Source organism: Psittacula echo, assembly GCF_963264785.1.
Source record: "Psittacula echo genome assembly, chromosome: 5".
Taxonomy (NCBI): Eukaryota; Metazoa; Chordata; class Aves; order Psittaciformes; family Psittacidae; genus Psittacula; species Psittacula echo.
In genome coordinates, this window is record NC_137739.1 from 89,433,254 (window position 1) to 89,555,149 (window position 121,896).

The 121,896-nt window shown below is 51.0% G+C and overlaps 4 protein-coding genes across 4 annotated transcripts; 3 read left to right on the forward strand and 1 right to left on the reverse strand.

Annotated features, from left to right (window-relative positions):
- Positions 1-12,553: 12,553 nt before the first annotated feature.
- Positions 12,554-47,535, reverse strand: CCDC9B (coiled-coil domain containing 9B; the record flags this gene model as incomplete). Its single annotated transcript, XM_080618466.1, has 13 exons — positions 12,554-13,327; positions 13,675-13,732; positions 18,052-18,145; positions 18,596-18,649; positions 19,156-19,205; positions 20,535-20,719; positions 23,716-23,790; positions 31,035-31,184; positions 39,907-40,071; positions 40,462-40,524; positions 41,252-41,356; positions 42,893-43,006; positions 47,515-47,535. 13 exons carry the CDS (start codon positions 47,533-47,535, stop codon positions 12,554-12,556), a joined length of 1,908 nt encoding a protein of 635 aa, XP_080474592.1.
- Positions 47,536-64,558: 17,023 nt separating this feature from the next.
- Positions 64,559-82,633, forward strand: DISP2 (dispatched RND transporter family member 2; the record flags this gene model as incomplete). The annotated part of the gene is made up of 8 exons (XM_080618531.1): positions 64,559-64,638; positions 70,705-71,151; positions 73,840-73,869; positions 75,853-75,976; positions 76,640-76,755; positions 77,226-77,344; positions 78,220-78,317; positions 79,214-82,633. The coding sequence occupies 8 exons, from the start codon at positions 64,559-64,561 to the stop codon at positions 82,631-82,633; spliced, it is 4,434 nt and encodes a 1,477-aa protein (XP_080474657.1).
- Positions 82,634-84,477: 1,844 nt separating this feature from the next.
- On the forward strand, positions 84,478-91,381 carry KNSTRN (kinetochore localized astrin (SPAG5) binding protein; the record flags this gene model as incomplete). The annotated part of the gene is made up of 8 exons (XM_080618392.1): positions 84,478-84,541; positions 87,192-87,324; positions 87,475-87,531; positions 87,686-87,785; positions 89,687-89,801; positions 90,103-90,164; positions 90,300-90,374; positions 91,250-91,381. 8 exons carry the CDS (start codon positions 84,478-84,480, stop codon positions 91,379-91,381), a joined length of 738 nt encoding a protein of 245 aa, XP_080474518.1.
- Positions 91,382-91,740: 359 nt separating this feature from the next.
- IVD (isovaleryl-CoA dehydrogenase) lies at positions 91,741-108,690 on the forward strand (the record flags this gene model as incomplete). Its single annotated transcript, XM_080618393.1, has 12 exons — positions 91,741-91,875; positions 93,934-94,023; positions 95,918-95,969; positions 98,638-98,807; positions 101,014-101,107; positions 101,551-101,687; positions 102,566-102,662; positions 105,646-105,739; positions 107,010-107,091; positions 107,430-107,534; positions 108,353-108,425; positions 108,557-108,690. The coding sequence occupies 12 exons, from the start codon at positions 91,741-91,743 to the stop codon at positions 108,688-108,690; spliced, it is 1,263 nt and encodes a 420-aa protein (XP_080474519.1).
- Between the last annotated feature and the right edge of the window lie 13,206 nt (positions 108,691-121,896).

The following is a 121,896-nucleotide window of genomic DNA, read 5'->3' on the forward strand; positions in this document are numbered from 1 at the left end:
GGCCTTGAACACTGCCAGGGATGGGGCAGCCACAGCTTCTCTGGGCACCCTGTGCCAGCGCCTCAGCACCCTCACAGGGAAGAGCTTCTGCCTTATAGATCCTTACAAGAGGATTTGAGCTGCAAGCTCTGTCCATGGGAAGCATTCCCTAAAAGGAATAATGTGAGGACTTAACTGGTGTCCAGTCCAAGGTGTACCTGGATCAGAGAAACCTTGGTTCTTTCATGTAGGTGCCTCTGGGCTTACACCTATTTACTGACACACACCACTTGCCCTCTGCCTGCACACGCTGGTCTTGTCGCACTGAGCTCAGTGAGTGCATGTGGTGTAACTCACGTGCAGAGGGACCAGAAGGAGAAATAGCTGGACAAGTTACTGGAGTATGTAATGCATTCCAGCAGCTGGCTCCTGCTTTCAGATTCTAAAAGCTTACCTTTTCCCCATGCACGTTTCTCGTGGGTTCCACTGATGTTGTGTGTCCGCTCTTCATCTGGGAGGATGAAGACAAGGAATGTGGTGGTATTTCTACTCTTGGCTTAATTTGTGAGTGTGGCTTTGAAGCAGCCTCTCGGTGTAGTGGTGGTAACAATCAATGGCTGCTTCTGGGCATCAGGGATCTCTCCAGAGGAGTCAGAGCTCGTCTCAGTGGGAAGGGTCATACACAGGGGTGTGTGGCAGATGCCTGGCTGAGTCCTGCAGGTACCAAGTGTATGGAGAGGGGCATGGGGTGAGAAACAGTCGTATCTGAGCTGGAGCATCCAGGTGAGGAGGTGCAGCTTGGCTGTGAGCTGGGGCGAGCTCAGACCTGGGCTGCTCTGGTGTGGCTGCACTAAGCTGGTGTGATCAGGGAATGGCTGTGGCATTCCCAGTGCATGAGCTTTGCACCAGTTGCTGCAGGGGCTGTACAGGGAAGGCAGCAGGCAACGTGGAACTTCCCAGCAGTCCTGTGCCTCTAATTGACTTAGAAAGCTTTCACAGAACATAAAAAGCACCAACTGCTGTATTGTGTGCTTTAAATACAAACATTTCTGACTAAATGACAGGTTAGATTCAGGCTCCTTGCCATTAACAACCACCTGAGCTGGAGGGGAACTGGTGTGGAAAGCAGGGAATGCTTCTGTCATTTCTACTTCCAGAGTCTATACAGGGCCTCACTGCGGTCTGCTGCTGGAGGTATGAGACTGCTGAGACAGAGCTGGAACTGCTGACAAGATCTTGTGTGGTTGCCTCCTGCAGTGATTGTCTTGGTACAGCTTTGGAAACTGAAGTTTCTCCACTTTATCTGGATGTATTCTGTGTCCTTGGCTTGAAGGTTTTTAAATTGCTCTCTTTATACAGGAGTTGATTCACTGGTATTGAAACCCATTTTGATAGGAGCATCAGCTGCAGAGCTGCTGTGCTGAACCTGATGCTAAATTGTGCCAACCAGAGGGGTGTCCAGCAGCAAGTGTTCATCTGCCGCAAAGAACGAGGTGTTCTGTGGGAGGTGCTGCTGCTTTCCTGTTGTCTGGAAGAGCGGGAATAACTTCCACAACATCCCTGAGCTCCCCATTGCTGCTGGGAGCAATCAGGTGCCTCTGCAGGCAGATGACTCTGCACTCTGCAAGCTGCCATCATCACATTTGCCTGCAAGGAGAGTGCTGTGGCAGGGAGAAGTGCAGGTTCTCAGCTCCTGGGGTGGGTTAGGCCCTTTCCTAAGGGGGGAGCAGTCTGAATTGGAGCTGCTGCTCTAAAAAGCAGAGATTACTGATTCAATGCAGAAAACTCAACGTGTGGGGCTGACAAACATGAAGAAACTGGAGCTTTTCCCTCATTACGACTTTTATTTCGTATAAATAATCCCTCTACACCAGCTTTTCAACCTTGCAGTCTTACTGTCAAGAAGAAACAGCCACAGTTCTCTGTGAAAATGCCAACCCAGGCACCAGCCAAAGTGCATTGAGCAAAGTAGGAATGAGCAGGAAAAATCCACTTGGATAAAGCACTACCTGTGCAGTCCCACCCCTGGAGCTTGGTACAGACTTCCTAGGCATCATTATATGCAAAGTTACTTGGATTTGCAGGAGAAAAAGGGGGGAAAGTGATGGTTTTCCTTTCAGAAAGGAGCCTGGGGCAGTGAACAGCAGCAGGGCTGGACATGGGGCAGTGTCAGTGTCTGTCTACCTGATTGTGTATCCAGCTGTTGCCAAGGGGCAACAAGCTCTTCATCTGAAACTGTTTTGTGTGGACCACGAGGCAGACCAGTTCTGGTGTGTGCTGGTAATGACTCGCTCTGTCTGGACCAGGCTGAGGTCGGGGCCTGACATAGAAATGAATAATAAATTAAACAATACAAGCAATCTAAGCAGGTTTTTGAGCCAATCAGATAAGGAAAAGCAGCCTTTACCAGTGATGGAGCATCTCCAGGACCTGGAGCAGGTCTGCAATCTGTCTTCTATCTATCTGTGCTTTTATCTGTTGGGTAGGTCCAAATAAACCCAGTCTGGATGAAGATATTTCTCCTGGTAACACGACAACTGCACACTGTTTCTTGATAATACCTGGTCTGAAGCCAGTAACCTCCCCTGAATTTGGCACGTCCAGGGAATTCCCAGGCTTGTCCTTGCTGAGATAGGTGCTGTGGATCTCAGGTACGTGGAAAACCAGGACGTTTATCTGTGCAAACGTTAGTTTATTAAACCAGCATACAGTGTTTCAGTCCACACATGCCAGCCTTACCCCGAGGGCAGCAGATGCATCCTGCAGTGAACCCCAGTAAATCTCTGCATATGTTTGCTCCTGCATCAAGCTTCAGAGCAGCATTTCCAAGTGAGGGTAAGATCCTGTTGATGTATATTACATTGTGTTATTCCTTGTGCCTGGCTTCTGCCTTCTCCTTAATCAGTAACCTTAGGTAGGACCCAGTTTGCTGGGAATCTCTTAGCTTGGAAATCCAAGCAGTGGGGGTTCTTGCATGTTTATGTTAATTCTCATCCAGATCCTTCATTTGAAAGGTATCTTTTAAGGCCAGGTCAAAACTGATGCCCTCTTTATTCAAGCACAAGGCTATGAAAGGCACAACCAGAAAGGTGAAAGCATTTGATTGGAAGCCTCAGACCTTCAGCTCCAGCTTGGCCTGGGCCCTGCTGCCATCTCCTTTGTGCAGGGTGGAGAAGGAAGATGACTGTGTTTGTGCTGTCCTCCTCCCAGCCCTGCCTGGCACAAAGAGCTGCAGGTACCTCCAGCTACTGCAGCCTGCCTGGTGTTAGGAAGCAGGCACAGGGTTTTGCTGAGCTGCCTATGAGCCTGCTCCATCTAGCAGCAGCTTCCCTTAGCAAAATCAGTCTCCTGATGTGCTGCTTCAGCCTCGCTGCCTTTGCCCTGCTACATCTAAGAGGAGGAGGAGGAAAGTGAGCAGTTAAAGGCTGATGCTGTGGTTGATGTGTGCTTGTCAAAAGCACCCCACACTCAAGAACGCTCCATCCCCTTTGTGCCCCACGGTCCACGCAACTGCCACACATCTCTGCCAACACTTCAACCACATACAAACCTCTAGCACAGGAGCTGCTCTGAACACTACTTTATCACCCACCTACTAACTACAACATAACGCCCTTCACCCTGTCTCCTAAGGCTCTGCTTTGTCAGTCACCCACTCCCTGCCTGGCTGTCCTGCTACCCGCAGTGCCCTGCCAGCCTCGGGAGAGAAAGGGGTGGTGTGCCCAGAAACCTAAGTCTTAGCTCTAAACACAATTAGTTATTAAATAAGATAAAGTGCATCCAGTAGACATGTCATTGGCTTGCCACACAGCTGCAAGAGAGGCAAAATAAATACAATAGGTAAGTGATGGTGTTTTCTTTGTTGCTTGGGAGTGTGTGTGTCCTTTCCTGCCCTTTGGTGTACGGCTGGGAAAGGGTGATGCCAAACCTGGGAGCAGGGAGTGGTGATGGGGACCCCGTGTGTTGTAAATGGGTGCTGAGGGGCCCAGGGCAGGGGCTGAAAGCTGATTTCATAGAAGGTAAAAGAGGGAGGACAAACTCGTGCTCCTCTTCTCATCCACCACCTTCAGCACGTTCTCCTGTGAAACAAGAGCAGAGACAGCAGCGGGATTATGAGCCTTTAGGGAACTGCTGAGCAGTAAATTAAAGATGTCTGAGTTTCAGCCTGCCCTTCCTGCACTGCTGGGACTGCTCCAGAGGCACCACTGCACCAATGCCACGTACCCACCTGACAAATCCAATGGGGAGCAACAGCGCTCCATAGCCCCAGGGTGAACTGAATGTGTGAGTCTGGGTTAGATAGGAATACTTTACTCTCCTTTTGTCCCAAACCCAATCTTTACGTGTTTTCCTGTGTGCCTGAACAGCACCTGGAGCAAGAAGAGAAGGGGCTGATTTGGGGCACGGCTCTGTGGTCCTCTTTTGTGTCTGGGGTGCAGCACTTCTGTTCTCCAGCGGCAAGTAGGTGCATCAGCTTTTCTCTAGTGCATAAACCAACCCATGCGCAGAGCTGCCCTGTGGCTGCATCCAGACCCAGATACGTTGCTTTTAACTGAGAAAAGCAGACCTATTTTCCCCTCTAGTTGCCATATGCCTGGGTGCTGCTCAGAACTGCTGAGCTGGCATTTTCCTGCATCCATGTTTAAATCCACAGATCTGCCTTTTGCTGATCCACTTTTCTGCACCCAAAGCTCCCAAGAAAGGGCAGAAGGAGGATATAAAGTGGAAAACAGATGCAATACCACAAAGGCAGAGCGGTAATAGCAAGCGTGACTTGCACAGAAAGTACACCTCTGAAGGAATCATTTCAGGACACAGCCACAGTTATCCAATGTGGAACTGCACTAAAATTATACCCGAGGTACTGAAGATTCCAAGGCTGTTCCTGGAGACATTTTTCATTGTCTTTATGTGTGCAATGGATGGGGCAGGCTGGATCCTGCTGCCACGGGGTGCTCAGTGCTGCAGCAGCACCCTGCTGAGATTTAATGCTACTGGAAGCACCAGCCCTTCAGAGCTGCACTTGGGGTACAAACAGTGTAATGTCCTCTGGTTTACAAGTCTGACCTGACTCCAGAGCTAGCTCTATGTGGATTGTTAATGGTTTCAAGGGGCTGCCTGACAGCCTTGTGCTCTCAGTGCTGGTACCCAACTCTGTGTCCTGGTTTGCACTATCATCATCATGCAGTGCACATCTTGCACTGCAGACACCTTCTCTCTGTGCAGGATGACAAGACAACTGATGGGCTTTAAAGTCATTATTTTAAACTTCCTCCTAAGAGCTCATCTCAGTCTCCCCTCTGGCAGGTTAAAGCCATTCCCCTTGGCCTGTCCCTACAGCCCCTTGTCCAAAGCCCCTCTCCAGGTTTCCTGCAGCCCCTTTAGGCACTGGAGCTGCTCTAAGGTCTCTTCTAAAGGAGCCTTCTCCTCTCCAGGCTGAACCAGCCCAGCTCTCTTCAATACGTTCTCTCTTCAACACATTGATTCTTGCTCCATCACTTTCTGCCTTCATTTGCTAGACTAAACAACCATTCCCTGAACATTCCTGGAGTCCTTCCCTGGGTTCCTTCAGTGCAAGTAACATTTCTCTTGATCCATTCTCACATAATCCCTCTCTTTTCCAATGTTAACAGTATTTTGCCATGTCGTGCCACGGCAAAGGCTTTCCATCACTCCAGAGGTATGAAGATAACTGTGTCAAGTCCTATATTAAGGCACTCTCTAATTCTGCATGAGGACTAAACTCCCCGTTTTGGTGGTACTAAGATGTGCTCTGGGGATCTGAGGTGCCCACAGCATGAGGCTGGGCTCCACTGGTGGGTTGCAGGAAGGACCAGGGAGGCCAATGCTATTCAAGTCAAGCCCTTGAGACCTCACCTGACCAGTCCAAGGCCAACTTCCAAGCTGTAACAGCAGATCAAAGAATCACAGAATCAACCAGGTTGGAAAAGACCTTTAAGATCCTCAAGTCCAGCCGTCCCCCAGCACTGCCAAGGCCACCACTAACCCATGGTGCTGAGGGCCTGGTCTACACGGTGTGAACACTGATGGCATCTCCTTGTCTCTTGCACCTTGAGGAAACAGGTATGTTCTTTGGTAGCTCCATAACTGCACTGAGGAGCGCTGGTTTCTGCTTGTGCTGTTTCCTGTACCAACCTTCAGCCCTGGTTTGCATCAGAAGCTGACCCCTTCCGACCTCCTCTGTCCTGCAGCACACAGGCCCTGCCTGCCCCACTCCTGCTGACGTCAGCCAGAGCTGCAGGGTCAGATCCCTGGAGCTGCTCTGGAAATCTCCCCCCAGCTGCAGCTGAATCTAAAGCTGTGAAGATGAATTTTCTCAGGAGAATTCAGGGACGAGGCGCTGGGCTTTGTGCGGAGCGTTTCCTCCTCTGCGCCTGGCTGGACCTTCTCCAGGGATTCCAGGCCTGCACTTCGGGTAAATATTTATCCCTTGTTATTTGAAGCAAAGGATGAAAGCCCCACCATGCTCTGCTCAGTATCTCCAACGGGTCGGAAGGTGCTGGAGGCTTTTAGTGCCATAAATAGAATCATAGAATCATAGAATAGTTAGGGTTGGAAAGGACCTTAAGACAATCCAGTTCCAACCCCCCTGCCATGGGCAGGGACACCTCACACTAAACCACGGCACCCAAGGCCTCATCCAACCTGGCCTTGAACACTGCCAGGGATTGAGCACTCACAACCTCCCTGGGCAACCCATTCCAGTGCCTCACCACCCTCACAGTAAAGAATTTCTTCTTTAGATCCAATCTAAACTTCCCCTGTTTCAGTTTGAACCCGTTACCCCTTGTCCTGTCACTACAGTCCCTGATGAAGAGTCCCTCCCCAGCATCCTTGTAGGCCCCCTTCAGATACTGGAAGCTGCTCTGAGGTCTCCACGCAGCCTTCTCTTCTCCAGGCTGAACAGCCCCAACTTTCTCAGCCTGTCTCCATACAGGAGGTGCTCCAGCCCCTGATCATCCTCGTGGCCTCCTCTGGACTTGTTCCAACAGTTCCATGTCCTTTTGATGTTGAGGACACCAGAACTGCACACAATGCTCCAAGTGAGGTCTCACGAGAGCAGAGCAGAGGGGCAGGATCACCTCCTTCGACCTGCTGGTCACACTCCTCTTGATGCAGCCCAGGATACGGTTGCTTTCTGGGCTGCGAGCGCACACTGCAGCCGGCTCATGTTCATTTTCTCATCGACCAACACCCCCAAGTCCTTCTCTGCACGGCTGCTCTGAATCTCTTCTCTGCCCAACCTGTAGCTGTGCCTGGGATTGCTCCGACCCAGGTGTAGGACCTTGCACTTGGCATGGTTAAACTTCATAACCATAGACAATAGACGTTAGCAGTGGAAGCAGTGACACCCACATGGTGGCTGCTCGCTGCAAGGCAAGTGCATGAGCAGCATCTGTGGTGGGGAGGGAAATCCGGGTGTTCATGTGTGTGAGACATGGGCCCCACAAAGCCCAGGAGCAGGGAAGGTGGAGATGTTGTGTCACTGATGTTTGCTGCTCCTGCAGATACCTGCTATGCTTTGGGACATGGAAGATCCACAGCATGAGGTGAAGTGACCTGGCCCAAGGTTTCCTACTGGATGGAAATTCCATACTATCAGCCTGTTAATGGGATGATATTTTTCCATTCCTGGAGGGGACGGTGGCTTGTGTTTTGTGAACCCATCTGTTTCGACACTCATTTTCCAAACCTTGCACCATCTCAAAGCAGAATCACCACTATTTAAAACCAGACCATGAACGTTTTCTGGTTGGAAGTGGTTGAAGGAGGGCTCCAGTTTGGGTTTATGAAGTGCTGAAGCTGACACATTTTGGGTGCATGTGTGGTGGTTGTCAAATCTGGGCTTTTCACAGAGAAAAACCCCAGACTCACTGGGAGGCTGCTACCTCCTGGTAGGAAGTTATTGACCAGCCCTGATAGCCCCTGAGGGGGCATCACTCCAAATGCATCTCCTCAAGCCTTGTCATAGAATCATAGAATGGTTTGGCTTGGAAAGGACCTTAAGATCATCCAGTTCCAACCCCCTGCCATGGGCAGGGAAACCTCACACTAAACCAGCTCACCCAAGGCTCTGTCCTGCCTGGCCTTGAACACCGCCATCTCTCATGGGGCTCAGTTACATTAATCACCCTCCTTTTTTGCCACTAACTCTGTTCTCCAAGCCAATGGTCATCCAGAGTCTACAATTTGGGTACAACTTTGCTCATGTTTTCTCCCAGGCACCTCATGTTTTGTCGCTGGTGTAATGTCCCCTGGGTACATGGACACAACACAGGGAAGGTTTCCAGCTGACCTGGATTTACCAGGACAGAGCTGCTCCGTACCTCCTGCAGGTTTGCATAACCACCCACTGACCTTGCCACTGAAGTCCCTCATCTGCAGAGAACTTGGGTTACCACCATTAATACACCATGGGATGTAAAACACCCCTTCTGCTCTAATGGAACCATGTAGTTGTGTTGGCCTGACCTCAGCCGGGCACAGTCAGGCATCAACCTCTGCAATTCAGTGTAAGCATCAACTGTTACAAACCAGATGTGAGGCACCAGCACCCAGCCTCTTGGCTGGATTAGGGGCCATTCACTCAGGACTGCCTGTTCCTTAAAGAGCATATCAAGTGGTGAGTGGAAGCAAAGAATTAAGGTGGTTTGGGCACCTGAAATTCATGGTATGAGGCACAAAAGGAATAAATAAACTTTAAATTTTGCATTATAATAATAAAAGTTCTTTGTTTAATGCTTGATCTCACTGCACTTCCAGCTTCCTGAATGCTGCTCTTTCCCTGGTTCTTGCTAAATCCCAGCTCTGCCCACTGCTGCTGCTGCACTTCTTATAGAACCTGCCCGAGGGGAGACTGAGATGAGCTCTTAGGCAGAAGCTCTTCCCTGGGAGGGTGCTGAGGCGCTGGCACAGGGTGCCCAGAGAAGCTGTGGCTGCCCCATCCCTGGCAGTGCTCAAGGCCAGGTTGGACACAGGGGCTTGGAGCAAGCTGCTCCAGTGGAAGGTGTCCCTGCCTGTGGCAGGGGTTGGAGCTGGAGGAGCTTTAAGGTCCCTTCCAACACAAACCATTCTATGATTAATCTGCACCATGTGGTGGCATTCAGGGAGGGAATCCAGTTGATGCAGAGATGTTTCCTTTGAGGATGGCCACACTTCCTAAGTCCCTCTGTGGGCCACATGCAGTGGCTTTGCTGAACTCAGGTTTCCTCTGGGTTATGTTTTGGGCTGGTCCTGACAGCACCAGCTGCAGGCATCAGGCTCAATAAGCCAAGAAACCTAAGAGAAAAATCCCAGCAATGATTCAAGCCCCCTCTCAAATGGGGGCAATCCTCAGGGATCTGCTTCCAAAGCATTGCTGTGAGATCACACATCAGGGGGAATTACATGAAAATCAAGTAGAGCTTTGCAGCTTTTTATGGTCTAAACCTAAGCTGTCTGTAGAGCGCTAGGAAACAGGAGCCAAGGGAGGAGGGAAGGGACTGTTAGCAGCCGTGGTTATTTCTGCCTGCCATCTGTGTCACTGTGCAGCCTCTCATGTTGATGTGGGAACTTCAAAGCAACAGCAGGAATTGGACTCGAGACCTTTTCACTCCAAACCCTCTGACAACTTGCCTGACTTGAGCCAAATGAGCTTTTGCTTTGCTTGTTGCTGTTGTTGTGGTTGTTGCTGGTTTGGTGCTCTGAGGAGCCCTGCTGCCAGCCAGGCAGATGAGCTGGGCTGAGCTGGTGCGAGAGAGATCCAGGCCTTGCATTATGGTTGTGTGTGCCAAGGGCTGGTCCTGACAAATGGGACCCAGGGAGCAGACAGTTAAAGGCAGGACTCCCTCCTCCTCTTGGCTCTTGTCCCCACTACAGATAAACCATGGCAGAACTCACCCTGTCTGCAAATGGTCTTGTTTGGCAAAGCCAACCCTGATAGTGGCCTGTCACTGGTGCGAAGGGAGAGCTCACATTGCTTTGTGGTGACTTCAGCAGACAGGAGGTGACAATGATGCCCTAGAACAGCATAAAGACTAACAGCCAAGCAGCACTCATGCTCTAAATGCTCTTGCAATTGATGGAATGAAAAACAACCCTAACAAACCAGCAAGGGAAACCCACTGCTGAGATGGGGACACAGACACTGCTGCACTGGCTCATCCTGGTACTGAGGAAACCAGAGGCATCACAGAGCATCACAGAGCAGGGTGCTCAGAGAGGAGAAGTCATTAGATGTTTGCATTGAGTTTGTGATTGCTCTGAGGACTCAAAGGAATGAAAATTGGTGTAAGATTTGCCCATTCCTGTGATCCCAACACAGGTCAGCGCTGGCACTTTGGTTAAAGGCTTACTCTGCCATCCATATCCATAAGGGGCTCCCCTGAAATCAGAAGCATCTCCTGAATTACAGGAAATGTCAAAAAGGAAAGTATCTGCTTTAATTCATCTGCATCCAAAGGTGATGTCTGATGCTGATTGCGTAGTTTATGCACACCTGGAAACATCTTAAACTTATTGGGAAGAGGGGAAAGTGAGGCAGGAACATGCTCTGGTGTGTGGGTATGATCAGGCAATGGAGAAAGAGCGTTGCAGCTAGGAAGGAGATAGGTGGGAAGGTGGGATGAAATGGTAGAGGGTGACTGAGACACCAGTTAACCCCTCATTTCCCCCTAGCATCAGTACACTTGGTGTTCCCAAGCAAGTATGTTCAGAGAGCAATACCAGCTCAAGTTCCAGGTTAAGCACTCCCATACCTGCTTGGCTAAGTGCAAACACCAGGTTAAGGCACCTTCTCACCTAGACATAAGGCTGTGCCTATAGTTAGGGCTGCCCTAATGAAATCCATGAGGAATGATGGAGTAGAGGGCCTTGAAGTGGACTCAGAGTCCTGTTACCAAATCACAGGAATCTCCACTGCTGAGGTGAACATAAACTGCTCTAATTCATTGTTCCCTCTTAGTTGGTGTCTGCTTGAAGTTATCCTCACTGAGAAAAGCAGTCATTAATTCCTTCCTCCTCTGCTTAGGGGGATTGGGGGTAGATTAGAGGCATGGCCTGGGCAGTAAATTCCCACTATGTGAATCCAAGTGTCTCCTAAATGTTTTCCTCAATGCTGTTGGAATTAACTTCCCTCATTTGAAGGAATTTGAGTTCAAGCACAGAACCAGCTCCTGCTGCTTAGCTCTTGGTGGTTTGTCTTTTCTCCAGAGCTGTAACACTTGCTCTTCTCCATGCCTTTTGTATAGGACTGGATTAGAGTGAAAGTCCTTTGTTAGCAGCTTAACTACTCCATCCCTAAGCTCATTTGTACCCTGGGGATGAAAACTGAGCCATACCCAGTGACAAGCTGCTGGGCGGGGGTCTGAAGGAAAGCCTGCTGGAACCAGTGATCTGGCTGCCCAGCTTTGAGCAGCCTATTGCCTGAAGTGCCTACTTATGGACTAGAGCTGCTGCTGCTCTACTTAAAGGGTAAAGCCAGGAGTATCCTGAGAGCAATTCAAGTGTTAGGCAAGCTGGCCTGTGTGCTGGACATGCTCATCTCTCTCCTTTGAAGAGACATGAAGCCCAGATCTTAAGTTAAGTGCCTCTGTGCTCAGCTGGAGTTAGATGGAGTGAACTGCCACCATTACTGCCTAAACTGGTGGCAGGATCCCAGCCTGATGTACTGGTCTGATCTGCTGCTGTGGATACGACATCCTGCTCTGAGGGTAACACTGCCTGGAAAACCCCATCTTGCAAAGGTACCAAACAGAGCTAAAGAGCCCCTACCCTCCCTCCCTACAACTCCTCCTAATTTCTACCTTACTTTTCTGCCTGTTTTGTTCTTCCTCTGGCTTTGCTTGTTCTGCATTTCCTTCCTGGCAGAAACCTCTTTGCTTGTGTAAAACCTGGAGCATCACTACACAACCAGATCTCTTCTTCCTCCTCTCTGCTGAGTTCACAGGCCTTTCCAACAGAAGCCATCACACCCTTTGTATCTAGACAATGCCTTGCAGTTACCACATGTATAACTCCAAGTGTAGCATTAACACATCTTGTACTGGGAAGAGAATCCCACATGCAGCTGACCTTCAAACTACTGACCATGAGGTGGGCCTCTAAAGCTTTGCAAGTGTTCTGTAAGGGACCACACTGACCTCAAGCTATTATAGTTGTGATCAGTCCAGAGACAAAGATAAATTCATCCCAGTATCCTTTCTGAAGTTATCCCTTTCCAGGAATAGCTTCAGTTTGTGCCCCAACTAATGCACATCATCGACCAGACTCAGCAGTCCAGTTTTCTGTCCACATTGTCCTGTTTGACTTTCCCTTGTTTCCCCATCCACTGCAGGGCAGGTCTTTGGGATGCACAGATTTAGACTACCTGAGGGATCCATATCACTGCTATTAATCTGCTATCCTATATTAGTGAATATTTCTGGATAGTTATCTGGTGTGATGCTGTTCTGGCCACAGCAAATGAAGTTGTGGACCTGTACTGTGGCTGAGTGCATTAATGGGATTACAAACACACCATGGGAGTGGGGTCAGGAACTCACCTTCTGCCTCAGGCAAGCCAGTGCAGTCTCTGCTAGTTGAGAGTGTCCCCACTGTCCTTGTCCTTGCAATCCTCAGGCTGGTCCCCTTCCCTGGGCTGTGATTTTGCTGTGTCCTGCTCAGAGTCAACAGTCTTGTCAGAGTTGGCTTTCCCTGGGGGCAAAGGCTCTTTGTGCTCACTGCCTTCAGCATCTTCACCTCCTTTCAGTGCAACTGCCTGCCCCTGCAGGGCAGTGCTTGGGGTCACTTCCTCCCCTCTTTCTCCCACCAGCTGTCTTTGACCTGCATCCAGTCTGTCTCCTGCTGTGTCCACCTCTCCCCCGTGGCTGTTTGCGGAGCCCTCAGTGGACTCCTGTTCTGAAGCTGTGCTTTTCTCTAAGGCAGCTCCATCTACATTCACTGCCACAGGCAATGACAAGGTCTCCTCACTGCCATGCCTGCTGGCCTGCACGGTGCTTGGAAGGCTGCTCTGTGAAGCAGCGCTGTCACTGCTCTCCTGGGGGATGTCAGCAGGGTCAGGCTTCCCACTGGCATCTTCCCCAGCCCCTTCATTACTTGGCTTGGGCCCTGGCTCCGAGTCTCCTGTGGTGGCCACAGACACCTCCACACTGGAGCCCTTCGTTCCTCGCCGCTCCTCCTTCCGACCACTGTGGGCAGAATGGACCTTTCCACCTTTGAGCCTTTGTGATGAGGAGGCCCCATGATCCTGGGGGTTTGGCTGTTTGACCTTCTCCTCCAGCTCAGCTGTGCAGTTCTCTTCCACTCCCTCCTCACCTCTGCTCTTCCGCTTCTCCATACCAAGGCTCCTCTGAGGAAAGAAGGAGATATTTAGTTCAGCTTAGTCAAATACCAGGATATGGTATTCATTGTCTATGATAGTTCTCAAAAACGTGAGGAAATGCTTGCAGAGGCCATTAAAGGACATAAAAGGATGTAGGTGGAGAAGTGTTCAGTTGCCAGAATAAGTGGGGTTGTGCTGACAGAGGGTCAATGCAAGAAGTGAAGTTGCTCTCTCATCATCTGGTGAGTGCTCAACAAGGGCACATTTATCCCATCACAGAGGTCTCCCAGCTCTGCCCTGGTTGAGAGCCTCCAAGTGTCGATAGGGCATGTTCTGAGAGAACTCAGCAGCCAGCCTTGATCTCCTGAGCTCACCTGGCTGTCGAGGTCATCCTTCACAAACGACACGTCCTCTCCTTCTTTTGCGTCCCATCTGTCAAGGAAATAAATGATTAAAGAACTCAGAATTTAGGCCTTCAAATATAGAATCACAGAATGGTTTGGGTTGGAGGGACCTTAAAGCTCATCCTGCTCCAACACCCTGCCATGGGGGTCTAGTGATGCCTCACACTAGACCATGCTGCTCCAAGCCCTGTCCAACCTGGCCTTGAACACTGCCAGGGATGGGGCAGCCACAGCTTCTCTGGGCACCCTGTGCCAGCGCCTCAGCACCCTCACAGGGAAGAGCTTCTGCCTTATCTCCAACCTAAACTTCCCCTGTTTCAGTTTGAACCCGTTACCCCTTGTCCTATCACTGCAGTCCCTGATGAAGAGTCCCTCTCCAGCATCCTTGTAGACCCCTTCAGACACTGGAAGCTGCTCTGAGGTCTCCACACAGCTTCTCTTCTCCAGGCTGAACAGCCCCAGTGTTCTCAGCCTGGCTCCATAAGGGAGCAGCTCCAGCCCCTGAGCATCCTCATGACCTCCTCTGGACTTGCTCCAACAGCTCCATGAACTTCTTATGTTGAGGACACCAGAACTGCACCCAGTGCTGCAAGTGGAGTCTCACCAGAGCAGAGTAGAGGGGCAGGATCACCTCCTTTGAGCTGCTGCTTACACTCTCCTATGGCAAAGCCACTCTCCCTGCCCGATCCTGAGGAGGAATTTCTACCAGGGCCATGCATTCCTTGTCTGAGCCCCTTGACCAGGCAATGAAAGATAAAGGCAGCAGACAAACTGGTCCAGTTCCTTTTGGCACCTGCTACAGCACTCAGCCCTTCCCGATGCTCATCTGAGACCACTAAATCTTAATGAACTGGTTGTGATAGTTCTAAATGTAATGAAAACATAAAATCCAATTGCCAGAACAGACAGGGGCTGTTAGACTAATAAGATATGTATAAATTTGTTTATGCTGATGTCTGCCACAGTCTCATTCTGCTGCCTGACAGTGCCCAAGTATCCTGCATCTCCACGGCAGCAGACAGAGGCACCCAGCGAAGGATAAAACGGCTTTGGAGTAAGCAGCTTGGGAGACTGGAGACATGGACACGGGCAAGCAGACCGCAAGGATGCCATAGGATCAGCCTGAAGCTTTCTGCCCCTCTCAGCATCACTGGCAGATGCTTAGGTTAGAGTTTGGAAAGAGGGCAAATGCACTTAATGCCTCCCAGTACTCACCCAGCTTCCAGAAACGTGCAGCTCTGGGATTTCCTGAGCCTGAGATGGTCTCTCTGTGTTGAGTCATGCTTAGGAGACAACCTCTTCTAAGGATTTATGCAAGTGCATTTTGACCCCAAATAAATTTGCAGCACCTACAACATCCTGTGCCACAGCTTAATGAAAGGCTGTGATGAACTGCTTGCTTTTGCTTGTTTGTATTTGCTAGCGTGGATATAGACCTGAATGTGCTCAGGCAGTGCTACTGGGCAGGGCGGGATCTCAGTAACCCTTAGTTCTTGTATGTGTGCCTGGTGAGTGAATCACACACAAACACGTATATAATATACACATTCCTCCGTGCCCCATACTCTTAAAACACACGTGCAAAGGTGTGTGAGGTCTAATTCTTCTCTGCTGTTCTTACCAGCCTCTTCATATGGCAAACCTGGATCAAGATACAAGACGCACATCGAGGTGACTGCAGTCAGGCATTTCCAGAGGCAAGTGTGTTACAGTGACCCCCTGTACCCTTGTGGAAGTTGTATGGGATTTACATCACAGGCTCCTCCACACCATCACACTAAGCTGCTCCACACCGTCTTTATATCTTGCGCTGTCCTTAGGGCAGAAGTGAATTGTGTTTGCAAGCACCTCAAAGCTCTCAGAGCCAGAGGGTGAAGCAGCTTGGAGCAGTGCTGCAGGGCTTGGAGACAGACCCAGCACCAAACCACAGCCAGGGGATCATGTCCTGAATACATACCAGGTCCCTGCCACTCATGGTCCAGCTCAAACCACAAAAGGGACCCTTTTTTACAAGCAGTCCCCACCACTGGCGTTCTGTTTTCCATGGTGCCCTGCAGAGATTCTGAACATCAGCCTGCAGGGATAGAGCTCATCACACAGAGTCAAGCATGTCAAATTCCAGCATGGGCTGCCCTGGTGCTCAGCTCCCCTCTGCACTCAGCACTGATGCTGGTGGGACCAATGACTGCTCTCCCTGGATGGATATCTAAAGAGAGGAATTACAGGTTTCTGTCTCTCCCTGCTCCATCTGCTCTAGCACTGCATAGCTCCTGCAGAGCCAGCCCAGAACAGACCACCCACACAGGCCTAAAGATAGCCCAAACTAGCTAGACAGCAGTTCTGAAACACTCAGCATCTCCTCCCCATCATTACCATGAACACACCAGTGTTATTAATCAGTATGAGGCAATGAAAATGCTCAGTGTGTTCCCTAGCATGGCCAGAGCTATCCATCACAGATGCTCATATGGGAGCTTGGCTCCAAATTCTTTATGGGCAAGATGCTGCTGGAAGTCATCACCAGATGCTCCCAAGGGGTCTTAGCACTGCTCTTGAGTTGCTTGGACCTAAATAGTGATAAAGGGCAGATACAAGTGAAGGTAAGGAATATTCAGCACCCTAAAGACTCCCTGAGCTGAGGTTTGAAATTAAGAGGAAAAGCTTCAGGAATGGCTCTTCCCAAAGAGAAGCAGTGGAGCAAAGGATGCTCTTCAGCTCATCGGCTTTTCTTTCCCAGTACATTTTATTGGGATGGAGCTGAGGACAGCAAGGGATGGAATGTAACACACAAACAAAGATAACTGGATTATTTGCATGCTGCTGATCCTATTCTTCATTGATTTATCAGATTTAAATTTAATTGTTAAAAGCATGATTAAGTGAGAGGGCTCACGAAGGCAGAAGACACCCCATCTTTATGCTGTAAGTGGATTTCCTGTCTGCAGCACAACCAGCTGAGAGCTACCGCTGCTCAGGTGCATTTCCCCAGTGCACAGTCCCTGGAAACAAAAGCAACGTAAGATCTTTAGCCTTAATACAGTGCCAGGCTCTGCACAGTATACCCACTCTAAGAAACCTGGAAAGCGGCTTTGGACAAGGGCCTGTAGGGACAGGCCAAGGGGAATGGCTTTAACCTGCCAGAGGGGAGACTGAGATGAGCTCTTAGGCAGAAGCTCTTCCCTGGGAGGGTGCTGAGGCGCTGGCCCAGGGTGCCCAGAGAAGCTGTGGCTGCCCCATCCCTGGCAGTGTTCAAGGCCAGGTTGGACACAGGGGCTTGGAGCAAGCTGCTCCAGTGGAAGGTGTCCCTGCTTGTGGCAGGGGTTGGAGCTGGAGGAGCTTTAAGGTCCTTTCCAACCCAAACCGGGCTGGGATTCTATGATTCTATTGTCCTGAAGCAGCAGAATCCTGCACACACAGACCCTGCCCAGCACTCTCCATTTCAGCCAGTAACATCAAGCAGGAGCTCACCTCCAGCTAACTCACTTGTGGTGGGAAACAATATGAGTGCCCATGAAGCACATCTCTGCGCGCCATAGCTGCATGGTCACAACTGACCTGCATGGCCAAAGAATATCAATGTTAAATGCTGCTGGAATGGTTTTATATGGATAAATGAAGAGGCTTGGGATCTGTAATCAAGCCTTCATCCTTTTGTTGCCTACTAAAGGGGATGGCAGTGCTGAGACTCCAATCACTGTTATTAAACTGTTGGTGTGGCTCCAGGAAGCTGCAAACTGCACTCAAGTTTAATTATGAAGAGCAGCAGGGGAGGGGACCCCTGGGAGGATGTGGATGAACCTGGGAAACACACTTGGTTCTGCTGATATTCTGAAATCAGTTCAGTGCAAAGAAGTACATTGCTGTGTGCTGCCCACAGCAGGAGCAGGCCACCTCCTCCTCACCAGCCTGGGATCTTCAAGAACTGATTAAGAAGGGGCATCTGTACCACAGCATCAATCCTCATTGCTATCAGTTTGGCTGAGAACTATCTTTGGAGCTGCTCCTTTATATCAGCAGTGACTGGAAGTCAGATAAGACTAAGTGTTCAAGGCCAGGTTGGACAGGGACCTGAGCAAACTGTTCTAGTGGGAGGTGTCCCTGCCCATGACAGGGGGGTGGAACTGGATGATCTTTAAGGTCCCTTCCAACACAAAGCAGTCTATGATTCTAAGTGAAGTCCTGCTAGACATGGTCCCAGCCAACAAGAACTCACACAAACGGCTGCCTGTTCAGGTGGAACAATATCATTTCTTGTCTGTCCCTTTGCACAATTCAGCAAGGAATGAGGCCTGGATGTGTGTATCCCAACCATCAGCTGGGATATTGTAGTGCTGCCAGCCTCCTTACCTCCTGGCTCTGCCGGTCAGCCTGTCCTTGCCTTTGGCTCGGCTGCTCACTGCAGGTACCACTTTTGGACCAGGATTGCTCGCGTTTGCTCCACCTAGAAGACAGGTTGGAAATGCCATGCAGGAGCAGGCAGAACCAGCTGATGGACCACAGAAATGGCCAACATCCTCCTATGAGTGGGAAGGACCTCTGGAGGAAAAGCCTCTGAAGCTGTATGCATACAATACATAAAATATCTAAAATAATAAATACAAATAGAGAATTCAGGGGTGTTTCTTCTACATTTTTTACTCCAAATTCCAATTATAACTTTAAATCATTCCTTGGCTAGGCTGCCTTGTGCTGTTCTTGGAAGACTTGTTCCTGTTCTCCCTTGCCACATAGCACAGACCGTACCACACAGCTCTGAGGGCAGCCACATGGCATGCTCCCAAAAGGCACTCCAAATCCATGAGCATGCCTGGCAAGAACCCTCTCCATGAGGGTGTATCAGAGGTGCTGACATTCAGTGGGGTGACAGAACCAAATCCTGTGGTTTACTCACCTCTCCCATCGGGAGGAAAGGATTTGTGCTGGAATTTCTTTGCATTTCTTCCCCCTGAAAGGACAAAGCAAAGCACGCACGGAAGTGAGCAAGGTTCTGCAATGGACACACAGCACAAACCCTGACGTTCAGATAGGGTGTCACAAGGGAGAACTTTGTTCTGCCAGTCCATCTCCTGAGCAACAGGAGTCATGATGGACTTATGCTAGTAAGGAAGCCAGCAGGTGCCACAGGGATCAAAGATGATGTGCTCTGGAACAGGATTGCCTCTCAACCCAGTGTTTGGGAAAGGAGGCAGCGCTGAGCCTCCGCGCTGTGTCATACAAGGTTACAGAAGCCACTGCTCTCCCTGGGGAGGTAAAAAGCACTAGCACCCAGATGCTCAAATCCCCTCCCCTGAGCACTCTGCAAAGCAGAGAGGGCTGAGACCCCAACACTGTGCTCAGAGGCCCAGAAAAGCAGAGTGTCACAAGTGACAGCACGACGGCTGCTGCAGCACTGGGATCCCAGGATCAGCATTCACTAAGCGTCAGGACAGAGTCTAGGTGTCCCTTGCCAACCTTTCTTATTGCTGGGATTATCCAAGGCTGGCTCCCCATCCTCTTCAAACCTGCAGGTTAAAAACAGGCATTGTCAGACCTGAGCGTTCTCCTCAGTGTGCAAAGCATGGGCAGGAGACCTCGAGATGACGCAGGCTCCAGCCTCGGCCCTTCTGCACCAGCGCACTGGCAAACAGAGGTTTAGCAGCAGGAGCTGAAGCTGCATGCACCAACCAGGAGAAAGGAGGCTGTGAGGCAATTCTACCCCAAAGGAGAACCTCCAAAACCTTTACATCAGTACCCAATTGTATAGACTGAATTCTGTGAATATCCATGAAGCCTAGAGGTGCCTGTAGCATAGCTGTACCATGCTCCAATGCAGCTTCCAAACACAATCTAAAGTAGCGTCAGGACTTGCCATCTCAGATCAGACTCGTTCAGTTGGTTTCTAATCCTGCTTGGTTTGCATTATGGTTTTTGTCTTAAAAATGGATAGATGGGAGAACATAGGGCTCAAAGCTGCCTTGCCAGCAACACTCAGCACCTGCTTAAGTCAATTCACCTCTCTCAGTTGGGGTCTCAGGGACTGAAAATCTGTGTATTTGATCCTATTCCTCAGCCAAAAACATCATCCCACCTGTCTGCCTTGTACAAACTCCTATCAGCAAACCTACAGAACACTCCCCAACTCCGCACCCTACCGAAACCTGTCCTGCTGCAGGTGCCAAGGCATCCTTCAAAGCTCTCCAGCTGCTGTGACCCAGTAGAACAAGCACAGTTAGAGGGACAGTGTTTAAAGCAGGGAAGTGTCAGACCCCATTAGGAGCTCTCCCACAGTGTCTCCTGCATGTCCCCATATCATACAGGCAGCTCAGAAGTGATCCCCTCACACTGCAGTGCCTGAACCAGCTCAGTTTATGAGGTGTGGAGGATTTAGGCATATTGGCCTGTCCTGTGATTCAAAAGAAAGGAGAAACAAGCAGGACAGTGCTAAAGCCTGTGGACTAGCAATGTGAGTTTGTCCATTCCTGTTCCTAGAAGAGCACCTGCACCCTCCTGACACTGGATTTGGCCATGTGGGGATAAAAAGAATCCTCCAGATGCTGACTGAGCATTCATTCATGCTCACCTCCCTCCCACAGTCCAAGGCCTGGCTGGACCCAAGGCAGGCTATCTGTCAGCACACACTATCTCCTATCAGGGTAGGAGCCCTCAGCTCAGAAAGAACACATGAGAACCACTCTGATATCTGGTCCCACTGATCGACATGGTCAGGAGGAGAAAGAGCAGTGTGGATTTGGTCAGGGAGAGGCACATGCAGCTCATCACTGCACAAGAGCTCATCACTGGCTGCAGGTGGCCTGCTGCAGACAAAGCACCTGGGGCAGGGGAGGACCTACATGTGCTCTGACTTCTCCACATCCCAAGCCCGTCGCCACTCGCCCTTCGCGTTCTTGTGCCGTGCCACTCGTTCCAGGTCAATCTGATCCCGCTCCCGCTTCCAGCGTAGGTACTCTGAGCGCTCCCGTCCTGTCATGGGGAAACTCAGGTCTCCAGGGCTCTTCGGGACTGACTTCCCACCATCCTAACATAGGAGAGAGAGCTTCTGGTTAATAACAGTGTCTGAAGGAGCTGCATTCAGGGCACCTTGTACTGCCACCGCCAGAGATGCTCAGCAACACTTGAAACGGGCTGGAGCTAGGTCAGCTTCTCTCTCTGAAGTGATGTGCACACACAGTGCTTTACCCACTGCCTGAACACACTAGTCCCAGTGCTGGTTGACTTTACAGGGAGGAAAAGGGAGGCAGAAGAGGTTATAAAGCTTGGATGGAGTTATGCTGTAAATCCATATTCGGATCAGAACAAGCCACCATTCCCTTCCAGGGATATTCCACAATGAGAATCTGCGGCAGTAGATTCCTGAAAAGTTGTCCCACTTCACCCAGACTACACAAAGAGTCTTTCATTTCAAAGGATTAAAATTGCTTCCACCTAAGCCCTTGTATTTTGCCATCTGGATACACTCCTGATGCCTTCATGAGATGGGCCTTCACTGCTGTTTCTCCCACCTGAACCCCAATGGTTCTTTGGTTCTCACTGCACCAAACCTCCTGATCTGGGAGGTAGCTGCCATAGAATGCTGTTTTTCATTCTAGCTATTCAATACCCAATTCCAAACTTTGAAAACATGCTTTAATTCCATGCACAAATGGCCACAGGACTGATTCACCCCATCTGTACTTATAGTCACTTTAACTGCAGGCATAAACTACACAGTGGCTGTGACCTGCTGTGCTCCTGCTCACCTGAAGGCTTTAAAACCAAATGTTCTCAGGTTTTCCTGGAAGAGGCACTTTGCTAAGGTTGACTTAAGGCACATAGCTCCTGGAGTGCCTGCAACACCTCCCAGCAGAGTCTGAGAGGCTGAACTCTCACAGAAGATGCTGATTAATCCCCCTACTTGAACACTTTGGTACACTTAAAGTTACGCTTTTGAAATCCTTCATGTTCGTAGGGTCCTGAAGGAAGACAGCATTCTATGGCCACCAGGCATCCTTCAGAGCTGCAGTTAGGAGGCTGGTGCCAACCCTGCATCCAGGGGATGCGGTAGTTATGGCCAGGAGCAGCATCCTCAGAGCAAAGGGTCTCTGCCTTCACTGCCTTCAGCCTCTTGGTTTATCACTCCTCCTCATGACACACTAGTTAAGTGCTGCCACTGTTCAAAACCTTAAAGCTTAATGTGGAGATAGTTCAGAGCTGATGGAGCATGGAGGGGCTGGGAGCAGCCCTGCTGTCAGATTAATGGCCATGGTGGAAACAGGAGCCAAGTGGCCATGGTGTGCTGTCAAGCAACACTGCACAGCAAATAGCTTAGTGCAGAGCTGAGTCCTGGGGTGCTAATTACCAGCAGCTAATTCATCACTTCCTACACGTGCCTTTCCCTCACCCCTTCCCAAACAGGGATTAACTCCTTGGCATGGCAGCACGGATAAAAGCAAAGCAGGGAGGAAGGAGGGACTGAAAGCCATGTTACCAAGGAGACCCACCCGCGTGGGCTGGAGATGGGGTGGCAGTAATTGCTCCTCCATTCGTTAGCTGGCAGGAGCTGGGGATCTGAACTGCATCCCCAAGGAGGGAGGGATGAGGTCTGCAGAAAGGCAAAACACACTGGGGCAAAGCCAGGGTAAGCACTGGTCCCTGGGCTGGAGCACAGGCCCAGAGATGCTCCCACAGCTTCCAGCCCCATGGTGTTGTGGTAAGACACACGTCCTACCACGATGGATCCTGACGTACCCAAAAAGGAGAAGCATGCAGAGCTGAGCATCACACAGCAGGGTTCAACCTCCAGAAGGTGGAGGATGAGGAAGGTGTCCTGCGCCATTACCTGGACTCTTAGCAAAGGGGAAGCCAAAAGCAAGGGAAAGGCTGAGCCTGACGTCCCTTCTCACTCACAGATAGATGCAGAGGTGGATGTGCAGAGCAGAGGGAGCTGGTCACTGGCTGGGGCTCCCCTTACCTGCAGTATAGCTGTGCTTAGCTGGACCGCAAGGCTCTTGTGCTCCCCTTTTTTGTGCTCAGGGGGATCTCAACTGGAATTAATGTTTAAGAGCCCATCTGTGTCCTCCTAATGAAACACACTGAGGTGGGGCTATTCAATTTGTGCTCCATTAATTAAAGCATCTGCAGGCTCAGGGGAGCCAGACATCCTCCAGAGTTTGCATTCAGCAGTCAGAGGGAAAATCAGTGCTTTAATTTACCTCCATCCTACCCAGCTTCTGCAGAAACGAGGGGCTGTAGCTCAAGCAGCCTGACCTTTCAACACACAAGCAAATGGTTCTGGGAGAGAAACCAGCTTGGCCTGTGCTGCCACATGGGTGAGCTCCTTACCCTTTGTTAACAGCCCTGCTGCTGTGCTGGGGCATTAAGCAGCCATGACAAGGTGTGACGGGCAGGTCCCCTGTCACCTCCTTCCAGTGCTGACTGCTTCATAGAATCATAGAATCCCAGAGTGGTTTGTGTTGGAAAGGACCTTAAAGCTCCTCCAGCTCCAACCCCTGCCACAGGCAGGGACACCTTCCACTAGAGCAGCTTGCTCCAAGCCCCTGTGTCCAACCTGGCCTTGAACACTGCCAGGGATGGGGCAGCCACAGCTTCTCTGGGCACCCTGGGCCAGCGCCTCAGCACCCTCCCAGGGAAGAGCTTCTGCCTAAGAGCTCATCTCAGTCTCCCCTCTGGCAGGTTAAAGCCATTCCCCTTGGCCTGTCCCTGCAGGCCCTTGTCCCAAGCCCCTCTCCAGGTTTCCTGCAGCCCCTTCAGGCACTGGAGCTGCTCTCAGGTCTCTCCTTAAGGAGCCTTCTCTTCCCCAGGCTGAATGAGCCCAACTCTCTCAGCCCAGCTCCAGGTGTGTTATCTGCTCAGCAAAGCTTTGGATGATGAGAGGGCTGAACAGCGGGCACCACATCAGAGCACACGACTGCTTCCTTTAGGGCTGAGGCAGCTCTTACTGTTTGGGATGTGCATCTGACTGGTTTTCTGTTCCAAAACAAGGATCCCCCCAAAGGGACACAGGACCCCACTCACCTTCTGTCTGTGCTCACTTTCTGGGCCTCTGTCACTGTCTGATCTCCTCTTCTCTGCTGTTCTCCTCTCTTCTGCCTGCAAGAGCACAGACACAGGAATTATGTCAAGTATTAAGCAAGGCCTCCTGGCAGCGGTGTCAGTGCCTGACCCTGTGTCCACCAGAACGTGTAAGAGCTGCCCTGAAAAGGTCAGAAAAAGAGGAAAGATTGGTTTCTGGCCAACATGGTAAAGACTTCTGTCCCTGACAAATGCGATGCTCTTCCACTGAGGTCCATCCCTGCTTCCTCGGGGTTTAGCCATGCTGCAGGTTCTGCTCTGGAGTTCAGAATCCCCAGCCTGGCAGGAGGTGAAAATCAGCCCCTTTGTCTTAATGAACTGCAGACACTAAACATGAGGCAGGGCACAGGCCAGGCAATCCTCTGCCCCTGTGTGGGACTGATCATACAGCCACAGCCATGCAGAGGTGAGGCTGGGACCACAGTGGGCTTAGCAGAACAGGCTGCAGAGCATGAATGCCTTTAAGAAAGGCTTTGTGCCCTGGCTAGGTAAGGCTGTTGGGTGCCACCGGGAGGGCTGCTTGTGGGCAGATGAGGGCAGGCTACCAGCATGTTCCTGATGCTGCTGAGCCCCCCAGGCAGGGGCTGGAGCTTGCTGAGGGCTCTGCGCTGGGGTTGTGTCAGCCTCACACTAACACTGCCACAGTGAGAGGCTTTGGGGTGCTGCAGCCCAGCAGAGCCCCCAGGTTCCCCTCCCTGTGAGCTGCTGCGTGGGGGGCTGAGGTCACCACGGTGCCATTCTGCAGTGCCAAGCAAAACTGAAACACAAAGAGGAAACAGAGCACAAAGTCCCAGCTCAGCGCTTCCAGAAAGCGGTGGTGCAGGGAGGGCCAGCCCGGGCTGGAACAGGACTTTTATCCCAGCCTTTTGCCAGCCCCAGGTTTAGCCCAGCATCACAGGGCTGGATGGGGACTTGATCGCTCCCTCCAACTGCCTGAGAAGAGGATGGAGCCAGGAGGGGCTGGGCTCTGCTCCCAAAGAACAAGGGATGGGACAAGAGGAACCGGCCTCAAGCTGCACCAGGGCAGGTTTAGATGGAGCTGAGGAACAATTCCTGCCCCAAAGGGTGCTCAGGCATTGGAACAGGCTGCCCAGGGCAGGGCTGCAGTCACTGGCCCTGCAAGTGTTCACACACCGTGAAGATGAGGCCTCAGTGCCATGGGTTAGGGGTGGCCTTGGCAGTGCTGGGAATGGTTGGACTGGATGAGCTTGAAGGGCTTCCCCAACCTGGTTGGTTCTATGATTCTATGAAACTCAGGATACCAGTCTCAATTCCTGCTGGCTCTGCCCAGCCTCCAAAGGCAGCTCATCCCACTGCAGCCTTTCCCATGTACCTGGTGGGATTGGCAGGGAGCAAGCTGGGACAGTCTTTTGAGCATTGTCCACAAGTGCCAAGCCTGAGGCAGGTGGGAGGTGTGACCACAGAGCCAGTGCTCATGGACACTGCACTCAGTGCATGACGGCTTCATGGATCTGACTGGTGTGAAGCTTGTGGAAATAGATCCTTGGAAATAATGAGGAAGGTGTCAGCTGTATTGTCCTAGGAGTTCTCAGTGAACTTCCAGTGCCCAAAGGGGCCCCAGGAAACCTGGAGAGGGGCTTTGGACAAGGGCCTGTAGGGACAGGCCAAGGGGAATGGCTTTAACCTGCCAGAGGGGAGACTGAGATGAGCTCTTAGGCAGAAGCTCTTCCCTGGGAGGGTGCTGAGGCGCTGGCCCAGGGTGCCCAGAGAAGCTGTGGCTGCCCCATCTCTGGCAGTGTTCAAGGCCAGGTTGGACACAGGGGCTTGGAGCAAGCTGCTCCAGTGGAAGGTGTCCCTGCCTGTGGCAGGGGTTGGAGCTGGAGGAGCTTTAAGCTCCCTTCCAGCACAAACCAGGCTGGGATTCTGTTTAGAGAGAGATTCAAACAGCAGGAACCTGGGAACTTTGCTCACTGGAGGGGGCTGGCTGGGGAGCAGGGTGCAGATGGATGTTCAGTCTCTAAAGCAGCTGTAAAAGAAACTCACAATTTAGAAAGAGTCCAAAGGAATCAGCTGCTGTAGGAGAGCTGGAGCCCCTCTGCTCCTGGGGAGCCTTGTGTGGGAGGAGGACAGGAGGGAAGGAGCACTGATTGCCTCAGGAATGCCAAAGACAGCTCCTAATGAATGGGGAAACTGAGGCAGGGAGCTGCATGGGTGTGCTTATTGTTTCATTTCAGTCTGCATACTTCTCATTCAAGCTCCTGCAACGCGTGATTCAGTTTGGACTCTTTACAATGCCTGATTGTGTCCCCAAAGATGGGAAGCGGGAAGTCAGAGCATCCGCAGAGCCAGAGCACTGAGCCAGGCTGTGAGTAACTGCGAGGGGAGCAGCGTGGGAGCCTCTGCCTGGCTGCAGCACAGCTCCACTCCGGCTCTGCCTCTGCCAAGGAGCAGCAAAGAGCGAGCCTGCGCCCAGGAAAGGAGCTGGGGCCGTGCTGCAGCTCGTGAGACCCGGGAGGAGACCCAGCTCCTGTGAGTGCCTGCGTCCCGCTTCGGGCTGTGCCGTCCTGGGCACCAGCTCATAGGTGCACACCACAAACCCCTCTGTCACAGCGACTCTGTGACTCTCCATCCTTTTACACCCCTCCCTCCAAGCGAGGCTGCCTTTTCCCTTTGCTTCTATTTCTGCTTCTCAAAGGGCCTGTGGAAAAGAGACAGGAGCAGAAAAATCCCGTTCTTTCCTAGCAGGAATGCTGCTCTGCACTGGACATGGTCAGCTCTGCTTTCATATAATCAACCAGGTTGGAGAAGACCTTTAAGATCATTAAATCCAACCATCACATTTTGCACGGGCTCAGCAGCAGATCCTCACATTGGCTCCGTGCTGCCCCAGCGCTGCTGTCAGCCTCTCATGACACACCCAGGCCATGGGGAAGCAGAACATGTTTTTCCCCTCCCTCCTCCTCTCCACCCCCAAATGATGAAATCTGACAGTGACATTGTCATGTCATGGTTTAACTGCTCCTGCTCAGCAGGGAGGAGACGGGAGGAGGGAACAGAAACTCAGCAGACAGAGATTATGTCTGTTTATCCTCAGATCGGGGCAAGGGTTTCTTGATTTCTCAGCCATGGAAGGGTTCTGGGTGGTGCAGAGCGTGCTCCTAACCAGGATACAGGCCTGGGATCCCAAATCCTTCCTGATGCTGGGTCTGTCTGACTTCCTGATACACCCAGCCCATGTTAATGTGCAGTGGTGACGATGCTGATGCCATTACCCAGCCATCTTAAGGATTGTTTTCGACTAAGTTCTCCAAACCAAAAGCATTATCAGGCTTTTGACATCTTGGGGCTTCTTCACTATGTTCTTGTTTTAAACATAATGACCAAGAGATGTGTTGAATTAACCTTCTGGTACTCACTTCTCCAGGCATGTGTCAGCACCAGAACTGGCATCTCTTCTGCAGGAGACTGCTTTAAGAGCTTGGAGCTGGTTCTCCAGTGCTTGGGTCCCCCATTGGGATCCACTGAGCAGGAGGTTTGCATCCAGTACATCAGAGGGTATTTTTCCTATCTCTTTTGGAAAATCTGCCTCCTGATTGTGCTGCTGAAGGGAGCTGAAGCCTTTTCAGCCCCTTTTCTGCCCATCTTCCCCTCCCATCTGCAACGTGAAAGCCACTGTTTCTCCAGCCACAGGTTTGCTTTCTCTCCTGTGCAAGCACAGGAGTCAGGCTCATCTGTGTCAGCCCCTGAAAGCTGCTTCTGTGCCCCTTGATTACAAACAGCCATTTCTGATACAGCATCCTGGGAAACTCTGTTAATAAAAGGACAGTTTAAAAGCCCTGAAGCCCTATCAACTGTCTGTTTAACAGATGATTTGTAACCTGCTAAGTAACCATTGTGCTCCACTGGTCCTGGGCTGCTGGCTCGCAGCTCTGATGCATCAGTGAGCCTGAAACGCTGCCAGAGCACGCAGTGGCTGGTAGGAAAACTGGTGCTAAACATCAGGCATTACTGCTTGAAGAAAAGGCCCTGATGCAGACATAGGAGCAGCCAGGCAGAGGTGGGAAGAAAGGTGCCAGATGAGGCACCTCCAAGTCAGCAGCAGCACTGGAGTTGCATCAGTTTCCATGGTAGAAGATGAGCAGGGGGGTGCCACTGGAACATGCACTGCTCAACATGCTCATAAATGGTCTGGAAAAGGAACAGGGAGATGCCAGTTTGCCCATGATACTAAATCACCCAGGGCAGAGAAAGCTACTTGCCAGAAAAGAGCTGCAAAAGATGTCTTGACATTGAATGCCTGCATCATAAAATTACAGATGAAATTCAGTATCATAGAATCATAGAATCAATATAAATAATACCAAATAACTCACATGGAGGAAAATGCTCCTTCTTACACACAGACACACAGTTCCTGAACTATGACTGATGCCCAGGAATGAAATGTTGTACAGAGCTTGGAATTACTAACTCTGATCTGCTCTTTGCAGTCTTCCAGCACCTCTTGGAGAAGCTCATTGCTCTGAGGCACAGCATGAGACAGACTTAGAATCACAGAATCAACCAGGTTGGAAAAGCCCTTCAAGCTCATCCAGTCCAACCATTCCCCAGCACTGCCAAGGCCACCCCTAACCCATGGCACTGAGGCCTCATCTTCACGGTGTGTGAACACTTGCAGGGCCAGTGACTGCAGCCCTGCCCTGGGCAGCCTGTTCCAATGCCTGAGCACCCTCTGGGGCAGGAATTGTTCCTAATTTCCAGCCTAAAAACCTGCCTGGTTTCCATTTTGCAAGCACTGTCACCATCAGAAGAAAGCAGCACTGGTTTCAAACACCAACTCTTAGTGCAGCTTAGGAGCAGCTAAGTGCCAGGATGAGCCAGACCAAACCTCCCTCAATTCAACCAGCCCAAGCTGGCATGAGGTTGAGATGCCAACGTGATCTGTCACTTCAGGCCCCATCTGCTTCTGTCACTGATCAAGGGAAAAGGTTGACCAAGTGCAGATGGAAGAAAGTAGCTGGCAGGGGTGACTGTGGAATCCAAGCATGGAACTGCCTTACAGACACATCCTGTTGCCACACTGTAAGGTGCCTGCATGCTGAGAGCTGGGTTTGGTCCTGGCTGTTGTAGCTCTTGTCTGAGGTTACATGCCTAAAGTGCCAATATGAAGATATCTTCATTAGCGAGGGAAGGAACAGGGCCTGATCTGTCTCAGGGAAATCACTGGGAACAAGGAAATCTGAGAGCAGCTCAATTTTGCTGGGATAGCAAGAAGCATGATGCTATCTATCATTAAACAGGTGTTGCCGGCGACGTAAGTCCAAGACTGCTGTTGAGCCAGGCTCTTTCCAGCCAGAAGACCAGAGGATCAAGCAAAACTAATCTTTATTTTCAGTCTTAAGTAACGCTGAGGGTATATACTGCTCCTGAGTAGTGTTATTCAATAGCTAGAGTTATATCAAGTCCTTGTGGCTTTCCTGTGCTCTGATACAGATCCTCCTCTTGTCCAGCCAAGGAACCAAATGACTACTACACAATCCTCTCCCTGTGGATGCCACACCAGCACCTAGCCTGCTGTTGCTAGAAGAGTGCCTAAGCTTCAGTCCTGCCCTCTGCCAACTGCACGACTGAGTTTGGATGAAGGGAAAAAACAAAGGAAGGCTTTAAATGAGCTCTGGTATCTGAGGAGGAACAGCAGAGTTGCTTGTGGTGCTGGGAATTATCAGGATTACCTCCTAGCCCAAGCTGTGGGAAGGAGACCACTGTGGTTATGTATAATTGTATGCACAGGAAAGGAGGGCTGACAGGGTTATGTGAGCTCCTTGCACTGTTACATGGAGGTAATTGTATTCTTTGGGAATCAATTTAAATGAATGAGCTAAAGGAATGGTAGCACAGTGGGAGCTGGAAGTGGCAGAAGCAAGACCCAGGACACCAACCTCTGCTGAACAACCAACATCAAATGTGCCAGGCTTTAGGGACACCCTTTTTGCCAGCCCCCAGTCTGAAGCATCAGCTCTTCAGTGGTTCAGGTAGTTCAGGTGTAGGTAGCTGTGGCTCTAAGCCAGTGCAGCTCTAGTCCTGTGCTCTCATACACACCCTGAATCTAACTGCGCTGGGATCAGTGTGAGCAAGGCATGGCCAAAACCACACACATGGACCCTCAGCCTTGAATTTCACATTCCATAATGAAAGCATACAAAAGATTACCTGTTCCAGGCTGCCCATGCACCTAAACCAGGGCACAGGATCTGAAGCCAAAACCTAAGCACTCCTGCTGCTGTCTCCTAGCACAGACCCAGTCCTGATGGCCTCAGAGACAAGTATTTAAACAAGGCCAGCAAGAGCAGAAGTGGAGATGCTTGCTCTGCACATTACAGAATTACATCTGAGAGCCTCAAGGATGCTTAGACTGAAATAGGTGACATCTGCCCCATGAACCTCTGGAGAATGGTCACTAGTGGCTCAATCAGGCAGCCTGCATGAGGTTTATGGCATTCAAAAAGCTGCTTGATAGCTATGAGAAAGGAGCACATGGACTTTCAGAGCCTAGGTAAACTCTGATGAGGAGGAGAGGCTAAGATTAATGTAGGCAGATAGCAGATGGTTGGCTGCTGGCCCACAGAGGGTGCTGCATAGGTCTCCCAGCATTCCTGGGTTTGTTTGGCAGCCACGCTAAGTGTTGTTTTCCTTCCTAGTCTTTGCTGACCCTGTTTGCTGCAGGCATTCCGATTTATCTGCGCAAACTCTCCAATAGGGAAGTATCACATGCCTCCGTGTGTGTAAAGAGGAAGGTATTTGCAATGAAGTATTTGAAATGTGCTTCAAAGATTAACAAAGTTCAGGCAGCTCAGCCTGTAGGTTATGGGCAGGCACAGCAGGGCTTGGGTCCAGAAGCAGATATTACCCAGCTCTGTTAACTTTTAAGCTGTGCAGTGAGTGAAAAGAACAGTGCTCCTGACTCAGTGTGCTGTATGGCCCCAAAAAGAAGCTGGTGAGAGACAGGAGGTGAGATTCATGCCCCGTATCTGACAGTGCTGTCATCGATCGTCCCAAACCACCTATTACTTATGGACTAGTATGTTTAAGAGCCTGCTAGCTCTAGCTAGGATCAGAGAGGAGGGAAAGGACTGTAGCCTTTCCTCTCTTACAGTGATATAAACCAGAGAGTTTGATGGTGATAAGCTCCACGCTATTAATATGCAGTGCCCTGTTGCTGGGCCAGCTCCTCATCTGTCTCCACAGCCCTTCTCACGGCAGCAGAACAAGCGGATGACACTGACGTGTTGCAGTCCACTTACTTTTTCCTTGTTATCCATGGTGATGGCAATCTGCATCCTCCTGCCCCGCCGGAAAGCCACCAAATGGTCTGTCTCCTCTTCACTGGGCTCTGGCACTCTGCCGGTGCCGGGGAAGCACTCGGAGCGCTTCTCACTGACGATCCGCTTGCCCTGGGAAGGACAGGATGAGTTAAGGACAATGCCACCAGCCCTAACCATGCAGTGCCCTTCCCAGGAGAGAGGCCAGCCCCAGCCACACAGTACAGAGACAGGAGCCAGAGAGTCAGTCTTGCTGGTTTATAAAGCTGCCACCCTACTTTAAGAGATATGTCATTTTACAGGTTTAGCTGAGCACAACCTAGGTAGGGTGGGATTTATCCTGCTCAGGTGCTTGCAGCATGAACACTCATGGTTTTATTTTAGACAGGCCACCCATCTTATAGTTGTGTCTTTGAAACAAATGGGAAGTTGTCCTCTCACCAAACAACAGGTCCCAGTACAGTGTGAGGCTACACTGGAGCAGAAGCCTTGAGGGTGAAAGAGAAAGGGAACTGGTGCTGGTGCTCTCTCCATCCTTGTCCACAAAGCAGTTACTACCCTGAACTGTACTAACACTTGGTAATTTATCACCTTCATAGCTATGATTTATTCAGCGGAATAGTGCAGAGAAGTGATCTATAAACTCCATGGACAAGGGCAGTTTCCCCCTTTCCTGTATTATTTCCAGCTGTCTGTATCAGTTCAGGGCTTTACTGCACGGATTTACATCTGGTTCTTATTGTGGGAATGATGTCTGGAGCTGGCTGAACTCCTGGCAGTGCCCTGAGCCATCACTCCCACAACATGAGCACATCTTTTGTACAAAAATACATACTTCTCCTCATGTCAAAGGATCATCTTTCAGTTCCATCATGTGCCTTTTTATTGCTGCCTTACAAGGAAACGAGCAACTTCATAAATCATCTCCATCTTTATCACTGATCTTTTTCTCTCTCTCCATCTGTATGATTCCTCTGCTCCACTTTACCAGGGATGAACAAACCCCAGAAGCTTCCTCTCTAAAGGATGGTGTATTTTCCTGGTTTAGTCCTTCGACTTCCACACATCTGGAGCCTGGATTTCAAAGGAGTTCAATATCCCCAGATAAACTTCAGTGAAACTTGGGAACTCTTTGCTGCTACAAACTTGCTGTCAAACCCAAACAGCACTCCCTGACCTCTGGTTTGTGAGGAAGCCTTGCAAGCACCAGTGAACTGCCATGATGGATGGCATCAAGATGTCTTGCATTAGCTTCATCTTCACTTGGCTCTGCCAGAAGTGCAGATGTGAGCGAGGAGGGAGCCTTGCTGCAGACAGCCTCCGTCAGCAAGGGCTTTTTTATGGCTGGTCCAGTCATCAAGCTTCCTAACACATGATAAATGGTTCAGGAGGTGCTGGAGCACTTCCAGCAGCAAACCTTCAGTCCCTTGTTTATTCTTCCCTCACATCTGTGTCATTCTGCTGTCTCAGCAGAGCCAGTTCTCGAGTTGGTCTGGTGCATGCGAGAGGAGGATGCTCTCCTGTGCTGCTGATGGCTCTGCCTGCCTGCACTGGGTGGACATGGTGGGAACTCTTCACACATTCCCTGAGCACACACAGCTCTGGGTTTAAGTTTCAGCTGTAGCTCCTGACAAGTTCTCCTGCCCTGAGTAGGAGCCTTGCTATTTCTGCTTTGCTTGAAATAAGTGAAACCACATGTGTTCAAAGCAAGGATCTGCTGCCAATCTGTTCCACACATTCTAGTACTTTCTGTGTTCTCTATGTTTGTATCAATGCAGCCTCCTACTTTGCCTGCTGCTGAGGACCAGCATCTGTGGGCCATCCCTAGATATGTCAAGATCTTTTTCCTGAGAGAGCAAAATCTGATAGCCAAGAGAATAGGCAACCATTGAAATATAGAATGGTTTGGGTTGGAAAGGACCTTAAGATCCTCCAGTTCTAACCCCTGCCACGGGCAGGGACACCTTCCACTGGAGCAGCTTGCTCCAAGCCCCTGTGTCCAACCTGGCCTTGGACACTGCCAGGGATGGGGCAGCCACAGCTTCTCTGGGCACCCTGTGCCAGCACCTCAGCACCCTCATAGGGAAGAGCTTCTGCCTTATATCTAACCTGAACTTTAAACGGAAACCCTGTTTCAGTTTGAACCCATCTCCCCTTGTCCTGTCGCCACAGTCCCTGATGCAGAGTCCCTCTCCAGCATCCTTGTAGCCTCCTTCAGATACTGGAAGCTGCTCTGATGTCTCCACACAGCTTCTCTTCTATGGAGTACAAGTGTCTTGGCACCTACCAGAGCCAGACGTTTAGGTGTACTTTTACCTGCAGCCAGGATCGATGTCCTGGAAAAGTCCCCATACCTATAAAGCTGTGTGAGCTGTTTTGAAGGTTTTAGCCTCTGTATCTGTTTAAAGAAGGATATGGTTTTATCAGAGAGTGGGCAAAACCAAGAAGTTCAAACCAGAATCTAAACTGCTCTGAAATCTGAGCTTTACTCCCCCTCCACGAAGAGGGCATTCAACACTGTTCTTAGTTACACATCCCATCACAGCCACAACATTACAAGTGGTTGTGTTACTGCAGCTTAGTAGTGACTGCCTGATTACTAATCTCAGAGCTGAAGATGTGAGGTCAAAGGCAGCTTTGGCAGCAGTGCCCGGAAGACAGTGGATTTTAGGAGCCTGAGAGCAGGAATTCAGGCAAGCAGCAGCCTAGAGACCATGGCCTTCAGGAGAGCAGATGCTGAGTTGTTCAGGAAACTGGCAGGCAGGATCCTGCAGGAAGCTGAGTGGAAAGGAAAGGGAGCCCAGGAGACCTGATTGATTTCCATGGACAAGGCACAGGCATGTAAGGAAGGATCTCCTGCTGTACAAGAACATGAGCAGGTGAGGAAAGAGGCCAGCTTGGCCGAGCAGGCTGCTCCTGGTTGAACTTCAATGCAAAAAGGGAGGTGGGAAGGGACAGGCTCTCACGAAAGATCATGGGAACAGGACCTGAGCAAGTAGGGATGGAGCTGGGAAAGCCCAAGCTCACCTGGAGTTGGAACAAGTGCGAAATATGCAGGTCAGCAAGGACTGGTGTAGATACATTAGCAGCAAAGCAAACTGGTGGCCTGCTGCTGAATGGGGTGGGCAACTTAGTGGGACCAGGGCATGGAAAAGACTGGCCTATGGGTCTCCAAAGGTGGCATTATGGGCCTCCTTTGCCTCAGTTTTCTGCTGGCAAGGTTTGCTCTGAACCTGCCAAGTCCCCAGCTTAGTGGCAGTCAGAGAAATGCTTCACTCAGCACACTGGAAGATTCAGTTATGGACCATTTAAATCAAGAAGATGGGACTAGCTGGGCTGCATCTATGTGCATGGTGCAGATGTGTGCAGGTAATGAGTTTAATACGCAGGTATGAATGTAGTGATTTTGCCTGTTTTCTGCAGCTCTGGCTGTTATCTGAGTGGAACCAGGTAGTGCAGACCAGGACTAGGGATCAGTCAGCCTTGAAGCTCACAAGCACTTAGGTCTTGGCTTTTAAGTGGCACCTGCTTCTGAGTGACTGAATCACATCATGTCCAAAGGTGACATATTTCCACTGCCAGAACTATTAGCAAACACAGGATGTTTTAAAACACAAGGAATGTCTCAAATCCTGTTCATGTTCTGTGATTCATCAGTTTTACTCCTAAATTTCACTCAAACTGGGGACTGGATTTAGAATGACCAGCACAGGATTCCCGCTTGCAGTCGAAGAAACCAATGCGGTTTCTGTTTAGGTCAGGGCAAATCAGAGTTAATGGATGTGGGTGGAAGCCTTTTGAGTAGGCTGTCCTGGTCTTGTATTTCAGACCACAGATTTGAAGCTGCAAATCTCTCCGGCCATCTCCTCCGGGTTCATGGGACAATGTCTGTGGCCACAAGAGTATTCTCTGGTCTCATTCCTGTTGGCAGTGATACTGAGATGATGTAGTAGCTCACAAATACAGTATTAACATAGTCATTTTAGGAAGTTGTTGTGTATCAGCACTAACAGGCCACAGTGGTGCTCCTCCTGTGATAAGCAGAGGGAAGTGCAGTTTTATTTAACTCTTCCTTTAAAGACTATGTAAATGGATCCCTCTTATAGAGCACCTTGCAAAGTTACACTCCTGAATCATGTGTCTTCCAGATGTATGAACAAACACTTCCCATCACAAAGAAAAGGTAGTGAACACTGAAACCTTGCCAGCTGCTCTGAAAACCTGAGCTTTCCCATTTCAACTGCCTCCCACAGCTAGAAAGGATGAAGTATTGTCTGTGCCTCACAAGTCCCCTTTACAAGAAAAGCTAAACTCTGTCTTGTGTTGAGGCGCTGGCATAGGGTGCCCAGAGAAGCTGTGGCTGCCCCATCCCTGGCAGTGTTCAAAGCCAGGTTGGACACAGGGGCTTGGAGCAAGCTGCTCTAGTGGAAGGTGTCCCTGCCCGTAGCAGGGGTTGGAGCTGGAGGAGCTTTAAGGTCCCTTCCAACCCAAACCACTCTGGGATTCTATGATTATGCATGGAAGACATGGAAGAGAAGTGCTTACCAGTTTTTTGAGCCCCCCTACACATCCTGGGGCTGGGACCTAACCCCAAAACTATCAGTGCAGTCACAACAGGGACAAGTACAGTCCCCCTAGTTTGGAACTGCTGTATATAAGACTGCACCTCTCTGCTTTCTCTCCCACTCCAGCCTCTCCTCTCCTAAAGTCCTGTTCGTCTCTCATGTCTTTGGGGAAGAAGGGCTCTATAGAGCAGTCCGGGCAACTGAACAAAGCAGCCTGGAAAGCAGTCTTCCACAAAAGGATCCCTCTTTTCCCCAGCATCTGCCTCCCTCCAGCCCAGGAGGCTGCCACTGAGGAACTTCACAGCCCACGGAAGGTGCTGCTCTTGCCTCAGCATGCAAACAGTCCCCAAGGATGGTGCTCTCCCACCATCAGAGCAAAGCTTTTGGGAGTCACAGGAATGACTCAAGTCCTGCACAGGGCCCAGTCCTGTGTGACTGGGGTATATTTGAGGAAGAGCTGAGATCCACTGACACCCTCTGAAGGCAGCTGGCCATGTTACACCTTGCAGAGTAGGCTCTTCACTGTGTGCTGTCCTGTCTCCCTGCTCTGTTTGTAGCATGATTAAGAGGCTGGTTCCGGCTTTGGAACCACGGAATTGCCTGAGCCTGGTTGATAGATACTTTGGTGCTGAAGTTACTATTCCCAGGAAATGTCTTTGCTCCAGGGATAATCCTGAGCTTCCTCAAGCATTCAAGGCAATACATCCTCCCTCCTTTAAGCCCTGAGCAGGCATATACAGTAATCCTAGGCTAGGTAATGAACTGGAGAACTGGGCTTGCTCTGCCCTGAACAGTGTACTCAATGTAGGTAATACAATACAGTTGTTTAGTTAAGAAAATAAGCCCAGTGATAGCTTAGCAAGGGAATAGCAAGCTCCTAATCCATAGCTTTTACATCAAACATCAATTCTACCTGCTCCCTAGAGCTCTGTAGTGTTCAGGTGGTGATGGCCTCTCCTTTCCCCAATAACATGGTCACAAACATCCCTTGCCAGGGTAGGTGTGTTTGAAGATGGCTTTGTCACTTACAACCTGACAAAGTCTTTCCTGAGGAGGGACGTGGGTCCTGAGTGCAACAGCAAAGCCTCGACCTGAAAACCAATGTACCCAAACATACAGGACCCTGTGCCCTAACGCCATGAGCAGGAGAGAAGCCTCAAAGTAAAACACTGGATTTATGGGGTGGGGGCACCTTCCTTGGGCCATTAGATGTTAAAAGTCACATTGGGAAGGCTGGCAGTTGGCAATGCCATTAAACCCTGCAGTTTACTGAAGAGACGGCAGGGAAGGCTCAGAGGCTGATACAGGAAATCAGAGCTGTGATAGAGGGACCTATACGGGCTGGGGGACCCCCAGCTTTTCTATGTCATACCCTCTCTCCCTTGCTCCCACAGTACTAAGATGTATCACCTGAAGGCACAGTCTGCACAGTGGGCCAACATGTGTTTTCCTTCCCTTGCTTCTTATTTTAACAGTACCAGTGATTTCCTAGACTCCTTCTCCCACATTGGGAAATCCTGGTCCTTGGTTCCCAGCTCCCAAAGCAAGGGATGTCAGATGAGGAAAGCTCCCATGCAGAGCCAACGGGAGCAGAGAGTGGGGCCCAAACAGCCACAGGGCTTGGCAGAGCCACCCTGTCCCCTCCACAGGGCCTATCCCAGCTCACTCACTGCCCACAGGAGGATTGAGACTGGCACAAGCTCTGCAGCTACAGGCACACAAAGCCACACTGCTGCCTTGTAGCAGCACTGGGGAACTCCATTGAGAAGTGCCCATCTTATGTCTGAGGCATGCTCCAGACTGCAAAGGTAGTGTCAGAAATACCCATCTGAGAAACAAAGGAAAGCTTCTGTCCGGTTTATGCAGTTTTCCACCTGCATTTCCTTTGGGGCGTCTCATTTACAAAGATTTGTGATGTTTAGGAATGACTGTAAATGGTTTTCAGCCCAGCCCAGCAATTCTGTTGCTTGAGCCTTGCCATGGTCATAGGAAGGATGGTGATGGTCCATTCAGTCACCCCAGAATCACCAAGCAAGTGTCTCCAAGGACACGTGGTGAAGCTCACTGGGAAGCTGGAGCAAGCAACCTACCCCCTGGCGCCTTAACAGGGCAGCAGCAACAAATAAGCTTGTGCTTCACATGATACCAAATATAAAGTTGTCCAAAATCCTACTCATTTTTCCCTCTCACCCATTACAGTCCCATGCTCCTCCTACTCATTCATGTTGAGAACTATATTTAAGGGTTCTGGATTGATGCCAATGGAACAATCATCAATAAATCAGTTTTCCTCTGTCATCAAGTCAGGCTGCTGGGTTGTGCTTTACACCAACACCCCCAGAGACCCTGGGGGGCTCCTAAGGCCTGCAAAAGGCTCTTAATGCAAAGAAAGTCACATATCCCATGTAACAGGGAACTTATGGGGAGTTTCCACAGAGGTCTGTGTTGCCAGCATTAAAATCTCAGAGGTCTATGAAGTGGCCATGCTGACAACCACTGGCACAGAGGTTAAGGCAGCAGCACAGTGTTTTGTGCTAACACAAATCCCCATCTAGGGCTTGAATTCTGAGCTGAAGATGATGGAAGCAGCTCCACGAGACACGGCCTGTCTGCAAGAGTCACTCACTCTACACATGTAACTGCTTCAGAGAGAAACCCACGCAGAGCTACAAAGCCATGAGAGACCTTGGAGTATTTCACTGGCAGAGTTCAGTCTATGATGAGGATGCAGAGGTTTCTGTGTACCCTCTGTTCTAGGAAAAGCAGAATGTTTCCGCTAGCATCAGGAGGTGGTTTGGCTGTGCTGGAATGAGATGGCATTAGAAGGGGATGTTCTTGCTACTGGTAATCTCTCTGGAACCAAGGAAATGAGAGACTTCAGTCCCTTTCTCCTCAAAAACCATTCTGAAAGGTGCACTATTTCCTGGATGACTCAGTTCCTTCAAGGTAACACATAATGACTTTATAATGGCACAATCATTGCGGCCTATTTGTTGGTGGAAAGAAAAGGTAACTATGTCCTAGAGAAACAGCAATGAAAAGGCATTGGAGGCACAGCATCAGAGACATGTTTGCAAGCTGCTTCAGAGGGAGAAATTGTTCCCTGCCTCCTGTTTACAGCCAAGGCTCCAGCGCTCCTGCCCCAGGCAGCAGGAAGGGTGGGGTTTGCTTCAGTACCCTGGGGAATGTCTTTGGCTTGGCCTTCAGTTCAAACCCAGCCTCACTTTGTGCACTGAGCACGTTGCTGGGCCTCAAAGGGGACCCATGGGAGCACCATTTGCTGCCACCACTTCCTTTTCCCAGTGCTACAGTGACACGGGCTGGTCTCATCCACTCCAATGTCCCAGCAAGGCTTCCCTGAGTCCCATACAGCTGCACCTGCACATGCAGATACCACGCTTCCCAAAGAAGGTGGCACTTCTGATCCTTGTTCCTATTTATCCCGGTGGTTAAACTCACAGTGTGCAGGGAGAACAGGATCAGGGCCCTGAGATACACCCCTAGTGAAGAAAACCAGAGTGTGAAGCTCATGCAGGCCCGTCCTTCCTGGGACGTGCTGCCAATACCAACTGCCAAAGGTTCATCAAACCCTTCTTGGCAAGTAAGTGCTGACATGCCAAAGCTGCCATTGGGTCATTAATCCCACATGCACAGATTCCACAGGGAACAGGGTAGTGCCCAGGATGTTCTGGAATTTAAGAAATGAAGCAGCATTTTCAATTCCCTTTGCCTTTTCACATAGTTTTTAATGAAGTCTGCAAGGACTGGGCTGCATTTTCTGCCCATCACATTGGCAGCTGCCACAGATACTCCTGTCACTGGTTTTCCTCCTGCATTTAGGGCTTTCTGGAATACAGTAACAGGGAGAAATGATGCTGGTTTTACCACTGCTTCCCTGGGGATAGTAATGCAGCTAAATCTGCCTGACCTCCCACTTCCTTCCATGCCCTTTCCAGGCACAGCAACCCACTGGTGGCCTAGGAGGGCAATGAGTGGCTGATCTCTGTGAAAGGGAACTGGCCACACATGGCTGGATGGAGCCACTGGGGAGGGTCAGCAAGGCCTGGGGGCTGACTCCTGAATCAGAAATAGGGAGGGAAGTGTGTGGCAACTCGAGATGGAGACTGAGGCTGTGCTGAAGGACTGAGAAATGAGAGAAAGGGTTTATCCCCTTTGGAGATGTGACACCAGGGGACATGCTGAGCAGCAAGCTCGAGTGAGAGGCAGAACAAAAGGTGCTTTGTAAGTCAAGAGGCTGCAGTGTAAGAGGAATCCTGTTCCCTGCTCACCTTGGCTTTGTTGTCCATGGTGACAGCCAGCTGCATCCTCTTCCCCATCCTGAAGGTGAACATATGATCTGCTTCCTCCTCCTCTTCGTCTTCCTCACTGCCGATGCCGAACACAGGGCTCGTAGTACAGGGGCTCACCCATTTCTCACTCACCACCCTTTTATCCTGGAAAGTGGAATCATTTCCATTAGGAAATCCAGACCCTTGGCTCAGTGATGGGATTCCCTTCCCCAGACACACCTGCACACACATGGGGAGCCCAGCTACAGCCAAGGCAGTCTTGCCCCAAGGAGGCTTTCCGCGCATGGCGCGGTGCCGTGACATTCCTTAGGGAACAAGGGGCTCCTTGTCTGCTAAGCACCAAAACCCACAGTTACAGCGGGTCTGCAAAATCCTTTGCACTTACAAATCTGACATTCAGGCTAAAATGCCAGAGTTATAGGAAACAAATGTCATCCTCATCTCTTTCTGCAGCTGAGTTAGATCGGGAATGCCTAAGTCCTGATGGAGACGGCTTTGGAAGCCAAGGGGATGGCTCCTGAAGGTGCTGCTCACCATCGAGAGGGCTGGGCTATCTTGTCCATAGTGTTCAGTCTGGGTAATTGCATCTTTCAGGTCCTGTATGAGAGAAAAATGTGTGCAACAGTGCACCTCTGGAGAGAGGCAGGGGCTGGGCATGGCTGAGACATGAGCACTGTGCTCGCCTGGATACAGGAACCAGGAATGCTGCATGGAAGGAGGGTGGGCTGCCTCAGTGAGCTCCACTCCGGCTCTGGCAAAGGAGGTTAAAGCAGGAGTGTTGGGTGGTTTACTGGCTCACCAGGCCCCACACTGCCAGGAGGGGGGACAGGGCTGGGCAGACACAGGTTTGGCCCAGTTGGGAAGGAAGCCTGTGACCCAAAGCCTTTGCCCCACTTGTGGGAAGCCCCAAAGCAACCAAGGGCTGCTTGCTTTGCTCACCCACAAAGCCTGAGGAGACCATGACCTTGCCCAGCCTACAAGCATTCCTAGAGGCATTCCTGACGCCTCCAGTGACACACATACACCTCATATGCTCTGCCTATGTATCTGCAGTGATGCTGACACCAGGGACCCAGCCAGAGCCTGTTCACACACTGGTTCATTCACCTGTGAATTCCATGTGCTTGGCTGCAGGAGCCTGGGCATGGCTGGAAGCTTGTGTGCATCAGCTAAAACCACCCTGAGCACACACCTCTGCAGAGGTTTCCCATCCTTCTGCAAGGGTCTACGAGCTATGTCCTGTGCCTGACAGAGCTTTGTGGTGGCTCCTTCAGAAATGCTGCGGGAGTGAGAGCTGGCCCGTGGTGACAGAGGCAGCACTTACATTGTGAGCTTTGGTGATGGTAATAGTGAGTCCATCCTGCTTGGGTCTCCTGGAGGTAACAGCCATTCCCTCCTGCTCAGCTCGCTTTTTGTCCTCTTCTATTTCCTGAAACACACATATATCCTTATCATCAGCCTGTACCTGCACGTCTACAGGTGTCGTCCCTTTTCCTGCTTAGGATTTCTCCTAAATGGCTCCACACCTCCACCTCTAAAAGGGAGAGGATCAACCTGTGTCCCATTTATGTGCCCTTGGAAGGGGCCACAAATAGCCATGACCTGCTTTACCTGTCCCTGTGCCACAGGTAAGCCTCTTGTTGACTCAGAGCATTCACTGTGGTCTCAGCACAGGGCACAGGGGTCCCTTCCTGACACACAGAGAAGATGATCAGTGTGATATTCGGAACAGATTAGGAATAGGATAGGAATAGGCTTGCAGAAAGGGAGGGTGTGCACAGAAGCCATGGTTCCTAGGCCAGTGTGGGGCCACAGCATCATCTGTGGCCATGGGAAGGTGGCTGAGATCTGGCCATCTACGCAGCAGCCTCTTCTAGAAGCCAAGTGCTGGTGGGAGGTGGGTAGCATCTCATACAGGAGTGAGAGTTCCTCTCCCCCAGCTGCTTGTGACATTCAACCAGAGCTTTCCACTACGCACCAGTTTTTGCTGCCATCAGGAAAGGTCCAAAATGGCTCCTATGGAAGCAAGGGAAATGTCTCCTAAGCAAGACCCAGCCCCAGCCCCACTCAGTCTCAGCCCTGGCTCCAACACACAAAGTGTGCTCAGGGGGTTTGGGTTCTTTGCCAGACTCCAGGCTGCCCACCCAGCCAGCAAGTGCTAAGGAGCCCCTCATGCCAAGGGGCCTTGGGCACAGGCAGGAGAACATCCTAGATGAGCCAAGGGGAATCCTTCTGCCAGGAGCATCCTCAGGCTGCCCTACTCTGTACCGACATATGCAGACATTAAACAAATCCAGAGAGAGCTCTGGGTTAGCACAGTGTCACCCAAACCAGCTCATAAAAGCCAGGCTGGATATCTCCTGCATGCCTTGGCCAAGAGTTAGGGTTAGGGATCAGGCAGGATCAGAAACCAGGGGGTGCAGCTGGAGTACTTCCTCCTAATCCAGGGTAAAGGTGCAGTAACCAGCAGGCTGCTAAAGCCTTGATTTGCCTTCAGCTTCCCTCTTTTTCATGGAATCTCTTTTGGAGACCTCTGTGCTCCACAGAAATGGCCAGGGAAGAGCTTCAATTCATACTACTGCCCTGACAGGGAAGATAAACCCATCAAATGTATTGGGGATGCAATCTCCTATGCATCCAAGAGGATAAACATGAGATGCTGGAAAGGACAGATGTGGAAAAGTCAGGAGAATAGGAGATGAAGGGCTGGGAAGTGTGGTGCAGACAGAGGAAGACAGGAGGGTGAGAGGAGGTGCTGTAGCAGCAAGGCACGCATTGGTGGGCCTGCTTTCCAATGCAATTCCAGAGCCCTGGCTAACAGAGCTCTGCCCACCTGCTCCAAACGCCTCCCCATGTAAAAATGTCGTCTATTGAACAGTCCCCCAATGCTGCTCACCATGTCCTTCACTCTGTGAGCTGGGGACTCCAAAATAGAGCTGGGGAAGGCCGGAGCCTCCAGACTCACCTGGTACCTTCGTATGAGCGCTTCGTTCTTCTTCCGCAGGGCCAAGATTTTCTTGTCGAGCTCCACATCTTTCTGCTCTTTCTTCCTGAGCACTGCATCCTCCACAGCTGCATCCTGCAACAGGAGCAGAAGAGCTCTTCTCAGTCATCGCAGCAACGGCGTGAAACCTGCTCCTTCTCTTTGTACAGGGTGGGCAGTGAAAGAGTCTTTCCCCATCACTTCTCCCCTTGGTCCTCCATTAGAAAGAATATGTATGTTGCAAATAGACCTTTTCCTGACAGAACTGACCTTTTCTTCTGTTCAGCACTGAGATACTTAGGGCAAAAAGCTGATGTCCCTCTCTGATGGCTGGCAGTGGGCTCCAGAGTTAACACATGGCTTGGCTGCACACAGTAACACCACCTCTCCCTGCTGCTGGTTCAGGTGCTCCCAGGCACATCAGTATCACATTTACATTCAGCCAGCACCTTGGTTACCACAGGGAACAACAAATTGGAGCTTTTCAATTCCAGTGACAGCACTGTCTAGTGACAATTAATGCTGATGAGGATGGACTCACTGCAGCAGCTGATCCACACTGTCCAGACTCTGCCTGGTGCTCGCATGAGGAGCAAGAGGCGAGGCTGAGCTCTCCAAGGCACTACAGGTTTATTTTTAAACAGTGGGTTTGTGCTGGCCTTATCAGCATGGCATCTGCATGAGGCAGAGAGCTCATGTTCCCTCTCCTGCACTCACACAGAGAGCTGGGTAAGATTAAGTGAGACTGAGGAGGGGAGGAAAGAAACCCCAAATCTCAGCAGGCTGCTTTGCTAGCATCTCAACTGTGACCACCAACAGGTTACCCCCATCTGCTGCCTACACCACTGGGTGCTGAGCAGGGCATCTGCAGGAACACTGCAGCAAATCCAGCTGCTGTGCACAATGCATATTGCCCACAGAGCCAGGGAAGTCTGGAGGAATCAAGATGCAAATGGAATGAAAGCATCAGCCATCTGCCTACAACTGGATGTTGCTCCTGCAGGTTGTCTCCCTATGAAGTGGAAACAGCCAGCGTGTGGTGGAGAGGCGCACTGATGGTCCCAAGAGGTGGTGAAGATGTTCATGTGTCCTAATGTCCTCTGGGGTCAGCATTGCCTCCCCTGTGGCACCGCACATCCCACCTCCATCCTCACCCTGGAGCTCTCGAGGTCTCTGGGGATGGTATCAGACCCTGCTCCAGGACACCTCACCCCAGCCATAACCCATGGGCAGGGAGAGGGACCTGCCCAGGGTCAAGCTGTGCTCGCGATGCATTGGCAAGGCATGGGTTTTGCCCATCCCTGTTGGTTTCCCATCAAATTCCTCATAAAACCACCAAGAGCCTCAAGAGAATTGTTGGTTTCCCTGTTTCCACAGGAGCAAATCCCCTGTGAGTGAGCACTTCTGCTCCTGCTGTGCCCATTCCAAGGGCTAAATCCTTGCAGCACCCTCCATCCATCTATTGAATCCAATGCATTCAATGCTGGGAAGAGCTTCTGCACAGGCAGGAGGGGTTTTTCCTTCATTAATCATAACATAGCATCTGTGACCTCCTTAGGGACGGATCTGTCAGGAGCAGCAGTGGCACTTGGGGACATGGGATACCCATCTGATACCCGCAGTGCACTGGGTAAGCCAGGAGCCAGCCTCGGGCAGTAGTTAAGGTGCTCACAAAGCCCTTCTCCTGGGAAAGGAGGGTTTCTCCTGGAGACCTCAGCTGCCTTTTGCTTAGTCCTAATTGGGTCACCATAGGGAAAACTGGAGCAGCAGAGATCCAGAGGATGGGATGGAGGGCACTGTCAAACCCAGCCCTTCTTAACCACATCAAACATGCAGTGAGAAGCTCGAGGCTTGAAGGCAAAGAGTGAAACCACAGAGGCTGTAGCCCAGGGGGAGGGAAAAGCTTTGACTGTGCTCTGTGTTCCCGGTTACCTTTGTGAGCTCTATCCACTGATGTACAGGGGTTCCAGCCCCCTGAAGATGTGTGTGTTCAGTGTGCCAATGCATCAAGTGAGGTGGAATTAGGGGTTGAGAACCCAACCTTCAGTTACTTGTGTGTCACGTAGCATTTTGCCAGGATGGGAACATCCAGCCCAAGATTTTAGATGAGCTGCAGGAATCACCTCCTTAACATGGGGAGGTGCTCAGCTACCTGAGAGATGGGCACCAAGGAAGAATGTGGCTATGCCTGATCAGCTGCCCTTTAGAAACTAATTCCAGGTAATGTGTGGGAATCCATTGGGGCTGGCAGCAGTCCTCTTCCCAAAGCATCACAGGCTCCTGGGAACCAGGGCTGCAAACCGTCCCCTTGTGTGAATGGGATAGATCCCTTCAAAGGAAGGGATCCAGCTGCTGAATCACAGCACATCCCTGCAATGCTGGGTCTGCCTTTCATAGAATCCTAGGCTGGTTTGTGTTGGAAGGGACCTTAAAGCTCCTCCAGCTCCAACCCCTGCCACGGGCAGGGACACCTTCCACTAGAGCAGCTTGCTCTAAGCCCCTGTGTCCAACCTGGCCTTGAACACTGCCAGGGATGGGGCAGGCCCATTTCCAGGGCTTTACATTAAAAAACCCCAAAGCTAAACAACATCAACTGTGATCTGAGCTTCACCTGCACAAAATAAGGCCAGGGATGGGGGAGAAGTCTGCCTAGGTCATGTTCTTTGGAGAAAGGGGCCTCAAGGTTGCAAACGTGATACCATCACAGAGGATTGTCAGAAGTCAGAGAGGGGAAAGGCAGAGGAACCAGCTTGCTAAAGCAGCCCTCAGATCGACACAAGCTCATCTTCCCTCGTGTCCCCAGCAAGGGGTATTTAATCATAACCCTTGCTGAGAGCTGCTCTGCAGGACACAGGCATTTGTGCTCAGGTGGGACATCAGGGACATTGAAACCAGCACACAGTCTCCCGCTGGACAATGGGATTTTGTCAAGGGCTGTGGGAGCAGGAAATGCACTTCTGCATTGCCATCAATCCCTGGGGTACAGGACAAGTGAGTGTGGTGTGCACGAGGGTGGATACACTTCCATGGCCTCTTTGCAAGGCTGATTAAAGCCCAATTCAGTGTTTACCTGAACAGAAGCTATTCTGTGAGCACTAAATTGGCAGGTTTGCTGTTTGCTCAGTGCTGGGGTGTTGCCTCGTTGAGGGTGGGATCAAAGCGGTGCATGGCCTCAAACACACCCCTTTCATCTTCAGATTCCTTTGAAGGAAGACCGACAGAGCTGTGGGCTCAGGAGGGATTTAACAGTTCCTGCAGAGATTGTATTCGTGCTCTGCTCTTTCCAAAGGCAGATGATGGAACAGCTCTGTCAGGCTGTTCCCAACACACAGGGCTGCACATTTGTGAGCGTTTTGTCTACGCTGCAACACAGCTTGGGGGGGGGGGGGGGTGTCTTTCCGTTTCCAGCTGGAAACCAGTCACTGGAAGGGAAGTTTTGCTGCTATTCAGCACTTCTCCTCCCCTTTACTAATGAAAACATTGAGGTATTTCTCTGTGCATGATCTGTTTCAGCAGACACTGGGAGCTGTGGATGAGGGGAGGTCCCTTCCCATGCATCCAGGGCTAGAAGCAGCCACTCTGCCTGCAGCAGCACCATGCAGCAGCTCCCAGGGGATCACCCATTGTATGGTTCAGCCAAGTCAGCGTTTGCTCACCCGCTGCCACCGCTCTGAGCCAGCTGATAACAGGGGACGCGCCCTGTCCTCTGCTTCTGGAACCAACCTGCTACCCCAGCCCAGGCTGAAGCTGATGCTCGGGGTGAAAAGTGGCCACACTGTGCCCTCCCAAGAGCAAAGCTCTTCGGGGAGCCAAGGCGCCCGTATGTCCCAGCGACACGAGGGTTATAAATGGCTTTGGCAGCACAAGCGCACGATGGCTTTGAAAGCAGCTGAGCCCGATGCCTCCTGATTGCAAAGTGAAGGCACAGAACGAGAGGCCTCTTTCTACTGCAACAACAACTGTCACAAAAGGAGAAACAGAGGGAGAGGGCCTCGTGCTTCGATGAACTGACGCCATCTCGTCCTGTCATGCCCCTCTCACGGGCACTGCATACACATACACACAGAGTGCAGCTCGGGGGGCTGCAGGAGTCCTCACTCCAGCTCGGCTCTGTGTTTTCCCACACCCTTCTCCCATCTCCTGTTCTTGGAGGCAGCAGGGTTGGGAAAGCGAGAAAGGCAGCAGGAGGAGGCAGGGAAGAGGAGAGAGGAGCGCGGCCCGTCGCTAATGCTCCTCTGCGTAAGCAAACGCATCCGCTGTCTTTAAGACATATCCTCTGGCTTGACAGCTGCTGCTGCCAGCTCTGCCAGGACAGGCAACATCCAGCTCCGCCGCGGCTTGTGTCTGACACCGACCCCGGCCTCCCACCGTGTCCTGCGCCCCCCGCCATGGACACACAAAGCTCAGCACCGCAAACCCCCCCCAGCACCCGCGGTGCCGCCCGGCTGCGCTGCTCCCGGAGCCGGCCGGCGGCCAGCGAGGAGGGAAACAACAAAGGCGCAGCCAGGGCCAGGCCCCCCCCGAGGGCAGGCACAGCGCGTCCCGGTGCGGAGAGGGCCCCCAGCGCCCCGCGCCCCTCCCGCGCCCCCCGAGGCAGCACTCACAGCTCGGTGCATGGTGGCCATCGGCGGCGGAGCGCGGCGGATTCCAGCGCAGAGCTAGAAGGGGAGAGCCATCAGCCGGCCTTTCTCCGCACTGGTTGCACAGCACACAAGATCATGTTTTGATTACAAAAGCCTGTCTGGGCTGCCAGCCAAGAGCACTGGCTGCCTAATATACCAAGCACAGACGGGGTCTGGAGTGCCTGTGTCCTCCGCTCCAACCTCACTCTCTTTTTAAAAGAAACACTCCCCCTTTCCCCCCCCCCCCCCCCCCGGCTCCTTTTAACTTCCTGATGCCACAAGCCCCGGTTCAAAGTGGGAAAAGCCAGGAGGACAATGAAAAAGGGAGCAGGCAAACAGCTTGACTTCACTCGGTGGCCATTCATGGGCTCTGGGTATTTGTTATGCACGGCCAGTTGCATGCCTGGCAGGGGATAGGGATAATATCTGGGGTCCTGAATGGCTCCTGGGTGTGAGGATGTGCGTGAGCCTTCCTGGGGAAACAAGAGCTGGGTTTGCCTTTTTCTGCTGGATTGCAGTATTCATTGGGAATGATTTCCCTGCTTTCCAAACGTGCCTTTCCTGCAGAGAGGGAGCAGAAGCAGTGCTCTGGGTGGGCATTGCCAGCCCACGCCGTGAAGCATGTGGTCAAAGGAGAGAGTCCACTTGTGGGTCCCCATCTGAAAGCTGCCAGGATGATCTCCAGAAAAGTAACAATGATGAGGCTTTGGGAGAGCAGGCAACGTTCATATAATATAGAATATTAGATATATGATACTGTGGCTGCCCCATCCTTGGCAGTGTTCAAGGCCAGGCTGGACGGGGCTTGGAGCAACCTGCTCTAGTGGAAGGTGTCCCTTCCCATGACAGGGGGTTGGAACTGGGTGAGCTTTGAGGTCCCTTCCAATGCAAACCACTCTGGGATTCTAGGATTCATCTGCTGCCTCTTGGGTTGCCACACTCAAACCTGCATCTCAGCGCCGTGTCCTGGCTGTGCCCCATGTTCCCCTCTCAGTGAAGTCTGGCTGCCCCTTTCTTCAGCTTCTGATGGGCCCAAGCAACACACAACCAGGAGGTGGAGGCACACAGGGGAATATTGTTGCCCAAGGACTGATGCACATCCCAACCTTAATGAGAGCCCTGCTGTGTTTGTTATGGGAAAACCCACTGGATCAGGCCCACTGGTGGTACCTATCCCCTCTAAGAGCTTTGTGCAGGTCAACTGCTCACAAAATCCACGATGCTCAACCTGAAACCCAGCGTGGTTCAAAGGAAGCCTTCAAAAGCCTTTGAAAAGCTCTGGATCTGGTCCCTCCCCTGTGCATAGCTCTGGCTATGGGACCTCAGGGCTAAGGCACTAAAGGAGCTGGAAGGGTGGCTTCGTAAAGGAGCTTAGAGGAAAAGAGTGACCCATATGAATTAGCAGCTACTCAAATGATGAAAGGAAATGGAACCCATCCCCCAGGCAGTGCCTATGGGTTCAGGCTTGAGGAAGGACATGGAAGACCCTGCTGTGGATGGAAAACTGGGAAAAAGACACAAGAGCTTTGCTGGACCCCAAGTGCTTGTCAAGAGGTTTGTGATGGAGAAGCCTATGCAGGAGGCGCAGAGCCATGAGGGGCTTTTCCTCGCTGTGGGAACACAGGGGAGCTGGGAGGATGGTGTTGCTTTGGGGTTTCCAAGCTGGCATAGTTCCTAGCGAGTGTGGAGTGATGGCCCAGTTTTGGCTGTCTGGTGGCTGCAGGGATAAGGCCAGCTCTGGGAGATGCTGCATGGCTGAGACAGGGAGTCAGTGTCCATGGAAAGACTTTTTCCAGTGATGAGGCATTATCCTGGTGGCCTCATCCCTGGGACTGCATCCCTACACATGCTGCTAACACCCAGTCCCAGTTAAAACAGACACCCACACCATTATCCCAAATACCAAGGCCAGGTTCCTCATGCAGTGCAGGGTGAACCCCATGTGCAGGGAGGGCCATTGGGCTCCCCATGGATCAGTAGCTAAGGGACAATGTCATTCCCAAGATGTCAATTGCTAAATGCTGCAAGGAGTTCCTACAGACCTCACAGCCACAGCATCCAAGGTCTCTGCTGTTACGAATGGTGGAGACAACAGCAGTGCCATGAGCAGGTATGAAGAGCCCCAAAATACCTTTGCCTTTGCTAAGTAGAGCTGCAGTTCCCTCCAGGGCAGTGTCAGCTACGCCACTGCCCTCAACACAAAGAGCTGACATTTCTCAGCTCTCCTTTTCCATGTCTGGGTGGCATAAATGACAAACATCTACTTTTGCATCATCATCTGAGACCAGTGAGAAGATGAATGCTCAGTGAGCACTGAGGACATGGAAACCCAGGGGCAAAAGGGCCCAGTCAAGGGAACAGCATCTGCAGCTTCAGCACTGGGGCAAAACAGGCTGGTTTGAGGACCTGGCTGTGCTCTTGGGACTCTCCCAGGATGCAGAAAGCAGAACCTGCTGACATTTATGGGGTTATATACATGCACATATATTTGCTTATTGCTGGTGCCCTGGCCAGAAAGGATTGCAATAACACCATGGTTGTCCTCAGCTTGAGGGCTTGCTCTAAACTCAGTGCCAATCCCAAGATGAGCACTGCCTTCCCATGGGGTGTGTGCCTAACTCAGAGTAAGGACAAGCCTCCAGAACCATCATCCTGGAACCAGGGAGCACCAAGACCCACAGGTGTGCACTTGGGAAGGAGAGAACCATCTCCTCCAAGGATGGGCCCCAGTCTCCTGCTCCAGTGAGAAGGGTGTGCTGGATGGATGACGTGTAGGGGTCCTGCAGGACCTCAGGACACACTGAGTACCTCACCTTGGTGGCTGAAGCACATCAATACTGCTCTCTTGGGCAGTTGGTGGCAGCTGTCTCCCAGCATGCAGCAACTTGAGAGAGTCCTTCAGACACTGTCTATTACAAATACAGCAGGAAGGACATTAGGAGAAAGCAGCTGAATTACTCAGGAATTTGTCCACCACATCTGGAGTAAATCCCTTTACTCTTCTAAAATCACCAGAAAGCCTTTAATAGGCCGATGGCCTGATTCTGGACTCTTTACTGTGCTCCAGCTCCTGTGCACTGCCTGGTACCCTCTCTGGAGCCTGCTCAGCACAGAAGCCACGGAGTGCACCCACATAGGTGCCCCAGGTTGGCTCTGTGGTTTCCTCTTCATGGAAAGGGGATGTATCAGCTCTTGCTAAGTGTTGGCAGCCCCTGAGGAGCAGTCCTGGAGCAGACAGCAGTTTGCCTGCAGGAAAGCCTGAAAGCTGGAGCAATCCAGAGGACATAAGGGGGTTTTGCTGCTCCACAGGGGCTCCACTGAGCTCCCTGAGCACAGCCTCCTGCTGCTTGCAGCCCCTGCTCTCCACTCAGGGCAAAGTTTGGTGGAGATTTCCTGAGGCAAACGCAGGAAATGAGGGCAATGACCTGTCCATTCTGTGCTCGTGACAGTGACACAGTCCCTTTCTCTAGCTGCGAGCTGCAAAGCCTCTCCCTTTCACTTGCAGCACAAAGAACCATCTCTGACAAGAGTTTGCAGCACCCAGCAGCCTGCAGCAAGCATCACCCCATGTTTTGACAGCAAGACTTCGTTTCTTACAAAGAAAGAATCTGAGTCCTAAACAAACTCAAACCTGACTGCCCCATGAAGCATTCCTGGCATCTCTCCATCAGCAAATCCACCAGCAAGAACCGCTTTGGCTTTCCAAAGGGAAGGGAAAGGAAGGGAAACCGTCCTTCCTTTCCCTTTGCACTCTATGAAACTCCTCCACAGCCACTCAGTTTCATGCTGCCACTTCCCAAGTGCACTTCACCCATCTCCAGCTTGGCTTCTCTCCATTTGCTGCATGACGCTGTTCCAGCAGCAGATGGCACTCGGGAACCGCTGGGACAGGCTGGGATCCGGCTGCCAAAAGCCCAAGGTAGAACAGGAGCCTGAAGTCGGCCTGGTTTGGGAGGCACACTCTGCCGTGTAGCAGGACTGCAGATAAGGTTCAGAAGTACTCCTGAACACTGCTGTGAGCAGCAATGGACTCCGAGATGCTGCTGCCTGAGGCTCCAGAGCAGAACCAGCAGCTCCTCTCCAGGCTGCGGGGCAGAGGGATGGGAACATGCAGTGTATCAAAGAATTCCCATCCTATCAACCACAGAGCAAAGTTCCCTGCAATAAGCAAACTCCTCTTTGCTCACCCCTGCTCTGGTCCTGCCTCCAGCTCCAAGGGTGAAAAGGCATTTGAGGCGTTTCCTGCAGGAGAGAGCTAAGCAGATTCCCCAGACTGAGAGGAGGGAGCAGCCACAAACCTTACCCAGGCTTTAGGTGGAGGCTCCCAGGGATCAAAGAGCTATGAGACAGTCGGGTTTAAATGTATCAATGGATAATTAAAATGAAAACTACCAAAGCTCGTTAAAGGATGTAATGGCAGCTTGGTCCTGCTTAACATCAGTTGTTGGTACTTCCCATAATGATACCAGTCACAGCACAATCACAGAAGCTTCTCAGAACATGCAAAGCAGCCCTGTTCCCATCAGAGGACAAGGCTGTTTCCTCTTTTCCTCCTTCCTGCACACCAGAGTATCACAGACGGGTTTGGGTTGGAAGGGACCTTAAAGATCATCCAGTTCCAACCCTCGCCATGGGCATCATCCTGCAGGTTCCTGCCGCAAGTCCTGTGGGTGAGATCTGTGCCTACCCTTGTTTACTGCCACCCTGAATAACTCATGACCTCAGCACCTCATGGCATTTTTTGCTCCAGAAAAACTTGTAACTCTGGTGTAAGGCCTCTGAAGTCGAGATTGAATGAACGAGGAGAGGATCTGTCCCATCTCCAGACAGGCACAGCAGGGCCAAGTGCAGGTTTGCTGACCCCATTAGCCCAGCCTTTGAATGTAGGACACATGAGCCAGCCTTGGGAAGGGAGCCAGGCAGTGGAAAGTGGCTGGGACAGCCGGTCAGGCAGGTTCCTTTCATCCCTTATGGAAACATATTCCTTGGGGAAAGCATGGAGAGCTGCAGCCCGTGACTGCTTCACCCTGGGTGAAAGCTGCCATCAGCAGTGACCAAGGGAGGCTCCCATCCCAGCCCATGGCTTCAGCCCACAGCTTCAGCCCACATCTAGGAGGACATGGGCAGCCCAGCAGCCTCAACTTCTAGTTCAGAAACTGTAAATGAAGACGCCAAGAGCCAGCTGGCTCCTGACACATTCATGTGAGCTACAAAACCTCCAAATTATTCTACATGTGGCTGCTTTGGGGCTACTCGAGTGGCAACACAACCCACTCCCACTCTGGTGCAAGAAGAAGGAAGCATCAAATTCAGCCCCATGAACACCTGCCATCCCAGCCAAGCTCCATTCAAACCTAACAAAGCCTTTCACTCCCGTTTGCCAGCAGAACTCAAAAGCAAGCTCCAGACACCAACCTTGGCTCCAGGATCTAAGCTGGACTGAAGACTCATCATAGGCTCCATGGGTGTCGCATCACACTGATGCTGCATGGGTTCAGGTTGGGCTCTGCTCACAGCTGGGCTCCTCCTGTGCAGAGCTTGAGGTGTAGAGCTGATGTGGAGCGCAAGTGGAAGGGACAGCCTGCAAGAGGAACAGACACCTGAGAAGGGAGGAGATGAAAAGGGGAGTCACGGTGGCAATTAGGTTTAAAGGACCAGTCCAACACTAATGAATACTTGGGTGGAGAGAAAGGGTGGAGGTGGCTGAGGTGCCTGTGGACGCTCGCTGTGCTGGGCCTGGCTGGCTCAGTGCTCCACTCAGGAGGGAGGAAACTCTTGGAATTGCAGATAACCCATGCTCCATCGATGGAAATCATGATTTGAGAGCATGAGTTAAAACCCAGCTGGAGACACTGGTCCTGCTACCAGCTATGGTCAGAATTTCATAGAATCATAGAAAGATAGAATGGTTTGGGTTGGAAGGGACTTTAAGCTCCTCCAGCTCCAACCCCTGCCGCAGGCAGGGACCCCTTCCACTGGAGCAGCTTGCTCCAAGCCCCTGTGTCCAACCTGGCCCTGAACACTGCCAGGGATGGGGCAGCCACAGCTTCTCTGGGCACCCTGGGCCAGCGCCTCAGCACCCTCACAGGGAAGAGCTTCTGCCTTGTCTCCAACCTGAACTTCCCCTGTTTCAGGTTGAACCCATCACCCCCTGTTCTGTCGCTCCAGTCCCTGATGAAGAGTCCCTCCGCAGCATCCTTGTAGCCCCCTTCAGACACTGGGAGCTGCCCTGAGGTCTCCATGCAGCTTCTCTCCTCCAGGCTGAACAGCCCCAACTTGGTCTTATTTCATCCCTTGCACAAGCTCCCAGAGACTCAGCTTGTGATAAAGTAAGATCACATTTCCTGAGCTCCAAGAAGAGACCAGCCAGGGAGGTTTCCTGCCTGGACACATCACATCCACTCAGAAGATCCCCTGCAAAGCACTTGAGCCATCACTCACTTGTCCTGTTCTTACTTTTCTCTGGGCATCTCTTTGGGGCCCCGATGGAGCTCCTGAGTGAGGTGGCCCTGCCCTGGGAATGTGGACACGCTGCTGGGCCTCCTGACTGGTCCCTGTGTGTTGCTCAGGGCTGGGGTCACTGTGCAGCACAAACACGTGGGATGAGGGTGGGCTAAAATACAGGGTTTACAACTGGCTTTGTAAAAAGGAAGAATTCCATTGCCTTTCTCCCTGGAATACTGAGTTTCCTTCAGTTTCTTCAGAAGGAATTCATTAAACGACACCCTGCCTTTGACCTGTTGTTATTTAAACCTTTTTCATTGAGAAGCAGTTGGAACAAGCATCTAAAGATGCCTTTTTGTGGCAGCATGAGCTGCAATATTCTGAGCACTTCTGAAGCTCAGTTTGTAACCAAACAGAGCAGAAACATCTCAACAATTTGGGAGATGGAACCTTCCCCATCCTGAGCCAAACCAACTGCTTTTCACACACACACACACACACACCCCCTAGCTCTGATCCTCCTGAAAGGGGCCATTTCAACCTATTTCCTCTCCAAGACATCAACTGGGCCATCCTGGATGATACTGAGTCGCTGGCACTGATGCCATTGGGACAGCAGAGCTTGGTTCTTGCTGAATAGTGACAGGACAAGAGGAACCGGCCTCAAGCTGCACCAGGGCAGGTTTAGATGGAGCTGAGGAGCAATTCCTGCCCCAAAGGGTGCTCAGGCATTGGAACAGGCTGCCCAGGGCAGGGCTGCAGGCACCGGCCCTGCAAGTGTTCACACCCCGTGGAGACGAGGCCTCAGTGCCATGGGTTAGGGGTGGCCTTGGCAGTGCTGGGCAATGGTTGGACTGGATGAGCTTGAAGGGCTTTTCCAACCTGGTTGATTCTATGGTTCTACAAGTCCCATGGGATGAAGATGTGTCTGGACAGGCAGGATCAGCAGCTTATGGCCAGCTCTGCTCACTCCAGTTTTCCTCCCATCGCAGGGGACTGTGCAGGAGCCAGACCAGATGTGGTCTGGTGGGATCCAGCTGTAACGCTGCTTATATTTGTGGTGTGAGTAGGGTGAGGGCTGTTGTTATGAAGCAAAAAGGGCAAATTCATAGCTGGGTACAGGCTGAGGGATTGGTTTGTGGTTCATTGTCTGGTTGTGATGGCCCTGAGCACGGATTGGGTCTGGCAGGGATCAGCCCGTGTTTTATCAGTGAAGGCTCAGAGGGATGAGGAAGTTGCTTGTACCAACAGCACTAAGTAGCTTATGGGAGGCAAGTTCAGAGCAGCTCAGCTCTGATCAGCAATTAAAACAAGGATCAGGGATGGGGCTGACAGCTCAGCCCCCAGGGGTGGGAGGTCTCCATCTTTTGCTGGGGTCTGCCAGCCCTGTGTGGGGAGGAGGAGCTTCTCCTGGCAGAGGGAAAGACCTTGTCAGTGCTACCTGCAACAGCCAGGGTTAGGGCTGTGGTTCAGTGTTCTTCTGTCCTTCCTCATACCTGGTCCTATTCCCAGCTGTAGCTCTGATCCTGACTTCACAACAATCCAGAACCCACCAGAGCCACCAAGCTGGTTTAGGGAAACCACCCCTGCTAGCTCTAGCTTTTCCCAATGAGCTTTTATGGTTGCGTTTTAAACTCATCCTTGGCAAGACTGTAACATTCCTGTTCTGAAGGTGTTGGGGCAAAGCTTAGATTCACCGAGATGAAGAATGACACATGAAGGTTGTCAATAAAAAGCTCTCCCCATGTTAAAACCTCCCAGTTAACACCAGTGGTCATTGACATGGCTTTGTTTTCCTCAGTGTGGACAGACTCCTACAGGCTGAGAATTTCTCTTATCCTTAAACCTGTTAACAGCATCTTAATGCACCCAAATGAGGACGAGGAGAGCAGGAACCCCTTAAATAAGCCTTGCCATGACAGGAAGAGGAACACAGTCCTCTCCTGACAGGGCTGGAGCAAGAGGGCAGGGAGTTACATACTCCCCAGAGCAAACTTCCCCGCTGAGAAATGAGACTGGTGAGGCTGCAAGTCTCCTGGTAGCCAACACGTCCTGTGTTAGCCCAGGGTGATAACACCAGGGTTGTGGCAGCCTGCAGAGCCACCAGGCAGAACCACGGGGCTGGTGGCACTTGTCACCTCCTGCGAGTGATGCTGCTAGTGAAGGGAGGGAGCTCAGGGCTGCAGGGACCCTGGTTCGGGGGAAGATGCTGGAGCTGCAGCGGGAGCATCACACACAGTGTGTGCAGTATGGTGTGGAAACCTTGGAATGCAAACTCTTCTGTCTGTGGCACAGGAGGGCTCTATGTAAAGCACAGAATTACACAATCCCAGAGTGGTTTGTCCTGGAAGGGACCTTAAAGCTCTTCCAGTTCTAACCCATGCCACAGGCAGGGACACCTTCCACTAGAGCAGCTTGCTCCAAGCCCCTGTGTCCAACCTGGCCTTGAACACTGCCAGGGATGGGGCAGCCACAGCTTCTCTGGGCACCCTGTGCCAGCGCCTCAGCACCCTCACAGGGAAGAGCTTCTGCCTAAGAGCTCATCTCAGTCTCCCCTCTGGCAGGTTCAAGCCATTCCCCCTTGTCACATCATTGTCATCAGCTGGTCCTTTTGCCAGCAGTGATGCCCTACTCGTTGCTAAGGTGAGGTACATTAACCCACACGGAGCCTGTTCTGCTCTAACCAGACCATTACCCAGACTGTTTCAAGCTTGTTAAAGCAGGGACAGAAGTCCCCAAGAGCAGCTCTACCTCCAGCTACAACACTTGAGGGAGTTGGAGGAGTTTTAATAGGATTTTTTTCCCCACTGGGGAAATGTCAGTTCAGGAAAAGACTTTTCCCACATGCCAAGCCCTGTGCCGGCAAATCTGGTTCAAGGAACAACTTTAGTCAGAAATCTTGGTGCTGTGGCTCTGTTTGTGTTGCCAAACCAGTGCCCAGACCCACAGAAGCAGGAATGGCCTCATCTCCCGCTGCCTGTTCCTCAGCATCACTCAAAATCCCCCTCTGTGCAAAGCTGTGCCACTGTACAGCTGAGTCCCATGGTCTGACCAGCACATGGTGCCTCCTGGTCTCCTCCTGTCATGGTCATTAGAACCTGTCCTTCTGGAATGAAAATGTGGGCCTGAGACTCCCTGCCCTGCAACACTCCTTTTCCAGCAGCAACTTCCCACCTCCAGCTGGGAGCAGATTCAGTCCGAGCAGAGCAGGGTGTGCAGAGATGCAGTAGATAGAGCAGTACATTTGCAGCTTGGTGACTCTCGGCCATGTCCTGCTTCCTCCCACATCTCCTATCAAGAGGGCTGGGAATACTTATCTGCTTTGAGAGTTCAGATCTCTCAGACGAGTTGGAGTTTACTCCAAACACCCTATAGGCTCTACATCTCCTCCCTCACAGTCTCTGCTGGGCTCAATGCTCCTATCTGGAGCTGAGAGAACCAAAGCCTGTGTTACCACATGGGTCACACTTTGCACACAGCATTTCTCCACCTTCAGCAGACCTCATATGTGCTGCAAATCACAACTGACAGCACATGGGAAGACTCCTGTTTCTGGGACAGGCACAGGGTGTATAGGCAGGGACTAACATCATAGCAGGGCTTTCCTAAAGACTCAACCCCCTCCAGAGAAGTAATCCCACACCATCATTTATTCTTAGGGTGTAAAAAGAGGGCGTTTGCTCCATTTAGTGCATTATCATAGAATCCCAACCTGGTTTGTGTTTGAAGGGACCTTAAAGCTCCTCCAGCTCCAACCCCTGCCACGGGCAGGGACACCTTCCACTAGAGCAGCTTACTCCAAGCCCCTGTGTCCAACCTGGCCTTGAACACTGCCAGGGATGGGGCAGCCACAGCTTCTCTGGGCACCCTGTGCCAGCGCCTCAGCACCCTCACAGGGAAGAGCTTCTGCCTAAGAGCTCATCTCAATCTCCCCTCTGGCAGATTAAAGCCATTCCCCTTGGCCTGTCCCTACAGGCCCTTGTCCCAAGCCCCTCTCCAGGTTTCCTGCAGCCCCTTTAGGCACTGGAGCTGCTCTCAGGTCTCCCCATAGCACAGCAGAGGGGCAGAATCCGCTCCCTGAGCTGCTGCTCACGCTCTGGGGGTGCAGCCCAGCGCACAGGGGGGTTTTGGGCTCAAGCGCTCATTGAAGCTGGGTCATCGGGAGCTTCTCCTCACCCAACACCCCAAGTCCTTCTCCTCGGGGCTGCTCCATCCAGTTTCTCCCAGCCTTGGGATTGCCCCTTCCCTGGTGCAGGACTTCCTTCAAGCTCTGCTTGGCTCTTGCCCCCACATTGCAGCAGTGGGGTTGCTGCCTATGCCCATCAGCATGCACCATCAGTCAGAAGCTGATGCTGTCTCCCTGCTGCCATTTAGGGTATTACCACTCTGTGACCTCTCTGTGCTTGGCCTGTTTGAGATTGGTGGAGCAGATCCCGATGCTATTCCAGGAGAGTCCTGTGCTGATCCCGAGCTTTCATCCCCTTACAGAAAAACCCCAAGAGTGAGCAGGAAGGATGAGCAAATGGCCTCCCAAATTGCTTTGATGCTCACGAGGCAATTCTTTCAAGCTCAGACCATCCTTCATCCAGAGGAAGGTTTTCTTCCACAGTGCCTGGCAAAACAGGATGGTGAGTCAGCAGGCTGGAGTCAGTGCTCTGGATCAGTCTGTATGGGTAGGGATGAATCCCTGCCTCCCTTCCTGCAGGCAATGGGTCTTGGGAAGACCTCTCTCAAAAGCTGATTGCTTGCAGTGGCGACACCATGATGGTTTGGACAGTTCAAGTCACTCATGTCATGGGGTTTGGGGACTCAGAGTCACCATGGTCAGGGCTGTGAGCCCAGAGGCTGCCTCGGGCTGCAGCAGGCTGCTGGTTTCCAAGCAATGGGCAGTGTCTCACAGCTCTGCAGCCATGTTCACCCTGGCCTGGTACTGCTCACTGGAGCAGCAAAGCAGCAGGAGCATTTCAGTGCTCAGAGTCAGGGACAGCGTGCCAGGCACCTCCTGTGCTGGAGGATCTCCATGGGTACAGCAGCATCCTGGCCTCTTCTGCTTCAGAAACCTGCTGCCTCAGCCCATGAACTTGCTTCCTTTGCCAGAGTGCAGGTCCAGGTGCTGTGTCAGCAAACCCAGCCCCATCCACCTTCACTGCCCACAGCTCATTTTATAGATGAATGGAGCTACCCCCCTTCTGCAGCTTCAGGGGCTTTAATTTAGAGACAGAAATCTGCTTTAGTCAGGGATTGTATCCCAGAATCCCAGGGTGGTTTGGGTTGGAAGGGACCTTAAAGCTCCTCCAGCTCCAACCCCTGCCACGGGCAGGGACCCCTTCCACTGGAGCAGCTTGCTCCAAGCCCCTGTGTCCAACCTGGCCTTGAACACTGCCAGGGGTGGGGCAGCCACAGCTTCTCTGGGCACCCTGTGCCAGCGCCTCAGCACCCTCACAAGGAAGAGCTTCTGCCTAAGATCTTGGCCCCAAATGCCAAGACCTGAGTCAGACCTGTTCATCTGAACAGTCACATCTAGGCTGACACTTAGGCCATACCCCTGGGTTCTGGTGCCTATGGAGAAAGCTCTGGATGAAACAAAAGTTTCCCTTTTAGAGCTCCTGGTCTGTGCACCCATCTCTTTCCTTCTTGCCACTCCATTTACATGAGTCAGATGAACTGATCCAGGCTTGTAGGGGCACTGATGCTGTGAATCCTTAGAAAAGTAACTACTGGAAAAGCAGATTTAGTGTCTATTGAAAGCCATTAGTGACCACTCTGTCCTGGGCTGGGCTTGGAGGAGCTGTCGCCATCCAGGATTTGCAGAGTCCATAGAAAGCATCCTCCCCAATGCAGGCATCAGTGTAAGACACATGATTTCAAAGGGACAGAGGAATCAGGCTCACAGGGCAATTGGAATGGCCAGTTATTCTTTCTGTGTGTGCTGGAGCATGGCCCACACCAGCACAGGGAGGAGACGTCCATGCAGGGCTCTTCTCTGCTCCTCAGGGTGGTTCCTGCAGTGCTGGAACCTTGGGGTAGCTGCTGACACACCATCATGGGCTAAGAAGATACCAGGCATACAGCCATTAAGGTTCTGGGCACCAGCACACTGCAGACTAGAGCAAATAAGAGATGTGATGAGTTTGGTGTGTGTTTGAGGGGGCAGGAGACCCATGGAGACCCAATCCAGCACTGTCTTGGCAGGGAAAATCTGACTGTAGCTGCCTTGTACCATGTTCTGCACTGCATCGTGCTGGGAGCACAGCCACGTTTGCTCTAAGCAGCCCCTATGTTCACACCATTGCCCAGTGTGACTGAGAGTGAGCCGTTTCCTCAAAGCATCCTCACGCATCCCACACTGATTCATCCTTTGCAATAAATATTCTTCTTAGGAGAATCTGGGACATGAATTCTCAGCCTGGGGAAGGCCAGAGAAGACTTTGGGCTGTACCAACACACCTCTATTACTTGTGCCTGTTCCAATGCCTGCTTTAACTTCAAAGAGGTTTGAAAGTCATGGCTGAAAATCCTGCAAACAGCCTGCACAGGGTGGTCCTGCAGGACTTGGCTGAGCCCTTGTATGAGACCAAACACTGAAAAAGCAGCCATTTGTTTCCCAGGCTCCTGCAGCTCACCTGAGACCCACATTGCAAGATTGGTTCTGCAAACTGTGCTCTACCCAAACATCTTGGAGCACAGGAAAGCCTGGCATTGAAATCCCCCTGTCTGGAGCATAGGAAAGGAGATCTGCCCCTCTGCTGCGCTCTGGGGACACCCCCTGCAGACCTGTGTCCAGCTCTGGGGAACAACACAAGAGGGACGTGGAGCTGGGTATGATTCTGATTCTATGACTCTATGAAAGGCACTGCCTGCAGGCGGGTGGGAGCCCAAGCAGCAGGTCCAGGCACAGGTCTAGGAGCAGCTCCGTGCCAGCCTTCTCCTCGGATGTGGACAGCACGGCATGAACATAGCCATACTTGCAGCAATCTGTTGGTGCCGGCTGCCAGAGGACTGCAGGACCTGCTGGCTCTTTCTCTGTGCTGGCACTGGCTGCTCCCAGACCAGACACACACAGCAGAGCAGGGAAGCAGCAGAGCCGGTGTCTGGCAGAAGGGCAGGGGCTTGGTTTGGAGCATCACTGAGCATGGCTGCTCCGGCTGGTGGGAATGCCTCAGCTGGGATAACCATGTGGTGTGTACACAGTCCTGCTGCTGCCTGTCAGTCGCTTCAGCCAGGGAAAAGAGCCCTGGGATTTGCCCTGACTGGAAGGAGTACCAGTGTGTAGGAATGTTTCCATCGCATTTTCCTGCCCAGGTGCTTGGAGTATCCACCCAACCATTGAAATGGCTGGTTTAAAGTGCCAGGGCCCTAAGGGGATAGGGTGGCAGGAGAGCAGCGCTTGCTTAACAGCAGAGCTTCTGCCTGTGGCACAGGGCTGGAACTGGATGAGCTTTAAGGTCCCGTCCAACACAAACCCCTCTATGATTCTATGGTATCCCTCAATCCATGTGGACGTGGCACTGCCTGTTCCTGACAATCCAAAGAGGACCAGGTCTTCCTGGAAGCAGAAAGGGCAGCACACAGCAGGGATTCCTTGTGACAACATCAGTGGAGATGAACCAAAGTGATGTGGGCCAAAACAGCCAATGGCAAATGGTAGCCAAGAGACTGCAAACCAGCACGAGCATGGGAGCACCATGCTCCAGCCCCTGCTCTGCTGCAAGATGAGCATCACAGAGCCAGTGTGACCAGAGCATGGAACACTGAGCTCTGCCAGCAGGAGCCAGGACACTGTGAATCCAGCTCAGTTCTGCCCGAGGAAACACTGATTTACAGTGAAGGGAAAGGAATTGTGCTGAAAGTGACTTTGCTAAGAGAGGGCCCCGTGAAATGAGCCACATGCACTTTGACTGGTGCAGAGCAAATCCATCATGAAATGCCTTGGTCACATCTGCCAGCTCATCATGTTAAAGCCTTGGTCTGCCTCCTTAGAATTCACTAAGGATATGCTTGGCTTGTACTCCCAAAGGGAGCCTTGCTATTGACTTGGGTGGGAGAGGGAGAAGTGCAGACTGGGGGGCTTTGCACACACGCAGCAAGTGAAATGTTCACTTCTGACTCAGACTTCTCACAAGACAGGAGAGCTGCAGAGGCACTCTGCTTTCTGCCTGTGAAAGAAACACAAGTGGATGGTGAGCAGGAGGGGTGGGAGAAGGAATGAGCTCTACAAAACCAAGAAAGAGATGCTTCAAGTAAAAATGGATCAAAGCTCAAATACAAACGTTTCTTCCCTTCTGTCTTTCACGGGTCAAGCAGGAGAGGGGAGAAATCTGTCTTCAATAGGAATTAGCCTCTCCTCCAGGCTCTGTTCCACAGCCCCCGTGGCAGCCTTCCTCTCGTGCAGGTGACAGGCAGGAGGGGCAGAGAAGGCCTTTGCCCAGCTCTCCTGGGAGCAGTGCTTGTTGACCTTTTCCATGTGTGAATTCCTAAGCCTCTCACAAGCAGAGGCTTCCAGCCCTGCCTGGGGAGCTCAAGCCCTGACCCAGCAGGCTTCCTGCTCCGGGATGCTTTTCATGAAATGAGGAGCAGCTGATGGATCCCTGAAGTTTCCCAGTGTCAGCAGCAGCAAATTGCTGCCTCAGATGACAGAGGGGCTTTTGCAGCACAGCAGCTTCGTAGTCATAGAACCAGTGTGGTCTGGCTTGCAAAGTACCTTAAAGCTCCTCCAGTTCCAATCCCCTGCCACAGGCAGGGACACCTTCCATTAGACCAGGTTGCTCCAAGCCCTGTCCAACCTGGCCTCATTAACCTGCCTCACCCCTCAGCCACCTCCACATCACCCCCACGGCATCTCTGTCCCATTCACCTGCCCAATAATTTCCCTTCCCAGTCCCCTTCTCCCCTTTCCCTGCTCACCAGCCCTTTTCTCTTTTCCACATGTATCCATTACTGTCTGTTGCCTTTTGACATTCCTGACCCTACACTTCCTCTGCTTGCTATTTTCCTCTTTGCTTCCACTTCCTTTTGGTCACCTTACTGTCCCTCTCACTCACCCTCCCTCACCTCCCTTCACATCAGAGGGACACCAGGGACCAGCTGGACCCAGCTGATGCTGGCAGGTCTCAGATGCAGGTTGCTATGGCAAAGAGCCAGCTCCCAATCTGATGAAGAGCAGAATGAAGCCAACATGAGGTACCGACTGTTGCAGGGCTGTGTAGCAACAGCCCCAAGAGGGATGTGAAGCACTGCTTCACATTGAGCTGGGAGCATGATCTCTGCCTTAGACCCTGCTTAAGGATAATTAGAACCCCATTAACTCATGTGTTGAATTCTTTGCAGGGCCCACAAGAAACTGCCAAGCTGTGGGAGTGAGGAAGTGTGATCACCCCCGCTTCGCAGACAAGGCACATGAGGCTGAGACAAGCTCAAGGCTGCAAGATGTGGCTGTCTGTCAGAGCAGTGGGATGTTTGCAGTCCAGCCCATCCCACCATCCCTTCCGCTCCCAGGGATTTATAATTATCATCACTGTCACAAGTAGTATTGTTTAGCATCGAAAGGAAAGGAAATAGCACCCAGGTCCTGTCAGCACATTAATGCCAGCCAAGCTTTTCAGTAGATACCAGGTTTCTGTCTTTCCCGTTGGGCCACATCATCCAGACTCCTCACACTGTACCTGACCCTCCCAGGCAAGCAGTTTCTGTGCAGGGCTCAGACAGAGGCTGGTCCCCACGGCCTCCAGCCCGCACTTGAAGAGTCACTCATCCTGGCATTAGGAAAAGCTTTTTGTTCTTTCAACTGTCTCAGGCATTTAAGTCTTTAAGGCAGGAAGGGCTTATTCTAAGCAGCTAGAGGATTACTGGGAGTTATTGGATACTTGCTGGTCTAATACTCTTCCTTTTTGCTTCAGCTTTTATATAGCATGAAGAGAAGCTGTGTGGAGACCTCAGAGCAGGCTTCCAATATCTGAAAGGGGCCTACAAGGATGCTGGAGAGGGCCTCTTCCAGCATCAGCTCAGTTCTGGGCCCCTCACTACAAGAGAGACATTGAGGTGCTGGAGTGGGGCCAGAGAAGGGCAACGGAGCTGATGCAGGGCCTGGAGCCCAAGTGTGATGGGGAACGGCTGAGGGACCTGCGGTGTTCAGTCTGGAGAAGAGAAGGCTCAGGGGGGACCTGATGGCTCCCTACAACTGCCTGACAGGACGATGGAGCCAGGAGGGGCTGGGCTCTGCTCCCAAGGCACAAGGGTTAGTGGTGGCCTTGGCAGTGCTGGGGAACGGTTGGACTTGATGAGCTTAAAGCTCTTTTCCAACCTGGTTGATTCCATGAGTCAATGATTCCATGCCCCGCGGTGCCCTGTACAGCTCCAGCCCCCCAGGCCGGGCCGGGGCAGAGGACGAGGGCTCGGCCTCGGTCCTGGTGCTCCCCCCTCGCCGCTCTCCCCGGGGCTGCCCGCAGCGCCCCCGCACCCGCCCCGCGGCCATTGGCCACCCGCGCCGGGCCCGCCTCCGCCTCCGCGGCCGCGCAAGCGCCGCCACCGCCGCCGCCGGCTCGGGAGCGTTCAGCACCGCGGGTGCGGACAGCGCCCCGCGGCCATGGAGGCCGCGCTGGGCTCGCCGCGCCGGGAGCAGCGGCCCGGGGGGACGCGCCGCGGCCGCCGCCCCGACTCGCCCAGGTACGAGAACGGCGCGGACGGGGCACCGGGGCCGGGCACAACGGGGCCGGGGGTTCCCTCCCTCGCAGGCAGCGCAGACGTACCCGGAGTGGCGGGCGGGCGAGGTCCGGGCTGTGCTCGGTGCGGCGGGAGGGCGGGGGTCCGGGCTGTGCCCGGTGCGGCGGAGCCGGTGCCCAGGCGGGTGGGAGCTCCCGCCCCGCCGCCACTCCCGGCTCCGTGGGCGCGGAGGTGTCCGGCGCCACCGCAGTTCTGCCGGGGCGGGGGGTGCGGAGCCGGGCACGGCCCCACCGAGGCGTGCCTCGTCTTCCCACCGAGGGAGCGGCAAAGCCCCGATCCGCTGCCGATCCGCTGCCGATCCGCCTCCCCTCGGAGAGGTGCGCTGCCGGGGCTGGGCTCGGTTCCCCCTCGCCGGCTTTCACCGTGGAGCGCGGTGAGGCCCCCCGTGCCGCAACGGGTGGGCTGCAGCTGGTGGTGAAGCCCCGAGTCCCCGCTGCGCTAGGCTAAGGGCAAGCGCGGTTCTCACTCCAAACATCTCTGCAAAGCCCTGCAGCCCCCATCACCTCCCCCTGTGCCATATGTTCCCTTACCTGGTGTCTCAAGCCAGGCTGGCGGCTACAATCGTTGTCATTGTCTGGAAACGTCAACAAGCCCATAATCATGAGCAAGGAGCCATCCCCAAATTCATAAGCACACAGCATTCGTTAGACCGGAGGCAACAGATCTTCTGAGCTCCTCGGATTCTGTTTGACCAGAACCTCCCCGAGGCCAGCAGCACACAAATTCCTTCTGAAAGGCAGAGTTTCAGCGCTGACTGGTATAGGACATTGGTGCTGAGACATCCCCACCTGCCTGGGGAGCCAACAGGGCCATCCCTTCCCTTCACACAGCTCTGAAGAGCTCAGCCAGAGACTGGTGGGTCTCGGTGCTGGCTGAGAGACTGCGGCACAATCCAGTGCTGGTTTGGATCCTGGGCATTCCACAGGGTTGGGGCTATGTCGAGGCAACATTAGCTTTGCTTGCTGGAGTAATCCCTGCTCAGTCAAACAGGTCTTTTGACATGGATGCTCCAGCCTGTAAGAGTTAAAGAGATGAGTTAAGCCACCTGGAACGGGGGTATTTTGAATTTCACCCATGCTCAAGAACTATGATTTCTGGCAATAAAGCCCAGTAAAGCTGCCACTCCTGGGCTTGCCTGTACCCAAATGCTCCTTTACTCAAGGCTCTTCATATGGCTGCCAAAGGGCTCTGCAGTCCCATCGTTTGCCCCCAGCCAGTGCTCTTCATCACCAAAGCTCAATCCATCATCAGAATAATACAGAGGTTTGCAAACACCCTTCCTGTAGGCCTGGCACGGAAGGTGGTGTTTCCTTTCCCTTTTCATTACATTTCTTTATTCTTCAAAACAAGGCTCAGCAACCATGGCTCTCCCAGTGCATCTTACACTGCCTATGCAGACAGCAAATATATCCAGAGCTGTCCTGATGCTGAAGGCTGGGCACAGATCTTGGGTCCCTAGGATCTGGGTGCTGGGTGAGGAACAGCTCCCCATGACCCAGCTTCAGTGTGCACTTGAGCCCAGAACCCCCCTGTGCTGAGCTGCATCCCCAGAGCGTGAGCAGCAGCTCACAGAGGAGATCCTGCCCCTCTGCTGTGCTATGGGGAGACCCCCTCTGCAATCCTGATCCAGCTGTGGAGCAACAGCACAAGAGGGATGTGGAGCTGCTGGAGCGAGGCCAGAGGAGGCCATGGAGATGCTGTGAGGGCTGGAGCAGCTCTGCTCTGGAGCCAGGCTGAGAGAGCTGGGCTGGGGCAGCCTGGAGAAGAGAAGGCTCCTGAAGGGGAGACCTCAGAGCAGCTCCAGTGCCTAAAGGGGCTGCAGGAAACCTGGAGAGGGGCTTTGGGCAAGGGCCTGTAGGGACAGGCCAAGGGGAATGGCTTTAACCTGCCAGAGGGGAGACTGAGATGAGCTCTTAGGCAGAAGCTCTTCCCTGGGAGGGTGCTGAGGCGCTGGCACAGGGTGCCCAGAGAAGCTGTGGCTGCCTCATCCCTGGCAGTGTTCAAGGCCAGGTTGGACACAGGGGCTTGGAGCAAGCTGCTCTAGTGGAAGGTGTCCCTGCCCATGGCAGGGGTTGGAGCTGGAGCAGCTTTAATGTCCCTTCCAACCCAAACCACTCTGGGATTCTGTGATCCCGTCACACATACCTGTGCCTGCAGCAGCAACAGCTGCTGGGGAAGGGTAAAGCTGCTCAGAGGAGTCAATGGGAAGGGTGGTAAAACTAAACTCCTCTTGGCAGACTACGTGGGAAGCAGTTTTGCAGTCTCATTAATGTTTCATGCTGATTTAACGTACTCAAGAGTCTCATTAACAAAAGGATTTTAGGTCTGCTTAAGGATACACAACCAAAAAAGCCAAACAGACTGGAACCACACAGAAATGTTTCAGTGCACCACAGTTTGCCATAGCCTGGGGAAGAGATGAAGTGCTCACAAGGTGCCTGTCTCTCCCCATCAGCTGGACAGGGAGAGAGATACTGAGGTGAGACTGAGACACCACGAGCCTGTCCCTTCTCTCTGGATAGGGGCACTGATCTCCCTAAACAGCAGAAGCAAAGCAGCTCTTTTCCTCCAGAGCTCCACTGCAGCTTTGCTGTGGTGTGTTCCAAGAGAAAACCTCTATTTAAATCCCATTAAACCTCCCCATTCTTAAAAAGTCATTTAGAGCTTTCAAAGAACAAGTCCTTAATCTAAGTGGAAGCTGCGCTATAGAATCAGAGAATCCCAGAGTGGTTTGGGTTGGAAGGGACCTTAAAGCTCATCCAGTTCCAACCCTGTCACAGGCAGGGACACCTTCCATTAGAGCAGCTTGCTCCAAGCCCCATCCACATGGTTTTAATTCAGAGAGAATTTATGTTTCTTGTTTTGGGAAGCCTGTGGAGCTGATATACAAGCAAAACCTTGCTGGAGTAAGAATATAAAAGGGAAAGAAAATAAACTACCTTCTTTTGTTATGAATTAGATGTTGCAGCATTAAATCGAGCAAAGCTTCCTGGGGATGGGTTGTAGTCAAATACAAACTCTTGTCCTTTCTGCCCCTTGTTTTTCTCCCCCCTGAGATTCTCTGTCAACAGGAGGGGTTGTGGTTGTGGTTTGACTCTCAGGCATCAGACTCCATTCACTCGGGAGGTGTTTCCCATCTTTCATATGCAAAGTGCTGCTTTCTTGAGCCTCTCCTTAGTATGCAAAGGGTGAGAGAATCTTTCTATTATAGAAAAAGAAGTGCTTACAGAAATGGTTTTGGGGATGACGGTGGAATTAGGCAGAGCAAGAAAGGAACCATCCTTTCAAAACACTGTGTATTTTGGGATGTTTCTCTCAGAGATGCACATGTTCTCCTGCTGTGTGGCTCAGAGGGAAGCAAGACCTGAGGATGTGCCAAAGAAATGCAATGGCTGAATTAAAAATGACCAAATGTCATCATTCCCTGCCCTGCCAAGCTCCCTCCATCATTCCCTGCCCTGCCAAGCTCCTTCCATCATTCCCTGCCCTGCCAAGCTCCTTCCATCATTCCCTGCCCTGCCAAGCTCCTTCCATGTGCTGGCTGAGTCAAACCATCCCAGGGGAGCGAGCTGGGACAGGCAGGAGCTCAGCACATTGCCCACAGCCCGTCTTGCTCGGGTGGGATGCTGAAGTATGTAAAGCCATGTCTTGCTGAGGGGAGCAGTGTCCAAGCTTCCCAGTGGGATGCTGGTCTCTGCAGGGAGGTACACAGCCCATGCCTGGGGGTGCACTCTGCATTCAGCCCTTGGTGCCTTCCACTGCTCTGCATCCCAGCAGAGATGGAATGGCAGAAAGGTGTCTCCTTGGGAATCTTGGCCCTTTTTCTGGTGGGAAGAAGCTTCTGGCCTTTTGCTGGTGCCCCACCTGAGACAGGCTGCCCATGCCCTGGTACTTGTGTCACAGCTGCACTCCAGTGACTCAGGGAGTGTCATAAACTGGATTCTGGTGCTGTTCAGACATCTCAAGGGAAAAGATGGGGAAGCAAATCAGGAAAATCCGAGGAAAAGCCTGAGAAACACAACTCATTGCTGTGGGTAGCAGGAGCAGTTAACTCCAGCCTACCTCTTGCCCTGCACCTCCCTGTGCTCTCTTTGTCCAGGATCTCTTTGGTTGCATCCAGCTGAGCTTGAGAAATAAACTGGGGGGGTGTCTGGCTGCTTCCATGAGCATTTCTGTGGCTGAGACACCATTTCTGCCCTCTTAACCCCCAAGATGTAAAACATCTGACATGGCCCAACCTGGGAATGAACCTAGGTTTAACTGGGAATGTTAAAAGAACCTGTTTCTCTTCCCTGCTGTTAGTCTCAGTGTCAGTGGATCAAGCAGAGTCCAGTGTGGTGCTGTGCCCACCCCCTGTCCTGCCTGACAGTGAACAGACAGCAGAAACTTCCCCAAACAATTTTCCAGCATAGTTGAGGGTCCTGTGGGCCCAGAAGTGTAACAGCAACATGGTTGCAGGCAAAGAACCAGCCCACATAGCTGGTGCAGAGCTCAGCACATCAAACGTTAAGCCCAGCAGCAGTGTGGCTAATTGGGAACATAGCAAGTGAAGCCTTGCATCCTGCAGCACTTCCAGCAGTGATTACCCAAAGCCATCATTATCTGTGAGCTCCAGGTTTCCCTGGAGATTCTGGATAACAGAGGTCACATCGTCATGGAGCTGAAGAGAGATGAGCATAAGGCAGCTCCTATCCAGAGGGTGATTGACAGAGCTGTAACTGTTTGGTCTGGAAAGGAGATGATGAAGAGTCACAAGTGAAGGATTTGAAGTACCAAAGTTATCCTAAAATATGAAGTCACTGCAGGGGATTAAGAGACTGCATATGAGAAAAGAGCAGAACTTGATGGTATTATGCAGCAAAGACGGTAAACAAAAAGAGTGGGCTTCATGGGAAGCATTAGAATCCAATATATTAGCATAAGTGCATAAAGACTGGAGGCAATGCGTGATATCCAGGAGTCTGGATCTGCTTCCCCCACCAGGTTTGGTAGCTGAGGGGCCTTTGCAGGAGGAATTTGTCACTTTGTGCTTCCTGCATCTCCCTGACCATCCTCCAAGCCCATTTTGTGTTCTGTGCAGCATTAGACATTCCCCACCAGATGAGGCAGACCCAGCAGGGCAGCCACCAGACTAACCCAGTTTGGAAGCCTCTGCTCCCATCTCCTGTGTGGATCCAGTTGTTGAAATGAAAAGGAATGCTGGGTTTGCTTTGAAACAAAAAAGAACACAAATACTGTGCAGGTCTGGGAATACTAACAGCACAAATTGCCGGTGCAGCAGTAACCCTGGGAATTGTGCAGTGTAGGAGCCAACACCTGCCTAAAGTGCACAAAAATTAGGGAAAACTCAACAGGAACAAGGTAGAGGGAAAATAGGAACTCAGAGGCATAAAAAAGGGAGTGAGAAAAGGTCTAGACCTTGCCAAAGCACAACACGGCCACAAGCCCAGCTCTATGGCGAAACCTCCCTAAGCCAGGACTACTAGTACAGAACTACAAACCCCAGGTAAGATGTGCAGGCATGCCAGCCATTGGGAAGAGTGGGAGGAATTACACTTCAGGCTTGAGCATGGATTGAGGGACTCTCCAGGTCAGCTCCCCCAAACTAGCTCTGCCCTGTGCTCCCCAGAGCCAAGGGAATGTGATCACGTGCATCCTCCTTTGGTTTCCATTTCCCAGGATCTCTATAATCACTCTGGTCATGCCTTAGGACCCTGCCATTACCATCAGCCAGTGCCCCTCCACAGTGCAGTATCTTGGAGAATTATTTGAGAGGCTATTACCCAATTTTCCAAACTTTTGGAGCAACATGCACAAAGATGTGTGTTGGAATCCCTGAGTGAGTCATGGATCGCTTTATAAACCCAGCTCAGCCCTGAGGCTGGCCCTTGCTACAGTAAGTAGTGGGTGACCTTTCCCACTGTGGTAGTCTCCTATGGGTAGGACACTGTTCCCTGCACAGCCTCCCTCCGGCTCTGCTGTTTCACCATGCTCTATTTTCCCTCACAGAGAAAAGCCAAATGCAGGACCTTGCCAGACCTGCCTCGCCATGCCAGAGATCGGGAACACTGAGCCCAGCTACAGCGGCACTTCCTGGGAAAGAATCTGCCCGGTTCATCACTGCCCTGTTCCTGCATCCCCCAGGCTAGGAGCAGATCACCTGCCCTCCTCCAGCCACACGCTGGGACCAGTCTCCACCCAGTCCAACGGCCAAGTGCCATCAAGCTCCCTGGACTCACAGCAGCATCACCTCTATTACCCCTGCAGCCAGCAGGAGCCTGGAGGCAGCTATGGCCTGCCCCCACTGCCTGGGCATGGCGAGAGGCCCATGCTGTGTTCCCACCTTTCCAGTGGTGATCCTGGGCCAGCTTCCCACCACGAGGCCTCGGAAACCCCCTGGAAACAGTGGTCCCCGGGGGAGCGACGGCCGGTGCAGCATCACATTGTAACAGTCAGGTAAAGAGGCACGTGGAGAGCGGCTCAGGGGCCTTCAAAAAGCATCTTCTGAACTTTGTGGTGGGAAGTGGGAGGATGGGGAGGAGCTGAGTGGGGATGTACAAAACATCACACCAGGGAGAGGCAGGACTGGCTTCTCAAGGCGACTCACTGGATAAAGCCAAGGTCCCTCTGTTGCTCCTAGATCATGCATCTGGAATGATGCCCATCTTCTTGGATCTATCTTCTCCTTTTGCACTGTGAGACATCCAGCTGCTAATCCTGTATCTTGAGAGTTTCTCAGTGATAAGAGCAGTTAATTTCTCTCCCTGTCCCCACTGAAGCCGCTGCTTGTGCTGGAAGGGAGAGGCAGCAGAGGGTGAGCACTGGCTTCAGCCGAGCAGTGGGGAATACAGTAGAAGGGAAGATGATTTAGGTTTCCAGGTTGGGCAGCACAAGGTTGTAAACTCTGTTGCCCATGAGAGTATCAGGCAAACTCCATCTGTGTGTGGAGCACTCCAGAGACTTGCTTGGCTGGTGGATGTTTCTTGGGCAGCACACACAAGGATGGGTTCTCCCAGCAGCCTGAGTGAGCAGCTCTGCTCCATCCATCCAGCACCAAACTCCTCTCTGTGGATGCCTTCTGGAGCCCACTGTTGGCACTAAAGACCATGATCTCTTTGCTACCACAGCAGAAGCCACTAAAGTCTGATGTGAGGTGGCACCAGAATCCTTCCTTGCCTATGCGGGGCAGGGTTAGGCACAAAAGCCCTTTCTGGCCTCATTTTGAGGGACGTGGATCTGCTTGAGTGAGTGCAGAGGAGGCCATGGAGATGATGCGAGGGCTGGAGCAGCTCTGCTCTGGAGCCAGGCTGAGAGAGCTGGGCTGGGGCAGCCTGGACAAGAGAAGGCTCCTGAAGGGGAGACCTCAGAGCAGCTCCAGTGCCTTAAAGGGGCTGCAGGAAACCTGGAGAGGGGCTTTGGGCAAGGGCCTGTAGGGACAGGCCAAGGGGAATGGCTTTAACCTGCCAGAGGGGAGACTGAGATGAGCTCTTAGGCAGAAGCTCTTCCCTGGGAGGGTGCTGAGGCACTGGCCCAGGGTGCCCAGAGAAGCTGTGGCTGCCCCATCCCTGGCAGTGTTCAAGGCCAGGTTGGACACAGGGGCTTGGAGCAAGCTGCTCTAGTGGAAGGTGTCCCTGCCTGTAGCAGGGGTTGAGCTTTAAGCTCCCTTCCAACCCAAACCATTCCATGATTCTATGATTTTCTAGCCATTAAGAGAGGATTTAATTTGCTTGTGTTTGAAGCATAGAGCAATTGCAATCAGAAGAGTGGAGCTTGGATCCTTTTTAGCCCCTACACCACCAGGACTGCCAGCTGCATTCTCTGTAACAGGTTATTGCAGTAGGACAGGCAGCTGGATTGTGAATCCCTGGCAGAATGTGCAGCACTGGCAGACAGAAATGTGATAACATGATAGCACTGGAATGGGGGGCTTAATCCAAGCAAATCTGCTTGAGGAGCTATTGTGAGGGAATTAGCACAGGATGGGCACTCTGCTGCTAGAAAGAGACCTCTCTGTCATGATCTGGTGAGTATTTGTCTTTGTTCCTCTCTCCCAGATCTACAAAGCATTAGTGCAATGAGGGACACATAATGTATTACATGTGCCCCTGAGTGACTCTTCCATGGGGAACTCCCCTCCGTTGCTTTTGCCTTTCTTCCATTCACAACAACCTGCCAGGAAGGATGTGCTGCCACAATTCACAAGCTGGCTGCTGGGATGGAGCAGAGCATCTGCTCCATGCAGGTACTGGCGTGCAACAGGAGCTTCTCACAGTTTAAGCCAAGAACACAGAGGAAGGGTGAAGGGAGGAGGAGGAGCACTCGCTGAGCTGGGCTTGGCATGGCCGCCGAAGAAGCCAGAGCTGAGAGCAATTCACTGGAAGCTGCATCGCAAGCCAAGGCCATGCCAGGCTGGGGCAGATTTCAAGGGGGCATTTTAGTGTAACCAGAGAGAGGTCCTTCAGATGTGGTGAAGGACCATGGAGGTGCTGCCTTGCTGTTCAGTGTAAAGCTTGTGCAGCAAGGGATCCATCAACAAATGTAACCTTGGATCCCTGGGGAAGGCTCATTTTGTTCCTCAGAGCCCTACAGGTAGGAACGACAGATGCTTCTCTGTGAAGGAAGCCCTGGCAAAATGCTTTGGCCTTGTGCTCCTCCAGGTTGGACACATGCTGCCTGTGGAAGGGACAAGGGAACAATGGGATCCTCTTTCTTGGAAAGCCCTTGCTGAGTGAAACAGGAAATAAATGCTATCTATAGGCATTGCTAGCCCAGCTCATGAAATTCAATGAAGAGGTTTGCTTTTTTCAAGAAAGGATTGAAAAATTCAGAAGGAAAGTACTTAAACCAGAGAGGTTTTCAAGGATAAGAGCTGCACTGTGATTTCTATGGGATTGCATTGCTCGTGTCTGTTACTTCCTATGGGGTTTTCTTAGAGGGGCAAAACTGAGGGGTGACTCCGTGTCTTCCCATCCCGTTTAGTTCAAATGCCAATGGGAGAGGAAAAGACCCTGTTACTCATTAAACTGCTCCATGTAGTGCCAGTCCTGTGGCAGCAATGGCTCAGGTTGGTGCTGTGCAGCCCCTGGCAGGGTTTCCTTCCAGAAAAGCAATAAATGAACACATCTCTTTTCCTTCTGTCTGCAGACACGACAAAGCTTTCAGGATGCCAAAAAGGTATGTTTGCTCTCAAAAGCTTCCTGTCCTTCTCCCCTATTACCATTGCTCCCCTACCCTGCTATTAGGAGATGCAGAGTGTTATTGTTGGTGACATCCCAGCAGGCCCCGCTTCAGAGGCAAGGTCAGCGCTTCCCACTCAGGGCTTCCCATCCACCTGGAAAATCCCAGTTTGCATGTGGGATCAGTTTAACCTGCCTTAATGAACAGCAACAGTGTTGTGGTAGCTGTTCTCAGCAGTGCCTGACTCTACTCCACACAATAGCTTTATATATATATAATAATCCCATATGCATATACATATATAGAATTAATCCAGCCTGACCCACCAGATGAGCAATAAGGACATAAAATCCCCATCCACAAAATAAGTTCACCTATTTCAAAAGACAAGAGGATTTTTAATGCATTTGCCTAAATTAATCTGTTTGCTTACAACTGATTTTTATAGGCCATGCTTTCTGAAGGGTTTGGGTTTCTCTCAGCAGATACTGTAGCTCATTCTTCTTTTTCCTCTTTCTTTTTCTTCCTGGCAATTGGACATGGAATCACCCAAACCAGCCTCCAGAAATTAGCTATTCTAACATATGGAAGGGCAATTTTTGTTCATTTTCATAGCAAAGACTTTATGGAAACAAACTCAATAAGGCAATCTTACATTGAAAAGAATACCTGACCAAAAGCGATGTGGAAAGCTCTTTGAAGGGTTGTGATGATTTCTAGTGATGAGGAAGAGTGCATGATTTGACTCACTGAAGTTAGAAGCCGAAGAACAGGCAAGCAGGAATATCACACCCTGAGGCAGATGCTCATAAATATTTCACTGCTCCATGAAGCTCAAATATTTGTCAACTATTTTGAACAAAGACTTTGTTCTATTCCAGAAGTATATCAGAATACAGATGAACTACCTGCAACCTGCCAAAGCAGAGCAGGAGCCGTTCTGGTACCTTGTATCTCAACAGATATTTCTGAGGGAGACAAAAATCTTCCTGCAGTAAAACCTGCACTAGTAAAACATTGTAGGGTAGGAACTTTGATAGCTCATCCTATAGGAGAGACAGTTTGTCTCACGAGAAAAACAGGACTTGGATGGAAAATTTTAGACTTGCTCTTAAGAAGTAACTGGTAAAAATACTTTCAGACAGAGTAAGGGGCTTCTCTGGAAAGGGTTTCTTTGTATGGAAATGGCATTAAAAGGGTGTGTGCCACACTGAGAGGTGTTCCAGGCAGAGCCAGGCCATGGGCTTGTGTGTGCTCTCCGCACCCTGAAGGGTACCTGCTCTGCTGCATGTGCAGAAGTTCTTGTAGGTTCAGGGACTGGTTTTGAGGCTGAGATCAGGAGTAAGGATTCACTCACCAGGATGCAGAAGGTGCCTGCCTGTGCTGTGACTGCTGTTGGCAATCCTCCCATCAGTTACACATCACCTCAGCAGCTTCCATCCTTTATTGCCATGCAGATGTCCATACAATTCCCTATGTAGTGAGGGAATTTAGACCAGCGGCAATGGACTTGGGTTAGTTTTCTTTAAGAAACACTTCAGATTAGCACAGAGACTCCCCAGGGTCCACAGGTTGTGAATGTGCTGGCCAGTGTGTCAGCTACAAGCTTACACTGCAGAACTAGGGGAAAAAAAGGAAGAAGCTCTTTTTAAATGCAATCTGTTGAGTTAAATATGCAAAGCTTCATTTTGCCCTAGGATGCAAGAGTCTGGGTTTTATTATTTCTGATTGAAAAGGCAGGGAAATGTAGAGAGGCAAAATGCAATTCTCCAAGTTAATTACAATTGCCTGCACACATGCAGTTGGAGGTGTAACATGTTCATGAATCACTGCACAAGAGCCTCTGAGATTGGCAATGGTCAAACCCAGAAAACACAAATACTTTTACTTCCTTTTACTCACTGGTTGCTCACAAGCAGGTTTGTGCTAACAGCAGAACCACATTACCAACTGTGTTTTCCCTTCTCCCACTGGTTCCAGTTACTCCCAAGTGATGGCAGAGTGGCCGGTGGCTGTGCTGGTGCTGTGCTCAGTGGTGGCTGTGGTCTGCACCGTCACTGCTCTGCTGGTTGGGAATTTGCCTGACTTTTCAGAACCCTTATTGGTAAGTGCCTAGAGATCATACATTGACATGAACATAAGGAAAATCCATGATCAAACTGATACATTCTTTCTGCCATGTAAAATGAGCCTTTAATTTCCTTCCCACACAAACCAGGATGCGCCTCTTGCTCCCCTTCCACTGCTGGAAGTCTGGGGCTGCCCAAAACGACTAGCTGGGCTGGTGGAGATGGGATGGAGGATCTGGCTTTGGCTCCTACAGCCTTTATGTGAGGCTCTTGAAACAGAGGGACTGCCCCATTTGAGCACTGCTGCACAGGACCTTGGTTTCTGTGCAGGATCCCACATTTTCTAAAGTCATCCCTGTCTCTCATTAATGAAGAATCTGGGAAAAGTAAGAATAGACTGGAGTTTGTCCAGGAAGAGGAAAATTACTCCCATTTCTGTGAATGGCTATTTTACTTGAAGAGGAGAAGAGTCTTAATGTTCTCAGGGAGAGAGAACTGTAATCATCCTTCTCTAGACAGGAAAGGGGATTTTTTGTCCTGTCAGCTCTGGGAATGCAGTATTTCCAGAGGAAATTCAATTTGTGTCTCTCTCCAAGATGCAGTAATAATCTCATCCAGTTTCTGTGTCAAGGAGGAGGATTAAGGAAAGCTCAGCTAAACTAAAACGCTGATGACAAAACCCCTTTGCTTGGCTGCAGGGTTTCAAGCCACGGGATACCGACATTGGCAGAAAGCTCATTGTGTGGAGGAACATTGAGAGCCACACAGGCTACAAGAAGACCTTGTCCCTTTCTCCATATGCCAAGAAGAAAAGGTACGTGAGTTGGTTTGGGGAGATTGACAAAGATGCTGGCTGTAAAGATACTGATTCAATGTTGCAAGATACCTATGTGAGTTACAAGATGCATGCCTTATTTAAAAGCAAGCAAGGCACTGCAGAATTTCAAGTCTGTTTGCCCGCAGCAGACTTCCCATTCTGGACAGCAGGAATTAGGCTCTGAGCAATCTCTACCTTTACTGCACAGACTACCTTTAAGAGACTGCAGAGGCGACTGAGCACGTCTGCATAAGGGGATGCAGTTCCCCACTCAGTCTCATGAAGATCCCTTTCAAGTGGCACAGTCACCCTGATACTGAAAATCTCCCACCAAAGCAATGCTCTTTGAGGGCTATGAGGACCCTTAATGCTGCAGCAGTGTTGTGTGTGGCACCAGAGCCTTGTCAGTGAGTGTAACTCAGAGCCAGATGATCCCTAGTTACAACAATGATCTGATCTCTTGCTAGCTATGATGAGATTGGCATTAGCAGAGGACAGAAAGCTGCTCAGGGAGACCAAGAAGTGAGGACACGGAGAATGGTGGAACAAATCTATGGAGCAGATGGTTTCTTTTGTGGTCCACCAGGTGAGTGAAGTCTTACTGAGTATCACAGCCCCAGAACTCAACAGCACCCAGAACTGTCAGAGTGGTTTAGGACACAAAGAAGCATTCTGAATATGCTCTAAGAAAGCAGCATGTCCCAGCCCACCCTGTGAGAGCTGTGTCACCTTCCAGGTAGAACACACACAGATAGAAATAAACCTTATAGACACACATAGAAATACACCTTATATACCTACACAGAAATATACCTTAACAGCACCAGTAAAAGGACTAATGTTTCCACCATATACTCGTATCAAAACTGAATACTCTGAAAAAATGGCACATGCCCACTCCCTCTCTGTTCATATTCCCTCTCTGTTCTTTCCTTTCTTCTTAAGAAACATAAATGGCAGTAAAACCTGGAGAGAAAAGCAGAAAACACCAATACTCCCCAAATTTGTCCCAAAATGGGTGCTAGTAAGTAGAGGAAAGAGGAACAGCATGCAGATACTTTTACTCTCTTCCCTGCCTTTACTCCCCCTCTGAAAACCTGCAGGTCCTTGGGAGATGCTGGCTGAACCCAAGCTCCTCACTTGGAGCAGGGGTGCAGAACCAGACACCAGCCATCACTAGAAGCATGCTGACAGCATGGAGAGTGTGTTTGAAAACACCCCAGTGCTGCTCTCCTGCTGCTGACAGATGGGAGAGGAGCAGAGGTCAGGTCACACTAGGCAGATGCTACCACTCACTACAAGTCTTTGTGACCTGGTTCCCGTCAGGGATCCTCCGCAGTAGTTATATAGACAGCAATATAGATGTATTTTTTCCCTATGAACAGTCTACACAAGCAGCTTGGCTGATTCATCCTCATTATCTAGTCTTTTTTATATATATTTTTATTTTCTTTCTTTCAGAAAAGAGCTATTCCCAGCTGGTATTTATGTCCACAACTGCTGGGAGCTTATGGAACTTGCAAGCTATTCAGTCCATGTGCCAAATCGAACAAGACAAGGTTAGTAATGTCAGGAGGAACATAGATACATGCTGTCTCTTCTCCAGTTGCTGTGATCTTTAATCTCTAGCTGAAGGGGAGTCAGACAAAAATAACAAAAGCTGCAGAACAGGTTTCAGCCTAGAAGACTCCAAAGCATTGCACCTATTTAGCAATACACCTTCCAACCCCAACCATGCTGTGATTCTATGAGTCTATGATTCCACCTGCCACTAAAGTTCAGCTGCACAGTAGCAGTTGCCATTAAACAGGAATAACCAGACACTGCACAAGCACTTGGTTCAGAAGCCAAAGGTGTCTGCCAGAGGCTGCTGAGAATTTGGAGCAGCAGAACCTAATTACTAAAATTAAGCTATAATTTTGGAGGCTGTGACAACAAGTTTTGAGTGGGAAGTTTAACTGGATTAGCTGTATCTGCCATAGGATCCAAAGTTCCACATTAAAGGTTATAAACTATAAATCATAGAATCCCAGAGTGGTTTGGGCTGGAAGGGACCTCAAAGCTCCTCCAGCTCCATCCCCTGCCACGGGCAGGGACACCTTCCACTAGAGCAGCTTGCTCCAAGCCCCTGTGTCCAACCTGGCCTTGAACACTGCCAGGGATGGGGCAGCCACAGCTTCTCTGGGCACCCTGTGCCAGCGCCTCAGCACCCTCCCAGGGAAGAGCTTCTGCCTAAGAGCTCATCTCAGTCTCCCCTCTGGCAGGTTAAAGCCATTCCCCCTTATCCTGTCCCTAAAGGCCCATGTCAAAAGCCCCTCTCCAGGGGCATGACCACCACACCTGGAGGGGAAGGCTATGCAAGGAACAAGGAACACTGTGGCCCTGCATGCAGAGGGGGCCTGACATGACACACATACACACACCCACACACACACACCCCCCATCTGTTTTTCAGATACGCTCCCATGTTCACTTTAGAGATCTCTGCCAACGTACTGAAGCCAACGAATGCTGCCCAAGCTGGTCCCTGGGGAACTACATTGCTGTCCTGTACAACAGGTCTTCGTGTCTGGAGATAACCCAAGGAGACATCTCCCATACCCTGGCTCTCCTTCGTGCCTGTGCTCCAGACTACCACAAAGGTATCCTCACTCCATCCTGCATAGGTCCTGAGCCTGTGAGGCAGAAACACTCTCAGTGTGCCCAAGTCCCAGAAAAATGCACCCGTTTCAATGCCATCTACCAGCTTCTTCACTTCTTGGTCGACAGGGACTTTCTCAGTCCCCAGACAATGGAGTACCAAGTGCCATCTCTCAAATACAGCCTGCTGTTTCTGCCTACAAGGAAAGGTGCATCTATGATGGGGATCTACTTAGACAATCTTGAATCCTGGGATCTGTTTGATAACTATACATCAATCACTGGAATGGACCTGGGCCTTAAACAGAAACTATTCCAGCACTATCTTTTACTGGATACTAAGTACCCAGTCCTGGCAATAGTAGCTATTTTTCTAAGCATTTATTTTTATTTACGCTCAGTCTTTATTACCTTGATGGTCCTGCTCGCTGTTGTCAGCTCCTTAATGATCTCCTACTTCTTGTACAAGGTGGCCTTCAGATTCACCTATTTCCCTTTTGTAAACCTGACGGCAGTCATCATTCTCAGCAGCATTTGTGCCAACCACACCTTCGTCTTCTTCGACCTCTGGAACCTCAGCAAGAACCAGAACCCTTCCGCAGGGCTTTCTCAGTGGGTGAGTCAAACCATGCACCATTTTGCATATCTCATGCTGGCATCTTGCTTCACAACGGGTGCTGCCTTCTATGCCAGCTACATTAGCAACATAACCGCCATCCGCTGCTTCGCCATCTACATGGGCACCGCCGTGCTGGTGAACCTGGTGTTCATGGTGACCTGGCTCCCTTCTTCAGCTGTGTTGTATGAGCGCTACATAGCAACCACCTGCATTTACAAGCCAGAAGACTACTGGAACAACAGCGGCCATAAGAGAGTCACTCTCTCCCTCCATTACGTTCTCAGGGGTCTCCAGAACACGCTGTCTGAAACCTCCAAGCTGCTCTTTGAGAAGCTTCTGCCTTGTGGGGTCATCAAGTTTCGGTACATCTGGATCTGCTGGTTTGCTGCCCTGGCAATAGGAGGTGCCTACATCTCCTGTTCCAACCCCAAACTCAAGCTTCCGACTCTGGAGACATCATCTCTCCAGGTGTTTAGACTGAGCCACCCCTTCGAGAGGTACGACTCTGAGTACTGCCACCAGTTCATGTTTGAGAGGCTGGAGCATGGAGAAGGGCAGCGCATGCCTGTCACCATAATCTGGGGTGTTCTGCCTGTGGATAACGGAGACCATTTCAATCCTAAAAGCAATGGCACCCTGGTGACAGATGTCACCTTCACAATCCAAAACCCTGATGCCCAGAAGTGGCTCCTTGAATTCTGCCAAAAAGTGAAGAACAAAACTTTCTATTACCCTGATGCAGAGCAGAAATCTACTGTGTGCTTCATGGAGGAGTTTCTCAGGTGGATGAACAGTCGCCAGTGCTCCCAGCGAGACCACAGCTTCAACCTGTGCTGTAACCAGTTCTCTTTCCCTTATGGAAGCGAAGTTTTCCTACACTGCATCAAAATGATGCTCCTGGAACAGGGCAGGGAAGGGGCAGAAACGTATGACCTGGGCCTCAGGTTTGATGGGGAGGGAAATCTCGCTGCCTTAGTGCTGCAGTTTCAAACTATTTATCACTATAGCTTCAACTACAGCAAAGCCAAACAATTCTATGAGGAGATCGACCTCTGGGTAACAGAGGAAATGAAAACTGCCCCCGTGGGGCTCCAGAATGGGTGGTTTACCAGTAAACTAGAGCTATACAACCTCCAGCACAGTCTCAGCACAGAAACGATGGTGGTCATGGGGCTCTCCATAGCCATTTCCTTCGTGGTGCTGCTGCTCACTACGTGGAATGTTCTCCTCAGTGTTTTCTCTGTTACTGCCATTGCAGGCACTGTCCTGGTAACCATTGGCCTTTTGGTCCTCTTGGAGTGGCAGCTCAATGCAGTGGAGTCTCTCTTCATTTCAGCTGCAGTAGGTCTCTCTGTTGACTTTACAGTCAACTACTGCATCTCCTACCATCTGTGTCCTCATTCGGACCGCCTGAGCCGTGTGGCCTTTTCCCTGAAGCAGATGAGCTGTGCCACAGCCATGGCAGCTTCTGCTCTCTTCTCTGCAGGGGTCATTATGCTGCCTGCTACAGTCCTGGCATACAGGAAGATGGGTATATTCATCATGATGATCAAGTGCATCAGCTGTGGCTTTGCCAGCTTCTTCTTCCAGTCTCTGTGCTGCTTCTTCGGCCCAGAGAAGAACTGTGGGCAGATCCTTTGGCCTTGTGCCCACACCATGAAAGACTATTCTGATGACTCGGGGCTGAACGGAAGCTTTGCTTGTGGGGGGAGTGAGAAGCAAAACCGGTTGCGGAGGGTGCAGGAATCCAACACTGCAAACGAGCAATACGAGCTCCAGCCCTTGTCCAGGAAACTCAGCGACAGTTTTGACAACAGCACTTCCACAAGCAAGCTGTCCAACCGGCCCTCAGTGCTCTCAGAAGACACGCAAGTCGAAGACAACAGATGCCCCCGAACAGGAATGCACCCCTCCCTTGAGAGAGACAGACGGAATGTGCAGGACACCCCTGGAGAGCAGCAGGTTGGCCTGTGCCAGTGTCCTGCCCTGCAAACTTCCTCTCCTTACAAGCACAGCAACTCAGAAGCAGAAATTCAGAGGGAGAGACTCTGCCGAGATTGTCGATATCGAAAGTATGGCCTGAAAGCTTGGGATGGGTCTGGGCTGGACCATGTCCAGCCGGCTGGCATGACAGAAGAAGGGCAGCTCAATAAATCACAGTGCTGTAGTGACACTGCCCAGCAGCAGTCAAATTATACCTCAGACAACAGCCATCTCCCTGCTGCTGACATCTACAAAAATCACAGATGCCTTTGTTCTCTTGGCAGCTCTTTCGACATGCTCAACATCTCCAGTGAGACGTCAATCAGTGATTTTGAGCAAGGTCTAAAGCTTGCTGAATCAGCCAGTTCTTGTCCTGATGTCTTAGAGCTGTCTGATTCATACAGTCAAGCAGAGAGGGGTTACTTGAATGGGAAGAGGGATACCCTGCGGCTGGACCTGAGGGAGACTGTCTTTGATATCTCTCCAGCAGCATCGCAGCAGAACAGCTCTTCGTGGAAGAATCGATTTGGCTTAGGGAGTGAGAGTCCAGTTGTGCTACCAAACAGCCAGCCAGACATGCCTGACGTTTGGATCAAACGATCTAGTGCACAAAGTTCAGGTTACAACAGTTGAAACCTTGCAGAAAACAAAAGTGTACTCTAGGGAAAGAGGAAGTCAAAATCTTCTTGGAACTGTAAATATCAGGTTTTTCCTCCCACCTCTCCTGGAGCTGAGACTATTTCTAAGTATTTCAGCTGTGCAATTACCTGTTTCCACAGAACCAGCAAATCTGATATCAGAGAGGATGTGAGATCAGTCTTGATGGAGTACAAGCCCTTTGACCTTCCAGTGTCTGGTGCCATATTCACAGCTGTACTGCAAATGTTATTGAGTAAGCCTGTGTTGTCATTCCTTACAAGGTGATTAGATTTTGTTTTCTTGTCAAGGTCACATAGGACAGAAATAATGAAGTGAATCTCCCCAGATATTTAATGGCAAAGAAAGAGAGCTTATGGGGGGAAAAAAGAGAAAAAAACCTGCAGCTCTTGCAAATCTGGATATCAAGTGAAGAGTGTGTTGTTAATGAAGAAAAAGTTGTTTTCAATTGAATCAGAAACTACTTTATGTGAAGGGCAGGTTCACAGATCTCATCAAACAGTCCAGATGTTCTAAAATGATGTCTGAGTTGACACAGTCTCTTCCTGACCCTGGAGGGGGCTGCACAATCCAGCCCTAATCTGTTCCCAGTAACACTTTCAGTCTGGTTTAGCAGCAGGAATTCTGGTACTGCCAAAGATGTTCGGTGTGAGATTGCTCTTTGGGAAGTGTCCTCATCCCCTCGGTGACTCGGGTGCTTCGTGTGTTGTCTTCACAGCCTGTTTCCACGCGAGGCATTCCCCCCAAATGTGTAACTTTCAATAAAGTTTATCTGGTGAAGCTTTACTTTTACTTTTTCTTCTTCCTTTACCAGAAACAAGCAGGAAAACAAACACTTCCTTGCCTTGCTCTGTTGAACCAGAGAAAACATTCTCTAGACAAGTTGACGTAAAATAAAGGCTTTGACAAACTTTCTTAATCTGAGTGATGCTTCATTTGCACCAACACCGAGCTTCATTTTCTTCATCTTTCAATATATGTTCCAGTATAACCAGTAAAAGCAAAGCATACATCTTAACAAGATTTGCTCCCTCTGACACCCACGTGTAGTTTTCGGTGCTCTGTGGGAGACAGGCCACAACTGCCTGATATCCTTTGAGAATATGCTTTCTTACAGCAAATAACCGTATTTGAGATGCACGACGTGTTCAGTTTCACATTTCCATGGTGCAGTCTTACGCTGGGTGTCCTGGTGCTCTCATACTGGGTGTTCTGGGGGCTGTTTTGGCAGCCGGAGCTGCCCTCACGCCCTGAGCCACCCATGTCCGAACCCCACTCCACACCAGAGCTGTTACTATTTGCAAGGATTTCTCACCGTTTTGAACACTCTGCTGTAAAACACTACAAAAATACCCAATAAAGTCCATAAGCACTTTACACAGGCACCTCTTTTCCCCTTACACCGTGTGTGAGGGGTAATTTAACCGCCTCAAACACAAGCAGCACTCCTCACATCCTGATAGCACAGGCAGGGAGGGCTCCACAGCCCAAAGCGTCCCCGAAAGGCCACAGAACCCCTTGAGGGCTGCCCCAAGCCACAGTGCAAGGCAGCGGGAGGCCATTCCCGCTAGCAGCCGGCTCCCCTGAGGGCAGATGTGAAGGGAAACGGCTTCATCCCACCCAAGGAACACGCCATACCGCGGCGCCTTCCCTGAGGCGACAGGTGAAAACCCGCGCACCCACCCGCCGCACTGCGCCTGCGCGCACTGCCCGCCGTGGCTGGGCTGGGGGGCGGTTTCGTGGCTCTGCGCATGCGCAGCACCGTGGCCGTTTACTGGCGGGCTCATTCAAACGGTGGCTGACGGCGGAGCGCGGTCGCGATGAGCGCGGATCCCTCCCGCATCCCCGTGTACAGCGCGCTGCACCGCGCAGCCCCGCACGCAGGTGCGTACCCGCTCCGGAGGCAGGGAGCGCCCTGCCCTGCTCGCCCTGGGGCGCTGGTGTCCGGTCAGGCCGACGACGGAAGGGGCGGGGGCGGTGCCGGTTATGGAGCTCCGTTACTGCCTTGGCCTGGTGGCCGCGGGGAGGGCTGGTTGCAGGCTTTATTCAGTTGCCTTAAGACTTCGGTTAATGCTTTTCTTGCTAAACGAGCACCTCCGATGTTGCTACATTGAGACCGCATCTGGAATATTGTGTCCAGTTCTGGGCCCCTCAGCTCAAGAAGGACAGGGACCTGCTGGAGAGAGTCCAGCGCAGGGCAACTAAGATGATTAAGGGAGTGGAGCATCTCCCTTATGAGGAAAGGCTGAGGGAGCTGGGTCTCTATAGTTTGGAGAAGAGGAGCCTGAGGGGGGACCTTATTAGTGTATATAAATATATAAAGGGGGAGTGTCACGAGGATGGAGCCAGGCTCTTCTCAGTGGCAAACAATGATAAGACAAGGGGTAATGGGTACAAACTGGAACACAAGAGGTTCCACTTAAACTTGAAAAGAAACTTCTCAGTGAGGGTGACGGAACACTGGAACAGGCTGCCCAGGGGGGTTGTGGAGTCTCCTTCTCTGGAGACATTCAAAACCCGCCTGGACACATTCCTGTGTAACCTTATCTAGGTGTTCCTGCTCTGGCAGGGGGATTGGACTGGATGATCTTTGGAGGTCCCTTCCAATCTCTAACATACTGTGATACTGTGATACATCACAGCTCAGCCCCTTGAGCAAGCTCCAGAGCTGGACCCAAGGAGTATGTCCCCCCACAGGGGATAAAGATGCGCCTTTTGATACTGGTTACAGCGGTTTAGAAACGTGAGGCACCCAGGTTTAATGTTAACACACGGGGCTAGTCTGTGTCGGTGGAAACACCTGTGTTTCTGTAGTATAACTTGTGTACTTCAGAGGTTAGGGCCCATAATCCTTGGGGCCCTTCCAACCGGGTGTCCTGTGGTTCTATAAATGTGCTTATGGATAAGGCATTTGAATATACTTAACTGTGGGAGAGAAGCTTCCTATCCCCACTATATGGACAAAGCTTTATATACTCAAACAGCTGTGGTTTAAAACCAAGGAAACTTCATATATAGAAAGCTTGTTCTCAATAGTGTTATTTTAGAAGTGTTATCTACTCCTACTGAATTGAAATACGAAGCTTTCTTAACTGAGCTTCAAGTGGGCTGTGGGTTTTTTTGCTTCCAGTACTGAAAAACTTTGCTTAGAACCCTTTGGCATGATGTCTGCTTGATGTCGAGACTTCCTTTATTAACATAGAATCCCAGCCTGGTTTGTGTTGGAAGGGACCTTAAAGCTCTTCCAGCTCCAACCCCTGCACAAGCAGGGACACCTTCCACTGGAGCAGCTTGCTCCAAGCCCCTGTGTCCAACCTGGCCTTGAACACTGCCAGGGATGGGGCAGCCACAGCTTCTCTGGGCACCCTGTGCCAGCGCCTCAGCACCCTCACAGGGAAGAGCTTCTGCCTAAGAGCTCATCTCAGTCTCCCCTCTGGCAGGTTAAAGCCATTCCCCTTGGCCTGTCCCTACAGGCCCTTGTCCAAAGCCCCTCTCCAAGTTTCTTATAGCCCTTCCTTGGTTCAGCTGGAACCGTTATTTTTCTCCTTCATAGAAGCTGATGCAGTGCTGTGTTTCTGATTTAGTCTGAGAACAATGCTGATAACACCAATGTTTTTAGTTGTTGCAAGTAATGTTTACTCTGATCAAGGACTTTTCAATCTCAAGCTTTGCAGTGAGGCGGGACAGAGGAAGCCGGGAGAAAGCAGAGACAGGGCACCTGACCCAAACTAGCCAAAGGGGTATTCCATACCACAGCACATCATGACCAGTATAGAAACTGGGGAAAGTTACGCAGAAGGCCAGATTGCTGCTTGGGTCAGGCTGGGTATCAGTTGGCAGGTAGTGAGCAATTGTATTGTGCACCACTTATGTTCGTTGTTTTCTTTTCCTTTCCTCCGTTTCAGTTTTATATTGTCTTCCCTTGTTATTCCCCTTATCATTGTTATTGTTGGTGGTAGCAGCAGTGGTTTGTGTTATACCTTAGTTACTGGGCTGTTCTTATCTCAACCCGTGGGATTTACATTCCTTTGATTCTTCTCCCCATCCCTGCATGGTTCTGATTTACTGGCTGGGCTTAAAATGTGACAGGCCCCTTTAAGCACTGGAGCTGCTCTAAGGTCTCCCCTTCAGGAGCCTTCTCTTCTCCAGGCTGACCCAGCCCAGCTCTCTCAGCCTGGCTCCAGAGCAGAGCTGCTCCAGCCCTCGTAGCATCTCCATGGCCTCCTCTGGATTCGCTCAAGCAGAGCCTGGATTATCACTTTCTAACTTTCCCTCACTATTGCTAGCCTGGTAACTGGGTTTTAACACTACTGTCTTGCTTATCTGTGGCTTGTTCTGGACCCTCAATCCCGTGTAACCTTTGAAGACTGCCCTTAGTTGTCACTACCTTAAAATGTCCATTCTAGGCAGACATAATTGTGATTCACCTCAAATTGAAGGTTTAAGAGATCCAGTAACTCTGTATATTCTGGTGCCCCGTTTTCAGCTGTCGTTTGTAGGCCATGGTGTTTTCACTGTTATCTTTTTCTTGCAGAAATGCAAACGGCTTTTTTTTCGAAGAAACAATGTGTCAGCAAAAGAACAGACCTGGAGTTCAACAAAGGTCCTGATTTTAACTTCAGCTCCAACATTCCAGCAGATGGTGTCTTCAAAGCGACAAGCCAAGGGTAAATGGAAGTAAAATATTGATGCATTTTAGTACTTGGCAAATGTCCTAAAGCTGGCTGAGCATTTTGCTGAGTTTGTCAAACTAACAGACTTGGTAACAAGCAAGCATGCAGTGCCTTCTGGTAATTGTATTTTACCCATCTTTTAAGGTTGCCTAAATCTGCCAAGAAAGGGGAGCCGCTTTTGAAGAAGCCAGCTACAAGAGGGTATGTTTCCTGATAGTCTCCTCATGCAGGAATGCTCCCTTTCAGTCAGAAACAAGAGCAAATGCTTCAGAAAAGGGCGTTTTTGTGGTAGTAGAAGAGGAGGTGTGTACTACTGATAATTTTGCCCCTCAATCTTTGATGTTTGACTCTACAGACCTCTCAACAGATACAAACTAGAAGCAGAGTTGAAGACCAAGAATCAGGTGTTGGAAACAGCCAAGCAACAGCTACACTCCAAATTAACAGAAGCACAGGTAAGGAAATGGGAAAATAAACAAATCATTGAGGAAGTCTTGTATTCTGATCCCTACAGGGTCATATCAAAGGGTTGTCTTGCTCCTTTTCCTGTCTCCAGCAGAGTTCGGCTGGGTTTTCTCCTCTGACACCTGTGGTATCTGCTAGAACTTTTAAATCAGAATTGCTGCAGATGTGTTTGGATGAAGAGGGCATCCACATCAGTGTTAAACAGTCATCAGAGCTCTAATTCTGTTTTAAACTCATTGTGGGAGAGTATTTCAAGTTCACAACTATACACTTGATTCAAGTTTTATTAAACAGCCTTGATATTGCCAGATGCTTCTTAGTTACACCAAGAGAAACTGTAAATAATTACTTGCCCCTGATAGTTTGAGGTCTATTAGTTCTCTTTCTTATGTAGCTCCTAACATATGGTAGATAAGCTATTCAATTTCCTTGTTCCTTTTGCCCCATGTCTCCCAGCTTCGTTAACCCATCACACAGTGCAGTGTGAGAGTGCATATGGTACTGAAGATGTGTGTTCAGGGGTGTGTATGGTCTTGGTTTCGTACAGAAGAACATTCTGCTTGGATTTTGGTCGCTGCTGGACACTAAGTTTTACAGACAGTGTCCTTATTCTCTTCTGAGTATGTAGCACAGAGCGCATTTTATATGAGCTTATGTTTCCTCTTGTGCTATTGTGGCTGTTGGTGCCTGACCTTTCATTGCATTTCTCCTGCAAGTTTTCTCATGTCTGCTCAGCACTAGTGAGGCCAAACCTGGACTGTTGTGTCTGGTTCTGGGCTCCTGGTGCTGTGGAGGGAGTCCAGCAAAGGGCCACTTTGATCAAGGGACTGGAGGAAAGGCTGAGAGAGCTGGGACTCTTCAGTGGGTTCTGTTTCAAACAGCTTGGGCTTTCTGGAATAGAGCTGAGATTGAGAATTGGTGCCTCATTCTCCACCTCTTGCAGATTACTCTAGGACACTTAGCGCAACTTCTGCCTTGTGCAAGAGGCCCAGCTGGTAACCTTCAGCTGTAAAAGCTCACTTTATTTCCTAGTTCTCAACCAGTTACTAATCCACAAGATGATCATTCCTCTCATCTCACAGCTTAATTTCTTTAAGAGCCTTTGAGACCTCCTATGAAATGTTCCAAAAGCTTCTGATGCCATCAGCTGAATCAGCCTAATCCATGTGCTTATTGAAGAATAAGCTCTCTCTATATATATAGATATTGAATATATAATATAATGTAATATATATAATATATAATATAATATATAAATATATAATAAATATATAGTAAATATATAAAATATATAATATATAATATATATAATATATTATATTATATATAATATTATATTATATATAATTTTATATATAATTTTATATATATAATATATAATGAATATATATATATATAATATATATATATATTGAAGAATAAAACTCTCTTGAAGAATTCCATTCCACTTGTGAGGTTGATCAGCTTAATCTGATTGCCTGGTAATACCTGAATTGTGTAAGGACTAATGCTGGGGCTTAAAGAGTCTAAGAGGCCCTTTTCTTCCCAATGTTTATGTGCTCTTCAGTGCACCAAACGCCTGAATTATTTATAGATATGAGAGGGAGCATGAGAACAGCTATGCCAGCGTTGCCTAAAAGGAATTTGTCTCTAGGATCCAATTTTCCCATTAATTATGATGACATGTGGACATGACAAATGTATTAATCATGTCAAGAAGCAGGAGTAAGGATCTGCAAGAGACTAATATGCTGTGGTGCTTGGGATGAAGGGCAAGATCTGAGTCATGGTGCTAGTGGCATTGCCGCTGGCGTCACACTCGGTGTTACTGACTAATGAGAAGACAATCTCCTTGGAAACATGATTCACTTACAATCTGTGTTAATGACAGCGCATCATAAAGGGCCTAAAGGATGAGAAAGAAGGCCTGGTACAAGAAGTTGAGAAGTTCAAGAAACTTCAGGAGACTTGCACGGTGATTTTGGAAAGCAGAAACATTGATCCTGGTAAGGACCATGCGCTTCATGTGCCATTCTGGTACTTGTGCTTTGAAACGCCTTTGGTTTTCCCCTGTTGTGACTCTTCATGAGACATTTGGACTCTGCTTCCTCATAAAGGGAATACTGTTGTAACTCCACAGGATTTTTGGTCTTGCCCCCTAGCTTTAGAGAGAAAGCTGCTTCCTGGATAAACTTGGAAAATAACTTAATCTTTCTTGCTGTAGAAAGCTCACTTTGCAAAGCTGTTAGTTCTTGCAGGCAAAGTTACCTGGGTGTTAGAGGTTCACTAATGCATCTCATACCTTAGTTACAGGCAGCACCATTTTGGAGGAGGAAGAAAAGACTCAGGAATGCCAGAGGCAGACAGCGGTAAGAAGCTTTTGAAGAAGCACTACGAGTTCAATGGGCTTTGAGGGGTCCATGTGCTGCTGCCTTTGTAGGAACAGCTGCTGAGAGCTCTGTTTATTTGCTCTGTATTAAGCTATTTTCCTTTTGGCTCTTCAGCTGTTAACAGAGAAGCTCATAGAAGAACTGAGGCTATTTAATCAAATGGCTGCAAAAGAAAATGAGAAACTTCAGGTAAGATGGTGACTTTGACTTGACCAGATAACAAGCACCTGGTGCTGAGTGAGATCCTGAGAGGTCTTTTGCTCCTGATCCCATTCTAGTCTCCAAATAACCAAGGCTGAAAGCCTGCAGTATTCAGCTTCTGGTGTAAATACATATTGAGAAGCTGTATATATTACTGCCCTTCCAAATAGAGGGTTTAAAGCTGAGTTTATGGTTGGTCAGTGTTAATTCCCATCCAAGTCACTCAAGGTTGAACAATCTATGATTGAACTTGGAACAAGTTAGAAGGTGAATGTGATACTAATGCCTGAGAGCTTTCAAGTTAGACCCTATCTGCTCTGAAGTGATGAATGTCAGCACTGGAAAGGAGCTCACTCTGCTTAGGCCAGCTGTTCTCGAGAGAGAGTTTCTTGAGGCATTTCAGATGCTTGTAAGCACCCAGCAGAGCACTGATCCCCTCCAGTCTAATTGTTACACGGGGGTTTAGGAGATTTGATCTAACTTAGAACCTGTTGCATAACTAAGACCTCAGGCTCCCTGGGAACTAAGAGGTATGTGAGCCCAAGCAGCTTCAGTAGTATTGTCTATATACAGGCCAAAATAGACATTAAATTGCAGTTCTACAATCCTAGTAAGACGTTGAAGAGCTAACCAGTGAAATCACTGTTATACAAGACTGTCAAAACTTCAATCAGGGATAAATTGCCACTTTCCTCAAGGAACTGAGGTAAAAGACATGCCAGTCAAGGTGGACTAATCCCAGTTTAGCTGGAGCTAAGACTCTGCTGAGGAGTTAAAATGCTTTAGCTGGAGCTGCTTTACAACGTGTCTTTGCTGTTCAGTACTTTGTTCATAAAACACAGTGTACACTGACTTCTCTACAGACAGTGACAGTGAGGTGGAAGGCAGCGGAAGAAGAGAGGCAGTGCTCCCTGGAGCAGCATTCGTCCTTCCAAGCATCCATAAAGGAGTGTTCAGCGGTACTTGACAAGCTGGAGCTGCTCCTGGCTATGTGAGGAGTGAGGATGGACTGCACTGTCCGGTTTTGCAGTTTTATTCCTAGTTCAGTGGGCTCTCCTTGTCAGACCTCACTCTGACATGGTGGTGAGAACTGATGCACCATCCGTGCTCTGGTGGCCCTCACTGGGTGCTCTCCACTGCTCCCCTCGCTGGTGAACGGCTCCTCTGTTCCGGGCTCTCGGCATATCGTGTCTATGTGTGTTTTTAATCCATTAAATACTGGCACGTTGCTATCAAGCGCATTTCCTTCCCCGAGGCAGCGCTGCCCGCGGGGCGCCACAGGAGTGCCGGGGCGGTCGCTCCCCTCCCCTGGGGTTGGGCCGCGCTTGCGCGCGGGGATGGGCCGGGGGTAGCCATGGCGGCGGCGGCGGTGCTCTGGCGAGCGGTGGGCGGTGCGGGGCTCCGGCAGAGGCTGCGGCTGCTGCGGCGGGGCTGCGCGGGGCTGGCGGTGGACGACACGGTGAACGGGCTGAGCGCCGAGCAGCGCCAGGTAGGGGTCGCCGCCGCCGCGGGCAACGGGGGCAAGCGCGCCACCCTGCAGGGGTGTGTCGGAGCTGGCGGGCGGTGATTGGCTGCGGCAGTGGGCAGCCGGCCTATCCGCGGGCCCTCAGAGGGGGCGCTGCGGCAGTCAGGGCGCGCCCCGGCCACGTGTCCGCGGGGAGCTGGAAGCAGCGGGCAGCGAGACCCGCTGGAAGGCAGAGCCCGATCGGTCCGGCCTTTCCTTGCTGGGGAAGGCGCCTCTTCAGGGTGAAATACCGCATAACGAAGCGCCAAAGAAGTCCACTGCGTTCACGATGGGCCTGTTTGATCAGAAGTCATAGGGTCAAAATGGTTTGGGGTGGAAGGGACCTTGAAAATCACCTAGTTCTAATCCCCTGCCATGGGCAAGGAAACCTTCCACTAGACCAGTTCCTTGTAGCTATATGATCAGATATGAATATATTTGGTAATATAATCAATCAGAAATACAATCATCAAAGAAGCTAATTAATTTGGCCTCATCAAATCCTCTCGAAAGAAGTGTTGCAGCTTTTCTAGCTTGTTCTCTTGCCCAGTAGGAGACCTAAAGATTTAGGGTGATAGTTCACAGCTTTGCTGTTCTCTTCTGTGTTCAATAGCCACCTGGTGGTCACTCCCTGCTGTGCAGGGCATGGTGTGAAAGGCAGTGTCTTTCAAAGGGCTGATCCAGACAGGCTTCTCCAATGAAACTGTTTTCCCTGGTGCTTTTTCGCTCTGGAGCTGTAGCCTTATTTTTCAGATAATTATGGCAGTGCAAGCATAGCAATATACAAAATAAATGCAACCATTCTTGTTTCTTTCTTACTACAGATTTACTCTTTGCCAGGTTTGTCATTATGGTTTGTAGCCTCAAATTAACTTGATGTTTCTTTGTGCTTCTTCATTCAGCACATGTAAAAGGAGGAAAATATTCTTGTAATTCGTACCTGTCTGGTGGAAAAGCTGAAAAAGAATCAGAAATAGATCTTCAGTAATGTCAAACTGTGCATTAATGGTTAAAATCTGAATTGGCTGTTTTAAACTGGCTTAGAGTGTCAGGGATGCCTGTCTGAGTCTGGCCATCAATCCTTAATTGATAAAGATGTTCTAATTATGGCTTTTAGGCTTTATTTTCAAGTTTACTGCCTTCAGCTTTGTCACAATGGAAACATATTTAATGTGGTTTGGTTTTGTTTAAAGCTTTTAAGTCTATCAATGAGAGCAAAACTCATTCTGTGGTACCAGAACCTGAGGCCAGGGTAGCCATGGAAATGAAGATATCCTGTTCAGTGTGCAAAAGAGGATGCTTTGGTTGTGGGGTTGGGAAGGGCAAAGAAGCTTGGGCATGGTTTGGGTTGTTGCTTCTGCCCCTTCTACAGGTTCTGGTTAAGCAGCAGAGGGTTTCAGTCTCTAAAACTGTTCCTTCACCAGTATTAATCTGTGGGAATAAAGAACCAAAAGGGAAAAGGGGATTATTAAGCTTTACCTATAAAGCTCTAGGCAGAGTTTTTAAATCTTCATATGAAAACCACTTCAGCTATTGTGTGTAATTTCTTAGTATGTGGATAGACTTCTGCAGAATACATGTATGTAAGTGTTTAGACTTGAGAGCTTAGAAAAAGATTTTAACACTTGGGATGCTTATTGCAGGCATCTGCTTATAAATGAAACTTATATGAAACTATAAGCAGCTACTGGGTGGAGTTAATGCATTATGATCTCTGCTCATCAGCTTTCAAAGTTTCCTGCCCAAAAACATTCCCTAAAATTCTTGTGTGGGCAGTAGTTAAGTACCATTTGCTCCTGCTGGGATAAGATTGTTAAGGTTAAGTGCTGGGGGGAGCTTAAGTACACCAGTATCATCTCCTTAAAACACTAAAAGGCCTTTCAAATGGTCTAGAAACCTGCAGCACTGATTTCCTTATGGGCTTGTGCTTCTGGGTTTGGGATCCTGGAGTTGTCTGGCAGGGAATGTTGGCAGTATCCTAGGGAAGAAGACGACAGTGTATTGATGAGATGTAACGTATGTGTTTCTCATCTCTTTTCCCAGCTTAGACAGACCATGACAAAGTTCTGTCAAGAGCATTTGGCTCCTAAGGCCCAACAGATTGACCAGGAAAACGAATTCAAAGACATGCGGGCAAGTATTTCATATGTGCATCTCATTTAGCTGCTAGTGAAAGCCTGTCTGTGCTTTGATCTGTACAGTGATCCAGACGCAGCATCCCAGTGACACCACAGGAACACGTGCAGTAACTTTTCAATCTTGAAACTCATAGAAAACCCAATTTTTGATTTCCTCTTTTGTTAACAACCTTCAGCAACCTGGGGCAGAACGCAGGCAGGGTGCGATTAAAAGGGATTGATAACGGTCTTGTTTGGATTCTCATTGTGGTATTTCTGCTTGGCTCTGCTCAGACTCCCTCTCTAATGTGCGCTTTGTGTTCTCCTAGCCAGGAGCCTTTCTTGGCTGGCTGAGTTTCCTCTCAGATTCATAGTGAAAATCTAGTGTGCAAATGGTGAAATGCGGAGTTTGACTCGAGCTGAAACTTGCCTTCCTGGTAAACCCAGCAGAGTCTGTGCCACGGCCTGCTTTGATTGATGAAAATGAGACATCTAACTATTGGTTTTCATAAGCTCCACAAGACTTGAAAAGCTCAGAACATCTGCTCGGATTTCCCAGGGCTCTGATGTTGACATTTTCAGGGCTGGATGTGTAGCTTTGAAGTGAAGTGTATAAATTTAGCCTGGTGCACCAGATGTCATCTGGAGCTATTAAATAATGCTTTTTGAAGTCTCTAGAGACTATTCACTGATAATTATCTTATTGCTGGACACCAGGGCCATCTGACAAGCATTTACTTGTGTGTCTATCACATAGTGGAGGAGAGGCAGAGAGAGGTGGCCCCTCCAGCATGTGGTCCTCCCTGGTGACACCTTTTGCTACTGCATTACATCTTCCTTCTTACTCCGTGATGCCGTGTGCCAGGCACAGCTGATGTGTGTGTCTCTCATCAGGCAGTTGCTCTGTACCTCCATTGTGTGGCTGTCACCTGAGTGGTGGCATTGCCACTGATAAATCTGGGTAGTGGACAAGTAGAGGAGTTGGCAGTCAAGGAGGACAGCTTGTCCTCTGGCAATGAACTTTGCAGCATGCATGTTCAACCATGCAAAACTCAGTAGTGCTGTTCAATCCCTATGTGTGTCCTGAGAACCTACGGGTCCTTGAGTGGCCCTTGTGGCTTCACAAATCCAAGGTGTTCACAAGTTCTCTGTTGTGGTCACCTTTAGTGACTTCTCCAGTACCATCTCCAAGGAGGGAACCACCTCTATCTGCCCTGGCTGCAACATTCCCCTTTTTAATCTCTCCTAAGAAGGCTTTCGGGGCCTTAGTTACCAGTTTCTGCTTTACTAGAAGAGTTTTAAAGTGCCAGCAAATAGCAACTCATATACACACACACACACACATATATATATGATTACAGTCACTGTAATACATATATATATCTCCAGGGTTTCATCCATGGATAGCTTCTGCTAACTGCTATTTGCAGCAACAGCAGGCTGATAGGCCTACGCAGTGCTGCTAAAACAGCGACAAGGATGCGTGGGGTAAAAGACAAGCATAAATTTAAGTCATAACATCCTAAATAATCCTTAGCAAGAGATAGTCTATGAAAGCCTGGACGTGCTGGTTTTAAATTAGTGGGAGGTTTTGAGTCATCCAAGTTCTCCTTAACGAGGACAACCAGTTACATCTCAGGCCCTGTCCTTCCAGAGTTAAGTTTAGGCTTGTGAATTTTCCCTGAATTCAACAGGCTCCTCTCCTGTGTAGCATAACTCATGTCCTGAAGTCTGCCTGGGCTCCTAGTCCCAAGGATGGAGCTGCTGATGCAGGAGGAATTAGATATCAGTGCATTTATCTCTGAGATATCACAAGGATAAGGTAAACTGATGAGTCCAGTGAGGTACCTGGGACAACTTCCTATGCCAGCGCCCTGAGCCTGCACTGATTGCTTGTTCTGTATTTGTAGGAGTTTTGGAAGAAACTCGGGGCACTGGGAGTTCTGGGGATCACGGCTCCTGGTAAGTCTGTTCCCACCTTTCTTCAAACCAAGCCAACTGCTGTGAGCTCACCCTTTCCAGTTGCTAGCAATGTGTCTGTGATGGGATATCCACTTCCTCCAGAAGCTTCCAGCTTTTTATGAACTCTTCCACAACTTCTGTTATTCTTCACTGCCTCAGAGTCCTTGTTCGACTCCTGGATGAGTACAAAATACCTCTTACCATTTAAAAGCACTCTTCAGGAGTGGTTTCTCCAGCTATACACAACTCAAATGTGTTTGCACCTCTCTACTGTGAAGCAGTTACTCAGGTTTTGAAGAACAAGAGCTAGAGATAAAAGTATCCTAGAGCAAACATCCATCTCTAATAGGAGAAGTTAAAGGGTCTAAAACAACCCCCTGGAAAGCTGTGATAACTAATGGCGAGCCTACCACATCCAACCAGTCAGAAAAAATCAGGGTAAATCTTATTCAACCTCATCCAGGTTAGCTGAAAAGTGTTTTGATTCATGTTAGAGCTGACTGAGGCTGCTGTGGTCATGCTGAATGCACTAACACGGTGTAATGAGGAGAAGCCCTTAGTGCAGAAAAGCAGGCAATGGGGCCTTTATTTCCCCATCGTAAAGTCTCTGCTTCTAGATGTGTGTGTGCAAAGGCTTGTGCAGCAGCAGGCTGAATAGCAATGCCTCCGAATAATGCCTCTGCGTTTCTTTCAGTGCCACTGAGTCTGCTTGAAAGAGTCTGGATTTCTGTTTTCCCAATTTACTGCCGCTCCTGTTTTTTCTCACTCTTACCTTCTTTCTTCTTTGATGTTGTGCCTGAGGCTTACAGCAGTTTCCCACACTATAAATAAGCTATCCCCTCCCGAGTCCTGTCCTTTTTGATTTCCTCAAAGATTTACCCCGCAAACCCTCCTATGCCCAGCAGTTTTGCCCTTGTTTCTGATTGTAGAGTTGTGTGCACTTGCTTTATTGGCACTGGTTTTGTTGTAGGAGGTGGAGACTGGGATTTAGGATGTGAAGATAATGTGAAATCTTGTGCGAGTGTATGCTCAGTTAAATGGTGTGTTTGGGCACCAGTGGCTCAGGTCTGTTAAAGGAGCATTTTAAACAACAGTGGTTTTTGTTTTCTTCTTAAAACTAATAAAACTGTTGGTTTGTAATTTTACAGTTGTTTTATTAAGAGCTGTGTTAGGAAATGCGAATACTGAAGCTACCATGCAACGATAATATAGGCATGTCATATAAAGTAGTTGTGAAAGGGCAGCATCATTCTAAATCACACTGTGATTTGTATTACACAAGAAGCTGTCTGGCAGGATTATTTTCGTGTACCTCTTGCAGTACAACACGATCATAGGCCAGTATTGCTTACGACAGGCAGTTACCTTTCCTGTCTCGAGGCAATAGCACTAAGCCCATCATTCTGTAGGACTGAATTGAAAGCTCTTGGTTTGGCATATGTAAGAGGCTGTTAAACCTGTCAGTTAGGGCTTGGATAGGAAAAGCCTAAACTCTGATTTGTGGTAGAGAGGTGATATCAAAGGACAAAGAGCCCTGCAGATAAAGACAGGAGTCAGAATGAGTGACATGGGAGGAAAGGTTGTACTGATTTGATGCGTTAGGGGCAATAGCCCTCCCTGAGTGCAGGCTACACACTCAGCTCTTTGGTCACTCTAAGCTTACACACATATTTGCTCTTACCATTGTTGGTGCTCACTTACAGCATTCGCATTGGTGACAAGTAAGTGCTCCCAGATGGACTCCCCAACTCCTTTGCAGTGTTTCTGTCCTCCTGTTTTAGTTCTTCTCTTAGCACTGCAACCACTTGCTTCTTGCCTGTAGAACAAAGCTTTTATAGTAGGATATGCCTGTTTGTGTGTGTATATCTGTATATACATGTATATATTTATGTAGGCTGTCAGCTGCTCAAAGCCATTATGCATTTCGCAGCCTCCTCTTTTTTCCCCTGCCTTCCCTCTCTCCCTGCTCTATTGTGTGCCTTTAACCTTCACCACCAGTTTTAGGCTCAGCTCAGCGTGCCTAGCTAGATCCCAGATACAATGCTGCTGCTGCTCTGTCTCACTTCATCCTCTCTTGAAATCCACATTCTTGCTAGTGGCAAATTGCAGCAGTTACACTTGCAGATCATTCTCCTTCTGAATCAGCCACCCATCAACGAGATGGTCTTCTGCACATTTGGGGGCTTAGAAAAGTCCCTGGTGCCCCACTTACTGAGCAGTTTGAGGGGTCCTTGTTATGACAAACATGCATAGACCTTTACAAACTTTACCTGTGTTCTTTTGTCCTTTCACCTAATACAGTTTGCCACTTGGTGATTCAGTCTTGATGGTAATATGAAGGTTGCAAGAAGGACTCATTATTGTGCAAGTGTTGGCACCATGTTTTAGATGTATCCTAATGCACGTTTTGTGTAGAATATTATGATGTACAAGTAAATTATTGCTTATGCTGAAGAAGCAATACCACTGTGCCTTTAAGGTAAGGAAACTGAAATCAGAGAGGATGGGGAAAGCCAGAGGTGCTCAGCTCAGGGACAGTGTCAGTCAAAGCCAGAAGCTCTCTTGTAAGAGTCTTGGATCTCATACAGGACTGATCCCAACTCTGGAATCGTGTGCACGTGTGACATACACCACAGTGCTTAATGTGAGGTTTCTCTCCTCTTTTCAGTGGAATATGGTGGATCTGCTTTGGGGTACCTGGACCACGTGCTGGTGATGGAGGAGATCTCTCGTGCATCAGCGGCTGTTGGGCTCAGTTACGGTGCCCACTCAAACCTCTGTATCAACCAGCTGGTGCGTAACGGCAACGAGGCCCAGAAGGAGAAGTACTTGCCCAAGGTGTGTGGCTGGAAGAGGGGGAGAGGCTAAGAAGCATTTGGGTTTGGGCTTCATGTGAAGATGGGTCTCTTTCACAGCATGTCCCATGTTAAGTACTAACTGATTTCAATCACCCAACCTTAAAGAATACACTACTTGCCAAATTTGCCCTTCGTTTTTGTCCTATTAATCCACATTATAGAATCATAAAATAGTTAGGGTTGGAAAGGACCTTAAGACAATCCAGTTCCAACCCCCCTGCCATGGGCAGGGACACCTCACACTAAACCATGTCACCCAAGGCTCTGTCCAACCTAGCCTTGAACACTGCCAAGGATGGAGCATTCACAACCTCCCTGGGCAACCCATTCCAGTGCCTCACCACCCTCACAGTAAAGAATTTCTTCCTCAGATCCAATCTAAACTTCCCCTGTTTCAGTTTGAACCCGTTACCCCTTGTCCTGTCACTACAGTCCCTGATGAAGAGTCCCTCCCCAGCATCCCTATAGCCCCCCTTCAGACACTGGAAGCTGCTCTGAGGTCTCCACGCAGCTTCTCTTCTCCAGGCTGAACAGCCCCAACTTTCTCAGCCTGTCTCCATACAGGAGGTGCTCCAGCCCCTGATCATCCTCGTGGCCTCCTCTGGACTTGTTCCAACAGTTCCGTGTCCTTTTTATGTTGAGGACACCAGAACTGCACACAATGCTCCAAGTGAGGTCTCACAAGAGCAGAGTAGAGGGGCAGGATCACCTCCTTCGACCTGCTGGTCACGCTCCTCTTGCTGCAGCCCAGGATACGGTTGCTTTCTGGGCTGCGAGCGCACACTGCAGCCGGCTCATGGTCATTTTCTCATCGACCAACACCCCCAAGTCCTTCTCTGCAGGGCTGCTCTGAATCTCTTCTCTGCCCAACCTGTAGCTGTGCCTGGGATTGCTCCGACCCAGGTGTAGGACCTTGCACTTGGCATGGTTAAACTTCATAAGGTTGGCATCAGCCCATTCTGTGCTGAGGTCCATGTTGGCATCAACACAGTCTGTGCTGAGGTCCATGTCTGTAGGAAGCATAGTCCAGCTCTCTGGAGCTGTGTTACTGAATGAGGCTTTGAGGTGACACTGGACAATGTTCTTCCAAATTCCAAAGCATTTTGAGAGTTCTGAATGAAAGTCACTGCTTTCCTATTTTATAATCTTCATTTCCCACTGCCCAAATGCCTGGTTTGCCTCTGCTGGTTAACTGCACGTGGAATTTCTTCATTTGGGGCAGTGATGTTTGTGACATGTTAAACAGATTTCAGTTTTCAAATGCATGGAAACACTTAACCAGTACATTGAATCCCAGCTACTGAAATTATCAGCACCAGAAACTTGATTTAAACCACATGCAAAGTACAGTGGTGCTGCCTCAAAGCACTGTGCAGCCTGCTCATATGTAACCTTGAGTTGTCCTCATTGCTGCTCAGGTGTATGTTAATGCCCTCATTCACTGTCTTTCAATGGGGTTTGTGGTCATTTTGGCTCTTGTCATGGTTCGTGTCAAAGCACTGGTTTTGAGCAGATCATGGAGACTTCGGTAGGAGTGCACTGATGGATTGAGTTGGTTCAATGTGTATCTTAAGCGTTGAGTATGGTTTTTGAAAGCTAAGAGGTCAAAAGGAGGAGAGGATGGATAAAAGTGCACAGGGAGGAAAAAGGAAGCAAGGAGGAAAGGGCAAGATGAGAGAACAGTGAAGAGAAAGCAACAACCTGGTATGAGCAGGCACAGAAGGAAGGTGTCCGTACGCTATTGCAGTGTGAGCGTGGGAGGACTGGGCAGTGAGAACATTGCTAACAACTTTGCAATCTCTTTTCATCCCCCTCCTTTTGTGTTTAACAGCTCTTGTTGATGTAAAAGGGCAATCATCAGATGCAGCACAAGGAGCTTGTGAAAGGCATATGGCTGCCTGCATGGCTCTCTGGCACCTTCCTGGAGGTGGTGTTTCTTAAGCAGGGCTGTGCTCATCTTCCTCGTCCTTCTCATCCCGCTGGGCTCTGGATCTGTTCCCTCAGCACAGCAGCATAGGGAGCTCTCTGCCTGGACTCTGTCAGGAGCAGCAGCTCTTATGTGGGGTTCTCACATAGAACAGCTACTGTGGAGGTTCAGTGCAGTAAAAAACCACCCCAAAGCAGGCTAAAGAGGGAACAGAAACACTGCTGCTTTCTCTCGTTCTTATATTTGTCTTTTCTTCCAGCTAATCAGCGGGGAGCACATTGGAGCCTTAGCAATGAGTGAACCCAATGCTGGATCTGATGTTGTGTCCATGAAGCTGAAGGCAGACAAGAAAGGTAAAGCCTGTCGAGTGCTGCCTGGACAGATAGCTGGTGTAATGTCCCTTGTAAACTTAGATTAACCTCCCCAGCACCGAGTTACAGTGCTTAGCATTGGGTATAGCAGGTGGGGTTTGCAGGCTTGTGCTGCCTCCCAGGAGGTTCAGTGTGTGATAAAGCCAGGAGTGAAGACACAAAGCGGATGGTTGAAGGACTTCTGATTGTGGCAGTTGGTGGCGTGATGGAACCGGTGGTAGGTGCCTTGGTTGGTCAGATGTTTGTTAAGCCATATTTAGACTCCAGGAACTAAAGAAATGAGTTTCCTTGAACCTGGGGAGGATTTGTACATGGTGTTTGTGGGGCCTTAAAGAGCATCCTTGGAGCCTGCTTTGAAATAAGTGGAGGGAGGAGATAGGTGTTGCTCTTTCCTGAGCTAACAGGTTACTGCTCTTTGCTCCTAGGAGACTACTTTGTTTTGAATGGGAACAAGTTTTGGATCACCAATGGGCCAGATGCAGATGTTCTCATCGTTTATGCTAAAACTGATGTTAATGCTGTTCCAGCCTCCCGAGGTATAACAGCGTTCATTGTGGAGAGGGTAGGTCTGAGAATGCTCACAAGCTTCTTGCAGTGTGCTTTGTAAACTTAACTCCTTCACCCTAACTGGCTCCTGTAGAAGCCACTTGAATTTCTTTCTATAGCTGAATTGTATAGACCCATATCTGAGCATGCAACCAGTCTTTAGGGCCAGAAATGTAGAGAGAATGGACAAGGATCTAATATAAAGTGTTTGCTTGTTGCCAAAAATTGTCAGAGCTATTGGAGACCTTGTCAGTATTGTCCTACTATGCCTTTATCTAACTTAATGTGTTTGGGTTTGAGTTTTTTTTAAGCCAAGACATTAAAATAGCTTTATTCATTTCTTCCCCCCTCATTTCCTTGCACTGCCCCCTTGGATTCCAAAGCAGAGGGAGCAGAAACAGGCTGTTCAATAGGGAGCCCTTGGAAAACAGAAGTCTATTGGGTTTTTAGTTCCCTTCTAATTATTTGAGGCTATGCTATACACAGCTCTCACCACAGGGAAGATAAGAAGCTGTAATAAAGTAAATGGCACTTGAAATATAAAATCTCAGCGATCAGTGAACCATCTGATGGACTTAACCTGACTTAGAGATTGAAATGGCTGAGTTACTGGCAAAATAACCCTTACTCCAGGAGAGTCAGTGTTGGCTGCTGTGCACGTAATTCATTTGTGTAATACTTATGCACATTAGCAAATGGGTGCACTCAGTTCATATGTGCCCCCACGTGCACATGTTTCTCTGCTCATCTGCTTCCTTTGCACTTTGCTTTGACTCCTTGCTGGTACCCTACACATGTTCATGCAGCCAGGGCACTTTCACAGCTCTCTAGTGATGTTTATGGAGTCTCTCAGAGCTGAGATCTCAAGTGTGTTTTTACTGCTTGACTTGGCAGGGAATGCCAGGTTTCAGCACAGCCCAGAAGCTCGACAAGCTGGGGATGAGAGGCTCTAATACCTGTGAGCTCATCTTTGAAGACTGCAAGATCCCAGGTGAGCTGGGCTCCACTCAGGGCAGTAGGAGTGTGGTGGTTTCCCGTCTTCATCAGATAAACGGGAGCACTAATTGCAGGCCTGTTTGGGCTGTGACCCAGAGGGCTCTGCAGATGGTTATCTGCTGGCTGGGAGCATTGCAGGAGAGCTGGTGAAACTGCACAAGTGAATGAGCACATCCCGTGCTGGGTCACTCCTCATCCACCTGACTCTCACTCACTGCTTCTGCAAAGCCTTGGTGAGGTTTCCAAAGGAACTTGTTTGTTTCCATTAGAGCTCCTCATCTTCTGCATAGGAGAGAGCTCATTTGCCTTGACATTCTCCCCCCAAATCACTGGAGATCATCCAATGGACTTTTGGGTTGCCTGCAACAACTGAGTCCTTGTGAGATCAGTGCCGTTAGTTACTGCAGCAGGAGCCACTGTAATGGCCATCTCTGTTACTCCAGTGGCTATTTTTATAGACAGAAAAATGACCTCCATAGAGCAGGTGGAGGAGGCACCTTATCAGAACTCAGGAAAATCCTAATTGCTTATCTGCAGAGCAAGTAACTCTCCTGCTCCCCGGGCACCAAAAGCTGCTCTGCAGTAAGCAGAAGCGTTTCAGCTGCAATCTGACATTTTTGACTTCACTGGATCCCTCTGCTCTGAAATCAGTGCCTCCTCTTCACATCATCTCCTGGGCAATCACCATCCAGAGCAGCAGGTTCTCATGGTAGCGGGATTTCCATTTCCTGATAACTCAGAGCAGCACATCATTGCAGTGTTGGCTTTGCACTCCGGCTCTTAATGCTGCTTCTGATCTCCTGCCTTGGAAGCTGAACCTGTTTGATGCCGTCTATGTCTGCAGGATCCTTCTGTCAGATCAAGATGCCTCTAGCGCTGCAATTCCATCCACTTCCAAATGCATGGGGTTTGCTGCCAGCTTGTCCTGAGTTCAGCAGTAGCAGTCTTTTTTCTCCTTCTTAGTAGCTGGTGCAGTGCTGTGTTTTTGACTTTCAGCCTGGGAACAGCGCTGATAACACCAATGGTTTTAGTTGCTGCTCAGTAATGTTTACTCTGACCAAGGACTTTGTGAGTCTCATGCTCTGCCAGGAAAGAGGGGAAGCTGGGAGGAAGCAGAGGCAGGACACCTGACCCAAACTGACCAAAGAGGTATTCCATACCACAGCACGTCATGCCCAGGATGTAAACTGGGAGCAGTTACCCGAAAGGATTAGAACACTGCTTGGGTCACGCTGGGTATTGATCAGCGGGTGGTGAGCGGTTGTATTCTCTCTCTTTGTTATTTCCCGTATCATTATTGTTGGTGGTAGCAGCAGTGGGTTTGTGTTATACCTTAGTTACTGAACTGTTCTTATCTCAGCCCATGGGGGCTATGTTCTTTCCATTCTCCTCCCCATCCCTTCGGGAGCACGGGGAGAAAGGTGGGGAGTGAGCAAGCGGCTGCATGGTTCTGAGTTACCATCTGGGTTTAAACCACAACACAGCCACGCTGCAGTGAGTGGCTGGTGGCTTTCCCATAGATGGTGTTGGCCATGGGTATAGTCAGTTGTGTTGTGTTGGTAAAGATGAGAGCCCCAACAGTTCTATTTACTCACATTTTCTTGCTGTGATGCACAACCGGCAGCTTTGCCCCTCTTGTGCAGTCAGCAGCTTATCCTTCAGCTCACCATGTACCTATCCATCTCTTCTCCCTGGGATACAGCAAAGTGTTCAGGCTCTCCAGCCCCTTAGCTGTGAGCTGTCATTACTCACCAACAGCTTTGTCACTTTATTATTACTGATGCTGGCGTTTATGTTCTGTTCCTCAAAGTAATGTTTGCTATTAGCGTTTTTCTTTCCTGTCTGGGGGCTTTGGAGCTTCATTCTTCTTCTTCTTTCTAGCTCCAACATCATGGTGCTGGCTCTGCAGAGGCTGCTCTTCTCCATATGCTACATCAACATGCTCTTCAACAAGCAGGAGATAATGCGGTCTGTGAGCTTCTGCCGCTGAAAACCAGATTATTCCTTTCAGGAGACAGTCTGCATGTGTCCGTGTCCTGGCTCATTTTCACTTTTGCATATCGCACCTCTCAGATCTCTTGTGATCAAAGCCTGAAGCATGTGTCAGCTCTCCTGTGTGGCGCGATCAGTGCATAATCTGTCCACCTACAAAGCACAGTTGTGAGCCTTTAAGTTCTTTGCTGGTTGGAGGAGTACAGCCTTGCTGAGATGAGCTTCTTGTTCCTGCTTCTCTTTGTATACTTGTTGACACCAGCGTGGGCTTCAGCTTGTCCCAAAGTGAAGCAGTTTCTCAGCCCATTATCTAATGGGGCCATTTTCGGGTCCCATTTTCACAGGAATAAGGCTTGTCTTTTAAACCCACTTATAACAACCGCAGTGTTCTGTTCAGCCCCTTCACAGGAGGGGGAATAATGACTGTGTTCTCCATTCTTACACTCATACACCACACTCTGATGTGGTAAGCAGTGAGTTTTGCCTGTGAAGCTTCAGTTCCTGTGCTGGGAATGCTGAGAGGTGACCCAAGCACATCAGAGCAGGATTTGCATTCGTTTCAGAGCCACGCTCAGTAGTCGTCAGCTGGCAATGCTGTCAGCTTGGGTTAGATATGAACCAATGGGATGGTGAAGGGGGTCCCAGTTTGTCCTCCCAGGCTGTTAAGTCTCCTGTTCTTGTTGGTACAAATGCTGAGCTCTCCTCTGGAGAGCATCTTGCTCTGTAGAAAACAGGCAAGAGCATAGCAGTGATTGCAGATGCGTTTCATAACCCTTTGCTGCCTCTTCCCTTTGGGCTTTGGTTGGATTGGGAAGACTTTGCAGTGGTAGGGAGTATACATCCAGCTCATCCTCAAAGTGTTTCCAGCCAAAAAGGAAGGTGAATCAGATTGAAGCTTGAATCTTCTTCCCAGTGACCACAGGCCTCAGACAACAGCAGAGCTTAGTTTTGCATATGAGTAAATCACCTTCCTTTGCCAATTGCAGCTAAAAATGTCCTGGGAGCACTGAGCAAAGGAGTCTACGTTCTGATGAGTGGATTGGACCTGGAGAGGCTCGTGCTGTCCGGGGGGCCCCTGGGGTAAGGTTCTGTCATCTCTTGTAAGGCCACATCCTTCACCGTCACCCAGCCCAGGGTCTGCAACTGGGGATGCAGCTCCCAGCAGGACACATCTTGGATGGAGAACTGGGACACTGGGCACGTTCTGAGGGGAGAGGAGAGGGCTGGGAGGAGGTGGCTGGGTCCGGCTGTGGGAGGGAGAAGCTGCAGAGGAGGCAGGAGCAGGGAGATCCCGTAGGTGCCGAGTGCTCCAGGAGGGAGCTCAGCTCAGCACGGCCAGGCAGCCACAGCTTGCTCTGTGTGTGCTCCACCTTCCCTGTCACTCTCCTCACCGCTCCTCTCCTCGTGCAGTTTGAAAGCATGGATGTGGAGCACCCACTGAGGGGCAGGCGATGGAAGCAGCGAAGCCGGAAAGGCAGTTTGCAGGTCTCTGCCTCCCAGTGCAGCCCAGGTCACAGCCTCTCCAGAACGTGCTTCAGAATAGGCTGGGCTTGACATAAACCTTTCCAGAGGTGGTAAATCTGCCTTGGGCCCCAGCTGCTGGTGTGTGCATCCCTCCAGCCTGTGTTACTGTGGGAATAACCAGCTCATTTGTGCTACTGATTCCTTAAAATCCAAAGCACTCCAGGTTGTCACATGCCCCTGGCCTGGGTAAAGGCTTTGCTCTTCATTTATCCAGTCCTCAAGCTCCCAGGTAATTCCTTTGACCCTACAGTCCCTTTGTCCCCCCCTTTTGGAGGCTCTTTGCTAATCCTCACGTGGAAAGGCTATCTCCCACAAAGCAGAAGGAGGATTTCCTACCCTTCTTGTTCTTGCCCACGGCTAGCACTTGAGTTGGTGGTCTCTGGAGATGCAAGGCAGCACAGGCTGTCCTGGCTACAGCTGGGAAAAAGCTCTGCCCCTCAGTGCCCTGAATGAAGAAGGTAAGACCTTACCACAAGATGTCCCAAATGAGCAGCATGTAGAGCACAAGGGAATAAAATAGGACCTTTGCATTTGATTCTTAGTGGAGCTCTAGGAAAGCAGCAGCATCTCAGTTTAGGGATGAGAAGCTTTTTGCTTTAGATTGTGCTTCCAAGGTTTAATTGTCATAGAATCATAGAATAGTTTGGGTGGGAAAGGACCTTAAGATCATCCAGTTCCAACCCCCCTGCCATGGGCAGGGACACCTCACACTAAACCATGTCACCCAGGGCCTCATCCAACCTGGCCTTGAACACCGCCAGGGATGGAGCATTCACAACTTCCATTAGGTAATAGTTGTATTGTTTTCCTTTTGCTGTGCTTTTAGGCTCATGCAAGCTGTCCTTGACCACGCAATTCCATATCTGCATGTAAGAGAAGCCTTTGGCCAGAAAATTGGCCACTTCCAGGTGAGGCAGAAAGGGAATTGGATGGGTTTTGTTGCTTTGCTCTTCTCTTTTAAAATGAGAAGACAAAGAGCTCTGTCATGGGAGGCTTTGTACGGGGTTTGTGCTGGGGATGCGTGATGTGGTGGGAAGGTGAAAGGATCTCTGGGGTGGGTAAGGGACTGGGGCTGGCATTGGGAGCTTGTGGATTGGCACAACCTCCAGCTCCATGGTATGTCTGCTGAATCCAGGTCTTCTGAGCTCTCTGGTTTCTCTGGACAGAGATGGGTGAGCCCCAGATGATGCAGCAATCAATCTTCCCCTCGCTCCTGTTAACATCCCTCTTGTCTCCCTCAATGCAGCTCATGCAGGGCAAGATGGCCGATATGTACACGCGCCTGATGGCCTGCCGGCAGTACGTCTACAACGTGGCCAAGGCCTGTGACCAGGGCCACTTCAATCCCAAGGTGAGCTCACCTCTGCCTAGGGGAGCACCGTTCCCTTTGGTCCCAGATCATGAGCAGGGTGGAGGTTCTGTGCTGGGGTTAAAATCACTCACTTGCAACAAAAAGTGCCTTTTTTCCCCCCCAAATGGCAAGAAAACCTTGTTCTACAGATTTAGCAGCTTCAGAAGGTGTTTATTGGAAGCCCAGTCACAACATCATGGCTGTTACAAGAGGCTGTAGTAGTCCTGCCGAGGTGGTGTCATCTCCCCAGCCAGCGCTGCCACCTCACCTCTCTCAAAGGAGAGGACCAAGTGTTTAACAGAGCACAGAGCCCTGCATCCCGAATCAGTTCATGTTGGCCTCCTGTGGGTCTGATATGAGAGCCCACAACATGCACTCTAGTTATTTGTTTCACTTTTGCGGTCTTCATGTGGCCTTTACAGACCTGCCACAAGTGTTCTGCAGTGACAGAATGACGCCTGCAGCTCCTTGCTTGCTGGGGAATGGATCCTGAACCTTTGTGATCCAGTGGTTGACCACAGGCTTCTTAGCAGATGCTTGTAGAGTAATGGAGAGCTCAGAGCACCATTTAGATGGGACACAGGCAGGGTGCTGAGGCGCTGGCCCAGGGTGCCCAGAGGAGCTGTGGCTGCCCCATCCCTGGCAGTGTTCAAGGCCAGGTTGGACACAGGGGCTTGGAGCAAGCTGCTCCAGTGGAAGGGGTCCCTGCCTGTGGCAGGGGTTGGAGCTGGAAGAGCTTTAAGGTTCAAACCCAAACCATTCTGTATGTCTGCGAGGTGACACCTTTCCTGCCTGTCATCACTGTGGCTCTCCTTTAGGACTGTGCTGGGGTGATCCTGTACTCAGCAGAGTGCGCTACGCAGGTGGCTCTGGATGGGATTCAGTGCCTGGGTAAGTCACTGGCAGTGATAGCTTCTGTGGGTGATTGCTGGAGAGAGCCAGGAGCAGTTCTCTGTCCTGTCCCACCTTCATTCCCTCAAAGCAGAGAGAAGAAATGACTTCTGGCTTCTTTTTGCCTGCAGGTGGGAACGGTTACATCAATGACTATCCCATGGGACGCTTCCTGCGGGATGCCAAGCTCTATGAGATAGGGGCAGGCACCAGTGAAGTGCGCAGGCTCATCATTGGCAGGGCTTTTAATGCCACTTTCAAGTAACATGCACCAGTGGAGGCAGAGCGGCCTGACCACCACGAGGCCTTTGACTATAGAGGCTGCAGCACACAACTCTTCTGCCTTCTGCTTGTGATTCTGGGATGGCCACTTGTGGACTCTCTTCTGCCTGATCTGCAGACAGATGCTGCTGGACCGGACTCTGACAAAGTGAATCAGGTAGAAGGAAAAGCGGTTTTCCTCCTCCCGTGACCACCCTGACTCATCCTGGTCATAAGGCATCCTATTCCTCAGCATTTCAGGGCTGAGGTTCATCCAGGGGACATGCCACAACCGAAGCAGGCTGGGGAGCACCGTGCCTGAAACCAAAGGCACAGGAAGTCAACCCAAACCCCCCCAAATGGACAATGAGGGAATGATTTTGTTCTTTGAAACAACCAGTGCCATTTAATAGCAAGTGCTCAGCAAACTGCCACTGAGAGGTGAAATTGCCTATCGTGACCTTCCAAAGGGATTAATAACTTCTATTCTGGGAGCTTGACGCCAACCATGTTGTGGGGGTGGCTGTCACGAACACTCACTCATGGATGCACAAGCAGTGGTTTAGGTGATGAGCCCTAAAACCTTATTAAAACACCACATCTGTTTCTTTGCTGCTGCCTTTCCTATCCCTCTGCCACGGCCGCGCAGCCCCGAGCTGCTCTGATTGACTGCCACCCGCTGGGTTATTCATCCAGAGGTGTCAGCATCCATCATTCTGGGAGCAGTTAAACCTCAGCCCTGCATTGTGACACCCGTGAATGGGGCAGGCAGGAGGAGGTTGACTTTTGGGGTTGGGCTTATTTGGTATTTTCCTTTCTGGAGGTTGTTCTTTTGGTAACAGCCGTGCTCACACTGCAGCTCGGGTTGGCTGGAGTCAGAGTGAGCGTGGCCGCGTTCAAGGGTGTTCTCAGTGCACGGTAGGAGCAGCAAATTGAAGTGTAGCTGGCTTGAGTAAAGCAAATGGCACAGTGAAGTGCCAGTGAATCACAAAAGGATGCTGTAAATATGACACAACAATTAATTAAACACTTGCCATGCACGCAACTTCCCAACAGCGTTAACAAACCCGAGCTTAAAGCTCTGCATGGTTTTGGGCTGGAGTTGGGATCTGCCTGTACCGGCTGACAGCAGAGTAACAGAGGGGTTTGGAGTGCCACAGATGGAAGAGAAATTCCCTTTCGTGGATCACCAGGTAGGTCACCAAGTGTTTATGGATGTTCCAGACCTCCACTGGGAGCTGCTGAAGCCAATGGTGGTAGCGCCTTTGCCTGAAGCTTCACGCTCACTGAGGCACGGTGGTGGCTCCCACTCTGGAAGTGTCCCTGGGTTGGATTTTGAGCTTTAACCTCAGGCTGGAGGCAGCAGAGAGTGGGCAGAAGTGGCCGGGCAAGGAGATCTCAGTGAGCTGCCCCTGCGGATGCTGTGGAAATGAGCCTCAAAGCACAAGTGGGGTGCACCTCACGTGTGAGACTCTGAGGGCATTACTGGACGTTGGGTTTATTTATGGGATCAGAGATGTCTGAATGCCTACAGAGGTCATCTCCTGTGTGTGCAAGGCCCAAAAGCACTGTGGTTGCTGCACCCCAGTCCCATGTCCTGTGAAAGGCAGCATCTCCCACCCTAGAAACTCCTGTTTGACCTATGAGTTCTTCAGCTCTTCAGTGGTAGGGTTTCACCCCTGTACTATCCTTGAAGGGTCTCAAGGAAGGAGCTGCATCCCTGTGTCATGATCTCTGGCCAGAGGAGCTTCTCTGACAGTGCTAGAGCCGCATCAGGATGTTGTGAGATTCAGGTTGTTAAAACCAGGTTTCCTAAGGTGTCCTCAAGGAGGGGAGAGCTCTGGTTTTAATGCACCTGATAAATAACGCCTTCACTTCCCAGGCTGATCCGCACCTTGGAGCTAAGGGTGCAATGCATCAATGTCTAACTCAGCACGGGACAGGGCCGAGGGAGAGGTTCACAAGTCTTAAGCAGGTTCACCTCATCTCAGCACTGCACGGGCTCTTTCCCCTTGCACCAAGAGGGCTTCACTGTGGAACAGAAAGAAGGGCTGGGAGGGCTTTGCAGGGGGAAAAGGGTTCAGTCCTTACAGGACGCTGATAAAAGCAGCTTTTGCTGAGAGGGCTGGGCTCCTGGGGCTGTTTCCCAGTGGAAGGCAAGGACAGACCTTGCCTGGTCCCCACTGCAGCGCATCCCAGCCAGTGCAGCAATGCAGACAGCGCTGCTTCCCTTCCTGTCTCTCCTTCCTTCGCACCAACCACAGCTCTGCCCCCCTAACTCTTGTTCTTATCAAGGAACATATTTCCAGTGATACAGGAGGCTGTGCCTCTGGAGAGCAGCAGAGCTAACAGGGAAAACAGGGGCTGAGCTTAACAGCATCTGCTGTGGGTCTGTGATAGAAACTGGCCTGGGCTGATAAGGCCTCGGCTGGTGGTGGGGCAGGGTGAGATGTGCTGCACCATTCCTGGTTTTCCAGATGCTTGCCCTGTTTGCAGGCTGGGTACTGGGCACAGAAAGGGAGGGAACAGTTGTGTAGGTAAATGTAGGGTTTATTTTAGCAGGGTGTATGGAATGGGGGGATTTTGGATGAAGCAGGTGCATGAAGAAGATCTCATAACTCATTGGGGATCCATAAATCAAAATCCCAGCCTGGTTTGGGTTGGAAGGGACCTGAAAGCTCCTCCAGCTCCAACCCCTGCCACGGGCAGGGACCCCTTCCACTGGAGCAGCTTGCTCCAAGCCCCTGTGTCCAACCTGGCCTTGAGCACTGCCAGGGATGGGGCAGCCACAGCTTCTCTGGGCACCCTGGGCCAGCGCCTCAGCACCCTCACAGGGAAGAGCTTCTGCCTAAGAGCTCATCTCAGTCTCCCCTCTGGCAGGTTCAAGCCATTCCCCTTGGCCTGTCCCTACAGGCCCTTGTCCCAAGCCCCTCTCCAGGTTTCCTGCAGCCCCTTTAGGCACTGGAGCTGCCTATCTGGGGAGAGGCCAGCCTGAACCTGCCCATTGGTAGCCACCAGCTGAGTCCGGAGGTGCTCCCACCCTAAGTTCCTATGTTTAAAGCCTCCATCCTGCAGCTGCTGGGTGGGTTTCCCAGGTTTAGGAATTCATTGAGCTCATGGGAGCAGCTCCATGCTGAGTTCCCATATGGAAGCTCCTGGGGCACTCAGCTCTCACTGTGCGTGATCAGAGCTGCTCCGCGCCTTGGTCCCTCTGCTTGAGCACCTGATAGAAGAGCATCCCAAGCGTGATGTGCTGATGGTAGCAGAGCTCTGGCTCGCTTTGGCCTCTTGCAGGTGAATGTTGCAGCTGAAGGCATTCTACTGAGGAGCAGAGGATGTGCTGATCTCAGATCTCAGTTGGCTGCAGAGGGATGAGGCCACAGCAGCGAGTGGGTTCTTGACCTGCTCTGAGCACTGGAAGGTCTGGGTTGTGTTTCTTGCCCAGTGCCCTGGCCATGGATGCTGCAGCTCTGCTGTCTCCAAGCTGTGGTAAATACAGCATTTACCTCGGGAAGCTTGTTCCATGTCTTCAGTCGATGCCCCTTTGCTCTGTGTGCCCCCTCTGGAGCTGCTCCCAGGAAAAGGCAGCCTGTGGAGAAGCCGGGCACTGGCAGAACAGGTACTGAAACCTGTTTGATGCCGACGCTCCTGTCATAGGGAAGTGGGAGGTGTAGCAGGGAAGATGGGCTGTACCATCACCGGAGTCCTGACCCGTGCTTCCAGGGGCAGCTCTTCCAAACCATGTCCAAAACTGGAGTTCAAAGGGGGGCTGATGCCACAGCATGAACGTGAGGTTTGCTTTATAAACACACCAAGGACATTTGGGTTCATGTATGTCTGCAAGGTGAAAACTGCTGCAGAGGGGTTTGGGTGCACCGAGGCTGGCTCTGCCCCGTACTGAGCACTCTGCACAGGGAGTTACGGCCACAGTTTTGGGCTGAGCTGTGATTAATGCAAATCTCTGCTAGCCTGGCAAGGTTGAACCATGCTGGGATGTTCAGGATGCAGGATGCAGCCCCTTGGATGCCGCTGTGCCCCCTGCTCCATCCCATTCCTGCCCTGGAGAAGGCAGGAACCGTCACCCCACTTCAGTGGCAGCAGGGACTGGGTGTGCACGTGCATGGCAGAGGATGCAGTTTCTTACCCGTGGGACTGCTCTGTGAGAGGAAGGGAGGCTTTGATAACCCATGGGGAGGAGGATGTTTCCCTCCTGTATTGGGCTTTGCTGAGTAATTTCAGTACAGGGTGACACATAACAGAAGTGCCTTGAGTTCCATTTTCACCGTGCGGAGATGTGCTGAGACTGAGCCTCGTGAGCATCCTGCAGCTCGCTGCTCCATCCCTGTTCTAGAGCATCCCTCCCGCTCCTGCCTACCTCTTGCAGCACAGAGTATTCAAAACCTCTGCTTGCTCAGGCTCTCGCTTGCCTCACACCCTTCCCAAGGCAGAGAAAATGAATCAGATGAACCATTCCCTCCCTCTCCTGGCAGAGCTCCCTGTGGTTCAACACGGGTGATGGAGCAGAGCCCTGCTGCTGTGTCACCTCCGTGTCTCCCACATGTGGCTGAGCCGGTTTCCTTGCCAGGGTGAGCGCTGGTGCATCCCAACGCTCCTGCTGCCAGGATGCAGGGAGCGCTCCTGCCAGAGATGCGGGCAGCGAGGGCAGGATCCCTCCATCCCGAGTGCATTCGGGAAGGCTGCGGGCAGCTGCCGAGGAGGGAGCGGATCCTCCCCTTGCAGCGCGGCGCCCGCTCGGCCCCGGCCCCGGCCCAGCCCGGCCATTGGGAAGAGATTTGTATTCACTGTATAAAAGAATTCACAACTGTGAAGAGGAGACAAAAACATTCTTGAGCCGAGGGGACAATATTGAGCGAGGGGGGCCCGGGGAGAGCGGAGCGGAGCCGGGATCGCGCCCGCACCGCCTGCACCTGCTGTTCGCTGAAAGGCTGATGCTGAGCAACCAGCAGCTGATGCTGAGGCCCCGTCGTCAGCTTGAATGGGGGGAATAAAGCCCCCGAGCGGCGCTCGCCAAAGGGGATGGCAGGCGGCCCAGCGCCGGCCGGCAGGGGCAGAGGAGCCGGGGCCGCGGCACGTGGAGCGCCCGGAGCAGCGGGTCCAGCGCAGGGATCATCGTTTCGAAGGGATCCAGGAGAAATGGGAGCCCCTGGGCAGCTCGGCCGTCGCTGAGCCAATGCTGCTCCAGCCACGGGGAGAGAGGCGGGGGTGATGCCCCCCCCAGAGCCTTTGAGGCAGGGCTGCTGCAGGACACGATGCCCTTCGCCACCAGCATCATCCAGGGAGGATCCTGGTGCTCCTGGTCACCCTCTCTGTTAGGGACAGACATGCCCTGCAATGAGGACCATTGAGTGGTACCTGCATCCCTCAGAATCATCACCCAGAGGTGCCTTGGGATAAGCCTGGATCTCTGTGGGCTCTATGATGAGCACTGAGACACCCCACTCAGCACGGACCCCATTGGAGCATCCCTGTTGTCCAAGCTTGAAGCAGGGCAGAGAGGGAAGATGGGGTTCCAGTGGCCTTGCACAAGCCCCATCCTGCACGGGGTCATCCAGTGTTGGAGCTGGGGCAATGCCAGCCCTCAGGAGCACCGGCTGCAGCTGCTCCCTTCAGAGGCAGGGTCTCCCTGCAGCTGCTGAAGGAATGAACATCGCTGCTGTGCTCCGGGTGTCTGCAGGGACAAGGGGGTTGTGCTGGATCGAGCTCTCCCTATGAGCCAACCACCCAGGACAGGCTGTGCGGGCCATTAGGAAGCACAACCCCTGTCCTCCCCATCCCTTGCTGTCAAACACGGAGCTTCTCCGGAGCAAGAACAAGCCCAGCACTGGCCCGGAGGAGCTTGAGGCCTCAGGACAGGAAAAAGCAGCAGCAGCCTCCCGGTGAGTCCAGCCCAGGACTGAAAGCCCGGTGGTTGTTGTCAGCCCAGCGGGGTCCCTGGTGTCACTTCAGGTGCTCACACCGATGCGAGGAGAGGTCGCTGTGCCTGCAGCCGGGAACCTGCCCGGGAGACCCCTGGGGCGAGTTCCTTTGCAGGAAGTGCAGCCCTCGGGGTTGGATCCAGTGTGAGCGGCTCCATCAGCCGGGCTCCATCAGCCCTGCCTTGTGGGGCAGCTCTGGGGGCTGTTTGCAACAAGCAGAGAGCAGAGAAGCCTGGAGGCTGCTCTGCTTCATGTTACTGCTCACAGCAGTCATCTGTATAAGGATGTGCTGGGATTCCCCCATCAGCTTTGGATGGTCCTGACAGTGCCCAGAGGGGTTTGTTGGGATGGGAGATGATGGCAGATACGTGCAAAGGGGGTGAGGGGATTCCGCAGCTCTGCAAATGGAGAGGGGGGCTTTTGCTTCATCAGCAGCCCTGAGTCCTGCAAGTGCAGCTTCAAACACCCGGTGCTGGGGCTCAGGAGGAGGCACAGCCCCATGGACAAGGGTTGCCTCTGGGCAGAGCTGAAACTCCCAGGGCTGGGGCAGGGCAGCAGCTCCCGAGGCCTGCAGGGGAGCTGAAAGTGCCATTAATGACTAAGCACAGCAGCGGTGCTTTCCCTGTCTGACTCTGCAGGTCCTGCCTCTTGCTGCTGCTCCTTTCCAGGCCCACGAGAGCAACAAAGGGAAAACAAGCTGCTGGAGCCATGAGATGCTGAACCGGGGTCTGCTGCTGGGACCCAGCCCCTCTGGGGACCGTCGCCAGCATCACCCATCTGGGTGCATGAAGCGGTGGCTCAGGCTTGAGCTGCCTCTGCCCCGAGCCCTGTTTTGATTGTCCTGGCATCAGGGTAAGGTCAGGGTGATGCAGGCAATGCTCATGTGGGTGTGCGATCTGAGGAAGAGAAGGCTCCTCAAGGGGAGACTTCAGAGCAGCTCCAGTGCCTAAAGAGGCTGCAGGAAACCTGGAGAGAAGCTTTGGACAAGGGCCTGTAGGGACAGGCCAAGGGGAATGGCTTTAACCTGCCCGAGGGGAGACTGAGATGAGCTCTTAGGCAGAAGCTCTTCCCTGTGAGGGTGCTGAGGCGCTGGCACAGGGTGCCCAGAGAAGCTGTGGCTGCCCCATCCCTGGCAGTGTTCAAGGCCAGGTTGGACACAGGGGCTTGGAGCAAGCTGCTCCAGTGGAAGGGGTCCCTGCCCGTGGCAGGGGTTGGAACTGGAGGAGCTTTAAGGTCCCTTCATCCCAAACCCTTCCATGATTCTCTGATCTGGACCAACCCCCAGATCCAAGGGAGCTGCTTGATTGAATGAGGCTGAGCTCAGCCCCTGAGCCAAGGGCCCCTTCTGGCTTTGCGTGTACAAACCAGAATCGAGTGCAGCCACTGATGTGCTTCTCATCCAGGTGCTTTCCAAGCTTGGGCACAGGGAAATCCCACTGGGGCATCACCTGTGGTTCAGGGAGTTCTGGGCCTTATTTACAGCCTGATTTTCCAAAGCATCGACCCAGGAAGTGTCCCTGATCCCTGTTCTCACACACATCCATCGCTGGGAACAGGACACCAGGACAGATGGAGCTTTGCCCTTGTCCTTGTGCAGCCCCCCCCCTTCCCACAGCCTTCCCCACATCAGGACATTTGGGATCTGTCTTTCCACTTTTATCAGGGAGAGGTTTGGGAGGCAGACCCTGACCTCACCGTGAACGGGGAGCCTGTTCCCAGAGATACAGGGTGTGATGGGCACTTTATTCCCTGGATCTATGGGGATCCCTCCTCTCCCCAGGCTGGCTCAATCACTGTTCGCTCGCCCACCTTCCACATCCCTGCTGAGACCTGGTGCTGATTCCTCCATAGGGATTTCCCTGCCCATGGGAGCAGCCAGTATCCCCTTGGGAATGCTGGGACTGTTATATGCCCAGAGGAGGCAGCTGCAGTCACGGCTCACAGAGGCTCCCACCCTCCTTTACGCTGACTCAGCACCATTTGGTAACCCAGCTTTTGCCACCAGCAGAGACGTTCCTGCAGCTTCCCACCCGCTGCTTTTGCTGTTAGAAACCCCCTTCACGGCCACGCATCTCTTGTCCTCATTGCAGCATCACTCAGGACCTGAGCAGGATCAAGCCCCTTTTTGCCCTGTGTCCTTCATACACCAACCCCTGTCACCCTGATGCTGCTGCTGGCATCGCATTGGGGTCCCCCCAGCTCTGCCCCATCCTGGGCCGGAGGGGACCTCCTGGGTGATCCTCAGGGGTAGGAACCCTTTGCCTCCTGCTTTTGGCTTTCCTTTGGTTGCTCCCAAGATCTGGGTGCGTGGAGGAGGCTCTGCTGCAGCACGCGTCCCTCGGCAGCAGGCAGTGAGCAGGCAGAGGTGAAGGGCTGGGTGCCCTGCAGCAGAGCGCGGGGCAGGGCTGCAGAACAAGCTGGTTCCTGTGAACAGCAAAAAACACCACAAATTCAGGCAAACCCCACCTCTGGGCTGTGATCTGAGGGCATCCAGCCCCCAAACGTGCGTTGTTTGGAGGGCGCAGGACAGGACAAGCTCCAGCTCCCGGGACTGCAGCATCCTCAGGGATAGGGGGCTCACAGAGCAAGTGCTGGGATTGAGGGAATCATTAACTCCATAGCGAATGTATTTAACCCTGCCGGTTGCTGCCTGCCCCATCCGCAGGGATTGAGCCATGCTAAGAGGTTCAGAGTCCTGCCCAGGGCTGTTCGGAGCGGAGCAGAGCCAAAACCCCTGTGGGCTTCTGCATCGTGGTCATTTTGACCCATCCCTGGGGTTAGAAACCACAGCTCGGTGCTGCTGGCTCTGGATGTGTCCAGGCATCGACTCTGCTCGGGCCTTTCTCTATGAGATTCAGAAGCTCTTTAATGCTCATTCTCCTCTGCAGGTACCCACACACACGTTGCAGTTAAGGCCCCTCCAGCGCTCCAGTGCAAGATCCAACCGGGTCCATCTCTGGAAGCGCCTCCCCATGGAGCTTTTTCTCTGTCCCTGCACCATTCCCGTGCTTTCCCTCTGCAGCTCCCCCTTTCCCTGAAATCCCTTCCCAGCCTCAGGCTTCCCATGCACACGCTGCAAGGTCAGTCCTGGACCGAGACTGAAATCAGCCCCGTTTCCTTCTCCCTGCCCGGGGAGGGGGTGGGATGAAGAGGCAGAAAACACAGGAAGCCTGAGCAGCGATCACGCAGCCAAGTCACTGCAGGCGTTGGACCAGTGCCTTTAATCACTGCATCTCTTCTGCCCGTGCCCAATCCCAGGTGACCACAACGGACGATGGCATTTAAATCAATTCCGTCTCCATTCGGAGCCACCCGGCCTCTCCTTCCTCCGTGCTACAGCCACGAGCCCCAGCATTTATTCATCCTGGGCTGCACTTCAACACCTGCCCCGTTGTGCCGTTTGAGCTGGGCAGAGCTTTGGCTTTAACACTCCATGGAACACCGTGCAGGCGGCACAATCAGAGGTGGAGGAGGATGATCACAGCACAGCCGGGCTGCTGAGGACTTGGCCATGCTCCTCCCAGCTCCCTCCGGCTCAGGAGGAGGGACAGGAGGGAAGCTCCCAGGGATTTAGTGCCCATCGGGGCTGCACATCCCACGTGCTTCCCTGTTTTCCCGTTTCTGAATGGACTGGGGGAATTTCACATCCTTGCTGCGCTCGGGTGGGTGCGTAAGGAAGAGGAGAGAAGAGCATCTGGTGCTCGCTGGTCCTCGGGGGTTTGGTGCTTCGTTATTGCTGCAGCAGAAGCCTCCTGGCAAGGGACTGGTTTCAGTGGGTGATGTGCCTGTGAAGAAGACACCTTCTTCTTTCTGCCCACCGGAATGGGACTAACAGGAATTTCATCCCACCATCCCTGCTGCGCTGGTGGGAGGGAGGAAACCGCGCCGGAGCCATCTCACATCTGCGTCTCCAGCCCTGAATGCAGGGAGGTGGCTGCTGGAGCGATGCTGGGTCCGACCCCCCAGGTGCACCTTCTCCAGCACCACGTCACCCTTTCCCCAGGAGTGCTTCCACCCCGTTATAAAATGACAACAAACTGGAAGAGGAACCCAGGGGAAGGCAGCGCTGTGGCTGCAGGGAAGGGTCTGCCTGAAGGGCAGGGTCCTGAGCATCCCTCTAGGGATGCAGTGAGAAGAGGAGGTGTTTTCTTCCTCCTCCCTCTCCTACCCCAACTTTTCCCTTCTCAGTTTAAGCAAACCAGATCCCATCACCTTCTCCCCACGCTACTGATGGAAATAAGAATGGAAATAGCAGGACCTTTTCCATTTTCATTCCAGGTGCCTTAAAGATGCTGGGTTATTTCCTTGGGCAACGAGGGATGCTCATGGGTTCATCCCAGCTTATCCCAGCAGGATCTGCCTGGATTTCCCTCACCAGGACAGACCTGCCAATAGAGGCTGTGGAGATGCTCTGTGCTGGGGCTGGTTTTGCTCTTGCTTGGCCAAAAGTTAAGGGGGTCTGACCTGGTCCATAGCTTATGGCTTCCTTTTAACTTACCGTAAAACCAGACCTCTGTGTCCCCCCATTCCTGCCCACACCACAGAGCTGCAACCCCCCTTAAACCACATCCATTCCTCACAGCGGTTCCCTGTGTTTATAGCTAATGGAGAGAGCTTTGGAAAGAAAATATTTGCTTTGGCAATTCCCCTTTCCTCTATTAACCCCGCTTCCCACCGCCAGGATGGAGGAGAGAGGGAGGGGAGGAGGAGGTTAGAGGGGATTGGGAGCTCTGCACACCTCGCTTCTGGGTCCGGTGCTGTTGATGCTGAAGAGCTTCAGGATCCAGTGATTCCTGACCCATCAGGCACCCCAACCCAGGGCGGCAAAGGGAAGAAGGGCAGATCCGCCCCTATTCCTCTTCCCAAATGTCAAGAGGAAGACCAAGGGGATTAAAGCGCTCAGCTGTGCTTTGATGCTTGGAAAGCTGCTGGAGTACGGGGGGATTTAAACCTCTTTAAGCCCCTGGAAGATAACAAGATGATAAGAAGCAGGCAGCGAGTGTCTGTCAAGAGGAGATCACATCAAACCTCTCGAGTTTCCCTCTTTGACAAGGATGCTGGTGAGAGGGTGAGGAAGAAGCCGCAAAGGGGGACATGTTCTGACTTAGGGAAGGAAATGAGGCCAGAGCTGGTCCCCACCGTGCAGCACAGCTGAAAACGTCTCTCCCAACATTGGGATCCTCTCCCAGCCAACAGGGATAGGGGATCCCCATGGGAGAGGGGGGTTTTTACAGGCGTATCTCCCAAGACACAGAACCCAGGGGCTGTGTTTCCAGACGCAGGCGAGTGCTCATAGCCCAGACATGGATGTGATTTGCTTTGCTTGTAACTTGGTTTTAATCAGTTTCATGTCCCCAGGTTTGAACAAATCCAACAGCTCCAGGTCCCTCTGGTGCTGCTGCCCCAGAGCTGGATCAGGGCTGCAGGGGGGGTCTCACAGAGCACAGCAGAGGGGCAGGATCCCCTCCCTGAGCTGCTGCTCACTCTCTGGGGGTGCAGCCCCACACACGGGGGGGTTCTGGGACCTGGACTGGGAGCAGTGGGAAGGCTGCAGATGGGGCAAGCCCAGAGAACTGCAGGTACCGGAGGACCCCAATGGACAAATCTCAGCACCTTCAGGTACCTCCAGCTGAGCCGGGCTGGCTCGGGGCTGCAGTTGCCAGCCAGAACCCAGATCTGGCACCCTCATTGTGATGGAGAGAGATGTAACTTCCCTGGCTAACACGCAAGGCTCAGTGTCCAATCCAGGGCAGCCTTCCCTTTGGGAAGCATCTTCTCCCACCTGTGCGGGCAGGAGCGGCTCCACTGATCGGGGCCGTGGCATCATTCCCATAGCAACAGCCTGGGAGGCTGCAGCAGGAGCAGTCTGAGTCTGTTCCCGGCTCTGGCACGAGGAGAAGCCAGGCTTTACAGGATTAGGCAGATCCCAGCTCAAACATCCAGGGTAACACTGTTGGGAATAATGAACCATAATAGCAAAATAAATGGCTTTTGCTGTAAGGCTCTGTCCAAACAACAAGATTGTTTCAGCTTGGTCAGTGCTGACTTGGTTTCCATGTGCTGTGTGAGAACCCTCTGTGAGGGTTTGAGCTCTGTGTCCACCCATCCCAGCCTCTGGCACAACTTCCTGACCACTCCAGTCAAGCCAATTGACCCAACTCACATCTCGAGCGCTCCCATGCAAGGACCACTTTGCCCCAAGCAGAGGATTCAAGATGGATCTTCTCCAACGTGCTCACCCCATCGAGGAGCAGCACAGGGGCTCCACCAGCCCTTCCCCATGGACAAACCCAACCAGCCCATGTGCTGGAACAGGGTGGTCCCTATGACCAGGCAGTTAAAGCACAGCAATGAGCTGGTGATGCAGGAGGTGGTGAAAGGATGGAGGAGGTGGTGATGGATGGAGACTCAGACCAGAGAAACACAAGCGACCCCCTGATTCCTCCAGTGTGGATGCTGGGCTGGGACAGAAGCTGGGATTTCAATGATACTTCCAAGGAATAAGTAGGTTACCAAATTTGAGGCCAAGAGCAATCATTAACATCCAGCGTCTGATGAGACACTGTTCCCCACAGGCTCTGGCACTAAGTCCGTGTCGATGGCTGAGGTCACATCTTATCTTGGTGTCAAGGCCTCTCACCCTGGGGAATGAACCCCCTCTTTAGATGAGTGTTGTTGGTCATTAATCACCCTCATGGCTCAGAGCTTATGGTCACTGCCCAAGGCACCCTCAGCTCCATTTGCCAGCCAGAGTTCAACAGAAAACTGCCTCAATGCATTCAAGTTCCCTTTCCTCTGGGTACATTCCTGCCTCCAAAGGCAGAAAGCTTCCCACTGTGGGAATACTTTCACCTGGTGGAGTACAAGTCCTCATGTGAGTATCTAATGAGGATGCTGGGGTTAATAACTACTTCTGCAAGGCCTACAGCAGCCAGGATGCTGGTTTAAGCCTCTGACCAAGCCCAGCCATGGGGCTCTGCCTGCAGAAGGACCCACATCCTCCTCTGCAGCAGCACCCCATCATCCCACATCCCCATCATCCCATCCCCATCATCCCATACCACATCATCCCACATGCTGCCTTAAGCTGTGAAAACCTGCTCAGCTCATCCCTCTTGCTTCTTCCCTGACTGAATCACAGATCAGCCCCATTTCCCTGCAGCTTCCCGTTATCCCCCAAAACCCCCCTTTTTTCCCAGATGTGCCATGGCAGCACCTCCAGCATCCTCACAGCAGCTCCTCCACCTTTACTGAAGTCACTGTTGTGGTTTCTC